The 144,179-nt window shown below is 33.0% G+C and overlaps 6 protein-coding genes across 8 annotated transcripts in view; 4 read left to right on the top strand and 2 right to left on the bottom strand.

The window, feature by feature from the left end:
- The window catches only part of LOC132744605 (universal stress protein Sll1388-like), a gene marked incomplete at its 5' end in the record, with an annotated part of 417 nt that extends 359 nt beyond the window's left edge, over nt 1-58 (top strand). Inside the window, 1 exon segment of the mRNA XM_060733364.1 lies at nt 1-58. This exon segment is cut by the window's left edge and continues 359 nt beyond it.
- Nucleotides 59-1,716: 1,658 nt separating this feature from the next.
- Nucleotides 1,717-6,565, top strand: LOC132744612 (universal stress protein Sll1388-like; the record flags this gene model as incomplete). The annotated part of the gene is given in 5 exon segments (XM_060733372.1): nt 1,717-1,912; nt 3,108-3,188; nt 3,493-3,513; nt 5,254-5,360; nt 6,162-6,565. Coding segments are annotated over 5 exon segments (507 nt in total). The 3' UTR covers nt 6,375-6,565.
- A 7,956-nt stretch (nt 6,566-14,521) lies between these two features.
- Nucleotides 14,522-18,024, top strand: LOC132744611 (universal stress protein Sll1388-like). The gene is made up of 4 exons (XM_060733370.1): nt 14,522-14,784; nt 15,853-15,933; nt 17,026-17,132; nt 17,563-18,024. The coding sequence occupies exons 1-4, from the start codon at nt 14,706-14,708 to the stop codon at nt 17,764-17,766; spliced, it is 471 nt and encodes a 156-aa protein (XP_060589353.1). The 5' UTR covers nt 14,522-14,705; the 3' UTR covers nt 17,767-18,024.
- Nucleotides 18,025-25,443: 7,419 nt separating this feature from the next.
- LOC132744610 (general transcriptional corepressor trfA-like) lies at nt 25,444-26,523 on the bottom strand. Its single transcript, XM_060733369.1, has 3 exons — nt 26,372-26,523; nt 26,078-26,190; nt 25,444-25,750 (listed from the first exon to the last, which is right to left on the bottom strand). Exons 2-3 carry the CDS (start codon nt 26,186-26,188, stop codon nt 25,568-25,570), a joined length of 294 nt encoding a protein of 97 aa, XP_060589352.1. The 5' UTR covers nt 26,189-26,190; nt 26,372-26,523; the 3' UTR covers nt 25,444-25,567.
- A 13,842-nt stretch (nt 26,524-40,365) lies between these two features.
- On the bottom strand, nt 40,366-48,117 carry LOC132744609 (protein FAM8A1-like). The gene is made up of 5 exons (XM_060733368.1): nt 47,573-48,117; nt 46,106-46,226; nt 45,140-45,281; nt 43,208-43,362; nt 40,366-42,390 (listed from the first exon to the last, which is right to left on the bottom strand). Exons 1-5 carry the CDS (start codon nt 47,955-47,957, stop codon nt 42,231-42,233), a joined length of 963 nt encoding a protein of 320 aa, XP_060589351.1. The 5' UTR covers nt 47,958-48,117; the 3' UTR covers nt 40,366-42,230.
- Nucleotides 48,118-48,241: 124 nt separating this feature from the next.
- On the top strand, nt 48,242-95,463 carry LOC132744607 (tyrosine-protein phosphatase non-receptor type 12-like). 3 transcript variants are annotated; one of them, XR_009627726.1, is made up of 17 exons: nt 48,242-48,491; nt 52,344-52,452; nt 61,324-61,400; nt 64,514-64,648; nt 69,469-69,540; nt 71,530-71,744; nt 72,500-72,566; nt 73,001-73,078; nt 74,916-75,017; nt 76,038-76,062; nt 77,312-78,522; nt 82,369-82,435; nt 84,876-84,945; nt 89,841-89,899; nt 92,146-92,164; nt 92,857-92,898; nt 94,288-94,362. XR_009627726.1 is itself a non-coding variant. In XM_060733367.1 (16 exons), the coding sequence occupies exons 1-14, from the start codon at nt 48,366-48,368 to the stop codon at nt 92,162-92,164; spliced, it is 2,373 nt and encodes a 790-aa protein (XP_060589350.1). In that variant the 5' UTR covers nt 48,243-48,365; the 3' UTR covers nt 92,857-92,898; nt 94,288-95,463. The 3 variants fall into 3 exon arrangements, 2 of the variants coding, with proteins under 2 accessions (XP_060589350.1, XP_060589349.1); XM_060733367.1 differs by lacking the exon at nt 89,841-89,899 and having other exon boundaries at nt 48,243-48,491; nt 94,288-95,463; XM_060733366.1 differs by lacking the exon at nt 84,876-84,945 and having other exon boundaries at nt 48,244-48,491; nt 94,288-95,463.
- Nucleotides 95,464-144,179: the final 48,716 nt, after the last annotated feature.

Below are 144,179 nucleotides of genomic sequence, written 5' to 3'. Positions count from 1 at the left end.
GTGTATATGTATACATTAATTTGTTTTATAAATTATGAAATATATAGTAACTGTTGTTGGTAACTGGGTTTTGTAAATGTTTTTGCACTTGGTCACCTTGGTCATATGACGACATTCCAGCCGACACAAATGAAGTTAATGTAATAAAAGAGTTGCATCCCCATATGAACATTTTTCATGGACATGTTTACATAATTGTTAGTTAAGTACTTCAAGCCAATTAGGAAGCTACCGTGTATCTAAGACCACTTTCATGACTGATAGTTCCAGCTAAGTTCTAGAGACTGTAGAACTAGTTAAGATAAAATGCAGGTGGATTGAAAGCATGTATCTAGGTCACTTGCTCCTAATGAGCAGAGAAGTACGTTGACCAATGAAAAAATGTTATAATCTCGAAGCTGGCGAGCTTAAACTTAAACTTCGACTTGCGATCTCAAATCTCAGAGCTACGACCTCCGAGCTAGATAGCCTAAACTTTGTGCACCATTTTGTGAATTATTGGTAGAACGGTTGGCATATTTATTTTTATTTCGCGTTCTCAAATTGCAGTGAAATATATGTAATATATTAACTACAATAAAGGTTTTACTTGAACTTGCTGACCAATAGTCAAATACGGTACAATACAGAACAATATACGCTTTAAACATATCGGTGTAAAAATATCTTATACAACATAATATTACGTATCAAGTCTTGAAGTATAAAATAAGAATAAAATCCAAGTTTTTTCTATAAGAATTTAAAGAATATATGAACTTTCATCTAATGGGTTGGAAATAATTTTCTGAAACGGAAATGTCAGCTGTGTTGATGCTCAATTTTACAGAAAAGAAGGATATTAGTTCTCGTACAAATATATAGATGTATACTTGTTATAAAGATGAACGCTTGAATATGAATAATATTACATAGATCTACTTAAATTAGATCAATACAGAAAAAAAGACATTACAAATAAACGATCCTAAACGAATTGCTGAAATGCGACGTTTTATTGTTCTGGAACAATATTAATATTCCTTTAGAAGTACGGAATTCTACAAGTTTTACATTGTTCAAATTACATTATCAACAATATAAATTAATAAACAATAGAATTTTCATATAAACAGTATACATGCTATTTAAATATAAATTGAAGTCCGTCTCCTTTGTCTGGCAAAAATGTGATTGTAGTAGACACATAGCAATGTTAAACTTGTCCAAGGGAGTTAATCGCCCGGTTTAAGATAAGGAACTTTTGTGTCTGAGTTATGTAATGTGTTAACGTTCCAGACGCGAATTATTTTCATAAAGATATTTAAAAAAACATACAAGCTTGGGCGTAAAAGACTAAAAATATACTTTAAAAAGCTTGCTAATATAAATTAATGTCTTAAATCCTGTTGAACAAAGTTATGGTGGCGTGTCATGGCCTTCATCTATACCACTTTGTAACAGGAAAACAAGAAAAGCAAGCCGTGTTTACACTACGAACACTTATCTTTATTTACAACCTTTGCATACTAGTATTATAGATTGATAGCTTATATAAATAGCTAAATTCCCGTCCTTACGATATAGTAAAGTGCTCGTAAGAAATGAGGAAACTTTTAAACTTGCAAGATAAGTGTTTATAGCTAGGTCTATAAAGAAATAGTGTTAACTTTTATAAAAGCTAATGATGTTGTGAGATCGATACTCGTATAAATGATTCAAACCTGGCTTTGAACTATAAAAAAAACTTGCTTGTCAATGAAAACCATCTGTTACTTTGACAGAAAATTGTGAAGAAAAGCGCACGTGAGAATTAGAAAATCAGATTAAAACGCTACAAGAAAAATAATGGACACTTCAGCAAATGAAGCTAGAAAAAGGAAAATTGTTATTGCAATAGATGGAAGTAAAACGGCGGAGCATGCATTCAAGTGTAAGAATATTGTTTTGTTTACTGTAAATAAGGATCTACGTTCAAATATCAATACATAAGTGAGTTTTCTTAATACTTTACGATGCATATAAATGCGAAGCATTATAAAAATGTGTTGGGATTCGAACCTCGGAAGTTTCATGAAGCACACAAAAAAGCACAATAAATTATATTTTAAGCCAAAAATCATGATAATCTAATGTGTATTTGCTCCTTTAGCGGATTTAACATCCATGTGCCATCTAGTTTTTATTGCTTTACGAGAGATTTTTAAATGTGTTTTTCGATCCATGTTTATGATTTGTTTTACAAGCCTAACGTGCACTTGAGCTTTAAGTGGTATACACAGTTTAACCTTTACCCTTGTGTGTAATGGACTCTACCATTGTTAAGTAGAAGCAATCCATTTTTTCATGGGGTTTTAATGATTTAGCAACCAACTGCAACCAGTTGCCAAACTGCACGGCTGACCTTGCTCTGCATTTGAGTTACAGATAAATAATTTTGCCTTATATGTAACGCCCAGAAAACTAAACAAACCTAGTTTTTATTTGTATGTTTATTTAGTTTGTTTGAAAGTCACCACGACATAAGTTGGTCATTTGGAGTCTATCCAATTTGATAGTGAAAATGTTCTTGTGTTTTGAAGTTACGATTTTTATCTGAAAGTCGCCCTCAACAGCCTTGCACCTCATTATAAAGCGTCTTCGTCTTTGCTGTCCTACTTTTTCGTCCAACGACCAACGAGAATGCTTAAATAAGTCTTCTTCGTCAGTCTTTCATTTAAAATTCGCATCAATCCGGATGAACTACGTAAAATATTGCGTTAACAAAAACATCAATGCGTCAAGAACAATCAGAGGTAAAACTCTCAATTGGCCTAAAACCCAATAAATGTTGTACCCTTAATTTGGATTGACTCTCGGAAGAACGTTTGTTTATACATGCAATGATTTGTAAAAAACAACCTAAAAGCCCTTTTTATCCCAACACCACACGAACAAAATAAAAACGAGAAATAATACAGTTATACAAATTACTTTGCTGTGCCAAATCAGTTGATTAACTGATTATTTAACCGAATTTCACCCTAACTTATGGTGAATGGTTAAAGCGTTTACCAGTCATAATACAATAAAAAAATGTCTAAAAATACATGCATCCATTTTATTATCAAAAACACTTTTGTTAACAGGGTATGTGGAAACAATACACGAGAAAGGAGATTTTGTCATTGCCTTGTATACCCCAGAGTTTAAAAACCTTACACATATATGTAAGTATTTAGTCTACTTTATTTCAGAAGTAACTAGAAATTCATTTGGAAAGAAGTCTTCTGTTAGAATTAATCTACAAATACACGGCAAATAAAAGAAAAAAATAGATTATTTTAAGCATAGCAAGTTAATCTTTTTCAAAAGTACAGCTCCTTAATTAAACAATTATGATTGATTTTATATTATTATCTTTGTAAAGATTTGAATGCGGAATTATATGGCTAGAAAGATGACAAAAATATACAAATTTCATTTACAATTACATATTATTACAAATATTTTACACATATGCGTGTTTACCAGCTTGCATGGCGTCACATATGTGTAAGTGTGTTTAACTTTATATAAATCACGGCGGGCATACTTCTATACGTGTTTTACAACCCGATACCTAAAAACATTATGTACTTATGTTTTAGAAAAATTTTATTGTCTTAAACTGGGATATACGTATGTCCCAGTCTTAAATGATCACATTAAATGAATTTTTTTTTTCAAAATCAGTGAAAATAAAATCTTAACGTTTAAATCCGTTGATATTTGCATTAGCTATTTCGGGTTGTAGAAGACGCACGTTGCTGTATATTGTAGCTACTAGACTTCTTTTTCAAATTATTTTTGCTTTTGTTTTGAAATTTCGGGGAACCATACTGTTACTGTAAAAAAATTATGAAAGCCTTGTTAGATTGTTAGTTTACCATGCATTATCTCGGCATTATTTCTTCAGTTCTTATGAAAGCTGGATCAAATTTGTTAAACTAACGAAGCTAATAAAATAAGCGGAACATATATTGTTTTTTTTAAAATTGTTTTGGTTTTGTTAATGATCGTCTGAAATTTGCCAATCAATAAGTCAGTTTATCAATATGTTTGTCAGTATGTTTGTACATGAATGTCTGCAGACTATATGGTCAGAAATGATTATCTTAATTAAGGTTTAATTAGGCATCTCTTGCTTACTTTTATTTTCATAGCTTATAATTATGTCGTTGGCTTTTTTTTATATCTTTTTCACCAGTTTTCTTTGCTTTTTGTTTGGTATGAAATTGCACTGGAAATAAAATAATTATATGGCAACTTAGAACTTTATTGGTAACAATCGGAACATCTTGGCTATTATCAATAATAATAATTCTGATCTGAAGTTTGACAGAAAGGGCCAAAAAGATGTTTGCACAATATTTCAAGAGGACAGGCACTGCCAACAATTGCATTTTATATTTTACAGATTAAAAACAAAAATTCTGATTTTTTAGCTAATTCGCAAGGAAATTTAATAAAATTTTATATGAACTCTCCTAGCATGAACAACAAACATTTTATTATAGTATAATTTATATCATAAATTGAAATGATTAAAGTGTATAGAGAAAGCATTCCATGTTGATTTTGACATTTTATTTTTTTTTTGTTTTAAACAAGTGTCATACTATCATTTAAAACAATGCATTTGACATCTAACAAAAATGTAAAAGAATGTGGTACATGGATATCTATAGATAGTGGCCATGGGACCACGTAACAATTGCAAACTTCTGATTTGTTTGTCGTGCATACTTTTTTTCGTATAGTAGATCTAACGTTCGAGTGTATATTATTGCTTGGAGATGGGAATAGGTGAAAGGTCATGCAGAAAACACGACAAAATCCTAGTTTATTCATGTTTTCGACATTTCGCGCCGCCAAAACACGACACACGACACATGAATTACGATGTCGTATACCGGTCACCACCTTTAAATCTGTTGTTCAGGTTTTCACGCTGGTAACAACAAAAATTGTTGTGTTGTCGTGTTTTCGATCTTCACACATGTACATGCACTATATATGTATTTATCTGAATAACATGTGTTATGCGTTTTTAACACATGTATTATATGTGTATCTTGATAACATGTGTGCTTCACGTTTATAACACATGCACTAAGTGTGCAGCAAGATAATGTATTACGTGTATATCTGGACAACATACTTTGTTTTTGCCCCATGATAAGAAAAAAAGACTAACTTTACATTGCCAAATTTTATTACAATTAAATCATTTTGATGTTTTGATATTTATAGCTATAATGACGGCAGATCCAGCACTGATGACAAATTTGATAGAGGAAGAGCAAAAACACACACGTAAACTCATTGCTGAAATACAGGAGCTGATGAAACAAGCTGATGTCAGTATTTTAGTTTCTTTATATTCTTAAAAGAAACACAACCATAATTTGCAATACATTTATTTCACAGAGAAAAAAACACACAGAATCATTCCACATTAAAATACTTCCCTTATGCCCTTATCATGTGGTATGTGACGTCACTTTCAGGCATAGAAGTTTCTAAAAGAAAATGTTCTATAAATCCACAAGGTGTATGTCCGGTTTCCAATTTGTCTTAAAAGAAATAAATTGCCAAATTTATCTTTATTCTTGATCATTTGGACACGTAATATGACACTCATAATGCCAATTTCCCTAAACGAACATAGTCATGGACAAACATATTTGCATGTTTCCCCGCTTTTTAATCATTTAAACATTAATTGCCAAACTCCCTGTAACTCTTTATTGCAGGGAGGGGGTGGGGGTGAGGGAGGTGTTGATGCTTCAAATTGTAAATCCTGTAACTTTTTTATCACATTTTTTGCCTTTTTTATTTAGAATATAGCTAATATATTATTGCGATTTTGTCTAAGCCGTTACTAATGAAATAAAGCATTTTATTTACACCATTTCAATAAAAGAGTTTCATTGGAAGTGCCTAGCTTTATCACTCTTTTACTTGTTTACTATTCTAAACCCTTTCGTCTTACCCATTTTCCGTATTTTAGTGATCTCTGACATGCAAGCAAACCTGAAGTCACGTTATCAATCTCAATCCAAATTTTGATTCATATTTTTATGGTAGCAATGATACACCTATGATTCCACTCACTTTCCGTCACGTTGTTATAACTTCCTTTTTGATTAACATTTCAGGTAGAAGGTACTGTAAAATCAATGATTGGAATGCCCGGGGATCAGATTGTCAAGGTAGCGGAAGAGGAAGGAGCTGCTTTTATCATTACCGGAAGTCGTGGACTAGGGACTTTACGGAGAACATTTTTAGGTAGTGTCAGTGACTTTATTGTGCATCATGCAACAGTTCCAGTGTTCGTGTGTAAACCGGAAACACAAGGTGACATGACCTAAACGGTGAAGCGTTATATTTGGTAAAGTGTGAAACAAATGATTCGATGGGGCAAAATGACTGGTAGCCCTATATATTTGAATTATTCATGTAGAATAACAGAATTTTAGCAAAGTGGTGTGTTATGAATTTTACTCATTATTTTAGTTGATATTGTAAAAATTATGATAGTGTTATTGATGATTAAATATTTTAAAAATACAAAACTTAGTTCTAACGTATCTACAGGCTTTGAATCTTTAAGATATAGTGTATATACGTGTATGCATAATTTTTTAAAACCTCAGTTTTCATCACATTTGTGCGCTTTTTTAAATTCGCGAAATGGGATAAACTCTCAATACACAGAATAATGAAGAACGTGATAATAATGGTGATAATGATGATGATAATGGTGGTGGTGGTGATGATGATGACGATGGTGTTGGTGGTGATGATATGATGATGATGATGAATGATGATAATGATGATGATTCAGAGTAATTCATAATTGAGGACATTGGAACTGTTAATATTGAAATGGGGACGATTTGCGACCATTAGCTGTATATATTTATACACACATATAGATATATAACTGGCCTGTATGGAAGCCTTGGAGGGTCACTTTTGAGTTTCGACTTACGGATATTTTACTTTTGACTTTCGACTTTTGACTTTTGATTTGTGACTTACGTCTTATGACTTTTGGCTAACCCATTTTACACGTGCTTTAGAAGCTGAAAGCAGCAACTTTGGTTTCAGGTATGTTTTTAAACGTTTTAAATAATTTCATTCAGATTTGTCATGGAGGAGAGGATGTGTTAAGGAGGGAATTAAATATTATTTGATATAATCCCATAGTGGTAACATATCACAGACTTTAATTCCACAAGTGTGACTGTGTGTGTACAATCTTCTATGTTCTAAATATGTTCATTATATTAGTGCTTATACATCTTTTGTCCTCATCACAAAATCTGTCCATGAGTAACAAACAAAATAACTGTTTTACAAGTAGACAGGGAATACGTCTTAAAATGACATGGTGCACAGTATTAAACATGTATCGCAATTCAGCATTTTATTAGAATAGAATAGAATAGAATTGAGCTAACACGGAATCAGTAAAGAACGGCAAGTGCTATGTTCATACACACAAGTACAAAGTTAACTTAAAATTGTAATTGAGCACCATTTGCGTCTAATTTTGTTGTATATTTTAACAATTGAGAAAAGAACACTGAAGAATAAACGTAGATATAGAACCAGTTAGAACAAAATATCCTACTAGCATTTAAAATATTTTTTCGCACCTATCAATCTTTAAAAAACGGAGCAAAGAGATTTACCCATTTTATATAATATAAATGTATAAAGATTTAGATAAAAGATAAACTCTTATTTCAGACACACCTACTGGACAAAAAGGTAACAAGGATGAAAACCTTGATGTTGATCTGTGTTTCATCATTTATACTGTTTCAGCATTACCAAAAGGCTACCCCGGTTTTGCCCCCCCCAAAAGATAACCTACCCTCAACATCTATAACAAACAAAACTCTGGTGCTGATAATTATAGGTACTTTCTTGGTACAGCATGGCATTACGACGTCATTTAGTTAATGAATTTTAGATTTTTTTTAAACGCTCAAAATTCTAAACTTTTCTTTTAATGGAATATTTACTACCATTAAAGATTTGTTTGTCTGATTTTTAAAAAACAGAGAAAATTAACAAACAAATGGACAACGCATGGGAATACTTTACAATTGGCGTGGGTTTAAATGTGGTTACCACTTTAAGGGTCAAGGGAGACGACGTCAGGGGAAATAATGAGACGTTTGTTTCCGGTGGTTTTTGAAAATGGGGAAATTTTCTTTCGTTTAAATGCCGAAGAATACAAACGCTAAAGAACCAGTTTTATATGACATATGGACGGTTAAGACAAACTTAAATTACAAGGATTTTATATCCATGGTGTTGTGAATGGGTAAAGTAGAAAAATAACATGGTTAGAGGTTTTGGACTCAAATAACGACCCACACCTTATTGCAAGATACTTTAAGACACCTTTAATGAACATTATCAAGTCCCCCCTCACCCATTTACTAGGTTGTGATGTTGGTACGGAAAGCTGCATTGCTTTACTATTGCAGCAATACTTCAGACACGATTCTAGCTGGAAAAAGCACATCTAACCAACGCATTGAGAAGTGGTGGTGTACATAACGAGAAAAAATGGAATCCATTGGTAGATTTTTTTTTCAAACACTTACGCGATACTTGTGTATTTAATGATCTGGATCCGATACAATGTGAGAACTTAAAATTTTGCTTCATGGACCTCATACAAACCGAGTTAGACCGGATTGCACATGAAATAAGGCAACAAAAAGTTCTTCTGTAATTTGTGGTAAACCTGACACACTGTTTTTTGTACCAGGTCTGTATGAAACTCACGACTTCGGCAATGCAGTTAACTTGAGAGACGTATATATTTGCAAAGAACATGTTTTCACGCCCAAGAAGACAATGTGAGGAATTCATAGAATTAGCACCCCTTCTGAAGCCAGATCTACAGATGCCATTGGACGCTGATTCAGCACTACAACTGTGTACCGAGTTGAAAAAAATTTAATTTTGAGAATAGATTTAATATAACTACGCTTTGAAACGACTTATACTGATTTTTTTCGTGTAATTGATAATATACTAGGTTACTATAGGTTAAGTTTCAAAAAATTATGTTTTAAAATCATAAAGACGATAGTCTACGATTTCACTTCATTATATGGTTGTTTTAAGATATTGGTTTGTAAATATTGAGCAAATTACAATATATTTGTAAATTATCATTTAAGTTATAACCACTCTAATTTGCACTATAAGGCTTATAAAATTGACAACATTGTTTAGTGGTATACCTAAAAGGACATCTGTATGCAAAATTTAAGCAAAATTTACCGTACGGGTTTGGAGTTGTAGGCATTATTATGAGTCAGAACATATACATTAAAAAGGTTTTTTTAAAAGAAATACATGTATTGAAAGTCTAAAAAATATCGTGTAATCTCATTTCAACATGTTTTGCAAATGTTGTTTGTTTATATGCAAATAATGGTTGCAAACTCTTCTATCAAGCCCTGGTAACAAAACGGCTGCCCGACTAGGAATAGAACCTCGGTCTCCCGCGTGACTGGCAGGGACACTTTCCACTATGCCAAATGTCACAGGGGGAGAAAGATATGCAGCCATACCGGGATTCGAACCCGGAACCCCCTTACAGGGCTAGCTATGTCCCGACCGAGATTGCACATCATCTACTGAATAGATTCGTACCGTGACATATAAGTTATACGTGTAATTTCAAGTATGTGTAATTAGATTCAAATGTCTTATTCATTCGCACAAAATAGCAACCATACTTTATAGGATGTATTTATGGTATTTAAAAGGATATATATGATTGTTATTTCAAAAATAGTAATTGATCTTTGTAATAAATGCTGACTTATTTTCTCGTGTTTATTTTTTAGGTTTTGCCTTATGACTTTTCACTTATAATTTATCACTTTTTACTTATGATGTTTACAAGTACATTTAGCCACCAGCCTCATTTTTGCATTAGAATTATTGCATTCATATGTTTTTATCACAGTTGATCGTTTTTACGTGAAGTCTCAACATCAATTGTTAATGTGAAATCATATGTATAGAAGTTTTAATTCGGGACATTCATTTATAAGTGCCGTCTGCAACATTAAGTATTAAATTAAATAAACTATTCTTGATAAATAACGAATTTTTTATTCAGATTAAACAGTTCTTAGCTATTTTCTAGATGTGTAGCTTTATTACAAATTTTACATCTTGAAATAGATTATTTAATTCCTTGTTGAAGTTAGTCACGGTTGACTGGTACGCTATTTTTCCGTGTTGACTATTAAAGAGGGCACAAGCGTTAGGCATTATAATACATTAAAATAAAGGAGATATATGTACGGAATATTATGTAGTAGTAGCTTTTTTAAGGCTTTGTATTTTGCTACAAGCAGCGGTGGAAAATTGATCAATTTTCCAATGTTGCAAGTAGTAAATGCATAGCCTCAGAAAGCTACTTACAACATAATTTTACTTTTATTATATACCTTTTTCTTTTTAGTAAAATGATTTTCATTAAACTACACTTCTATAAGAAATTTCACGAAAATAAAAAATAAATATATGACTGACGGATGAATACGTAATTTATGCAAAACCGGCGACGCCTCTTATAATTTTTGGTTCCCGTTTCCTAATGATACGTAAGACACAGCTAAGATCGGAACCAATGTCAAAAATAATCCGCATTTCCATATATGGTTCCGTATTTTTCACTTACATAATACTGAATTTTTCTATCCGTTGGAAGAAAAATTTATAGGTATAAAATAAAATTTAGAAAACGGTTTGACACAAATATGACTTGAAAACTCTTGATGATTTCTACTTCAAACTAACTTGTACTTATTTACATTATCATATTAAATCTGGTCCTGAATGATAAAAGACATTTTCCTCATTTGTTGACAATTTATTATTGTGTTATTGTAACTTTGTTATAACCAAAATAAACTTGCAATTTCCAACCGGTATAAACAGTATTTAAATGTTACAGAGAATTCATTTATCTATGTAGAGATAGTGTTCCATTAAAATTATAAGTAAGAGGTTGAAATGAGCAAAGTAGAAATAGAATAGCAATCACTATAGAAGTAAACTGTGTGGAAACAGCCAGCTCCCTGAAACAGACTACCTAAATATACCTCTACCGTGAGACCACACTACCACAGATTTTTACCTCACGGTCTTGTCCGTGACAGGTTGGCAGAGCTATCAATAATTGTTTGGAATAAATGCGTTTAAATAGATAACAACAAACATTTTTTATTCTACAACCGTGCTTTATTTTGTTTAACAAAATTGTTGTCTTATAAGAAAACAAATGTATTCGATAGGCAAAACAAACTGAATTTGAGCTTCATTATATTTAATTTAAAAACAGAGATAAGAAATACAGAGGTAAGCATTTTTTTTCTAAAATAGCACACATGCCTTACTTAAAAGCTTACACTAAGGAACAGCTAAAAATAAACACTGCCATCAACAAAAACATCAAGTATTTACGTCACAGAAGACATATATACATGCAATATTTCTACAAAACAACACATCGTTCATTCGTTACTGATGAAAAACTAAGAAAAATATCATGAGTGATCTAACGAAGCTTTTGAAAACATAAGATAAATTAGGTAAACTAGCAACGCTATTATTGAAGTCAAGAGTTTTAAAATCATTGTCAACGCGTTATTTCTTCATTTCTAAATGTTCAAAAGAGAGAAAAAAAAAAACAAACAAAGTCTCAAGCTAAAAATTTCCTAGTTACTTTTAAGAAACTGTATACATTGTTTAATGTATATATTAAATAACGTCCACAAGTTCGTTTTTTTCCCGAAGAATAACCGACTTTATATGTAATGGAAAAATCATAGTCGTTCGTAATGAGCATACCCCCAACCCACAGCATGTCGAAAAAGGGAATGTTTAACTTAGAAGAACGATTAAATGTTATAATCAAAAGTTTTGTTAACAACACAATGCACTCTGTCTCGCCGAGATATATCTGCCAGTAAATTCAAGTTGATGCCAGTTTTTGAGATAATTATGAGTTTAACAAAATCTAAGTATGAAAAAAAGAAGAAAAAAATCAACAACAAAGGGGATTTTCTAAAATGTAGCTATGATAGCAAGAAGTATGTTTCATTCTGCCTCGCAAAGCTATACGAACATGCAAAGTTTGATTTCGATACCTTTCTTTTAAGTTTGAAAATTTACAATGGGCAAATACTGAAAATTATGAAAGCCAGAATTATGAATTCATGATTTTTCACACTTTTCTCTGTCTCACCATGACGTGTATATTGATACAAGTTTTGTACCATATTGGAGGTATGGACAGTATAAAATGAACGTGGCGGGACATGACATTGCGTGTTTCCAATAAAGCGTCCTCAATAAGTGGTGGGGTTAAAACTTGAAAATTATCGAGCGTCTGAAACAAGTGTGAAAAAGAAACGCTCGTATTCCAAAAATGTCTGAATATTTCCATAGACAATAAAGAATAAAACCAAATCACTAGTGTTTGGACATTTTGCATTTGCTAAACTGTTCTACGTCTCACTCGGAACGAACGCTGTTTTGCCATGAAACCTCTTAGTCTTCTAAACTGGCTCCAAAAACTTGACAAATATGTATTGCTGATGCTCTTGCAACTGCTTTGTAGTTGAAACCATTCGACAGAACGTCCTTAATTCCTACAGGAAGCTTTACTAGAATTTAAACTGAAAACATTAAAAGTATGTGTTATCTCAATTGAAATGAAATACATATAATTATATACAAAATGAAATACAAAAAGTCCCTTAATACATAACTGTATACAAAAGTTTATATACAAATAACATGCACTTTGTACTTGGTATGTGACCTAAGTTATTGATACTGAACAAGTGAATAAAGTTTAAATATTATATCATAACTGGTTTATGGGACCACATCTGACAAAACATTTTAGCTTTAAAAATGGGCATAAGTATGTCAAATTGTGCGCCACTCATACGAAACTTGGTCATTGATCTAAGATGTCAACACTTAATATGTGTTCTAAGTTTCAAATGAATCGCTACAATAGTGTTTGAGAAACCATTTTTCATGAAAATTCTAAACCATGAATTCAAAATCAAAAAAGAGGCATAATTCGATAACAATGCAATTCAGAGATTTCTAACTTAGAGCGTGTTCTAAACAAGTGTGAAGTTTCAAAGCTGTATGATTTATTATTTTTGAAATACCATGTTTCATGAAATTTCTTAAACACAAATTGCTTTGTCAAAATAAGGTCTATAATTTGGACTATATTCAATATTAGATGGACGAAGAATGAACTACGGGTGAAAACCGATTGTAACTGCAGCAAACAACAATGCGAGACTGGTTCGGATTTAAAATTGGAACCCATATAAAAAAATAAAGCATTTGATTCATACGCTGTATGTCAATTTGAGATTATATATCCCTGTTCCGGAAATCAAAATAAAAAATAGATACCCAATGCAATGCAATGCAAGCAAAGAATTTTCTTTTCTTAATCAATTTAAAAGGCTTATATAAGAATAACATTCTGTTCTTGCATATGAGCCCACATATTTTGTTTCTTTTAAATAAGTCTCCAGGAAACTTAGGTAAATGAACTTACCTCGTCTGAATCGTTGTCATATTCTACCACATTGTCCTTGGAAATTATAATTATAATGGAAAGCACATGGGAAATAACAAAATCCATAAGTCATAAATCAAAAGTCATAAATCAAAAGTCATAAATCAAAAGTCATAAATCAAAAGTCATAAGAAAATAGTAAAATAAATCTATAAGTCAAAACTCAAAAGTGACCCTCCAAGGCTTCCATAGGCCTGTATTCAGGAGAACAACTTTCTATATTTATTTGGATGCATGGAAGGATGACAGTTTCAAGAAATAACAAATAAAAGTTTTAAAAAACCCCAATACGATTCAAGAGGGAAACTTGACAGGCATACTCTGTAAAGAAAATGAGTAGATCTAGCTACCTAGTTTGTTAAAAAAAAAATAAGGGTTAAATGTACAATTCTTCATATTTATTATTCGGAAATGATTTAAATATGTACTAGACTAACACTGTGAATTATGTAAACAGTTTGTGAATACATATATAATTAATACATATAATAAATTTAAATTTTCATAATTAATAATTAAATATATCCCTCGAAAAGCATAATCATGCTTAGTTAAACTTAATTTAAAGTTTGTAAATAATGACATTGACATTATTTTAAATCGATTTCTTTTTGTATTTATTGTTTATTCTATTCGGAACGCTTCTGTTATTCGTCTCAATTAAAGGACAGCAGCTGCAATTTAAAAATAGACACGCAAGAGTATCAGTTGCCAAAAATAATAATGCCCTCATAACGCGTAAAGTTATTATCACGAATGCCGAAAATAACTTAAGATAATTTTTTTGAAATTTAGTTTAAACCGATAAATATATTTAGCTTCAATTAGATCTATGTTCAATAGATCTACATAAATTTATGTTAAACACGTGTCGTGTAGTATAACTTAAAGATCTTTTACATGTAATATCAAAACGGAAACACGTTTCATGTAAACATCACGTCCAATACTTCACACTACTATACAGTATTGTATTACAACGCTCGGTGCTTCACAAAAAGTTTACAATTTTCGCTCACGTGGAATATTAAACATGGCAGACGCAGGGAACGCTAAGAGAAAAATTGTCATAGCAATGGATGGCAGTCAAATATCCGAGGACGCATTGAGGTGTAAGTACAAATTTAAATTTATAAACACAAAACTTAAATAACTTTTGAAAATATTCAACAGTTTACGTAAAATACAAGCTATAAGCTATATATACATACATGTATATTATTTAGTCATCCGTTTTCTTGATCAATACTGGTTTGTAATAAGATATTTACATGGTGACAGATTGCAATACGTTAATTATATACATGTTTGTTTAGAATGTATCATATAAACGGATCATATCGTGTTTACAATATAATGTTATAAAAATAGCTCCTAGTTGTCATGATAACGGTTTTAATCTTATCTCGGTCTCTATAATGTACTCAAAAAATTTAAATGACTTTTGTCCCAGTCCTTGAAGTCATCTTTCACTCTTCTTAAGACATTCGAAATCTGAAGACGCTTTTTCAAATAGATTAAGTGAAGAATCAGGTCAAAATTACACTAGTCATTCAATATCAAAATACTGAACAATCTTTTAGTGTGTTTCTTCAATATATATAAAATTTACGACTGGTACGAATTTGATGCATTTACTTACAACGAATGTACTAACTGATAGGTACGAATTACGGAATAAGAACTTTATAAGACCTGCTGGTAAACGAATTAGATAAATTTACTAAGACCGCTATGCATTGTAAAAAGTTATAAATTTGATGTAACATTCTAAAGGAACCGTTTCTGTTTGTTAATAGTTTCTTTTTTTTTTCTTAAAAAAAAGAAGAAAAAAAAGAATGCACGACTCGAGGAGAAAAGAGCTATAATATAGAGTATATATTTATTCAATATGTCGCATCTAACAATGTAACACAGATTGGACTTTAGCCCAACGTTTTAACTTGTGAACCTAACTTACAAAGTGTAACCATTTTTATTGATAAGGATTTTATTGCTTTTATGTATATCTAAGGGTTGCGATTTTCATATTCTCCAGTATTAACCTTAAATTTAAAAAGCACGCATTTTTAAACATGCACAGGCGTGACCTACTTAACATGCTAAAACTTACAAACTAATGTTTCGGAACAATTTTATTAGCATGTAACATATTATATTGCATACTTAATGCTTTTCAGGGTATGTGCGTTCAATGAGACAGGATGGAGATTATGTAACGGTGGTCTACACACCTGAATTCAAAAACCTCACACATGTTTGTAAGTTATTTAATAGTTTTAATATTCGCTTATCCAACATAAGTTTTTATTGCTAATTTTAATACCGTAAACCAAGCACATTGTATAACCTTTTGCACAGCTTTCCGGCAAGTGATTTTGGACTTGAGACAATCGGTTCATCAAGATTGCAGTGGTCTTCGGCAAAAGATGGTCCACGACTGTTAAATGTTTTATCCGTTCTTCTGACAAAATAAGTTGAACTGATATTTCATGTATTGTATGAAGGGGTGAAAGAATTGTAGTTTGTAAATAAAGAATTATTAAATGTTACAATAATACTGAATTAAGACACTGTATTAAGGTGTGATTGACCGGTCAATTTATGCACTATTGGAAGTATGTCCTTTTTTATGATATTTTTTTCTTTTACTGTATGTCGTTCACTAAGCATTTACTTCGTCTTGTAGGCCCGTCCATATATTATACCTCAATCAAATATTACAACCTGATTAACGTTATAATAGTGTGTATATGTATTTTTGTCACATTTGACACTGGTCAGTACAATCTGAAGTTTTAGAACTCGACTTGTTTATATAAGGCGGAATACATTGTCTAGTTTTTGTAATACATTATATTTAGAGTTGCTTCCCTTTGTATTTATAAGCGCTGTAAAATTGTGCATAGTATTTAAGGGTGATTCGTTCTTTTTTACCATGCTTCTTATAAGGCAAGCTGAACAATTGATATGTTTAAAGGTAACCCAAACTTGTATAAGCAGCTATAGCTAGTCAGTGGAATCGGAAAATTTGGCTGTTTAAGTGTACTTGACACTGTGCACTAGCAAAGATGATTATGTTTTTATGACTTCAACGTAAACTAGTGGTCATGTGGTTAAGGTCATTTGCTATGGGTTCAAATCTAACCATAGACTTTGGAGTCTTTCATCTGAGGAAGGTACTCACTCAGCTTCAGGAAGATCAATAGTTCTTCCCAGGTGCTCGCTGGGCCCTGAAAATATGCAAGAAATTGGAAATCTTACCATTATGTCGTCATCTTCAAGCGCTATATGAATTGTAATGTGTGGTTTCAAAACTCAACATTAATAATCTGTCTGTTTGATTGTTACAGCGGTGATTGCAGCTGATGCTTCATTAGTACAAAAGATTGTCGATGACGAAAAGAAAAACACTGAAGCCCTTATGGAAAAAGTCACGGGTCTTTTGAAGACTTTAGAGGTAACTAAGTCGTCTTTGTCAATTCGTTAAGGCTTGGGAAAGTGTTGGTTATTTAAACAAGACGATCATGATGGCCCTTAAATTGCTCGCCTGAATATAAAACTCTCCACGACAAAGAACAAGAACTGTTGTAAACTATAAACAAAAGCAGATATAAAATCTAAATCTAAAACTGATATCACAAAGTTCATATTAGTATCTGAAATAAGAATAAAAAGAATCAATGGCCCCTGGGGCGGGGCCAATTTTTGACCCCAAGGTTCTTTTTGAACAAACTAGAAGATGTTTCTTGCCAAATATCTAAGCTTAAGCTTTTTTGGATGAACGGCGATTCCTAGCTTTTTTTGGAACTGCTAGACAAAACCAAGATTTATCATAAACACATCACCTCAGACAGCTAGCTTATATAATAATTATTCTCTGTCCATAGGTTAACGGTGAAGCTAAACAATCCATTGGAGAACCTGGAGAACAAATAATAGAAGTAGCCAATGAGGTTGGAGCAAATTTGATCATAACCGGAAGTCGTGGTCTCGGAACGCTTAGACGCACGTTCCTTGGCAGCGTTAGTGATTACGTCGTTCATCATGCCCACATTCCAGTCCTTGTGTATAAACCGGAACATAAACATTGAGTCATTTTGGGGGAGCAGACGACAGTTTGTCAGTTTATTGTTATGGGACAAAAATCATCGTAAGGGATGTGAATTTTATTTTGATTCGATGATTTTAATTCTAAGTATATTTGTTCATGTATGTGTTCAATAGGAACGGTTTAATTTTTGGGATTTAAAACGGAATGTCCACATATAATCATATATAATATGAATCTACAACACCACGTGCGATATTTGCATATATATTAAATAAACATTTTCCTAGCCGTTACAGAATTATTACATTTACATTTTAGTTTTGTGTTCATTTATTTACAAGTCCAGCGTTTTAAAAGCATTTCCTTGTCAGTTTTAAATAGCTTACATTTTTTGGTTATGTAAATTAAACACCCCTGTGGCGGAACGGGGTTTTTTTAAACCCATGGGGAAAAAATCCAAACCCAGTGCAAAACAAACATCATGCCCACATATTTTACCTGCTGATTTTTGCACTATCATTGGGTCAGTTTAGTCTTTAAAATTTAAAAAATGAAAAAGGGTTTTGTCCAGATAAAAAGGGGGCGGCCCTTTTAAGATGCAGGGTGGGCCTACGGTTCATTGTAAAAAACCCATTGTGATGACATTAAAATGTTCATCACATTGAAAGTATGTATCATTCATTGTGTTGAATTCATTTATTCAAATCATTAAAGTGAACATGTAAAATGTTCTTGATCATTAATTTTCAATTTGTTTTTATTTTGCGTTATGTTCAATTATTTATTCATGCTATAGGGAAATGAATATATGAAATGTTCATTAATTTCCGTGTGTTTGTTTGTTATATTTGTTTGAATTATTTTCAAGTGATTTATAAAATCATGGTTAAAGCAGCACACCTCCAGATTCATGCTAATTTTCATGAAAATTTGAAAATATATTTAACAGTATAATATTGTAAAGTTACCTTTACCCATTATCAATGGCACTTACAACCTATGTAAAATACTATAAAGAGGTCAAAATATGCAAAAATGGCCCTTACTGTGTTACTAACCCAGTAGAAATATAGTTATAAAAACTGAAAAATTCAGTCACTAATCGCACATAACTTGTATTTTTTTATTAGAATTTTGAATCTTTATACCTTTCTTAAAATCTTAGTACAGTTTCCTCAGGTTTGATTTTATCGAAATATTTTTGTTCATCTGGAGGCGTGCAGCTTCAAGTGAGCAGTGACAGTTCATAAAATTAATTAGAAATTCACATGACATATGACATAACAGTTTATTCTCAAAAACGTTCAAGATAGTTTTGTACATACATTTTTTTAAATATAATAATAGTAAAAACATCCTCAAAAATGTCGAATCAGTATACAAATAGTGATTTTAAATTTAGTTTGTGATGAAATTAAAGAAATAAAGTGTGATGATCGTAAACAGTTTCATTCTTCCTTCTCAAGAGAAAATAGATATCATTCGAGTTCACTGACCGTGACGAAATATCGCAAGCAGACGACGGTCCACGTTCACCATCTCCGTTTTCAGTTCACAATTCACAATTATTATATAGAATTTTATCAAAGTTTAATTCTTTTAATGTGAAATTGGTTTTCTTATATTAAAGGTACAAATCAAAAACTTAAATATTTTCACTGGTTGTTTATTTGGATCAACGTAACAAAATGCAAAAGCATTTCACATATATTAATGTTACATAACGTAACAAGAGCATAAAATGAGCATAGAACGCTTTTAAGTTAATCACAAATATAGACTGATGAAGAAAGTGAATTTTGGTGCAATGGCATGCATACATAATTATAATAATGGATTCAATTAAATATGGCGGACAGAGTGAACGTATAATTTTTTCTGACGTAAATATTTTGAAAAAATATGGAAAATAAAGTGTTAGAAAGTGTTAAATGCACAAAATTGTGGATGTAGACATGTATTGAACGATAGTGATTATTCATATAAGTGTTAAATGCATCAAAGATGGATTTAAATACGAATTATTCAGTACCTGTACAGAACCGATTTGAGTATTTTACAGAGCGGGAAATCGACCAAGTTCAAACATTGCAACAAAAAGATAAGTCTAGAGCAGATTTTGTATCAGGTAGTTTAGATGAAAAAATGATTTCTTTATTTGATGAACTACGATTCCTACGAAATGAGCAAGAATCATGCAATCACAGAATACAGAATTTTCAAAACGCTATTGGACAGGTAAACACAAAAGTATGATCAGGTGGTAAATGTGATAGTAATGCGCAAGACGTCATTGAATGCGTAAGATGATTCCTGAATTTGATATTCAGAGGTTTGCCTGAGAATCATCAGAATATTGACTTTGAATTAACGACATCCTAAAAGACAAGGTATGCAACAAACGACCAAATTATAGCAGGGATGACGGGATGTTTGATCACAAATGAGTCGATGTGAACAGGTTAGAAAGATTGTTCCTGGGGTGTCTATTGACTATGATTTCCAAAAGAAATCACAGGACGCGAGATCCCGATTGGCCGAAGTTTTAGCAGTACAGGTCACTCAATCGGCACTCAAAAGTAAGAATAGTCTACCCTGCTAAACTTATCGTAGATGGTCGTGTTTTGCACGATGAGTTTCCAGAATGGAATGCATGTGTTAGCGGTAATAGGCTCCAAATGATTGACAACATCGAGCAACAACCTGGCAGACGACAATGTACGACTTATCCGAACCCGCCGAACGTGCAAGAACAGAATGCGGTACAAATGCCAGACTACACAGCTCAATGAACACTGTTATGCAAAATAATAACACTCATACAAATGTTCGTTTTAGCCCTCCCCCTGTGTTTGTCCCTTTTCCCCCGCACATGCAGGCTATGAACTCAAGTCAAAATGTTAATATGACACAATGTGAGCCTATGCAATATTCAAACTGTCTAAATGCTCAAATGCCACCTTCTACTTCATACGATATGAATTCATCTGGACGCATTTCTCAAAATTCTGTGTTACATCATGATACATCATTAGGCACCATGCAACCCCCAAATAATGCTACAATGAACATGCCCCTCCCTCAATAATGAACATGCCCCCTCCCTCAACAGTGAATATGCCTCCTCCCAGCATCAGGGAACATGTGTCCTACAGCAACAGTGAATGTGAACACTCTTCCAACAATGAACACGCCCCCTCCCTTAACAGTGAATATGCCACCTCAAAACTATGCAACAATGAATATTGCCCCCTCCCACAACAGTGAATATGCCCTCACAAAATATTTTCCAACTTGACAATGTCCCAGCATGAAAATCAAATATTTGATGAGTCTGTGGAAAATAGTGGAAATTTAACAAAACACAGTATTACTAGCAATGGAAATGTGCAGCAGTTACCTAATAAACATAGTGATTGTGAAAATTCAAGTATTTAATACCTGTATAACTTCATCCGCTGGCACAAATGCACAAATCACTGAGTCAACTATGTCAAAATCCTACTAATAACACAGGAGCGGACAAAGGAGTGGCACATGTTTTCACGTGCGCGTAACCGTAGTGTTAGGCGGACACAATCTTCAAAGCCTTATTGTCGAAGTATATCTGAGAGCAGAGAACGGAAATCCCCAGTTACTAAAAATAGACTTCAGCACGAGGTTGACACCATTGAACTCCAATGTTGATAACTTAGGACAACGTGGAGAAGGTTTATTTGCGATGTGCTTCATTGAATATACAAGGATTAGTGACAAAAAGAACTAACAAACTAAAAAGTGACTATTTGAAACGTGTCTTTTGTAATAATGATATTGTAATGTTTACTGAGACCTGGAGTGATGAATTTTCAGATTTAAATGTTGACGGGTTTGGTTATTTTATTCTACACAGAAAATTAATTAAAAGTTCTAGTAAACGTAATTCGGGAGGGATTGTTATTTATATGAAAAATGAATTGATTTCGGATGACACTTTATTTTTCACAAGTCAGGATGATGTAATATGGGTTAAGATATCAGGGGAAAAATTATCAATTGAAAAAGACTTTTACTTGTGCTTATGTTATGTTCTACCGGATGACAGTAGTAGGCAAGCTATGGTTGAAAATAATATATTTGACAGAATAACAGATTCACTTATTGATGTAGAAAATAACTCAAATAACAATTGTTATTATGCATTATTTGGCGATTACAATGCACGCACGTCATTATTACCGGGACTTTGTTACAAACGATAATGACGTACATTTAAATATGTTACATATGCTCCCTGAAGATTATATATGTGATAATGAAATTGAACGTTTTTTCAAGATGCTGGCATGTTAATAATAATGGCATTCAATTACTAGATTTTTGCAAACAGTCAGGTCTACGTATAGTAAACGGCAGAAGGGGTAATGATTTACATATAGGAAAATATACGTTTGTTAACAATCGTGGTTGTAGCCTTATAGACTATGTTTTGTGTAAACCCGAAATGTTCTGTAAATATAAATGAATTTGAGATAGATATACCAAATATATTATCAGATCACTGTCTTGTAAGCTGTACGTTTAGTTTAGATAGATCGAGAATAGTTGTTCATAACAGTGACACTTCTGAGAAAGATGAAGAATGTGTAAATTTTCGCTATGTTTGGAATAATGATTATAAGTCACAGTTTGTTGAAGAATTGTCTAGTGTTGATATGTAAAGTTGTTTTGATTCGTTGTCAAATGATATCACATTATGTTCTACAAAACAAGATATTGATGATTGTTTACAAAATTTTCAAAATATTATTGATAAAGTTGCATCGCCAATTATTTAAAAAAACTGTTATGAAAGGTTGTGAAAGCATTCCTAGTTATGTAAATAATAGCCCGTGGTATGATAATGAATGTGTTGAAAAGAAAAATGTATTTTTAAACTTATTGAATAGATATAGAAATGACCCGTGTGATTTAAATAGAATAAATATGGTACAAGCACGGTCAATATATAAGAGTACTGTTAGAAAATGTCGTTTCAATTATGATAAAGAAAAAACATTAAACTTGTTAATGCTAGGTTTGAAAATGCACGCCTATATTGGAACATGCTGAAAGAAACTGCATGTGTTAAAACTACAAAATTTATCTTTGTCATCCTTTGAAATGTATTTAAGGCAATAAATAATCCTGACAGTAGATTTTTTGCTCCAGATGAGGATGTCATACATTTTATAGAACGTTATGAGAATAATGAGTTTAATGTTATGTTTGAGGAATTAAACAACAATTTTTCATATGATGAAATAAATCATGCTATAAAACAGTTAAAGAATAATAAGTCTAGTGGTCCAGATTATTTGTTAAATGAATTTTTTACGAACGGTAAAAACTGTATTAGTGCCTGTATTACATAAGCTTTTTAATAGAATATTTGATATCGGATATTTTCCTGAGACTTGGTCAGAGGGCTATATTATCCCTTTATATAAAAAAGGTAATGCTAATATTGTAGATAATTACCGTGGCATTACACTATTGAGCTGTCTGGGTAAACTTTTTACGCATGTACTTAACAATAGATTAAAGAATTGGGCTGAAAATTATAATGTATATGTTGAAGCTCAGGCTGGGTTCCGGTCAAAAATGAGTACAGTAGATAATGTTTTTGTGTTAAATAGTCTAATTAATCATGTTTTAAATCAAGGAAAACAATTGTTTGCTTTATTTGTCGATTTTTCTAAAGCTTTTGATTATGTGGTTAGAGAGAATTTGTGGTACAAATTAATAAAATTAGGTCTTAGAGGAAATATTTTAAATATCATGAAGTCTATGTATCAATCAGTTAAGTCAAGAGTAAATATATGAATGAATAAATTAAGTAGTGATTTCCCATGCATGCTTGGCGTTAGACAAGGGGAATGCTTATCTCCCTTCCTCTTTTCACTTTGTATCAATGACTTAGAAGATATTTACATCCACAGTGGATCACAGGGAATAGATGTTTGCATGTTTAAAAATATATATATTACTATATGCAGATGACATTGTAATTTTTGGTAACTCTGCAGAAGAATTGCAACAGAATATAAATTTATTAGCAGATTATTGTAAAACTTGGAAAATGAAAGTAAACACAACAAAAACAAAAGTAATGATATTTAGACGAGGTGGAACCATTCCTAGAAATCTTAAATTTTATTGCGACGATGAAGAAATTGAAATAGTTAGTAAGTTTTCTTATTTAGGTATTGTTTTTACAAGTGGTGGATCTTTATCTACAGCACAAAGTACACTAGCTGGACAAGCTCAAAAAGCTATTTTTAAGTTAAACAAATATTTGTATAAATTCACATATATAACTCCTAAGCATAAATTTGATTTATTTGATAAATTAGTAGCTCCTATTCTAAATTATGGAAGTGAAGTGTGTGGTTTTGCTAAAAATTTTGACAATAGAAAGGGTACATTTACAGTTTTGCAAGAAAGTACTAGGAGTGAAAAAGACCACACAAAATGATTTTATTTACGGTGAACTAGGTAGATTTAGTTTTAAGACAATACACTATTATAACATAATAAAATATTGGGTCAAAGTTGTACATACAGAAGAAAATAAATATGTGTCTTTGGTATATAATATGCTCAAAAATGATTTAGAAAATGCACCGAGTAAAGTAAATTGGTGCTCTTTAGTAAAAAAAACTTACCTTCTGCACTTGGTTTTAATGATGTATGGCTGCAACGAAATATTGGTAATAGTAATTCATTTTTTCTTTACTTAAACAAAGGTTACACGATTAATCCAAGCAGAATTGGCATAATAAATAAGATAATTCTTGTAAAGCATTGTTTTATCGAACTTTTTCGAATTTAAGGTTTTAACCCTACGAAGAACACTTTGCAAATAATAAATTTTGTCAATCTTTTGTTAGATTAAGAGTTTCGTCACATAGACTGCAAATAGAAGCAGGTCGTTGGTCAAGACCGGCGACTATACCAGTAAATGAAAGATTATGTAACTTTTGTAACGTCTTAGAAGACGAGTATCATTTTATTATTGAATGCAAGTTGTACGATGAACTAAGACATAAATATATATTATCAAAATATTGGCGACGGCCAAATATGTACAAATTTATAGAATTGATGAATAACGAAAACCAGATGATAGTAAGAATGCTTGGAACTTTCATACATACTGCTTTTAAAAAACGTAACGAAATATTATATGGTAATTGAAATAAGGTATATGTTATACAAATATTTATCTAGATTGTTAATCATGTAAAGTTTTAATTTATCGAATGCATTATCACTTATGGTGCTGTATCTATATAATGGATATTAATGTGTATTGTGTTAAGTTGTCTTTCATATGTAGCACAATGGTCTTATAACACAGAAAAGTACATTGGTCATGTAGTTTATCTTAGTATTATGTTCACTCCAGTCAGTCGCCTTTATGTTTCGTTTCGTTAAAAGGTTGACTTTAAAACTGGAAAGAGGTAACATGAAATTTAGTTCGAAATATGTCACAATTGGTAAGGGTGATTAAGGTTGAAAAAACCTTCTCCAAAGTAAACTTTGTTTGCAAGATATATTGTTAAATGAAATTATTGTTAAATATATAAACTGTTCGTCATAAAGTTTTGTATATGTATGCCTCATGGGCTTTTAAGCCTAATGGTTTTGATTGAAATAAACTTTGAAACTTTGAAAACATAATTCAATATTGAAGCCAAGTTAGTAGTAATTTATTACTGCAACATATATCAAACCAGCCCAGTGTCCGTTTTCTGTGTTTCCGATTTCCTGATCCTAAATTATAAAAAAATATAGTTTTTTTTATATTTACAAAAACATCAATCAGAAAAATCTAATCCCATATAAACACTTTTAGAATCAATCCTTTTCATATTCTGAGGTTCTGTCGTCTGCCCAGTTTGTTGTTGTTGTTGTTGTTGCGGCTGCTGCTGCGGCGGCGGCGGAATGCCAGACGTACATTGAGCGGGTTTAACACTGGTGCTTGAACTCTCTGGTGCAGTCTACAAAGAAAAAAACAGACATCGGTGGATCAGCTAATCCTGTTTACCAGAAATTTAAAAATATCAAACATAAAATTGTGAGATCTATGCAAGAATGACATCCTTATGATCGCCCGACGAAAGAGATCCCGGACAACGAAGGGACTATACTCGTCGGACAGTTGCTGGTCCTATGCATCCTTGACGTTTCTTCCATAACAGACGAGCTTATAAATAAACATGAGTCATTAATAACGAACATGAAATTTGAAGGTCAGATCCAATCAAGGTTTATTTAAACTACCAAAAGTATTAATTAAATATTATTGAAGTTTACAAGACCTTTACCTGTTTCAAATGAAGGTTATTCCACCAGTGTTGATTGGTAGGGTGGGGGTTTGCCTCCGGGTGATAGTGCTGATTTTGTCCGAGGTACTCTCTTAATTCCTTTTTATCCATTTCTGAAATAAATTAACAACAATATTTAACATCGCCACTGAAAACGCATCAACTATAACTTGATGCGTTAATAAACAGAGTTTTTCAAATGTAAATCCTTGAGATTTCTACCTAATTCAACCCAATTTTTGTTTGGATATAAGTCATGTATGTAACACAAAATGTTCTTTTATAACTTCCTACCAATTTCTCAAATCGTAGTGCTATATTTGTAATATAAGTCCAAATGATTTAATGCTATCTTCAAGTATCTAGGACGCAGTTATAGCCTACTCTCCTATCCAACAGCCTGTGCAATATCTGTTATTGAATATACGATAGTTTCGCGAATATTGAATAATGAATAGCGAGTTTTAAACTCAAACTATGTTTTGTTACGGGATGTAGTTGATGTAAACAAAAACGACCTTCACCTTCTGTATATATACAATATGTACGTGAAAAAAAGGTGATTTGTTTACAAACAAATAATACATGTATATATACGTTTTTCTCGAGCAATACGTGCAAAACAGATCGCAAGAAACGAAAAAAAGTCAAAACTACTAATAGCGTCATTATTTAGTCTATACGTTTAGCATTTTATTACGGCCTTGTAAAATGACCTATGTAGCGTATTTCAAGGTTAACTACAGGACGTCTAATTTCCGATACCCTGCTATCAATCGTAACAACTCGGCAATCTCCGTCAAGTTCGCCCGAGGTGTGTCCGATTGACCCTGCTATATAAATCCTAAATACTTTTTAAAGGCACACTATGCCTCTGAAATGAATAAATTTTTCCATCTTTACAAAGGGCAAACATTATAGACAGGACTGATTTTAAGAAAATATGAATGCTAGAGGCATTTTATGTATGGGTAAGAGTTCGTATTAAGACGACCGTAGGGAGTCTTATCGAACTCTTACCCATATAACTGCAAATCGGCTCTTACAACTTGATATCAGATAAAAATATAGAAAGTGTCACCTCTTTTATTAAGCATAACATTATTTTTCTCCGACAGTCACGTACAAACAAGGATGGGGTCATATTACTTAATCTGGCATGTAAAACAATGAGTTTTCAACAATACCTAGGATTGTTAATGCAATTCATTCCTGTTAATGAAACAAAATAATGTTTTGCTTACTTTTTCTAGAAAACATAAAACAGTCAGCAATTAATAATTGACATTTTTCATAGAGTTTAAAGGATAGCAAAAAGTTACTGTGTTCACATTTGTCTTTGCGAGCTGAGCTCCACGTGCATTATCTATGTAATAAATTTGAATGTATCCTCACATTGCTACAGTGTTATCAGCCTTTTTAGAAACACCTGACCTGGCTAATTAAAATATGCCAATCACAATTTTCAATATCAGCACTGGTTTCTTCATGAAATAGCGGCTACACTAATTACTGCCGAGTAAGAGCCGATTTGCAGTTATAGTACATAACTGCAACTCGGCTCTTACTCGGCAGTAATTAGTGTAGCCGCTTTTTCATGAAAAAACCAGTGCCGATAGTGAAAATTGTGATTGGCATATTTTAATTAGCCAGATCAGGTGTTTCTAAAAAGGCTGATAACACTGTAGCAATGTGAGGATACATTCAAATTTATTACATAGATAATACACGTGGAGCTCAGCTCGCAGAGACAAATGAGTACACAGTAACTTTTTGATATCCTTTTAACTATTATTAATTGTTGACTGTTTATATTTTCTAGAAAAAGTAAGCAAAACATTATTTTGTTTCATATGACAGGAATGAATTGCATAAACAATCCTAGGTATTGTTGAAAACTCATTGTTTTACATGCCAGGTTAAGTGATTGGACCCCATCCTTGTTTGTAAGTGACTGCTGGGGAAAAATAATGTTATGCTTAATTAAAGAGGTGACACTTTCTATATTTTTATCTGATATTGAGTTGTAAGAGTCGATTTGCAGTTATATGGGTAAGAGTTCGATAAGACTCCCTACGGTCGTCTTAATCATACAAGTAATATCTTGAGTGTTTTAACCTAATATGGGTAAGCTGAAGACGATGAGGGTGGATACCAAGAAAATAAAATTGACATTGACCTTCAAAAGGTCAATTCAAAATGGCCGCTTAAAAATACTAAAAAAGGTCATTAAAACTATGATACAATATGATGCAATTAATTATTCTTGTCTAAATCAAATGATTATTCAATATGATCAGATTTAAATGAGATTGGACACCAAATATAGCGATTATAAGCCTAATGGCTCAATAAACAGTATATACAGTACTGTTTTACTAGCGCGTTAAGGTATAAGACTAAGATTGAAAAAAATCACTTTTAATGTTTTGTTTACTTGACTTATATCTAACAATAAACTTAGTTTATAAGTATTACCAAAGAATAAATATTTCGTAATAACAAATTAATATTTCGTAAATACGAAATAATATTTCGTAATAACGAATCAATATTTCGTAATTAAGATTTTATATTTCGTTAAAACGAAATAATATTTATTATTTATCTGTAAAAACGAATTCAATTCAGAGAGAAAATGTGGAAAATGTCACTTCAGGTGTTCCGTAATTTTCAACATTATTTGTAGCTATGATTTTTTTAAGTTGTTCATTTTGTTTTCATATATTTTGCACTTATTATGGTATTTATGGTTTAAAATGAATATTCAAAAAATTTTGAAAAGTCAAAAAATTTCATTTCAATAACATAAACACAACACAAACCGAGACAAAAAAGTGTTTATAGTATATACTGCGCCCCCCCCCCATAAAAAAAAAAAACAACCCCCCCCCCAAAAAAAAACAACAAAAAAAAAAACAAAACAACAACAAAAAACAAAAAAAAAAACAACAAAAAAAAAACAACAAAAAACACCGAAGTTCTTAAAAAGGCAACGGTAGGAATCGAACCATAGACCTCTCACACATCAGTCAATCATAACGATGACGTGTACATTTTTAGCAGATATGACTTTCACTAACATTAGTTTTATAGTTTTTTTTTTATTTTATGCTTTTCAGTGGAATACTGATTTATCCGTGAAAATTATATTTGATAATTTCACAGTGGAAATTATAAAAATATAATTTCACACTTTTCAATGACGAAACTACTTTCTTAAGATTTTCCCCATGTGGTACCTTAATTTTATTTTTGCTGACATTCTGACAATGTCAGTCTGTTTAGAGAAAATCAAAGCTGAAATTGATTAATAACTCAAATGTCAAAAGTAATAAAAAGAAGAAAACTTACTTCTATTCATCCAAATTACCAATCAGCAATTATCGTCCCTTAATTTTTTTTTTTGTTTCATTTTAATAGTCTGAAAAATACATTCCTTCCACGTGCAAAACTGCTCTTTATGAAATTTGGGCATATTTAAGTTTCCTACGAGCAATAACTGCCGTATGCTTTATGAAAACTTGAAAAGCAATGACAGCCATCAGTCCGAAGAATAAGTAAACAACCCAGCGTTCGTAAGGCAGCCTTTCAACAATTCCAAGTTTCCAATTTCCTAGCCACTTTTTAAATGTTTACACATCTGTCAACACTTATTAATTGTCTGTTACAATCCTAAAATAAGTTTTCTTTCTTTTAAATGGTGTATGACTAACAAATCCAAATGATATCCCTCTTAATCAAACACAATTATTTTCCTCCCGTGAAATACACAACTTTTAAAAATGGCGGCCGCTTACATTTAACAGAGCCAGCTCTAATATAAATTCGCAGTAAGTAGCAGAAATATAGATGGATGGTTGGACTTTTTCTCCCACTAAAATTGTTGTTTTTATTATTAAAATAAGCGATCATTCATATTTTTTTTAATAAAATGAATAATTTCATCGCCATTTAACGTTGATTGTCGAACTTATTTTTCAGCCCAAGAATTCTTGTATTTTATGAGAAATTCGACTAATACACGTACATAATAGAGGCTACTAGTGGGGAAAACAGATTTTAATATTAAAGTTAATATCAAGGAATTTTCGTTTTAACTTATTTTTGAACATAAAATAAAAAGAAAATTTGTTTGTTTGTTGTGTCAGATGTAATTTTATTTCATCTCGTGAACTTTAAAAACAGTATTCACACTCGTGGCCACGCCACTCGTGGGAATACTGTTTTTAAAGCCCACTCGATGAAATAAAATTTCATCTTACACACAAACAAACAAATGTCCTCTATATACTCCATATTTATCTCGTAAACATTACCAACGAAATCGAAGTGTAATCTTATATTTCAATAAGTGCTGTTGACAGGTCAATAAAATAAGACTATACAAAATAAGCAATGAGGCCGTGTATAACTACAATGTATTGTTGTTCCAACATGCAAAAGCTGGATTAAGTGTACGCAAAATCATCACAAAATCTCTTTTCAATGCGACATGTGACACATTATAAAAATTATCTATTAAATAAAAGATACCACCTTTGTTAAGCCTTTTCTCCAGAAACTAACTAAAGACACAATAATTACATAATTGCACGTATTTAAAAAAAAAACTGAATTAAGACGGTACAAAATTTTAAGAATATAAGCTTGTAATACATGTATGTATATCCTACTTAACATTATCAGGATCAAAAACTCCTTTTGTAACCCAAATATCTACGACATCTTGGCTCTATCTCAATCTATGAAAGTTGTTTTCTGTCAATTTTTTTTACCTCAGGTTTATATATAAAAATGTGTTAATTGAGTGTTGAGCAAACTAGGTTAAAAATATCCAACTTACAAATTTACAAATCCTACTTTTTAAATGGTTACAACAACATTTCTGTCCCATTAAAATGTGTCACTTGCTGAAATGTTGAATAGCATGTTTTTTGTGTGTTGTTTTGTTTGTATTTGTTGTTTTCTGCCGAAAATAATATGTGCATAATTCATTTTTTAGATTCAATTAAAACTGCAATCAGGTATACGATGGATAATCGATAATATTAAAAAGTCATCTTAAAGTTAGAAGTGTATACTTATCACATTCTTAACAAAAATACAGAAAACAACAAATGTTTACTATCTTGTTTAAAAATAAGTGACTATTTAATTTGAAATTTAAAGTTAAAAACAACAACAACAACAACAATAACAACACCATATATTCATCGAGTCATAACATGCCTGAGACCGGGAGATTGCTACGTGTGCTTGCTTTACCATGGCAGCTCTCGAAAATTTTGGAATTCAGTCACGGTTTTGAGATAATTCTACAAGAAGATTATCACATCATTCGATATACATTAGAATTCCGGGTACCCTCCAATAAATTTTCAGGATATCTTAAAGTAACAGCAAAGTCATCTATAAAAATATTATTTATTATAAATCGAGTAATATTTTATTTGACCATATATAAAAGTCACGTGGGTTGGCTACATAGTAGAGGTGTTAAAATATAATTGTAATACACCCTTTGTTAGCCATTGAAATAGTATTTAATGTATAAAGGATTTTCAAAAATGGTCATTATTCAGAGCGGGCGCTATGGTGCAGTGGTAACACTGTCTGCCTACAAATCAAGGGGTCGTGAGTTCGATCCCCCGCTACTCCACTGAACGAATAAATGACAAGACTGACGAAACGAGGTCAATGGACACATAATGACGGCAACGATAGAAACAAGAGAAGACCTTAACGGAGCAGGAAACAAGTACCGAAAGTACAAGACCGAAGAACGGAGACAAGAACTGACAACAAGCGAACAGAGACGAGGACCGCTAACAGAAGAACAGAGACAGGGACCGATAACAGAAGAACTGACAACAAGCGAATATATACGTCGATAACAGAAGAACAGAGACAGGGACCGATAACAAACGAACTGACAACAAGCCAACATAGACGTGGACCGATAACAGAAAAACAGATACAGAGAACGATAATCAGAGGACATCAGGACAACGGCGACCAGGACTGATTACAGAAGAAAAGAGACGAGAACCGATAACAGAAGAACGAAGGAGAACGGAGACAAGAACCGATAACAGAACAGGACAGGGACAACAAGATAACGGAGACGAAAATCGATAACAGAAAAATACAAACGATGACCGATAACAGAAGTACATAGACAAAAACTAATGACAGACGAATGGAACGGATATCGATAACAGAGACGTGAACCGAACAATTAACAACATGAAAACGGAAACCAGGACTAATTAAAGAAGAAAAGAGACGAGAGCCGATAACAGAACAGGACAGGGACCGATAACAGAAGAACTGACAACAAGACAACGGAGACGGTATCAGAATAACATAGACGAGGACTGCTGACCGAAGAATGAAGACGTCTCTGGATAACTAAGACGGGAACCGATGACAGAAGAATTAACAACAAGAAAACTGATTGCAGAAGAATAGAGACGAGAACGGATGACAGAAGAACGGAGACGAACGAAGACGAGAACCAATAACAGTAGAACGAAGACGATGATCGATAACATAAAAACAGAGACGAGAACCGACAACAGAACATCTAACAACAAAAAAACTGAGACCAGGACCGATTACAGAAGAACGAAGATCACGACCAATAACAGAAGAACTGACAAAAAGAGAACTGCGACGAGAACCGATAACAGAAAAACGAACACCAAAACCCAAGAGAAAGGTTAATTAATGTATATTTTGCATGCACACGTTTTAACCCCCTCACACATAGCACGCTGTGTAAGTAGGCATCTGAGTAGCCACTCTATATGCTTGCATACAGTACCAGATAAAATACATGAAAGCAGATAGGGCAGGGAAGAGTGTAGTGTAATACTATCTTTAATATTCCTTTTATATTACTATTATATTTGCATATAGAAAAATGTCTGCCATCTTGGATTTTTCGGCCCTATTGGATTGTTTTTTTTTTAATTCTGTTTTGGTGTCTAATTAGTTTTTACCTAAACATGCTTTGTGACAAATTTAATGGCTTTTCCTCTCCTTAAAAGTTTTATTTGATCTATCATCCATTTATGATAAAGAAATTTGGCGGCCATTTTAATGGTCATTTTAAATGGCAATTTCAATAGTCAAGATCAAGTTTTTCAATTTGGTATCCACCTTTATCGGATTCAGCATACCTTAAATAGGTTAAATACACCAAGATACCACTTGTACTACAAAATGCCTCTAGCATCTTATAGAGAGCCAAATTCTCAAAATCAGTCCTGTCTATAAGATTTATAACGTTTAAATAAAGGTTTAAGAACATGCAATATGGCCTTCAACTGGAATGTAAATTTATTTGTCATGCAAGTAGCAAAATGTAAACAAAGCAGTATTATGACTTCCATACAAAATACTAAATCACTGCAACTGTACTAATTGCCAAAATGCAAAATAAGCAAAAGATGGTTCAGGTAACCGGTCAATCAGTAACTTTTAGAAACTAAAGGTTACTAAAAATAAAAAAAAGTTTTTGAAAAATAAAAATTAATGCATTTCTAGGCCAAATTAGGGCCCTAAAATTCATAAATGATTTCATTGCATGCACGAAATATGCCATCTTCCACCGCTTTTAATTCGGAGAAGTGTGTGATTTACACTGATTTTGCGTGCGCGCAAGAGCGCGACCATGTACTTCTTTTATGACTACATGTATATATTTATATCTTTATATAATTTATACCCCGCTAAATATCTTAAATAGACTTGTCCACCTTTAAGTCAGGACAAGGCCATTCATCATTTGTAGGGGAAAGTGCCGGTATCACCGGTTCTTCTCCAAATCCCTCCAGAGGCGTGCACGTCGCGGAGAAGCCGCAGCGGTTACTTCCCCTGATCAGTACAGTTTAAGTAGCAAAGCGTGACGTAACCGCTGTGAGGAGTTTGCCAGAGATGATTGGTGGACCTGTCTTGCAAGGGTCGTTTTTGTTATCGTTGGTCAGGAAGCTGATGCCTTGGCAGTGTTGTAGACCCCTTCACCACCACGGGCTACCTACCAGAAGATTCGGCATGAAAAAGACGCCCCCGATGTGACTACCATAGTGGACCGGCATGGATGCTTCATTCTCGGACATATGAAAATCTTAGGAAATATACCCACGGTGATAGGCCTTTTAAGGGGTCCTCATCGCAATACAATCCGCGGTGATAGCCTCATGGAACAAAGTAAAGGTCACACAACCTACGGTGATATGCCTTTATGGGGGTTCTTATTGCAATTTCGGCCCCGATGAAAATCTGTGGAAATACATTCAAGTTCACGCAACCCACGGTGATAGGCCTTTTAAGGGGTCCTCATCGCAATACAATCCACGGTGATAGCCTCATGGAACAAAGTAAAGGTCACCCAACCTACGGTGAAAGGCATTTTATGGGGTTCTTATTGCAATTTCGGCCCCGGTGAAAACCTCAGGAAATACACTCAAGCTCACGAAATCCACGGTGATAGGCCTTTAAAGGGATCCTCATCGCAATACAATCCACGGTGATAGCATCATGGAACAAAGTAAAGGTCACACAACCTACGGTGATAAGCCTCTTTTATGGGGTTCTTATTTCAAGGGCTGATAGCAATACGTTTGCGAGTGTACCATATTTTCTATTATATCACAGATATATATTTAGCTCCATGATTATATACATTATGATATAAATTAAATGTTGCGTTAGTAAGAATGTTTGTTAAACTTGTTAAAATAATTTGTATTGTTTTTCGTAACTTTAAAGAATTTAATACGAAAGGCGCGTTTATAAAGGTCAAATATTGATTAATTTTACAGAAGAGCTAAGGGGGGTTCGAGTCGGCAGAACGGAGATTAATTTAGATTCAAAGGCTTCTGAAGCTGCAGAAATCAGCTGAAATGATTGTGCGCTCATCAATCGCAACTTTTCGGCCCTTTCCGTCAGTTTTCGGATAAGGTTATTATAGATAATAGCCGAGGACATTCCGTGCGCACAAATGAACTAGTGTCGCGGCCAAATGATTCACGTGCTTTTGGCCCTTTTTACGAATGAATTTGCCCGTTAAGGAATGACGTTATTTTAACGTTCTGATTGAAGTTGTATTTTCATACGATAGGTGCAAAATACTATATTAATTTTCGTTATTTATTTCCGAAATAAGATTTAAATGTAATATACTAAGAAAAGAATCAAACACAGATGGGAATGTCCGGTTTGCGTTTAACTGTTTTGCGGAAACATCTCTTTACTTCTATGGAGGGCGTTCGTTGCCAAAATTCCAGACATGTAAAGTGTTCCTTTTTAAAATGACTTTTGAAAATGCGAACTTGTATGCCTACCATTTTTATTGTATACCTCTTAATTCAATCTTTTATTTGAAGGTTACCGCCTTTATATAACAAGTTTACATATATATCGTAACAACTGACCTAACATCTAAAACGACAACAAATTTACAAGTTCGTATCTTCCATTGCATGCAATACATATGCATGTTTGCACACTTATAGATCTAAAATATACAAACTCGAATACGGAAAATAGATAAACGTGTTACCAGTTGTAGAACTACAAGAGTACGTTAACACAGTAACATGTTTAAAATGACAAAAGTAGATTCACAAAGTTAAACGATTTTAAGTCAAGCATAACGCCCTGCCCCTCTCGGAGTATTTACGAACTTCTATTGCGGACAGGTATAAAACGGCGCCTCTCCCATATTTTTAAATAAAACTGAAGGACAAAATACGGCATTTTTCATAACATATATATGTTACATTTGTTACAAAAGTTTTGTCACTAGCAACATCACTTGAAAATTGCTGATTTTACCATTTATGATGAAGATAACTTATGCATTACCTTATTTTTAACATCGTGTTCTTATCAGTTACAAATTATTTATCATTTTAGTGATTAGCCTGTCCGTGCTCTGCCTAGTGCCCTGTCCTGTGTTTTGTTTTGGGTCCGCCTTGGCTTCTTGCCACTTGTTCTTGTTGCTGGATCATGTGGGGTTGCGTTCATTGAGCGCCGCCTTTCCTTGTTGATCTTGTTTATCATATATTCCTGAGAAACATCGGCGATTTGGAAATTTTTAGGGGAAACAATGACCAACTTCAAGGGAGTAATTTTATGATAATGTAAAAAACCATCCAATATTCTTATTGGTATCATTGAAAAATGCATTGGCACAAATTTCATTTTCAACAAAAACTATGCAAGTATATTTTAAAGCGGCCACCGATATTTCCTTTCCGAAATCAAGAAAATACTTATCCGTAGCACATATGTACAATCTTTAATAAGGTATTTTCAGTATGAATAAAAACTATTTGCACTTGTTCATTATCCCTCATGTACAGACTCAATCAAACCGAGTCTGCAATTCTTATGTAATTTTGTAGTGATTAATGCTTCCGAGAGATCACTTTGTTTCCAGATTTTTATACTTCACAACAGCAGGTTTCAAGTGCCGTGAGGCAGCTGTAAAAAGTTGCCCCGTACTTCACTTCAGTGGTGTTATATTTTTCTGGTCTTTCGGGATCATTGATGCCAGCGCTATTAAGTGTTGAGAATTGAGTACCGTTCAAGCCGGTGCTAGGGGGCGTGAGGCATGTTGCACTTGTTCATTATCCCTCATGTGCAGACTCAATCAAACCGAATCTGCAAATCTTATGTAATTTTGTTGTGATTAATGCTTCCGAGGGATCACCTTGTTTCCAGATTTTTAATATACTTGTTCAAAACTTATGGTCTTAACTTCATTCAATATTTATTTTCCTTTTTGAATAAAGTATCTACAGGAACCGACGTTATTTTTTTCCGAATATATGAGTGTGGATTTAAGAGAAAAAAAAACAACGATAAGTTAGAAACAAAATTTTTAATATTTCTACGTAATTAATTTTCATTTTTAAGGCATCACTAGAAAGTTCATTAAGGATTCTTAAGCACTATTAAGTGTTGAGAATTGAGTACCGCTCAATCCGGTGCTAGGGTGCGTGAGGGATGTTGCACTTATTCATTATCTCTCATGTACAGACTCAATCAAACCGAGTCTGCAATTCTTATGTAATTTTGTTGTGATTAATGCTTCCGAGGGATCACTTTGTTTCCAGAATTTTTTACTTGAGTCTAAAATTATCAACGCCCCCTTTCCTTGATGATCTTGTGTATCATATTCTAAAATTATCAAAATTACCAAGAAATAAAAAAAGTAAGAAGGGGGGCCATGTTTCTCTTACTTAATTTCAGAGTGTGTTTTGTTTTTTTACTTGGGGACCATTTGCCGATTTTCATGGTATGGCACTTACGTGTCACATTGAAGGTTCTATGATAATCACCATATTAACACATCTGCGGATGTTTCAAAATTCAAAATTGTACCAGTTCATGTTGAATTTTGCTTAAGCCGGTGCTAGGGGGCGTGGACGATAACTTGCTCTTTCCATTACCGTCCATGAGCAGGCTCAATCAAACCGGCCTGCAACATTCTCAATTTTGTTGTTTTGAGCGTTCTTTAGGGATTCTTATTTTCTCTATTTTACAGAAAGTAACATGATAAACTTTTTAACGAAAAGTTAATTCATTTTGATTTAATTCCTTTTTATTTTGAGGCATCATATAATTATATATCATAAATCGTATTAAGAACACTTTTATTTCAATCCAAAATTATCAAAATATATTACGAAATAAAAAAAAAGTTTGGAGGGAACGTCGTGTTTTTCTTACCAATTTTCAGAGTAAAAAAAGCCCAAAAAAATCAATACATCTATTTAATTCATTTTTATTTCCGAGGCACTCATAGAAAGCTTATGGAGTAATCTTCCATTTGATACAAATAATATTGGACTTTTTATAGAAATAAAAAAAAGTTAGAATGGACGCCGTGTTTTCCTTCACTTTATTGAGAAATAGGAGAGAGGCGACGGGTATTATACCTGTCCGTACATTTCCGTGATAGAAGATCGTAAATACTCAGAGAGGGGCGGGGCGTCATGCATGACTTAAAATCGTTTAACTTTGTGAATCTACTTTTGTCATTTTAAACATGTAACTGTGTAAATGTACTGTTGTAGTTCTACGACTGGAAACACGTTTTATTAAATTATATTTTCTGCATTCGAGTTTTACATTTCATTTGTGTTTTTCAGGTACATATATATATCTACAAGTGTGTAAACATGCTTATGTATTATATGCAATGTTAGATACGAACTTGTAAATGTGTGTTAGGTCAGTTGTTAAGATTTACATGTAAACTTGTTATTTAAAAGCGGGTGCCTTCAATTAAAAGATTGGATTAAGAGGCATATCATTTGCTGTGCACGAATGCAATCAAAAATGCTAGACATACATGTTCGCATTTTCAAAAGTAGTTTTCAAAAGGAACACATTACATGTCTGGAATTTTGGCAAAGATCGCCCTCCATATACTTCTAATATCCACATCTACAGCTTTTGACAAGGGAAATAACTCAGTTAAAACATGTCAAATATAGGCGCGTGTTTTACCTCCCCTATAAGAAAAATATTCAGCATTTTTATTAGATTAATTTTCAGTTATAGAGATTAATTTTCAGTGCTTATTATTCAGTTTTGAGAAATAATGTGCACACTCATTTCCGGAATAAAGCAAATTGGTGTGGAAACGACAGGTAATCGGAGATTGACAAAAAATTCAACAACAGTTTTCAAAGTATCCAGCATATATGGAGCTGATAATACTTAGTTGCTAAAAGTTTTAATAGTGTCAATCATTACATTGATTAAATGTAGACATAAAGATTTAAAGGAAAAGAAATAGGTAAATTTCCTCAAGCAACATGCACCTAGATTCCTTATATTTTGATAGAAAATTTCATAAAACGTTCTTATAAGTTAAAATGTCACAGTGAGTATGACAAAAGTTACTGGCTGAATTTGTGTAATGGATCTGCCCAGCTTTGAATTTGGAACAGTCCATTCAAAGTTTAAGGGATTCCAGTTTCGAAATACCAAAATCATTTGTGGTTAAAATTTTCATACAAGGCTCACATACTCTGTCCTTTTTATCATAAATCAGATTTGGTTTCAGAAATATCTTAAATAACAATACATGATCTATTATTGTTGATTTGTTTTTGCAGTAAGGGAGAGAACTCTTGTAAAACTGTTAAATTTCTTAATTTTCACGAGGGAAACAACACTTCCAGTCTTACCTGATACTTTCCAAAAGGAGATAAATATTTAAATGTAGTCAATAACTAATATAAAATGGTTTAACTTCAGATAAGACTGTTTAATTGTTATTTAACAGATATATTGATCTCATCATTTGAACTGGAACACTCTAACTATTTCTGATACAAAAAGTGTTTCATTTGAAATCAGGTTGTTGAATTACTGTATCATATGATTTGTGTAATAGTGAAATCATGACATATTTGCCTTGCCTGAGGATTGAGCCTGTGTCTCCTGGATAACATATCCAGTACTAAATCTATTTATAGAATTTATTTTAAAATAAAGATGAAATCAAAAAGAAAAACAAAATGTATAGATGTATAAATAATGATATTTTTAATATCAACAGACAATAATTAATAATTCATATTTATTATACAAAATATTATATGAGCCGCGCCATGACAAAACCAACATAATGGGTTTGTGACCAGCATGGATCCAGACCAGCCTGCGCATCCGCGCAGTCTTTTCAGGATCCATGCTGTTCTCTTACAATCCCTATAACAAGTAGGGAAACTGATAGGGAACAGCATGGATCCTGATCAGACTGCGTGGATGTGCAGGCTGGTCTGGATCCATGCTGGTCGCAAGCGCACTATGTTGGTTTTGTCATGGCGCGGCTCATATAGAAAGAGAGACTCATATATAACAGTACTATATAATATAGATATTTTGTATTAGACACAAATTAAAATCTAGGATATTTATAAAATAAGAAACTTTATATTCAAAAATGTTATCGCCATATTTTACAAGCTGAAATATTTCTTAAACATGTTTCATAAAAATTTTGGACCTTTCAAATAACCATTAAAGGCCCATCAAGCCACGGAAATTTTTTAAGTCAAAATACATCTTTGTTCACATTTTGCTACTTTAAAGTAAAACATGTAATTGTATATTCTGTGCTACTTTCTTTAGTTGTTTAACATCTAATATGCTCTAAATCCATTATTAAATGATTATCAAACACATGCTTATTGAATCTAAAGAATGAAAAATTTATTTACTTTGGAAGCATGTGCCTTTAAACAGAAACAAACCAATCTACATCAATTTATTAAGATAACTAGGAGATTTCACAATATAAAACATACTACAAGAATACAAAGTCCTTGAAAAAAATAAATACAAAATAATTTCATAAAATTTATCCTTTTAAAAGTAAAAGAATATATATAATTTGAACAAAATAAAACAAAGAAACAACAATTTATAAAAGTTAAGCATTAATACTAAAGAAAATTGTTTTCTAACAAAAAAAACAAACAAGACTTGTCGATAGCCCAGCTTGCTAGACTCTTCTCAGTGCTTGACAGAAAAAGTCTGAATAATGTAAATTTTGCTAAGTTCAAAAGGGGCCATAATTCTGTCAAAATTTATGTTAGAGTTATGGGCCTTTGGTAGTTTAGGAAATAACAAAACTTCAACATCTTGACTAGAATAAACAATTGACTATTTGTCATCTTTGTGCAATAACAGGTTAACTCTTTGATATTATAGAATTAACACGTCTATCAGGGTAATAGTGGCTCCGCCTTGGGTGTTACTGGCTCCACCTTGAGTTTTCACTTCTAAGGTTGCTAATATGCACTATTACCCTGAGAGATATTGGCCATTTTTTTATTAAACTGAACGTGAGCCAGGGGAGTGAACTAGAACATTATGTTTTTTTTTTAATTAAGTACATGTATATATATAGATAACTTGCCCCTGGAAAATATTGCAAAACATCATTGACTGGGTGCCTTTAATGTTTCTGATATCACAATATCACATCAATAGAACAGGATTTATAACAAATGGTTCTATCCCTATATGGTAACTGATATTAACCCTGAACATGCTGAATATTCTAAATGGAATTGTCCCATTTCCATTTTTGGGACTGTCCATTATCAATTTTAGGGATATCAATTTGAATATTTAAAGTTTGTAAGCCAACAGTATAGAGCCTGGTCAGACTGCACAGTAGTGCAGGCTGGCCTGGCTCTTTACTGGTGGCAAGGTCTTAACACATTCAGTTCCAGCACTTTAAGGGTTAAGATGTTTTATAATTATTTAAAGAAATACCATGTATCTTAGGAGCAAAATCTTATAAACAAATATCCTTTTTATTAGCTAACATTAAAACAGTGTTACCCTGAAGTTTCAATTTCATCTTCTGTCAGCTGTTAAGTAACAAAACCAAACATAATTTATACGCTGTTTCCGTTGCTTAAAAAAATGCTTAAAAAAAACCTATGAAAAATCTATAACTCTCTAATTTTTTATATCCACAAATACTATGACTGAAAGACATTTGCAGAGTTACTGTAGCAAAAACAGCTTTTGAAATAAATTTTCCCAAACGAAATTAACAGATTTAAAACTTACTACACATAAAACAAATCGAATGCTTCATACAATAAATAAAAAATATTGAACATAAAAAATCACAACAAAAGTTTAAAATTTTAACCTCAACAAAGACCTGTGGTTTTATTTTGGCTTGATTGGCAAAAAGTAACTGTGTTTCTTTGTTTTGTATGGGTTTTACATCTCACCAACACAGTATAAGTCATAATTATGGTGACTTTTCATCTTCACTGGTGGAGGAAGATTGTAGGTGCTCTTCCGTGCATTATTTCAGACACTAACAAGCTCTTGAGTTGGAGCTAACTGGATAGCTTCCTCACATGAAAGAGTCCAAAGTCCCTGTTGGGATTCAAACACACAGAGGTCAACGAACCTGAACAAAATCTATTATCTACTGGCTTGTCTTTAGAAACACAAAAGAAAAAACCAGTCTGTACTTTTTATCACATAACTGGTACACTTTTATTTAACATTTGACAAAATTAAAATCGAAAAACTAGTCTTTAAATAAAATTTATATCCATATTGTAAATAAATAGATCACAATGAACTAGTTGGCCTGTTCCGGACGTCTGTTTTCCACTTCGACCACTACTGTCTGCGCTAAAATATCATATGCTGCACGGTTGTACCGGAAAAAGAACACCGTCAGACAGGCGGGAAAGAAAAACGCCATACTGAAGTTTTTTATTATTGATCTGATTAGTGCACTGAAATAAAAGAAATCACAAGTATTTAAATCTTAGATGTATAAGAATTTCCCCTTTATTAGAACATATATACATGTATATATAAAAGATTGTTTTTGATTAAGAATTATCATAAGTTTTAGCCATCCCTTATAGACCCATTAAGCCTAAAAAATTCTAGTCTTTATTTCTCAAACATTGTTTTTTAATTTTGGGATCCTATTACAACTTTCGAAAGTAATAATTTATAGCTGAGCCATCTTAAGCTTTTTTTTACGTTTTTGGCATTTCATACTAATATAGTAATCGTGAATACCATTTTGTTTACATTTTTTTACCCCTATGACATACATGTGAACTTTTTTGATGATCAAGTGGGAGATTTTTCTTCAAAAAGAGGGAGATTTTAGATATTGCAATAAACAAAGAAGGAAGTTCTGACATTAATAAAATAGGTAGATTTTTTTAATTTGTGAAAATACCCCATGTACATGTATGCTATGAATTTCAGAAACATAAATTTACATTCACTGCTATTCTCTTAAGTGATTAGCATTTAATATGTTTTAAATCTATCATTTCAACATGATAATACACATGTTTGTCCTTTCTACAGAAAGGAAAATATCATTATTTTAGAGGTTTAATGTGGCTTTACAGGAATATTTTAGTTTCTTAAACTAGATGGATTTCTTTCTGAAAGTCATCCAAGTCTTCTTCTAACAAATACTTTAAACAAAGTGTCAGGTATCTAAATATGTATTTCACATGTGACTCACATTTTTGTAGAGCAAACAGTCAGAATATTGAACTTATATATATATTAAATCAAACTTACTTGAAAAACCCAGGATCTGATGCACCAACCACTAAAATATGTCCATTTCTTATGTTTGTAATTTCAGAAAACGAAACAACTCTTAACTGCATGATTTTCTTTCCAGGGGTAGCTCCTCCTATTGCCCCTGCAAACCCTTGTCTTAAACACATTGTCTGAAAAGTAAGAGTAACTACAACGTAAATATTCATGAAACTAAAACAAAGAAATATGCAGAGCTGTCACTGATTCAGAGCAAAGTACACAATGTATATTGACGATCAGCAGATTTCAATACAAATATCAACGATACAACAATATAATATTAAAAATATATTGATAATTACTTCTAATTTCTTGTATATAATTTATTTTCATACCTGTTTAAATGATTTTAGTAAAATACATGTACATATGAATATGTTGCGCCTATTTATAAATGACCTTCGCATGATTTTTTTCGGACCATTTTTTGTCATCACTGACATAAAATGTGTCCATTAAGTAACAATAACTTAGTGTTAGACATACATGTAGCCACCGTCTATTTTTTATGTTTTGGGTGAATTTTCACAATTAATAGACATTTAAATGATTAATATTCATTATCGATTTCTTCAAATGTGTATCAATTACTGATCAGCAGAAGAATATCAATAATACATCGATATTGTCTCTATCGATGACAGCTCTAGAAATATGTGACCATAAAACTAACTTCTGGGTGACTACATTTCATTTCCTGGATCTAAAAGTAAAACCTATTTCATTAACAACAACTTTTGCTTTAACTACCTTGTACATATTGATAATATATAACATAAATATTTCTTCATTACAAATACAGTGCAGGTATAAAATACATGTGAGCCGTGTCATGACAAAACCAACATAATGGGTTTGCGACCAGCATGGATCCAGACCAGCCTGCAGTCTGATCAGGATCCATGCTGTTCACTTACAAACCCTATTACAAGTAGAGAAACTGATAGCGAACAGCATGGATCCTGATCAGACTGCGCGGATGCGCAGGCTGGTCATGATCCATGCTGGTCGCAAAAGCAGTTATGTTGGTTTTGTCGTGACGCGGCTCATGTATACACTTTTTATACAATATATAATTGAATTGGGAGACATAGACAGCAATAGATGAAAATCTGTTACTGTTTTTTATTTATTTTATGCATAAAATTAATTTAAATAGTTATGAATAAAATAATATCTTCTCTTTCTAAACATTCATTGAAAATGTTTTTTAATTTCCATGGTTTCAGATTTGCACTGTACATGAATTTTTTCAAGGGCTGAAACTCATGGTATACACTGACCTGTAGACTAAGAATAAATTGCATCAGCCTAAGAGAAATGAACATTACAAAAATAGTATATAATATTTATAACCAAGTTATGCAAGAACAGTACCAATCAATATTTATAATCTCTGCCAAAAAATTGTATCAATTTCTCAAAATACATTCAGCTAAGCACCATTAAAATTAAACAACTAAGTTATTCAAGACACAAAATAATGTATCGCCAATGTATCACCATTAATCCTTCAGTTTTCAAAGCTGCATGCCTCCAGATGAGCCAAAATGTTTCAAGAAAATCAATATTGAGAAAATGCACTAAAAAACCTTTAAGAAAGGTAAAAACATTCAAGATCTAAGTTATATTTTACATGTTATGTGCGGTTAAACACTGATAATGATTTTGCAGTGTTTTATCACTATATTATTACTGTGTAAGGGCCGTTTTTTATATGTTCACCACTTTTTGGTAATTTTTGTGCATAATTGTAAGTGCCGATTGCAATATGTAAATTACTTTGTTTGTTCACCTCATATTATTTTACTTTTAACTACATTTCCAAAATTTTTAAGAAAATTAACATGAATCTGGAGGCGTACTGCTTTAATAATAAAATCAATAAAACATATATCTCTCACTTACCTCCACAAGAGTTATACACAGTCTGTTCACAACTTCTAGAGCTATCAATTCCGACGTTAAGCTAAACACTCTATCATAATCAAGTTCACCTATGTCGGATAGGAACGGGAACTGGGCATCAATATCAAGAATGTCTTCATTCCTAAATATAACAACAAGAAAGTAGTCACTATTCTGATTCCTTTATAAAATAATTATGTAAAACTTCTATGCCATTCCTTAATAAGAATTCAAGTATTATTATTATTATAGATATTATTGTACTATTTTGACTTCATGTACATTAAGATTCTAACAAATAAGAGTATTATAGAATTTTTTATATTACATAGAGTATTGGTACTGATAATAATGAGGCATATACATGTATTCATTTAATATACATGTATTGCCAGGGTGCCCGTTTGATCTTGACCCTTCAAATTTCCAAAAGGCCTGATTTGACCCTCAGGATTTATGCTGGAGGGTCAAATTTTGTTAACATCATGGGGATTTGGCCTTATAGTCGGTAAAACTTAGTCAAAATGACCCTCAGGATTTCATGGCTAGTGAACACCCTGATTGCTATATAATGCTTCAAATATAAAACAAGATTTTCCTTCTCTGATATCTGTGTATTCTTGGCAGCCAAATTTCAGTACTTTGATACTGAAACACAACTAATTAATCATTAATTATAGTCAACTAAGGTAGTCTAACTGTAATGCTTTCCCTCAAAACAATTCTAACATCGGCCAATATCGTAGCAAATCGATTATTTCCGGGACGTTATTTTTTCAAAATAGTGGACATTAAATTATTTACAATCACTCACCCTGTATCGCTATGTACTAAATTCCGGTTAAACAGTTAAAAATTATTCAATACTGAAGATTTGTACAAAAAGTATAATATGCATAATAATAATAATAATAATAATAATAATATATGCTTGTAAAGTGTACTAAAATTAGTCCAGTATCTTACATATAGCCCATCTGTCTAAGAACAGCCACTGTTACAAGTATCTTGGTGTAAAAAAGAAGAATAAAATCTAGAAATTCAGCTACTACCCTTCTCCATAACATTGGGACCTTATAATGGACACCTACAATTATAAAAAAAATATTCATAATAAATGAATACAAAATGATAATAAAAGATCACTATTGTGGTTCTTTTTCCCCTATAATTGTTACTGTCTAAAATATATAAATTTAATTTAGAGCTGTTAAAATGATATAAAACATTAATTGAATAATTTTCAATTTTCAAAAAAAAACAACAATGTAGTAACTATTTGGTCAGTATAACTACTATTTAGTCTTGCAGCATTTACTGCAACAATAACACAGTATTAGCTGAAAATATTTTTCTATCGTTATTTACATGTACATCACAGACTTCCCGAAAGTTGAAAAAAACGGTCAGACATTCGGTCTGACAAACCATGAAAATCTGTCGGACCGAAACGAAATCTGTCGGACCAAATAAAATTGATCAAAATCAAAGAATGACTTGTGTTTGTATTTCTAAGACACTTTTTGTTTTTATTTTTTTCGCCGTAAAAATCGGCACATTCCTTACAGCGCATTTTCATCTCCTCCCTATCATACACCAACGATTCACTGTCTTGCTTCTATTTTTCATTAAATTTTGTCTCAGGTCTATTCTTTTTATCCTTTTACTGCTGTTTTGCCTGTTCCTCTGACGTAGATTTTTTATTTTTCCGAGGTTTGGCACCTTTAGCGACGCCATTTTGTATACATGCGGCTTGGATAAAAGCCGGACAGTCGGACCGATCCGGAATAAAAACTCGTCGGACCTGATCAAAATTTATCGGACATGTCCGTCGGACCGACGTATTTCGGGAAGTCTGACATCATCTAGCATTATTTTGAGCTTTGATTTAGTTGAATAATTGAAAATACACAGCTGAATTTGTACACCTGAACTACAAGATGGATATATTTATACCCCCACAGCAAAAACTTTGTCTCTTGCCGACCAGTTAGCTCAATATGTAGAGCGTTGGACTGTTTATCGGGCCATCCCGGTTCGATTCACGGACGACGCATGTCACTTTCATTGTATCCTTTCTACAGTCATCAGAACTGAGCCTCTGCTCTTGCATGTACAGGAGCAATCAGTTCCTTGCAAAAGTGAAGGGAACTAGTACTGGTAAACTGCTTGACAGCCTGCCTCGGAATGATGCGGTGGCTGAACTGTGCTATGGACTATGGTAAATCCAATGTGGCGTACTGCCGTGATCTACTATCATCTAGAGTGAAAACTACAAACACCACCACCAACAAACTTTGACTCTGCATGGTGGTGACAGAGATAAAAAAGTGACTTATTTCTACTGTGGTCAAGAGGCACAGGTTAAAACTGATTGGTGCATTACAATCATTTTTAAAGCAAATGTAACTAAAACAGTAAAAGGCTCACTACCTGGGCCATGGTGTTCTGGAACTGGAGTCTGTGGAATACCATTTGGTAAATGACCGTTTCCTAACTGAACCTGGGGACCTCTTGCATTATTTGCTGCTGTCGCATTTTGCGCTACTGAAGAAATCATCTGAGACTGAAATGTACTAAAGGCAGCCAGCATCCTGTACTGCCATAACCAGCAGTGCAAAACTTGTGCATATTCTCTAGCATTTTTGTATTGTAAATCACGATTTGGAATGTTTTGGCGGTAATTGTTTGGTGGAAATTGTGTATAAAATGGTGAGCTTTGACTGTCATAAGTTGGAGGGACACTTTCAGTTTTCTGTTCGATGTTTTCGTCTTTTTCTGTTGGATTTTTATCCACTTCCTTTTCTTGTTCAGCCATTATTGCGGTTTATCATACAAATAATAATTCGTGAGAATTACAAAAAAATAGACTGAAGACTACTATATATTGCTTTTAGTAAAACTAAAGTTGTTACTGAAAAAGTATGATCACTGTATTATTTCTTCAATTCCAAGCAAATGATAACTTTGTATCTTGACATTTGTAGTAGGCCTAAGTAGTAAAATTGATAAGAAATATGTCGGTGTCACTTCATTCTATATTCAAAATAAACATGCCGGTGTCACATTATTCTATATTTAGCAACAGAAGCAGTCGTCCAAAACGAAACTTGTCAAACGAATCACGTGACTTAAATACACAAAACTTCCTGATTTCTAAAACAGGTAGCAAATATTTTACTAAACATGCTCCTGAAATAAGTTACACTGGATTAATCCTTTCAAAATGGAGATAGATGACAGTGAAAGTACCCTACGCCTTCAAAAATGTTTACAAACATTTATTTTTCATGTAGATGATCTAATACATGAGGATGACCCGTCAGGGGACGGGTTTACCAGGGAGTTTAAGGTAAGGGATCTTCTCAATATAATTATTTTATTGTAATAGGCCTATATATACGTACCCTTTCCCGTTCTGTTTCTCAGAATATATTTTAAATAATAAGAATGACTTCTAAGTTGGTTGATTTGAACGGCTTGCACCCCTCCCCTCAAAAAAAATTGCTCTTGATTGTAAGAGGTGCCTTTTGAACTATATATTTTAGTACAGTACAACACATATTTCCAAGTGATCATGAGCATTTGCAGTGTGGACAAGTTTTATTTTCATTTTCTTTGATAAAATGTTCATGCTTCAGACTATAAGAGAAACTATAGGAAGCTACATGTACGCCACTGCAAATTAGTTGTAACATTTTGTGATAGATCTATATACATATAAAGAATCCAATCTGATAGAAATAATTAAATAACATGGTAATGAAATATATCAATTAACCTATTGCATGCCTGGGAAAAAAATGTCTGCACTTTTAATATAAAATCTTAAGAGTTTGTGAAATTTTTCTTATATTCTGAAAAAAAGTCTGACCATTAACACCTGGGAGGGAGGTTATAAAGAAATTCTCAAAGCTCAAACTCAGATTTCACTTATTTGATTGGTCAGAAACTGTCACAGAATGTACACTGACCAATGCAAATCTGGTCAGAAACTGTCACAGAATGTACACTGACCAATGAAAATCTGGTCAGAAACTGTCACAGAATGTACACTGACCAATGAAAATCTGGTCAGAAACTGTCACAGAATGTACACTGACCAATGAAAATCCTGAGATTTGAGACACTAACTCAAAAAGAGTTTTATAACCTTGAGGCCTGGTTTCAGTTTCTGGTCTCCCTCCCCCTCCATCCCAATTAAGACAGGCAAACATCAAAATCCCCGCTAAATGCTTGCAATATGAGTTTGACATTATTAGTCCTTTTTACTATGGCATATAGTGCCAAATCAAAACCACTGCATTGACCTAATCCTTCAGCCATGACATTGCTTTGAAATGTTTACCATTCTTGGTATTTAAGGAACTGATAATTGCTCTTGGAGTCTTGATTTCAACATCTCAACGAAAGTTCTACACTATTTAAAGCACATATAATGTCTATAAACTTTTGGACTTAATGATGGTGTGGAGTGTCAGTGATAATTCTAAGAAGCGATTGAAGTCATTTTCAGGTTATTAAAGCTGGAAATTAAACAGCATATTTGTACTTTATACATACTTGCCATGTTGATGTGCCAAGGTCCAATCAAAACTTGAAAATAAAATAAAACATATGCCCTATAAAACTTCTATGAACGATTAATGTGTTTGTTTATATTGCCTATAAGGACCTCATATTTGATGAAGGGGATAAATTAATGACTTACGTTGAATATTATTTTGATAACTGGCCAATATCATTGATTGAAATTTTAATGTTCTGTGTGCTGCCACATTGATACTTATAAAGACTTAAGTCATAAATAGTAGTATACTTACTTTAAGCTTTATCAAAAAGTAAACTATTGAGAATGGAAGGTAAGTTCACTTCTAAAAGGTTGATAATAGACTAATATATAGTTAATTGACTGTGAGGAAGTGAATTAATTAGATTATGCATGTATTTTATAACTAAAAGCTCAGAAGAAAATATCCTTATTATATAATTGTTTGAGCGTCCTGTCTTGATTTACATGTACATTGTTCAGAATGTGCAGATCCAGAGGAGAGTTTAGGGATCAAGACCCCCCCCCCCAAAAAAAAAAAACCATAACCTTGACCTTTTTGCAATAAAAGGCTTTAACTTTGTAATTACTGAATGTGTTATCTGCATCCTTTTGCACATCATTCATGAAGTTTTAATTGAAATTGATCCTAACCTTAATTTAACCTTGACACCTAAGGTGTACTCTTAATATGTCACATTCTCAAAATAAAGTTAATTATTAGTAAGGTCATTTTTGTGTCGCCTCTACGGAGTAGTGGCGACATATAGGGATCACTTCTCCGTCGTCTGTCTGTCTGTCCGTCTGTCCGTCACAAAACTTGTCCGGACTACTCCTCATAAACTACTGGTGCAATTTCATCCAAACTTTACAGGAATGATCAGTACCAAGTCTAGTTGTGCATATTGTCAGCATTTTCCGGTTCAATGATTTTTGTCAGAGTTATAGCCCTTTAATAATTTTTATTTTTAAAGTTTGTCCGGACTACTTCTCTTATACCACTAATGCAATTTCAATGAAACTTTACAGGATTGATCTGTAGCTCAAGTCCTTGCGCATATTGCACGGGTTTTCCGGTTGAATGATTTTTGGCCGAGTTATGGCCCTTTGATAAAAAAGGTGTTTTTTTTCTGTGTGTTGCCAGATACACAAAAGCTTGTCCCCACTACTCCTCATAAACTACTGGTGCAATTTCATCCAAACTTTACAGGAATGATCAGTACCAAGTCTATTTGTGCACTGTCCGTCTGTCTGTCCGTCTGTCACAAAACTTGTCCCAACATGAAATTGGCCATTATGAGGCGACACATGTGATGATCACTGATCGCTCTTGTATTTATTTATGGATTTGATTTATACTTGGACAAAAGAACCCTAAGGACAAAACCCAAATGTTGAATACATGTAATTCAAATATGACTTTGACCTTTATTTGAAATTGACCTTCAAAGTTCAAAAGTTGCTATATTATCAAAACTTTATTTGCACATTTGATTCAATTGCTTGGACAAAAGAACATGTATGACAAAACCAACATGTTAAATTAATCTGATATGAATTTAACCTTTAATTGACCTTGACCCTCAAGGTCAAATTATTAAAATTTGCCTTTAAAAATTGTCATAACTTTGTTATTCATTATTGGACAAAGAGCATATTATGACAAACTGACATGAAGATTATTTCAAATGTGTCCTTGAACTTTGAATGACCTTGACTATCAAGGTCAAATATGAAATTAGAATTTTAATGTTGCAAAAATATGTTTTGTATTAGTACTCTCTAAAATGTTCTTCTTTAGATGTGTTTGACTTCAGAAATAAGAAAAAGTTGAGCATGGCCCCAGTGAGTGAGTGCTTGGTGGTGGCTCTTGTTATTTAGACAACTAAGTCATATTAGGGGGTATTAATAGGAATTCTAAAAGAAATGTTTATAGGATTGGGAATTTTAATTAGTTTATTAAATATCAGTTGTTTTTTTTTTCGCTTTTTTTCCATTCTATACAGCTGATCATTAGATTGTGCATGTATATAACCTTATTATCGTATAATGTTTTTGGTGATCACATTAGACCTACATTTTGTAGATATAGAATTTACAGTGTATGATTACTTATTATTGTAATAATATTATCAAATATGATGCATAGTTGATCTCATCCCCACAATTAGCAGGACAAGTGTGTGTCCTAATGTTTGTAGATTCTAGCAAAAAATTGTGCGAAAATTCCACCTCTCCTTATCAAAAAAAAGAAAGATATAAAATCTTAAACAAACGTTTATTCTGATGTATTTAAGTTTACTTTAAAACTGGTTTCTTCTTTCCTCTTTTGATTAAGCATCTAAGCTTAAAGCCAAAAATCAAGGGTACATCAGGGGGATTATAACCTGGTTTAAGGAATAAATATTTGAGCCGTGTCATGACAAAACCAACATAATGGGTTTGCGACCAGTATGGATCCAGACCAGCCTGTGCATCTGCGCAGTCTGATCAGGATCCATGCTGTTCGCTATCAGTTTCTCTTCTTGTAATAGAGTTGGTAAGCGAACAGCATGGATCCTGATCTACAGATCCATGCTGGTTGCAAACCCATTATGTTGGTTTTGTCATGACGCGGTTCATTTCTTTTTACAGAAGTATTTTTATGTATTGTAGGTAATACGAGATGAAGGTATTAAGATGAGAGAAGAGAATACGTACCCGGCAGAAGAAGGGAGAAGACCTTGTAACATCAAGAAAAACCGATATAAAGATATTTTACCCTGTGAGTATAATGATCATTGAACTTTCAGTTTTTAGTCGCTGATGGCCTACGTACCATAATGCAGCCTCAGAAAAAATTGTGCAAGTCGAAACTTTTATAGCACCAGCAAAGCTGAGGTAAAATCACAGCCCTTTTTAGGGGGTGAAGGCCAGATGGTTGGATTCCTATCTATTACCTTGCAATGTGGGTTTAGCTTTTATCCCCAGCAAATTTTGGAGCAAGAATACACCTCTCCATTGGCCCCAGAGTGCGGGGATAGCTGGAAGGTTACCGGAGGTATATACACAAAGTCAATTGGCTCTAGATTGTTTCCCCTTTGCTATTCTACAAACATCAAAATAATTAATGATTAAAGATGATATAAGATATAAAACCTGGAAGTTAAAGAAAGGTATCATAGAACATACATCATGATTTGTTGGTTTTAATTGAAAGCCATATTCAATATAAGCTATATTTGATTTGTTACGTACAAATGTACTGTAATATCAATGCATTTATTATTGATGAAATTTCTGGCTCTTTCAAACTTAATCTTACGATTTATATTTAGAATATTTTACACACTGCTCTATAGATGTAAACATTCAAAATGTCAGTAAATACTTGCTGCCTGCCTGATTTTGCTTTGTCAGAACTAAAACATATGCCATACCATAAGCAAAAAGTACAGGAATATCTATTTTTATCTTCAGTGTCCTTGACATTGACTCAATTGACCTTGAACCATAGTCAAGGTTAAGGTTTCATGGGAGGTACGGTCACACTAAATACATTTACATGTATATCAGTTGTCAAATAAAGGTTTTTCTAAGAAACACACTGTTATAATATACAGGAAAAAAACCCAAAAACTCGCAACTTATTTAAAATTGCTCAACTGGGAAGAAAAAGAAAGAATTTCGTTAATATGAAACTGCTTATTGAAATATTTGAAAGTCATTATGAAATTGTAAAGACTACTGAATAGAAAGATATTTTATCTTGATATTTTATATTATGTCAAGCTAGCTATTATACATATAAAGTAATATTTGCAGTTTTCATACAGGGCTACTGTTTAGTGTTATTGGAATTTTGACACGTTATTTACATACTAGCAAAAACTAGGTTTATAAGTATACATAAAAATAATGGGGAAAACTGATATATGTATGTATGAGCATCTTCCTGGTTGTTTACTGTCTAGCTATTTATAAATGAATCCACCGGGATATTAAATTTTGAAAGTTTGAAGATTTGCTAAATTTTGACGAATAAGCTTGAAGGGGAAGGGTTGGCGGGGGGGGGGGGGAGGGGAGGAATGAATGTGGATGTTTTAGTTGAATGGTGCACAACAGTTTACAACTGAAAAATAGTGTAGTCAACCTCATTTGCACTTATTTTGGAAGTAATAAATGTAACTAAAAATTTGTACTCCTGGAATAGCTGTGAATAACTTCAAATTTTCTAAATTCTTCAGTTTGTCTAGCTTAGTTGCCTACAATTTATGAAACTATGAAAAGTATCTTAAATTACCACTTAGGTAACAAGTCAAAAATGATTATATATTGAAAATGTATCTAAATTGCCTACAAGACATGATGTTTGATAATTAAATTTTAGTGTTTATATGCTCCCTGAAGGGTGAGCATAAAGTCCTGCTTTGTCTGTCCATCCATCTGTCCATCTGCTTTTCTTGTCTGGGTGACATAACTCAACACAACAAGTATGAACATGAAACTTTGTAGGCAAATAGATCTCATTGAGTAGATGTGCAGTTCTTAAGAACCGTACATGTTACTGCCTTGCCTAATTTTGGAGTTATTGCCCGTTGTTTAGTTTTACACTTTGAACTTGTCTAGGACATTATTAAACTCTAATACCATATGAGATATCAACATGAAACTTTGTAGGTAGAAAAATGTCATTGGGTAGAAGTGCTGTGCAAAAGAAACGTAATTCTGCCTTGCCTAATTTTGGAGTTCTTGCCCTTTGTTCATTTTATACACTTTGAACTTTGTCCAGGAAATAACTCTAAAAATATAAGAGATACTACTTTGTAGGTAGATAGATCTCATTGTGCACAAGAACCATAACTCTACCTTGCCTAATTTTGGAGTTTTTGCCCTTTGTTCATTTTTAGCTCGACTATTCGATAAGAATAAGTAGAGCTATTGTAGTCACCCGAGCGTCTGCGTCAGCGTAACCACTTATGTTAAAGTTTTTGTAATACATACACAATGTAGTTCAAATATTTTCAAAGTCCATTGACATATGGCTTTGAAACTTTGCACACTTGTTCACCATCATTACCCCAACCTGTAAACAGGAGGAGGTAACTGTATCAAGCATTTTGACAGAATTATGCCCCTTTTTCGACTTAGAATTCAGACTTCCCGAAAGTTGAAAAAAACTGTCAGACATTCGGTCTGACAAACCACGAAAATCCGTCGGACCGAAACAAAATCTGTCGGACCAAATAAAATTGATCAAAATCAAAGAAAAACTTGTGTTTGTATTTCTAAGACACTTTTTGTTTTTTATTTTTTCGCCGTAAAAATCGGCATAATCCGTACAGCGCATTTTCATCTCCTCCCTGTCATACACCAATGATTCATAGTTCTGCTTCCATTTTTCATTAAATTTTGTCTCAGGTCTATTCTTTCCATCCTTTTATTGCTGTTCTGCGCACTCTTCTGACGTATATTTTCGGTTATTCCCAGGTTTGGCACCTTTAGCGACGCCATTTTGTATACATGCGGCTTGGATAAAAGCCGGACAGTCGGACCGATCCGGAATAAAAAATTGTCGGACCTGATCAAAATTTATCGGACATGTCCGTCGGACCGACGTATTTCGGGAAGTCTGAGAATTTACGTTAAAGTTTTTGTAATAGTTCAAATATTTTCAAAGTCCATTGACATATGGCTTTGAAACTTTGCACACTTGTTCACCATCAATACCCCAACCTGTAAACAGGAGGAGGTAACTGTATCAAGCATTTTGACAGAATTATGCCCCTTTTTCGACTTAGAATTTACGTTAAAGTTTTTGTAATAGTTCAAATATTTTCAAAGTCCATTGACATATGGCTTTGAAATTTTGCACACTTGTTCACCATCATTACCCCAACCTGTAAACAGGAGGAGGTAACTGTATCAAGCATTTTGACAGAATTATGCCCCTTTTTCGACTTAGAATTTACGTTAAAGTTTTTGTTATACCTCAAATATTTTCAAAGTCCATTGACATATGGCTTTGAAACTTTGCACACTTGTTCACCATCATTACCCCAACCTGTAAACAGGAGGAGGTAACTGTATCAAGCATTTTGACAGAATTATGCCCCTTTTTCGACTTAGAATTTACGTTAAAGTTTTTGTAATAGTTCAAATATTTTCAAAGTCCATTGACATATGGCTTTGAAACTTTGCACACTTGTTCACCATCATTACCCCAACCTGTAAACAGGAGGAGGTAACTGTATCAAGCATTTTGACAGAATTATGCCCCTTTTTCGACTTAGAATTTACGTTAAAAGTTTTTGTAATAGTTCAAATATTTTCAAAGTCCATTGACATATGGCTTTGAAACTTTGCACACTTGTTCACCATCATTACCCCAACCTGTAAACAGGAGGAGGTAACTGTATCAAGCATTTTGACGGAATTATGCCCCTTTTTCGACTTAGAATTTACGTTAAAGTTTTTGTAATAGTTCAAATATTTTCAAAGTCCATTGCTATATGGCTTTGAAATTTTGCACACTTGTTCACCATCATTACCCAACCTGTAAACAGGAGGAGGTAACTGTATCAAGCATTTTGACAGAATTATGCCCCTTTTTCGACTTAGAATTTACGTTAAAGTTTTTGTTTATACCTCAAATATTTTCAAAGTCCATTGACATATGGCTTTGAAACTTTGCACACTTGTTCACCATCATTACCCCAACCTGTAAACAGGAGGTGGTAACTTTATCAAGCATTTTGACAGAATTATGCCCCGTTTTTGACTTAGAATTTTCGTTAAAGTTTTTGTAATAGTTCAAATATTTTCAAAGTCCATTGACATATGGCTTTGAAACTTTGCACACTTGTTCACCATCATTACCCCAACCTGTAAACAGGAGGAGGTAACTGTATCAAGCATTTTGACAGAATTATGCCCCTTTTTCGACTTAGAATTTACGTTAAAGTTTTTGTAATAGTTCAAATATTTTCAAAGTCCATTGACATATGGCTTTGAAACTTTGCACACTTGTTCACCATCATTACCCCAACCTGTAAACAGGAGGAGGTAACTGTATCAAGCATTTTGACAGAATTATGCCCCTTTTTCGACTTAGAATTTACGTTAAAGTTTTTGTAATAGTTCAAATATTTTCAAAGTCCATTGACATATGGCTTTGAAACTTTGCACACTTGTTCACCATCATTACCCCAACCTGTAAACAGGAGGAGGTAACTGTATCAAGCATTTTGACAGAATTATGCCCCTTTTTCGACTTAGAATTTACGTTAAAATTTTTGTAATACCTCAAATATTTTCAAAGTCCATTGCTATATGGCTTTGAAACTTTGCACACTAAAAAATGTTCACCATCATTACCCAAACCTGTAAATAGGAGGAGGTATCTTTATCAAGCATTTTTTTTTTACTATCAAGCACTAAGAATAGTCGAGCATTGCTGTCCTACCAACAGCTCTTGTTACTCTTTGAAGTTTGTCCTGGACATAACTATAAATCTATAAGAGACATCAACATGAAAATTTGTAGGTAGATAAATTTCATTACATAGGAGTGCAATGCAAAAGAACTGTAACTCTGCCTTGCCTAATTTTGGAGTTTATGCCCTTTGTTCATTTTTACACTTTGAACTTTGTCTGGACATTGCTCTGAAACTATAAGAGATATCAACATGAAACTTTGTAGGTAGATAGATCTTATTGGGTACATGTGCAGTGCACAAGAATTTTAACTCTGCCTTTGTCTAATTTTGGAGTTATTGCCCTTTGTTCATTTTTTCACTTTTAACTTTGTCCGGGACATAACTCTTAAACCATAGAAACATCGTAGGTAGATTGATCTCATTGAATAGAAGTGCAGTGAAAAAGAACCATGACTTTGACTTGCCTAAATTTTGAGGTATTGCCGATTGTTCATTTTAACTTTGAACTTTGTCCGGGACATAGCTCTGAAACGATAAGAGGCATCAACAAGAAACTAATTCGGTAGATAGATCTCATTGAATAGAAGTGCAGTGCAAAGAACAGTAACTCTGTCTTGCATAAGTTTGGAATGATTGCACTCTGATGAACTTTGTTCGGGACATAACTCTGAAACTACAAAAGGTATACTTTTCTGTGTCCAAAACCTATTTGGGCAGCATCACCCGGTTCAACTGGCTCTTGTTGTTGTTTTTTTCCAAGAGATGGTTTTTATAAGTACATGTATATGAAAAATTATTTTTTCTTTACACACTTATAAGCTGTATTGCAAGTGATTTTTTAATTAATTACAAGTTATTAAATGATTATAATCATTGATTTAAGTTAATCATAACTGATACTTTATTGTTATAAGTAGGCATGGTCTTACAAGTGGAAATTAAATCTTTATTGCTTAAGTGCAAAACTTGTAACATATAACTCAATTGAAAATTCAAAATTAAGCAATTTGAAGTTTACATTGTATGACGTAACTTCCTTCTTCCTCAGTGTGTCTCTTTTTATTCCTTCAAACCTGCTTGAACTGAAAGTGACAAACCTTCGCCACTGGTAAAACATTAATTAAGAGCCGGGCTCAAGTTTGGTATTTTGATATGAAATCCCTTAATCTGTAAATGAACTGTTCTAAATTCAAAGCAGGGTAAATTCAGTAGGTTAGGTTTATTCAGTAAGTTAAGAATGTAAATTTGAAAATACTAAAATCAATGCATATTAAAATTTTCTTTTTTTTTCTGGTGATTTAATACTGTACAGAAAGTATATCATTGAAACATGCTCTTTAACCTTTATTATTTAAAATTGCAATAATGCTTAAGTAACTAAGTTGGATCATATGTTAAAAGGGAATAATTATGTTTGTTAATAGTCCTAAAGTAATTTTATGTATGCAAGGTGCCTGTGTTACCATAATACACTGTTTGTAAACAAAAAGTAAAATGAATATGTACTAAAAAAAATAATTGTAATATTATGCATGCATAATTATAAATAAGTGTGGAGGGGACCGCAGGGACTGTTGTGGCCTCGGATTTGTTTTCATATTGGTATTTATAGGTGGGACGGCCATGGTGTGTTTTGGGCAAAAAATCTCATACTGAGACTGCAGTAAAGTCATCATGATGAAAATATAAGTGGAGCATGTAACTTATAATAATGCACTTTACCAGAGGTTAAGCCAATGAAATCAATGACAGACATCTGGTGTTCTTTGCCTACTTAATGTAATGTTTTATAAGCATTGATTTTAACACATTAGAAACAGAACGTTATATCAAGATATTGTAATAGATGAGGAAAACTTAGAAAAAAAAATTTTGCCAAATATACAATAAAACTTGAGGGAACTTGAAGCTCTGGCTTCCAAAACTTTAAATGTTGATTTTATATACTTCTGGCTTCCATTACTTTTATTTTGACGTTGTGCAACTGTAACAGTAGTTATATAGCAATATTATAAAACCGACAAGCATCCTGACAAGTTTGATGACAATTGAGGCAAAAATGTGACCGCTAGAGTGTTAACGAACAAATGTGGACAGACGACAGACGCCCACTGAAATCTCTTTGAAGCTAAATGGGACTTGAGTTCATGTTATGTTGATTATGGTACGAAGATCATCAGAGTTGTGTCCCCTGATAATTGTAGGTGTGGCTTAAATTTGCCAATATCGTAAGATGTATTGTCAGATCATGGTCTGCATGCACTGTTCACTATTCTGCTAGTTTTTCCAAAAAAGTAAAATTTGTGAAAAGTTTGATTGTCCAGATTGAATGATGGAAATGTTCATTTAAGATATTTTGTATGATATAAGAATGTAACACTCTTTCTGCCTTTTGTGATTATGAAATTGTCCAACTACATGTACATGTTTATAAGCGGACATTGTTGCTATGTTACATTGTTACTATGTCATTGTTACTATGCTTCAGTGTTATAATTATAAGTCATGGGAAATTGTTATACTTACTGTGAATAATCGAAATTGCATAACAATAGTATATACTTAAGGAAGGACACTTAAAAGATCTTGAGAAATGCAGCAGAAATTAAATTTGCATGTGGTAAACCACAAACAATGATTTGTCCTTCAGTGGTTTCTCACTTAGTTTGGAAGAGGCTTTTAAGATTCTTGATTTTGGGAAGGATTATCGCTAAAATTTCAAATTTGGGATGCAACATCAGTAGAAAAGCTGGCATCCGTCCACTGATTTGCATGATTTTAAAGAAAATTTAAATTGGGTAGAGGCCTTTAATAGACCTTTGTAATATAAGGTGAAAAATCACTGCAATTGACTACAGATTTTGGTATTGTAGATTAAGTTTATGCACATGCTAGCTGGCTTATGAGGTGAAGTGTGTCATAATATATTTAAGTCAGCTATAATACACCCTGGGGTGAAGAGTACTAGTTGTAGTTTGCCAACATCAGTAAATCCAAACTTCATTAAGGCCTGCATGAATTAATAATACAAGCAGTAATTCACATGTAAAGTAAAATAGAAAATTACAAAATTAGTGTACTTAATTGTAAGTGCAAAATTGTTGTTGTAATAATGTATGAGCATAATAATTTGTTATTCTAAAGTTAAATTATTTAATATACTGCAAGCTGTGCAAAGTTATTGTATTGTTTTGTGCAAAATTATTGAACAGTTGTGGTGTGCAAAGTTCAGTTATTGTATTTGCAGTGGGCAAAATAAGTGCAGAGTTATTGTACTGGCAATAAATATATACAGAATTATAATGTACTTGCAGAGATATTGAAATTTAGTTTTGGTTTCAATGTCCTTTTCTCGTTTAAATGTAGTAACTCTTGTAATAAAGTAATATATGTATAATGCTTAAATGCTGCAAGATGTTATATACATATTGCACCATTAGTACATGTATTGTAGTTTGAATGAAATTTGTGAAACCAGGAAAATTTTAACTTGATCAGTACAGTATACAAATTCTAAATCAGATTTATTTTATTTTAAATTCAAAGTCCAAAAACATAATGCCTCACAAAAGACACAATTTTTTTTTTACTCCATAAAACCTTAACGTTTGACATGTCAGTTGAATTGATTTTATACAGAAGTCTGGCTAATATGTCACATGATGTGCTCATTGTTTTCAATGTCTTTATAATAACTCTACATATGTTTTGATATATAAATTGGCCAGTCAAAAGGTGACTAAGCCATTTTTTAGCATTTTCCATTTTTCTTTGATCTAAAGAATCTTACATATCATATATACATGTACAATATAGACTGACTAAAAATACATTAAAGTTATCCAAGAAAGTTATCATGGTCCTGGTAAAACTTGTACCAGAAAAAGTTAACACGCTTAGAGCTAATGTTTCTTTACCACTTTCCTGAACAGTTACATTTAATATATTACTTATTTGTAAGATCATATATATATATATATATATATATATGGTGTAGTGGTTAGCATACTGGACAAGAAATCCACTGATTTGTGGTGCAAATTGTGGCCGATTTTTTGTGTGATTTTTCTTGTGATTTTTCTATGATTAAGATTTTTCATTTTCCTGTTCTTTAATTTCTTCTTCTCAATATATTGTATAAATATGTTGATATATAACCATATATCTAATATCTTAGGTAGCAAATTAAAAGTATTAGTATTTTGTTATATTTCACAGTTGACCAGACGCGGGTAACTCTCACCGAGATACCAGGAGAGGATGGGTCAGATTATATCAACGCAAATTTTATTCAGGTATTTAAAGTTTTATAATATTGTGATTAGATAATACACAGGTACCTGTGTTTATCTATACTGTTACACCTCTCCCTCATTTTTTCCACACCTTTTGAAAAAATCGATGTTATTTTCCTGAAAATTTAAGTCAAGGACTCCTTTTGCTACCTGTGGAAAATATGCCCTGGTTTAAATGTAGTAATATTAAAATTTTTAAATAATCAAATATTCTGTTATATATTTCATGAATACAGTAACTGTTACTGTTACTGGCCAGAACTTTAAAATCTCAAACACCCTGATATCTCAAACATCCCTGACATCTCAAGCATCCCTGAAATCTTAAACGTCCCTGATATCTCAAACATTCCTGAAATCTCAAACACCCCTGAAATCTCAAACACCCCTGAAATCTCAAACACCCCTGAAATCTCAAACATTCCTGAAATCTCAAACATTCCTGAAATCTCAAACATTCCTGAAATCTCAAACACCCCTGAAATCTCAAACATTCCTGAAATTTTAAACACCCCTGAAATCTCAAACATTCCTGAAATCTCAAACATTCCTGAAATCTCAAACACCCCTGAAATCTCAAACATTCCTGAAATCTCAAACATTCCTGAAATCTCAAACATTTCTGAAATCTCAAACACCCCTGAAATCTCAAACATTCCTGAAATCTCGAAACATTCCTGAAATCTCAAACATTCCTGAAATCTCAAACATTCCTGAAATCTCAAATACCCCTGAAATCTCAAACACCCCTGAAATCTCAAACACCCCTGAAATCTCAAACATTCCTGAAATCTCAAAACATTCCTGAAATCTCAAACATTCCTGAAATCTCAAACATTCCTGAAATCTCAAACATTCCTGAAAACTCAAACGTCCCTGAAATCTCAAACATTCCTGAAATCTCAAACATTCCTGAAATCTCAAATGTCCCTGAAATCTCAAACATCCCTGAAATCTCAAACATCCGTGAAATCTCAAACTGACCCTAGAAATTAAATATCAAACACCCCAGATATTTTGAACACTTTAAGTCTCGGCAAAGTTCTAACTACTGTATGTTGTATATTATACTGTTTATTAATAAAACCTTTAACAGTTAAAATCTGTGTGTTTAATGTAATTGTCCTGTTTAGACCCTATAATCAAAGCCCTACAAATAAATGTTTGCCTGTCACAGTACTCAGGGTATACAATCATAGCTACAGGTATTTGGCTGAAAATTTATCACTGCTTGGGTTTATTGAGTTAAAAGTTCAATAACATCTTGACTGTATCTAAATATATAAATGTATATGAATTTTATGTAATTAATTGAAGGAGGCTCAACTTTTATAGAGCTTTACCTGTATGAAGGACATCGTTGTATTAAATTCATTGAAGTGTGACAAAATGTCCAAGTTATTGATAGAAAAAATCTAAATGTTTAATTACTGGAGAGATTTTTTTTGAAGATATAGCAATCTCTTTTTTGATGGCCTTAAATCTTTTATTAACAAGTGAAACAAAATTTGTCTCGTTCTGAAATAAATGAAATCTTTGAACTAAATGATGTTAAAATATTGAGTGAATTAAACTTTAAGGTTGGTATTTATCATTCAACCAGATCCAGTGATAATATTCACTTATTTAAGGTAAAATGAGGTTTCAACTTGATTTGTAATTTATACATGATGTATTCTTCAGGCACTCAGCTTTTTTAGCATTTGTGCTTGTTATACATCTGAAGAATCTACATGTTTTATTATGGTATAGCCTTGTCTGTCTGTCTGTCTGTCTGTAAACAGTCGGTTTCCGCATGATAACTTTTGAAGGATTTCAATGATTGTGTTTATATTTCATATGTAAATATGCTATATGAAAACAAAGGTCAAGTTTGATTTTTACAGCAGTGATTTTATTATTGACAGAGTTATGAATTATGCCCTTTTTGACAAAGTAATGAGTTATGCCCTTTTTGACAGAGTAATATATTATGCCCCTTTTCAACCAAATTTTTCTGTAAAATTAATGGTTTCCATTTCTTTTGAATTTGCCAGTGGGCTTGGCGGATGTTGCCTTGCCTTAACAAAGCTCTTGCTACAATAATTGTGCTGTTCAAGAGCGAAGCCTGAATCTGAAGGTCAATTCTACATGTGGTTAATTATAAAAACTTTTAAAAAGTGATGTTATAATTGTGTAAATAATAGTTGTGGCAGGTTTATAACTTTTTCATTATTTGATAGTAATTGTTTCACGCAAGACTCAGGTCTCATTGTGCCACATACAACACCAAGGTTTGTAGGTCAAAGGCCAAGGTCACTCAGCAGTGTATTTCTTAAAAGTGGATAAATCGTTGTATCTGGTCAACAATTCTCTCATTCCTAGATGGATTTTCAAATAACTTTGCATAAATATAGGGTTTATTAAGAAGACGAGTTTTGCTCAGGAGACATTTCAGAAGCCCAAAGGTCAAGGTCACACTTTAGTTGATAGTCATGTCCTGTCCATATGGTTACCTTTGTCATAATTGACAGATTACAAAAAACATGGCATATAAACATGTGTAAATTAATAAAAAAATGTGTATGAATGAGAACATGCTTGTATTATACATAAAGGTCAAGATCAAGGTAATATTTCATAAAAACACATTGATGGCTATGTCCAATCATCAATTCTGCCATTCATTAATGGATTTTAAAATGATAAGGCATACATTTGTAGCACATAAAGAGGACTTGTCAAACACGACATGACTAGGTCTACAACTTCTAATAAGGCTAAGTAGGGTCAAGAAAAATAGTACTTTGATGATTGTTTTATGTCTTTCATTATTTGTCACTCGTTCATGGATGTTTTCTGAAATAATTGGGCTAACTGAAAATAAAAGAAAGAATTTATGAACATTTCTTGTAACAGTCTCTATAGTTATCATGATTCTTTGTAAGTCAGTCATGGTCCCTTTACTAGGCCAAGCTAAGGGTGAATTTTTCTGTTTCCAGTGACTGTTTCTTTTTTCCAATAATAAACAGTTGGATTAGATTTAGTAAAAAAATTTCTGGAAAGCGGTAAATAAATTCTTGGCCTAAAATTTGATTGTTATAGATATATTTTAATTAATTTTTTACCTACAGGATCAGTATGGGGCCAAGTGTTATATTGCAAGTCAGGGGCCTGTTCAGACCACAGTTTATGATTTCTGGCGAATGATCATACAGTACAAGGTGAAGGTCATTGCCATGGCATGCAAGCTGATTGAAATGGGAAAGGTAAAGATATAATTTTTGTAATGATTTTTTGCCCAATTCTTTACAGTCGAAAAATTTAAGGGCGTTTCCCGGGGCCCAAAATAGGTATATTTTCCCCTGAAATACCATGTGCATGTTGTTCACAAGAACCATGACTTGACAGCAGCTGGCTTATATAAGCTAGTTGATAAATTTAACTGATTGAAAGATAGAAAGCAGCTTCTAAGATAACCATCATTATGTGCTATGCATGTTAAATTGAATTGAAATTGAAAATTTTCTAAAATGTATGGGTTACATAATACTCCATTCTCAGTTGTTGGAATGTGATTTCAGCGTTTCCTATAGCCTTTAAGCTGACACCAGAATCAAAGGTTCAGGGTGAGCTATTATATAGTATCAAAGCGGATGCTTTCAGCCGCCAGACAACCGTCGTCATGCGTTTACATTCATCTTCTATGAAACTGCTGGGCAGATTTATTTCAAATTTGGTCTGTAGCATCCTTGTGACAGTCACACTTAAATTTGCTCATATCATTCCAATTTGGCTTTTTAGGGGTCTCTAGAGCTAAAAATAGAAAAAAACTTTAAACATCTTCTATAGTGAACTAATTGATGAATGATCACCAAACTTTGTCTGTAGCATTTATCAAATTTGCTCATATAGTTGTTTTAGGGTAATTACGAAGTTACCTAATATAAGTTGATATGAATCAATTCATCTTAGGGTTTCACAATCCTTCAAGCATATATTCAAGTGATGATACAAACACTGTTTCAGACTCAAAGCATGGCTTTCTGTTATAGGAATGGTATAAGAATTCATCAATGTAAACTTCAATAGAAGCTCTTTAGTTTATAGGATATACTCAAAGTTTGTCTGTATGTTTTATAAGATAAAAAATTTCTTATGTATTTAGATCATTTTGTCCACTCATATTATGGTACATCAATTTTATGGTGTGTAAACAAACTTTTAAGATGGCATTGTTTATGATTTGAGGGTCAGTTTATTGACTGAATTTTTTATGGGAAGGTGGCTTGTACTTATTTACATACAATGTATGTATAACACATGTATAAATGCATTAAATTCCTTAGTAGTCTGTAAATAGAAGGTTGAAAAAGGAATATGTAGCTTGTGCCGAAGAACACATCTGAAGTCAGGACTAACACTGGCAAATTTTTTCTGTGAGCCAATTTTTCGCGGCAAAAATTGCCTACCTGTATTTTATAAAAAAAAAATTCAAATCAGGCAATGGTATGGCATGAGATATTTAGAAAAACATAAACTATATCCAACTTTATTTTGGTAGCTACATTTTTATTAAATTAACAAATCTTACATATATAATTTACAGTCAGTAATCATATAAAAGCTTAGAGGTCAGTAATTATAACATTTGCCAAAAGTTAGGCAGCAAGGTTCCCTTTAAATCTAAGTTTGTGGATAAGCCAGTGTACAGTATTATTATTCAGCTGTCTATGATCAGGTGATTAAGTCACAAGACCTGATTTCTGGGAAAACTATCACAAATTACTTTGACAATTGTCACAATTCAATGAAAAATCAGTGATTTTTCACCTTATATATCAGAGGCCTATAAAACACCTCTTCCCAATCGAAATTCCCAAAGGAAATTGGTTGTCTTGAACTCAGAAACCAGTTGGCTAAAACTAGGAAATCTCTGAGCCTTGGTCAAAAGGTCTTTTAAACGTCCAAAGTTTTACCTTCAGCGAAGACAAAAGTTGAAATAACTATACGCATATTAACTCAGTATGCATACCGGTGAAAGTGAAAAGCCTTGTATCGTCACTTTAGTGCAATAACGGGTTAAGTCCTTCTGAATTAAATAAGTGCTAGCCTGTTATTGCACTAAGGTGATGTTATGTTGAATTAGATACCAGTGTATAACATTCCCTTTGATAATTCATCGTAAAATATTAACATAAAAAGGTTTTTCTTGTTCATAGTTAATGATAACATCTCATTACAGGTACATTAAATACACGACCTTGTTTGTAATGTCTACATCTAAGTACCTGTACATTAAATTCACGACGTGTTTGTAAATGTTAGCAGATGTAAATTACTTTAACCATGATATTAAATATGTAACTCCTTACTTCCGTATTTTATTAATTAAATAATTATTTACATTCAGATTTTCTTCCGTGCTTGGCCGGGTATACAGTGTGTAAACTATCATACTGTTTTAGATTTATGATTTTTTTTTTTCCATATCAAGGAAGTATAAGTCTTTGGTATAGAATTCAGTATAAAGCCATTGGTTATTATAAGTTGTTTTTAGATTCAAGGATTAAATTTAGCATATCATTTATATATCTTATGCGTTTATACGTTTTTAAAACCTTTAAACTTTTACTTATTTGAAAAAAACATTAGCATGAATATAGCTTTAAAACATGATCTTGAGATTTCAGGACATGTTTATTAATTTTATCTTTTGTTTACAAGGCTTCTTTTCTTAAGGGACCGAAATATTTTTTTGGCAAGATTTATGTATAACTAGATTATGAGAGTCTAGACGAATAACTTGTGTACAAAATTTCAGATAATTTGTTCACTCCATTTGCCAGAGATAATCAATTTTATTAAATATTTAATTTTATTGTGCAAATTGAGCCCAAAAAGAAAAGCATTAAAACACTTCTTTACTGAATTCACTCGACCAAAAATCACATTAAAAATTGATTATCAATTTAATTCGTATGTTTATATATTTATTATCTACATTTTTTGTATTTCATAGATTTCCATCGTGCATTAGTTGATACAATGCTAAAATTTCAAATTTTATGATTTTATAATGTTCAGAAGATTTTCAGACCATGCTAAGTATCTTCATTGGACTTGTTTGTCTTTCAATCTGGACATAACTTTACATTTTTTAATTAATAAGTACATGCATTATAACTGAAAACCAAACAGTGCAGACCATGATCAGACAACCCAGATGTGCGGGTTGAACTTTTCTGTACTAGTCGCATTCATGGGTAGATTTCAGTTGCCCTCTGCAGGCTCAGGGAAAGGCAGGTCAGAAACATGGCCACTTAAATTTGTTTCTTTCAATTCTATTTACAATAAAAAATGTTACAATATTAGTCCATTTATATACTTTCAATAACTTTTTCAAGTCATATAACTGCACAATTCTGTGTTACTTTTGCACATTTCCTGCATTATTTGCACATTTAGGATTCCTGTGTAATACTGTGGAATATGCCGATTTAGAAAAATTGAAATAAACATCATAATTATTATGTAAACATGTTTAACATGCAAAAAAGAACAAAGCATTATCAAGTTACTAATTTGTGGCTATAAACAATAATATTACCTATTACCTATTGTTTGTATGAAGCTAATGAAATTAACGCCCAAGTTATTTATATTATAATGGAACAAAAATACTTTCTGTTTCATAAGATTTAAACTCTCTTTCACCAAAAAAAACAAAACGCAAAAACAAAAACAAAAAAACTACAAGTGATTACTGACCCTTCATATGGAGTGGTTTTTTTATTGTTTTATGTGATGACATAACAGAATAAACGTGATAGTGAAATTATTAATGTCCTCTGTTTAATTTATCAGTACTTTTACCATATAAAGGTAATTTCAAAGTTTAAAATAAAAAATCTCAAGTACTACCTCAATTGTTAATACCATGATAAACTTCCTGTAAGTTTATACACAGTTTAAACACTACCATGGAAAAGTTTTAAAGGTACATGAACTGAATGACTTAAAAATTTGAAACTATTCATTATTTAATTGTTTTCTGTATATCATTTTTTGTTTGAAATTTTTCATTCAGCCAAAGATTATTGTATCATTTTATGTTACTACATTTTGTACTTTCATTTTAATATAATAATTATACATGTTTAGTTTAATTTGATGTAATTTTAATTTCATCTGTTGTTATTAGTTTCATCTTTTGTCATAAATTAATTCTTGATTGAAAATAAATAAGGCACGCACCTTTAGTTCATTGTGGGGGGGGGGGCTTATCAAACATTTCATGTCGTATTTATTGATAAATGTACAATGATAAATAATCTTCCTGGTTGAGAGCATTTGGAAAATGACCAAGACTTCCGCTTGAATTAAAAACCTTTCCTATATAAGGCTTTATGATAAATTTTTGTTAGTTAAGTAGATAGCTGTTTTGTGAACATAGAAAGTGACTTTTAGAGTTGCTGACTGAGTGATAATAACAGTCTGACTGCTTGCAGTGACTTAAAGCTACTTGTGCGACTAGTTGCGAATAGTGCAGACCAAAATCACCAGCACATCCGTGCCATCTATTATAATGGTCCACACTGTTTGAAATTCAGTTAATACTTATTTTGAAATTTTCCCTCAAATTGATCAATGGTTTTGTGCAGATTGATAGATGAAGAAGTCAATTTTAGATATTTAGGGTGGTAAAAGATGTTTAATTGCTGCATGTGTTGGCGTAGAACAAAAAATTAGCCAAATTTTAAAGCTATGAGTGCTACTACACTAATACAAGCAACAGAAAGGCTTGGTCTGTGCAATATAATTATATAAGCTTGTACCAGACACACTCACAGGTTTTATATGTTTGGCTGTATTTTACACTGAAATTATTTCCTTTTTTTTTTCATTTATTATGTTCTTTCATATATGAATTACAAAAAACATTCCAGAAATTATTTCCTACCAAAATCCTTTACACTTTTAAAATTGATAATGGCCATTCCTGTATTCAAAACAGTTTCTTCATTAAAAATATTTTAGCAGACGGACGCTGAATATTTTATTTACATTTTAATTTTGTTCATTTTAGAGGAAATGTGAGCAGTATTGGCCGGACATGGAAGAAGACGTAGAGGAATATAGAGACATAACTGTTACACTGGTAAATTTTTCATGATTATTTGAGCCGCGTCACGACAAAACCAACATGGTGCATTTGCGACCAGCATGGATCCAGACCAGCCTGCGCATCCGCGCAGTCTGATCAGGTTCCATGCTGTTTGCTATCAGTTTCTCTGCTTGTTATAGAGTTGGTAAGCGAACAGCATGGATCCAGATCAGACTGCGAGGGAGGTCTGGATCCATGCTGGTCGCAAACCCACTATGTTGGTTTTGTCACGACGCGGCTCATTTATTTTGTTAACCATAGTGCAGTTTGATCATAAATTTGTTTACCCGTGATGCAATATGATTATTTACTTTGTTAACCGTGGTGCAATTTTCCCATATAAGGATCAGTTTACCTCCAAAAATGTAATAGTACCTTTTGATGCAAAGATTAGTTATATCTCTTATATATCCCTTCAGATTTAAATGAGTGACTAAATGGCTGATTGATGGTCATTGTCAATTACCCCTGACTGACTGGGTTTGAATCCAGTCAAAGGATTCTTTCATTGGAGAAGACAATGTTTCTTGTTATGTAGGTAAGGTCATTGGTTTTACTCATGCACCTGCTCATGCCTGAAATAATGCACAGAGTTGCACTCGAGGTCTTCCTTTTCAAGGGAAAATGATTAGTTGCCAAATGGCCTTTATTAAATTATGTAAAATGGATAGTAAGCAATATGAACCAAGTTATCATAATGGTTATAATGTAAGTGGGCTGTGTGAATTTAAAACTCACCATAAACGTTCTCATGTAAATTTTAATAATCATGTTAAGTCATCAATCATAAGTATGACATTTTACAATTTTTACAATGATTAAACTACCTAATGTAAACATTTAAAACAAAACAATCGTCTACTGAATTAAGATATCGATAATTGCTTTTCAAATAGTAATTATTACCTCCCCTTGCGCCCAAAGTTTCCCATAGTAATTATTACCTCCCCTGGCTGCAATTTTGGGGTCATTCCCAATATATCATATGTTTATGATAATATAATAATCTCAAATTATTCTATCATCTTCAAATAAACTGATAAAAATCTTTAACATATTAATGCTAAAATAATAATTTGCTGCATATGACTAAAAATGAATTGACAATTCACATAAATCAGTTGTAATGTCATATTGTTTTTTTTTTTTTCATTTTTTGTCAATTATACTTTATAGAATATTGACCCCCGAACTGGCTGCCACTTTTGGCAAGATAGGGAAAATATTGTAAAAATCAGGAACTATCTATATTTGTTTTAATCATGTGAGAAAAACAATACTTCTAGTTTTTTTGTTTTTAATTTCCTTGTCATGTACAGTTTAAAATTGATCACAATTAAAGTTCTATTCTTTGTAGTTTATAAAGCATAATGTTACGATCGCCAATGTCATTGTTTTTCAGGACATTGAGTTATCATTTTGTAAGGACATTTTAGTGACTCAGATTATTGCATTTGATATAAACATCATGCCTTGAGGTTTTTTTTAAAAAAGAAATTCTGAGTTGTTTTTCAAATCACAGGATTTTCATTGGTCAATTTTACATTGTGTAGCAGATTGTGATCAATCAAATTGAAGCCTTTTCTTTATAACCTTTGACCCTTGGTTTGATAAATTCAGATTAGGCTTACATTAAACTAGTATTACATGCATAGGCAGAAATAAAAATAAGGAAGACGAAGTTATATGAAGATTTGCCAAACTAGTCAAAATCGAACATTTTGAAGGCGTTTAATTTGATCGAGGCTGCTTATGGCCAGCAATTATGGTTTATCGGTGCTTAGATCTAATGTTGTCCTTTAGCCGAAAAGATTATCTAGATCTATTAATAAATAATATGGTCAACTGAGTCTCCCTCTGACTTTTAAGGAGCTTTTTTGTTTTGTTTCAATGTCTTATTTGTTGTTGTCTGTTTGAATGAATCAGAAATTTTCTTTGACAAAATTTAAAGTGTAATGGACTGTTGTTGTCATATGATTGTAGGTGTCGACAGAAGATATAGCTGATCACTTAACGAAGAGAGTGATGAGGGCAGTGCGAGCCGGTCATGGCAGTGTAACTGTTACACAGTTCCACTACATAGGCTGGCCTGATCACGACATTCCAAATGATTTTGACGTTATTCTGGAAATGATGGCAGAGATGCGGGAAATTAAATCTCAAGATACGGAAAAAGCCCCTATGGTTATACACTGCAGGTAAATTTTAATCTCTACACTCCTGAATTATAGACATAGATTTGCCCTGCTTAAAATTTGGTAAAGTCCATTGTTACCTGAAGGACTTTTAAAGTATAAAATGAAATACAGTACAACTTCTATAGAGCAAGACCTTTTGGGAATCAGAGAATTGCAGGGCAACACCTTTTCAGGAGACAAAGAATTTTACTGTTGCTAAGAGGTGTTGGTTTGGAGAGGTAAAATTTACTGTGAAATTGTTACATTGGGAAGACACATTAAATACTATTATTGTAAAGAGTTAACTGCCACATAGAGGGCTGTTGTGTCGGGGATATACTGTACAGCCAACATTATAGAATGTGGACAGATTGCAGTACTCAGACTGGACTTGCTTTATATTACGAGTGTTATTATCGTAATATTTTTGGCAAGAATTTGTAATAATTATTTGGACTGCAAGATCAACCGATTTTGCAAAACTTATATTACATAGAAGTCGGGTATCCCTTGTATATATAATAAAAAGCCCTGGCGCACAATTTGTAAAGCTAGTAGGTTAATTGGTAAAGCTAATAGGTAAATTGGTATTGTAATTAATTTTGCAAGAACAGAGCGATAATTGCGGCATTAAAGCATCCTGCATTGATTCTGATTAGTAACAGTGAGGAGAATTTTTTGTTTTGGAACAGTCAGTAAAGTAACTGTTGAATCTTGAAAATCGTAACAGTTCATTGTGTTAAATCTTATATATATTACAATGTTTCTAATTTCAGTGCTGGTTGCGGTAGAACGGGAACAATATGTGCCATTGACTTTGCTTGGGATCTTCTTAAGTCAGGGGTAGGTATTTTCAGATGACCACACAACATGAAAGCCTCATGCTGCAGATGATATTTTATTTTATTTACAGCCACTCTATTCCAAGAATAGTAGCCTGGGTGTTGCCACATGCATAACACTTTGGTTAAAGTTTTGCATGCAACATCATATCTCATTTAAACTACTAAGAATATTTGCTTGTAACTTCTCACACTTATTTGAGGGCATAGGAGGTTATCACTATCCAAGGCTCATCACTGTAACAAGGATTTTGACACAATTATAGCTCTTTTTAAACTTGGAAAATTCTTAGTTAAAGTTTCTCGTTCAACATCAATCTTCATAACTTATTGACGGTATTCATTTGAAACTAACTATATCATAGTTCAATGTTGACTTAAAGGTTTGAGTTTTATAAGCCTTTCTTGACATGGTATTTGTTGATTTCATTTCAGAACATGGATGAGGCATTCAGTCTATGTGAAATAGTTAGAATTATGCGTACACAGAGACAGTCTATGATACAGGCACCTGTAAGTAGTTTAAGTGATTTAATTTATAGAGCATGTGATTAGGGCATGTGATAAGGGATAGAATGGTCCCAGGTTCAAGTGCCTAAGGCTACGTTACCATGCTAAATATATTAAATGGACTTGTCCATGTTTTAGTCTGGACATAACCATTCATCATTTTAGGGACAGTTTTGAAATATGTACTGAATGATTATTAAACAGCAGTCTACCGCCTCTGTGGTAGAGGGGTTAAAGTCAATGACTTCTAATCCAGTTACCTCTCTGGCGTGGGTTCGATCCCCGGGAGATGCTTTGGTAGTTTAGCACGGAGGAAGGTAGTCTAGTACTGGTTTTACTCTCCAGGAACGATGGTTACGAAACTACCCGCCTATTTGACTGAAATACTGTTGGGAAAAGGCGTAAAATGAAACAAACAAACAAACAATTAGCAGTCTAATCATGGTCTGCACTCGATGCATGGATCGAATCTGTTGTCAAAAACATGCTTAAACTTAACTAATTCTTAGCTTGCAGGCAGCATGCTGCAACTTATTTTACCTATGCAAGATCAGCCAGTATGCCTGTACACTCTGATTATGGTCTGCACTGTTTGGTATTCAGTCACTACATATTTTGGAATTTCCCTTAAAAATGATCAGTGGTTTTAAAGAAAAAAGGACAAGTCCATTTAAGATATCATAGTGATCTCTGGGTGACATTGTCATTTTTAGCTCGACTATACGAAGTATATGGAGAGCTGTCCTACTCGCCCCGGCGTCGGCGTCGGCGTCCGCGTCCAGATTTTAGATTAAAGTTTTGGTGCAGTAAAATATTTTTCACAATAACTTTGTCATTTCTTAAGGTATCAACTTCAAACTTCAAATATATGTTCCTTATCATCAACCACATCTTATGTGACAAGGTTCATAACTCTAGCACCAATATTTTCAGATTTATCTCCCCTTGAACTTAGAATTTTCCTTAAAAAATACTATTTTTTACTGTAACTTCTTTATTTCTTAAGGGATCAACCTCATACTTCAAATATATGTACCTTATCATCATCCCCATCTTATGTGATAAGGTTCATAACTCTAGCACCAATATTTTCAGATTTATTTCCCCTTGAACTTAGAATTTTCCTCAAAAAGTACTATTTCTTACTGTTTCTTCTTTATTTCTTAAGGGATCAACCTCATACTTTAAATATATTTACGTTATCATCATCCCCATCTTATGTGATAAGGTTCATAACTCTAGCACCAATATTTTCAGATTTATCTCCCCTTGAACTTAGAATTTTCCTTAAAAAATACTATTTTTTACTGTAACTTCTTTATTTCTTAAGTGATAATTTCATACTTCAAATATATGTTCCTTATCATCAACCACATCTTATGTGATAAGGTTCATAACTCTAGCACCAATATTTTCAGATTTATTTCCTTGAACTTAGGAATTTTCTCAAAAAGTACTATTTCTTAAATTTTAACTCAAAAAAAAAATTTCTTCTTATTTCTATTTCTTATAACATGAAACTTGAATTCTAAATTATTGTGACAAAGAACATTTTGTAATGCAAGGAACATTTTTCTTAGAGAAATATTTTTAGGAGTAATGCCCCTTTTAACTGAAATATATTTATATTGGTTATTGATAATTGTTGCCCTTAGTTTATGGGAATTAGCATTAGTTTGATCGTGGAGGAAGCTTATAAAGAAACACTCTCAAATCTGTTCCTGGACCTAACCATTATAAGCAGTGAGACAAGCCTGGGCACTGCATGCGGTGCTTTTGTTTAGAAGCTTTAGAAGCTTGGCAAACATTGACTGTAGAAGGTTATGTTATTTGTTTACAGGAACAGTACATGATGGCCCATGTAACGATACAGACGTTATTCCAGAAACATCTTGACCTTATGGAGGATCACACATATGGGAACATCGGATTTGGAGATAATGTAAGCAAAATTATTTTAATATGAGCCACGTCACGACAAAACCAACATAGTGCGTTTGCGACCAACATGGATCCAGACCAGCCTGCACATCCACGCAGGCACAGTCTTATCAGGATCCATGCTGTTTGCTTACCAACTCTATTACAAGTAGAGAAACTGATAGCGTACAGCATGGATCCTGATCAGACTGCGCGGATGCGCAGGCTTGTCTGGATCTATGCTGGTCGCAAACGTACTATGTTGGTTTTGTCATGACGTGGCTCATATAATCATCCCCTGAGTGCAGTAACAGGTTAACTCTTTTTAAATTTTGATAGGAGTTAATTGGCTATTGCACTTAGGGCAATAAAACTGGTATGTTATGAGAAACATGGATGAGACCTGAATAGGGCTCGAGCCATCAATCCCTGGGTTGAGAGGCAGACACCTAAACCACTAGGCCACAAAGGACATGAATAATGTTTATAATATTAGTAGTTATTGTAGAAATAAAATTTTACCAATTATATATTATAAAATTTGTTATCACTTGTATTCTTCAAGATCCTGTAACACAATTTTTCCGTGGTTTTATTTCATAAATATGATGCTCAAATTAAGATTTGTCAAGATTGTAAGTTCCAATAAGCATTATTTATAAAAATATTACCCAAATTAACATTTCATGTTTATAAAAGGAGGTAATTATAAATTTATTTTCTATAAATTTTAAGTCAAATTTTCCAATGAGAAAAGACTGCATGTAATTTATTGATTAAATTTAATGTGCACAAATATTTGCAGTACACATTTTACATATTCTTCGATGTTTGAAAATTGTTTAATTTGCATAATTATATACATATATATTTTTTTGCAAGTGTGGTAGACACACAGTAACAATATCAATCACAATTTAAAAGAATGAAGCTAAAGAGGGTCAAAAGACCCAAAGCTATGCAATGAATGGAAATAAGCATTTGTTGATTATATATATTTATGTATGGTTATAACATTGTTACTATCTATTTTTTTATGTAGAGTGACGAGGATAGTGGAAAACTAGGTATGTATAGAAATAAGTAATATCTGAGGTTGTTGGATCAAGGTTTGTTATATTTTACATTAAGCATCCATGCATACGATGAAGGTTAAAAATTAATCTCGTAAAAGGAAAAATAAATCATTTTTCTGAGTTACTCGAACAATTAAAAGTGATTAAAGCAGGATTGCATGTATATCAGTCCCACACTTGTATGGTTATTGGTATATGACTTTTGATTGGTCTAAACATTATTATATGATAAATTTCATTATAGCTACATTTAGAAGAGAGCATAATTATAGCATATTGATTACCACTTCCAAGTCGGTTTCTTGGAACAAACCAGTAAAGGTGTCATACAAGGAAACGTGGTTGTGACACCAAGTAGAGCTCGAACCATTAATCCCAGGGTTAAGAGGTTGATACCTTTCTCACTAGGCCTTACCAAGCCGATGTAGTATAATGGGCTTGGCATGAATCGGATTTAAAGCTACCCATTGTTTGTTATTGAAATATAATTTATTTAAATTTTTAAATGTGTATCATTTTACATCACGGTGGGTTTGAGGGATTTCACTAACAAGATGATTAGATGGAGCAGCATCTAGTATATAGCCTGGCTGCATTGTGATGGTTAATATACCAAAGGCATACCAAGTCAGTATTGACACTAATGCTGGTCATACTTGTTTATGAACTTGACATAATGGATCAGCTGCTCATACTTGTTATTGAACTAAAAATATATTAACTGCCCATTATTGTTAATGAAATCAGCTGTTCAAAGTTGTTCATGAACTTAATGTGTTAACTGCTCATACTTCTTTAAGAAAGGAGCTGTTCTACTTGTTTATAAACTTAATGTATCCACTTTCCATACTTTTAATGACCATAATGTATCAACTGCTGATACATTTGTACTTGTTTATGAAATCAGCTGTTTATACTTGTTTATGAACTCAATGTAATAAATCAGTTGCACATAATTGCTCATGAACATGTTATAATGTAAAAGTCTCTCATATTTGTTAATAAACTTATTATATGTTAACTGTTCATGCTTGTTTTTGAACCTAATATAATGAATTACCTACCCCTACTTGTTTATGAACATAACTTTATGAATCAAATTTTCATACTTGTTTAAAAACTTAACCAAATGGTTTAGGGTCATATATTATTTTTGTGCCAATGAACTTTATGATATAAATTAGCTGCTCTTTCTGGTTTATGAACTTGTTATATTGTGTTTTGATTGTTATTATAACAGATGGCAGTGTATCTGAGGCTGGAAGTGATTTGAGTGGTTTGCACGACGGAACTCGTAAAAGATCTGTTATGGAGCAGGACATTGCCAATACCATTAAAAAGGTCACTCATGTTCAAACTGCTGATGAACTATTAAACCAAACAAATGCAACCGGATCAGTCCCTGTGGGACTACCGGAACCACTTAAGCCGACTTTGGCTGTCTATGTTGCAGAAGAAACTCCGGAACATGTTACGAGCCCAAAAATTAATGAACTTAAGAAAACATTCTCAAACGAGAATAAAACATATAAAGTCGAGAAAATAGAAATGCCAAATAAACCAGCAACTAAGATAGAAGAAAGATATTTAGAAAATTTACATAAAGTTGAAAAGTCAGAAAAGAAGATGTCTTTTGTTTCTAATGAAGCGCGACAAAAAGACATTGAATCAAAGAGAGCTCTGTATGACAAACCAAAAATATCAGAGAAACCCGCCTTAGAACCTCAGAAATCGATGGACAAAACAACGTCTGTGATAGCTTCTTCTGTTAAAGAACAGAACAACAATCAGCTTACCAATGATAGTAAAGTTAATAATGAAAGGCCATTGGTCCAAAGAGTTGAAAGCCAAATACAGACGGGCAATAAATATGTAACCGTTTTGTCGGTTGGCGGAGTTCAAGATAAAAAGCCTACGCTAAGTAAAACCACATCTGCTCCAGGCCCACCAATTAATACTCCCCCACAAAGTTTCACGCAACGATCAAAGACATTGTCTGTTAAAAAATCAAAGATAGTAGAGGAAAAGCCACAATCAAGTATTCCACCAGAATCTCCGGCAGCACAAACAGGAAGCATGTATTCTATGGCAGGAAATTCTCAGTTTTATTCTTCCCTCTCTAATTATAGTTCAGCTGTACCGGAAGGGACTAAAAACCATGTACCAAATAATAAATTGTCTGATTCGCCTGCCTACAGTTACGCAAAAGCCACCTACGACCCATACAGTGCTGTTGACGAAAACCCAGGTGACGTACATCTATCCAAACCTAAAGTGGAGGCTTCGACTATCCAAAATACGCAGGTATACTCCTACGCTACTGAACCAGTGAATCCAGCAAACAACATTTATGCAGGTATTGATAAACAAATGAAGCCAGTGGGTAATCGGAAATCACATGAAGTTGATGCAACATACGAGGCAGTTACCATTGGGTCCACATCCGACCAGGTACTGATTTACGTAGTACCCTTGCTAGTTTCAACCTTTTTATCATGCAACCAACCGCTTCCTTTTCTTCCATAGCACTGTGCCAGCTACTTTCCTCAAGCAGCCAGCATCATATAAACCTGTTAGCTATCTGTATTGCATAGCACTTTAAAATTTCCTTTGTAACATTATTATCCAATTAACTCTTAACTTGCTTGAAAAACTGTGTAGTTGATTTTCCTGCTTAGCTCAATAGGGAGAACATCAGAATAGTAATTCAGGAGTCTTTGGTTAGATCCACGAACAAGCTAAAATTTCTCTGTGACATTTGAGTATAATGGTCATTTTTCTTCCACCGCTGATTAAGAAATCATGTAGAGATTACAAATGAGCCGCGTCACGACAAAACCAACATAATGGATTTGCGACCAGCATGGATCCAGACCAGCCTTCGCAACAGCATGGATCCTGATCAAACTGGCGGATGCGAAGGCTGGTCTGGATCCATGCTGGTCGCAAACCCATTATGTTGATTTTGTCGTGACGTGGCTCAAATGTAGTAGCAGGTCATTTGCTGAGAAATAGGTAATTACTGGTTAGTTATCCAGGAAAGCTGGTTAGGTGGATTGGCTGCCTAGATATGAACAAAATATTGGTAAAACTTGCAGTAAAACTTAGAAAACCAAATAAATATAATGTATAATGAACTGCTTTGAATTTGGAACAGTCATTTAAATGGGATTTCGATATCAAAGAACAAAATTGAGGTTCAAACAGCATATAGCCTGGTCAGACATCACATAGAACAGGCTGGCCTGGCTTTATACTGGTGGCTTAGGCTAATTACCACTGATTCCAGCAGGTTAAGTGTTAAACATGCAACTTTCACATGACTGTGCAGTTTGCCATCTTAATTCAAGCCTTTGGTTTGTTAAGCCTTATGACTTTTAACCTCTTGAATGACGCCATCTGTATTTTAACTGTGCATCAAGTAGTTAATCATAGTTTAGTTACAAAATGATAATGATAGAATCTAAATCTACCATTCAGATGGTTTTCTGTATTGTTTTTGTAATATTAAATCCTTAACCTTTTCCCTTATATAAGCATGTTTTGACTTTTTGACTGCTTTTTGTCCCCCCCTTTTTTTGAGGCCTCAAACAGTGAAAAAATGCCCTATTTAGGCCCCAAACAGTGTTTTTCATTTGAGAAATGTTGTTAAAAAAGGTGACCTTTTTTTTAGGTGCGGTCCCCCATCTAAATGATACATCAGGGGGTTGCCAGAAGGGGGATGTGCCCCCTTCTGTTTGGGGGTTTGAAGGGGGGGGTAGTCCCCCTCTTCACCAAGAAAATTTTGGACATGTGACAGGCTAAACATTTCCTCAGGTCGATTTTATGGTGACGTGAAATCAATGCTGAAAAGCCTTTTACTCTATCTCATTGCATTGAGGAGTTGCAGCACTTTGAAATCAGTTTTGATGGAAAAAAACAATGCAAATAGTGATTTTTCACAATTTTGAGACGTCCCCCCGTTGCCAATTGGTAACATAAAATTTAAGATTGTGCATGTTGTTACAGAGGTTATGGTTCAGTTAAGATATGTGCTAAGTTTCATAAGTATTGAAGCATTTTTCATAGTTTTATAGCAGTTTGAACTTGTAACAGGTCAGGCTTTTCAATGAAAATGGCCATTTTTCACAATATGCTCATGGGGCAAAAGGTTAAATAGAATTAAAAAACTTCACAAATGTACTCTATAGTAGATTCTAGTTGTAGAAATGATAACATTCTTCCCATTCAAATGTGTTGTGTGTTATTTTGCTTAAATTAACTGTTAAATTGTAAAACTTTTGTTATAGTGAACCTTCCCTACTTTAATACTTTCACTTTTGACATAAATATTACTATAATGATAACTTATGTTGGTTTATACAGAATTTAGTTTGATTGTGTAGGAAGCTTTAAGCTTATAGACACACTTTCAAAATGGCAGTCATGATTGTTAAAGAATGGAAGTGGCATCTGTGGTCAACAATTCAAAATGGCAGCCATTAAAGAAGAATCAAAATGGCAGCCATTTTAATGTATATTTTATTTTAACATAAAATGTTGTTGCCTTATTTTAGGATAAAGTGAATGTGAAATTTTAATAAATATTCTCAGACATGCTTCTTTTCTGGCTATCAACTTGTGTGGAATTCTTTTAGTGCGCTTTTAATCTTCTAGATTTTCTTGTGACATTTATTATATTGTTTGCTGTGAATTCTTAAATGGTAAGTATGTAAATCAGTTGGTGTAACTCTCCAGGAACAATGGTTAGGAAACTACCTGCACATATGACTGAAATACTGTTGGGAAAAGGCGTAAAATGAAACAAAACAACAAACAAACAAAAGTAAAAATAGTGCATCTTTCAAACCTTAGACTGTGCTAGCGTCAAGTGATTCTACCCATGCAACTAATGCAGACTGGTGCATGTCTGTACCAACTGATCGTTCGCTATTCAGTCAGGACATACATGTATTTTTAAAAACTTCCATATAATTGATGAATGGTTTTGTCCAGATTGAAAAATGGACGATTTCATTTCATATATTTAGCATGGTAAGAGTAAAGGCACGTCAAGAGATAGCTTTATAATTATAGTGCCTGTAAAGACTGAAGGACCGTCATTTGAAGCATAGATCTCTTCAATCTCAATCATCAGCACTTCATTAATGTAATCACCAATTTTAGATTACTTTTTTCTTTCAATTAATGATTGAAAACCATAGATTATGTAGGGGTTTTCGGCAGGAGAATTTGAGTGTGAGGCCAGCTGTAGCGACAATAATGTCAGTGGCTCTTCTGTCAAGGTACCTGGCCTTGCCTCAAGTAAACTACAGGAAATGCACCTGGGGTCTTACTGTACAAGTTCTACTGGGAAATTGCCAGAATTATTACAATCACATTGTGTTGCTTGAAGCCCAAACTGAAGAAATAAAGTATGACAAATTAAGGTTATCTTAGTGCAATAAAGATGTTTCTTTTTCTTTCTTACATGAGAAATATTTATGCACAAAAAGCCAACTTAGTATTTATCACGTATGTTGCTTAACCCTACATTGCCTTGTTATTTTATTTAAAGTTCTGTGTTTAAATCACTCAATATTTGCAGAACTTTCCGTTCTGAATACTTTCTAAGGCTAGATACTGGATTTTCTCCATAATGTTTTGTAGAATGAAAAATTGATAACATAATTATTTGCATCTTATATTTAATGTATCTATGATGTTTATTTCCCGGAAATAAAAATTATAGATCAATTATTTTTAAAAAATAGTCAAGTATTACAAAGGTTTTTCTATTAACATGATACACATGTACAATATTTCAGCATCAAATTCTAAAGTTTAGGATATTCTATTGTTTACTCTGCAAATGATTATAGCTAGCCTAAGAGGTCAGGTATAGCACTTTTGACATTCAAATGTTCAACGTCAACTTCAACGTCAACGTTCTTGAAATAGACATTAAAATATTACTGTTTACATTAAAGTTGAAAAAAATCTAATTACTTAATTAAGAAGATTTATCAATTTATTGTTGACTTGAAAGTGACTGATAAATTGATAACCATTGAACAAAGAAAAAGTAAATCAGGCATTTTTGGGGCCTTCCGTCTGGTTTGGGGGTTGTCCGGTTTTGGTGGTCCCCAACCAGTAGTATTAGATTATAGATGCTTTACCAACTCTATATTAGAAATTTGAGTCTCAAAAATATGTCATATAAGCTGAAATGGACAGGACTGTAAAGTATTTTTGTGTGTATATTTATTTAAAGATGGATTCATATATAATTTGTATTTTTTTAATATCTATTTATAGATGGCGCCTGCTTTACCTAACAGAGGTTATCTAGAGGATGGAGAAAATCAGAATATTGACAAATCAGGTACGTACATCTATTAAATGAGCTGCGTCACGACAAAACCGACATAGTGGGTTTGCGACCAGCATGGATCCAGACCAGCCTGCGCATCCACGCAGTCTGATCAGGATCCATGCCATTTGCTATCAGTTTCTCTACTTGTAATAAAGTTGGTAAGTGAACAGCATGGATCCTGATCAGACTGCGCGGAAGCGCAGGCTGGTCTGGATTCATGCTGGTTGCAAGCCCACTATGGTTTTGTAGTGACACGGCTCAAATATTTTCCATTTACAAAGCATTTTCGTTTTCTTTGACTTAAATAAATTTGTTTTATTCCGGAAAATGTAATGTCTGACAGTCATATAACTTAAAAGATTTTAACAAGTTATTTTACCTAGCATAAACAGACATCAGTTTATATTACCCAAGCTGCTAGCCATTGAGGTTATATTAAACAAATAGCTGTTAATAAAATGACTATATAACCTGTTTAATACCATTATTAATTTCTAATACTGACCCATTGCTTTGTTTGATATAATTAGAAATAAGTTATAACTGAGATATAGCATAATGGGACAAGCAAGTAAAGACTAGTTAAGTGGACATTATTGTTGGCGTCCAATTAACAGCCCATTGATTGATAAGCATAGTGATTAAATCGTATCGAAATGCTGTTATTATAAATAATTACAATGTATAATTTTCATGACATTATGATAAGGACATATAAATACAAAAGGACTGTAAAAAAATCTTACACCATTTGGCCTATATTTTTCTTATGTAACACCCTTCAGTGATTTTTCTCACTTAATTGGGAAGAGGCCTTAGCCTCTTGATTTGGGGAAAAAATATTGCTTAAATTGCTGATTTGGGAAGTAAAAAAGCTGGTTTAAGTTCAGATTTTTGGGAAAACTGCATGATTTTAAAGAAAATTTCAATTGGGAAGAGGCCTTTTTTCGGAGTCTGTTATATAAATAGGAAAATCACTGCCCTTAACTATGAAAATAAAAGAACGTCCTTTGGCAACTATCAGTGTGACAAAATGGTGATGCAATTAATTTTGCCTGTCACTGACTTAAAAATAATGTGGCGCTTATCTCAAATGGCTTGTCCTGTTATATTTTGTCCCATAATTTAAATTGGCAGCAGCCTTTGTACATATGAGCCGCGTCACGACAAAACCAACATAATGGGTTTGAGACCAGCATGGATCCAGACCAGCCTGCACATCCGCACAGTCTGATCAGGATCCATGCTGTATGCTATCAGTTTCTCTACTTGTGCGAACAGCATGGGTCCTGATCAGACTGCACGGATGCGCAGGCTGGTCTGAATCCATGCTGGTCTGAATCCATGCTGGTCGCAAACCCATTGTGTTGGTTTTGTCATGACACAACTCATTTGAACATATATATATATGTATATAGATAATTTAAATATATACAGATAATATAAGTTAGATAATATAAATATATATAGATAATATAAATATCTTTATTATTTTTTCCAATAATTGACATAGCGTATGAATATATCTTACACTGTTTTATGTGAAAGGGAAAGGATTGAGTGTCTGTATTAAATCTAAAAAGCTGGTCTTACAGTATATAAGAGCATGCTTGCTTGGTTCTGTACTGGTGGTATGTGCAAGTCTGTTATTGCTGTAGGGTGTTAAAAGGTTAATCGTAGGATATGCCATATTACATATTGAGGGTTAATTGCAAAACTGTTGTAAGTCCTTCTTTATTTCATATAAGATAGTACTGCAGTTTAGCCGCAACCCTCGATATATTACATTTAAGCTATTCTAAGTGTTTATTACATCATTTCAAAAGTTTAAAGCCTCATTTTATGCCACAATTATGAACTGAAAGTTGCTGTGAATATTTGATTTTTAGCTCCACTTTTTTTGAAAAGCTATATTTTGCCCCCCGAAAATTAGCGTGACTAAACAGACCTATAAAGATTCAAAGAAGGAATACTTAACTTTTTTCTTTACAATTTGTTGAAACCATTTATTTGTTGAGCTTTATGCCCCCGCCTGATGGTGGCTCTTGTTTTTCATTACAGTAATTTGTATACATTTTAGAATGTATCAAGTTCTAGGTCGATATCTGTTTCTTACTTTAAAGAATTCATCTGACAAGTATATATTACATATTTTCAAACATTCTTTGAAATGACTGTGAACTTAGTTCAATGTTGCAAAAAGCACGCAATTTCAAACAGTTTTACTGAATATTAAGAAATAACTTTATTAGTTGATGTAATTCAGATGTAACAGATAAGGACCTATGCCCAGCCATATTAGTACATTAATATTCACGGCAAATTTTCTCTTCAAATTTAGGCATTTAATGTTTATAATTCCTAGAAATTGAAATAAAACCATGGCTTGTCCATACTGTAATCAGCTTCACTGAAAATGATTGATAATGTACATTGTAATGATTTGCAGTTCCGAAGGTTTTTCGGTCTGGCGGCCGAGCTATATTTTTAAAGTTTGAGAATTCCGTGGAAGTGAAAAGGTAAAAGGCTAAATATGAAAAAAAAATTCTTTAGTGTTTTGTGATTGACATATACATATATATATGTTTAACAGAAAGCCTTTTGTCACTTGCATTCAGAGTCTTTTAGCTTCTTTCAAAAGATTTTTTCTTTGTAGGCAGATATTTGCTTTCAATTTAATTACCCGTCATCATCCCTTTAGATGTTACATTTATTTTAATCAAGCTTTTTCTGTAGAATTCGCAATGTCGCCTACTCAAGTGTTAATGACCTCTTTGTAGTCAGTAAGCTTTTTTTCTTTATCACATACCCGTTCCACTTTAGCAACTCCGTAAAAATGGTATTGCACAGCTGTGCATATAAATTATGTTGATGCGAAGTCATTTGCGTTATAGAAACATAGTGTTAAGACGCCCTAAATGTTACCATGTTACTATAGTAGCGTCAATGTAAAATGATTTTTTTTTCACTATGACAGTCTTTATTTTGGGTATGTGATAAAAAGAGTATTTTATTCGTGAAGGCTCAATATTGAATTTATTGAACTTGTTGAATAAAGTGATATTATGCAAGCCTCTGGTGAGCATAATATAAATTCATTCAACTTGTTAATAGATTCAATTTTGAACCTTAACTCATTTAATATCCCCTATTTATTGCATCCCAAGTATATGACATACATTGTGTACCAATATATCATATATACATATATTGTGTACTGGTATGTGACATATATATTGTGTAAAAACTCTCTCTGAACAAAGTTGTTTACAACTTGGGTGTAAAAAAACTTTATATGGCAAATGTCAAATTTTGTGAATATACTGCATGATTAAGCAGTGATTAATTAAGTGGTAAAAATGTCTTACTATGATTAATTTGTCCCGTACTGCTGTGGGTTCGAACCCTGACTGCTGTCAGTTAATACTTTCAAGGTGAGAGAACTATCCAGGTAGTCATTGGAGGGCCAATTGTACTTCTTAAGTCAGGTACCGTGCTTGTGACTGATATAATATAGGGAAGTGAAAAATTATTTAAATATGAACTTTAGGAATTATGTGACTTAATATAATATCTTCATCCTCTCTTCACCGCAGAGATTCTATGAATGTAACATTGTACTAAAATTATCAAACTGTCCACATTCTAGAGGTCTCAAGTAAGTTACTCGTCTTTTCACAATATTGCACTTGAGGAGGTACTTAAGTAGTTTATTTAGGAAAGCTTCGCCAAAAGGGGCATCTCTCCAGATTTAAAGTATAATTCAAATGATAAAGTGGAATTGTTACATATTATCAATGTGTAATTGTGTAAAATTGTACAAATTTTTAGCACATGTAATGTAAGTTTGTTACAGTTTTTGCAATAAGTTATAATGTGTCTGTTGATCTGTTTGATTTTAAACGTTTAGGAGATAATTCTTTAAACTTTTCTCCACAACTCATTTTTGGTTCGCATTTGCCTTTTAATACTTGTGGCGATAAAAACTTGACTGTGACATCAGTTTAAAATGGTATTTTTTAATATGTTGAATTATCCGTCTGCTTCCGGTATGCAAAATAGCAAGAGCACCGGATTTGTAATCAAGGGGTCACTAGTCCTATCCTTGGATGAGGCCAAATTTCTCTTTGACAATTGATCTAGGACATTGAGTCTAATGGTCATTTGTCACTGCTAATTCAGAAATCTTGTAGGATTAGTACTTAAATTGTTCGCTTGTGAAGAAATTGAAAATTTAAGTGGTTAGTTATCTTGAGGAAAGTTAGCTGGACCGACTGCCGAGTTTTTTTTTGTTTTTTTTTTTCAATTTAGACAAGACCTTTCATCATGTTTAGGGAATATTTCAAAAAATATATTGACTGAATAGCCTACAGTGCAGACCATGATCTGGGACAGCACAAATGTGCCAGCTGATGTTAGTCTTGCATATCAGACAGGATTATCTATTATTTACACTGGTGCTCTTAATACACCCCAATGTAAGACCAGTGGCATGTTTTAAATGACGCCATTCCCAACCCCTTTTATGAATGAATTGCGTTCTTGGGATGACATCATTGTGCTGTTATGAATGAAGTTGTGAATTCATATACTGCTATAAGAAAATATGAAAATATTAGTTTTTGTAAAATATCATTAATTTGTAATATTTAGCAAGAAAAAGAATTAAACACCCGCTGTCGTCACAGACAGGAATATCTAACTCTCGGGTAACTGTTTAACAGAAACTCGGAAAAACCTTGTTACCGCTGTAAACTGAGCTACCCTCAAGCTAGATATTCCTGTCTGTACCGGCAGGCGGTGTAAGATTCTTAAAGTCTACACAGTGGTAGAATCTGTTGCTACCAGTATAATGCTAGGCATTAAAAAAAAAGTTTTTTTATACGATGGATAGAATTATTTTAAAAGACTAAGAATGCTGAAGTGATGATAAGGTTTTTATGTGTGATTTCATAGTTTGATGTGCTTGCACCAAATTAATGGGCCCCTAAATTTCTGAATATAAATGGTTTGGCTAGATAGTTTTTGTCAGAATAATTTGTGTATCTTTTTTTTTCAAAAATAACTTTTTTATATAAGTACTTGTACATTTATCATAACTATTTTAAAAAATATTTAAAAAAAAATAATTAAATGTATTGATAATGATACTTATATAGATCTATGACCTTATATTATGGATCTTCACTCCTTTGACTTCATAAAATGCATTTGACCGGCTTTAATAATTATTATATTTGATTTTTTTGGTTTAACTTTTAACCCATGCACCATAATGGACTTGTCCTTTACATTTAATATTTTTGAAATCTCTGGTTTATTAAGTTTCCGGAAATTCAAGTTTATAACCCTGAAACCAGGCAGACAAGTTGGACTCAGTCTGAGTCAGGTTTTAAAATTGCAATTTTTAGGATTTCAGTATTAAAATAATACTTTTCTACAAGCCATTAGTACAGAATCAAGCGCCTCTTGTGGCAGTGGGGTTGCCTTTTTAATGGTTGAGGCATCAGAATTGCAGCCACCATTTAACCCTGTGTGATGGTAATTAAGAGTCGACTAAATGTGTTCAAATTACTGATGTCTAGTCATCTCTTAGCTCCAGCAATCATTATGTGAGGTGGTTTTGACCTCTGGTGTTTTTTGTTTGTAACAATCAAGGTTTGCCAAAATAATATTTCCTGATTCAGCGCCATATGACCTAAACTGTGCTGTGTCAGTGCGCCATGAAACATAAAAAAACCACCAGAATCAAGCCAGTTTGCTCAGTAACATTTATTTTGGCATACCCTCTTCTCTCACTTTTGCCAGTTTTGGCGAAGGGCCACACTGTTTGCATAGGCATATTTTCCATCATCACTCATATTATGAAACAGGCTTTTCTTACATGCTATTAGTATAGTTTAGGTTTTTACTTAATTTTTTGTTTTTCTTTCACTGCCATGTGAACAAATTCCTGCATTTTGTTTTTTAAAGTGTAAAAAATATATACTCTGTTAGCTATTTTAATTGTATATACATATATTATTAACACAGCTTCTAATTATATTGTAATTAATACTTAATGTTCCAAATATAATGTTTTAATTTCTACATGTCTATAAAATACTATTTTGTAAAAATAAATCAACATTATAATTTAAAATGTTAATTTGATTGACCATAATTATATTGTAATCTTTAATAAATGCAGTTACTTAAATTGTGTAAAATTTACATTTTGTCAGCTTTCAATTGACTATATTCAACTTAAATTTTTATGAGATAAATCAATGCTATTAAGTTTGTTCTCCCAATCGAATAATTATTATACAAATAACATTTATGAAAGTAGGTCAAAGTTCAAGGTCATTTCTTGTAGCAAAAAAAAAATAAATGTATTGTTCTTGTTCATCACTTTACTTTATGGTATGGTATAGTAATTTGTTTTATGGTATGGTATAGTAATTTGTTTTATGGTTTGAATTAGTATTGACATTTCCAGAATGACATTTAGAGGCAATATCGTTTCTAGACTATAAGTTCAAGGTCATAAACTTGACCTACTTTTATTTGGTTATAGCCCATCAAAGGATTCTGTTTATTATTTTATGGCTTAATATACTTTATTTTTTTGTAATAGATAGGTCAAAATTGGTTAAGGTCACTTTGAAAGGTCACATTCTTAGTTTTATTGTAGCACTAAGGTTTATCAGAGGTTAACAGCGTAATTTTTTGTATGAAATAATGAAATAGCATAATTATCGTCACAAATAATTATTGGCACAAATATCAGATTTGGTATCAAACTTTTAAATATTGTACAGTGTATTTGACTTTCTTGATGAATAAAAACATTGCTATTAAAAGTATTGCATTACTAGTGTAAAAATTGCAGTGTTTATATTGAATATACATGTAATTTACATATATCTGGAGTTATGCCCCTTTATTGACTTTATTACAATGATAGTACTTTTTTTTCCCTTAAACTTTAATGAATGTTATAGAAATTTTCTCAAAATGGAATACAAAGTCTATAAATAATTTTATATGGTACAATGTACCATGGTATGTCAAATATAAATTCATGTTCATTTTGAAGATCTGTAATTCTTAATTGTTTGATTTTGATAGGAAAAAAACAATAACATATTTTGTGTCAAATTTCTGGTCAAATGCGTTTTTGTGTATCATTGCTAATATAATTTCTTAATGCTGTGTGAAAAGCTTAATGCTTTGTATTTGCTGTATCATTTAGTATATTCTCTATTATAAACAGCCTGCCACCAAAGAGAGATATTATGAAAGAGCATATTCAACTGTTTTGAGAAAAACTCTATTTCATGTTTGAAACAAAGACGTATGTGTGTGCATGTGTGATTCTTTTGAAAGGCTTTTATTATTTCGAAGTTTTTTATTTTTTGCTTTTCTGAAGGTTCTGGAGACACAAACATTTTGGGAAAAAAAGTTAATTTGATGACTCTTAAAAATCTGGTAAGAAATTTTGTAGCAAATATTAGTAGCTAATTTATTTATTTTAGTGATTTTTACTTTATATAATTATGCCTGCTACCAGTTTTCTGATCTATTTTACATTTTTGTTGACCTTTACAGCTAGTTGACCTCCTTAACCCTTAACCATCTATGTAACAGATTTACCATGCTTTGAACTTGGTACTATTGAAAATTTTAAGAGATTTCAATATCAAGATACTGGATTAAAATGACCAGCTTACAGTATAGAACCTCTGGTCAGACTGCACAAATTACATGCTGAGTCAGGCTCTATACTGATGACAAAAGCTAATACTATTAGGTTCTGAAGCAGGTTTAGGGTTATACAGCTAGGGTAACCTACTTTACAGCTAGTTAACTTACTTTACAGCTAGATGAGCTACATTTCTGCTAGTTGACCTACTTTACAGCTAGTTAACTTACTTTACAGCTAGTTGACCTACATTTCAGCTAGTTGACCTACTTTTACAGCTAGTTGACCGACATTTCAGCTAGTTGACCTACTTTACAGCTAGTTGACCTACATTTCAGCTAGTTGACCTACTTTACAGCTAGTTGACCTACTTTACAGCTTGTTGATCTACTTCATAGCTAGTTGACCTACTTTACAGCTATCTGACCTACTTTATTTGTTGTTCTTTAACTTCAGTTTTTGTAACACTCCCATTCTAAATTGTGACATTAGAATGTGAGCATTTCAAAAGGAAGTAGTTTGATAGAATAAATTGAGGAAACTAGACACAGGCATTTCTTTGTAGTTGCAGGGATTTTATAAGTAAAATGTTAGCATTGCTCAGGCTGGCCTGACCCTATTCTGATGACTCAGGTAGCTTGATTGTAGACAATTTTCTGTAATTGTCAGAATTCCAATCGCTAGTGATATCTTATTTAACTTTGTGAAATCTCATCCTATACAACTATGTAAAACCTTATTCAACTTTTTAAAACCTTATTCATCTATGTAAAACCTTATTCAAACATGTAAAAGGTTATTCAACAATAGAATCTTTTTCATACAATTATGTAAAAGCATCCTCATTCAATTATGAAAAAATCTCATTCAGCTATGTAAAACCAACCTCATTTATCTATGTAAAATTTCATTCAGCTATGCAAAAATCCCATTCAGCTATGTAAAACCAACCTCATTCATCTATGTAAAATTTCATTCAGCTATGTAAAAATCTCATTCAACTATGTGAAATCTCAAATAATTCGAATAAGTAAAATCCCATTCTCTTTCAACTAAGTAAAATCTCATCCAGTTATGTAATTTGTTAATGACATAAGCTCTATGAAAACTTGATCTTTTAATGTTAATTGGTAGCTTAAGTTTGTTATTTTCATTGCTAGCTTTCAAACACATGTAAGCATAAAATGTTTTATATAAATTGTGTACAAAGTTTCATTGCATTCCACTTTTTGATGTTTTGAATATTGATAGAAATGGGTTGTTTAGCAGTTCATTTAAACCCAAGTCATTTTAAACATTTAAACACTCAGGTGCCCCCTCAAGCCTGAAACTTGCCCGCTCATTAGTCTGAAACTTGCCATATGGTAGACTAGAGGTTCTACTCAAGTGCCCCCTCAAGCCTGAAACTTGCATGCTCATTAGTCTGAAAATTGCGATATGGTAGACTAGAGTTTCTATTCAGGTGCCCCCTCAAGCCTGAAACTTGCCCGCTCAAGTCTGAAACTTGCCATATGATAGAGTACAGGTTCTACTCAGGGGCCCCCTCAAGCCTGAAACTTGCCCACTCATTAGTCTGAAACTTGCCATATGGTAGACTAGAGGTTCTACTCAAACTGCCCCCTCAAGCCTGAAACTTGCCCACTCATTAGTCTGAAACTTGCCATATGGTAGACTAGAGGTTCTACTCAAATGCCCCCTCAAGCCTGAAACTTGCCCACTCATTAGTCTGAATTTTGCCATATGGTAGACTTAAGAGGTACTACTCAAGTGTCCCCCAAGCCCGAACTTGCCCACTCAAGTCTGAAACTTGCCATATGATAGACTAGAAGTTCTACTCGGGTGCCCCCAGGTGAAGCCTGATACTTGACCACTCAAGCCTGAAATTTTCCATATGGCATTTACAGTATTGATATAACTAAAATATAAAGAAAACATATATGATAACACATTACATAATGATATTATACATAGATGATACATGTATTAGACCAAATATTTATTATTAGTAATTCTAATTTCTTTCCATTTGCAGCTTACAGGAAAAGGTTTGAGTAAGTAAACACTGTAAAGTAGCTTGAATTGTTAATAATTTGTATGATGTTGTAAACAAGACTTAACAAAGTCTTTGTGTGTGTTATCTTGCTCATGTGTTAAAGTTTGGGATCATATAACAATTCATGCTATTCAAATAACATGCATTTCCTCCATTGGGCATTGTGATTTTGAGAGCCATTCCGGGCAGAATAAAATTATGCTTATTTAAGATAATGTAAAAATATCTCTCACATTGTCAACTTAGTGCAATAACAGGTTAACTCCTTGTAAATTATATGACTCCTATTAAATTATATATTAGGAGTTAGCCCATTACTGCACTAAGGTGATGACATACCTTTTATTTTCATTTAAGACTTTAGTAACCGTGCTAGAATAATATTTTTCTTCAGATATGTGAAATGATTTGACAAAAAGTCTAAATCATCTAATTATTTTGTTTATTTTCATATTTTGTCTATTATGTATATTTTTAATAATGACCATTAAAATGGCTGCCTCTTTTGTAAAGGGAGCTGTAAAAATCAGGAATCATCTAATAATTTAAAAGACCAATTTGTTAATAAGTTCACCAAAAAAAAAATCAAAAACCATTTTGATTTGAATGAAATTTAATTTCACATAAAACACGTATTTACAAAGCATGCAGTTCTTTGCATATTTCATATGTTTGGTTTTGCTATTTTAGATTCATCATCATCAGACAATATTGTTGCTAGTGACACTCCAGGTAATACTTTCAATTCTTTACCCCCTGAATTGCTTAAATGGACATGTCCTGCTTTCTTTTTTGGAACTGTTCATTATTAAATTAGGGATATCAAGATGAAATTTAAAAATCAGTTGGCCATCAGTTTAGTCAAACAGCATTGAAGTGTAGGTTCCAGTCTGGCTCTAAACTTATTTAACAGAGCACAGTTTAGCCACTGCAACGTTCCTTGGCAGGCTGTCGAGCAATTTACCAGTACTAGTTGCCTTCACTTTTACTGATTACTTCTGTATATGCAAGAGAAAAGGTACAGTGCAAATGACCGTAGAAAGGATTTCATGATTAATCAAAATAAAAGTGACCTGCACCATTCGGAGAATTGAACCTGGGTCGCCTGTCATAATTCAAAGTTCAACACTCTACCTATTGAGCTAACTGGACGGCTTGGCTCTAAACTGATGCATGGCATAATATTTTGAAATTATTCTTATCAATTATAATAAATTACAATAAAATAATAACAATATTCATGTCCGTTACATATCAGGGAAATTCTATATTACATGTCTTTCAAGAATCAACCATAATGTTACGGAAACAAAAATATGGAACCGCTTATTATCATTTAAATATTTCAGATGTTAAGATATAGTTTTGTATTCTTTAAATTGTTCCAATTTGCATTAGTAAAGTCTTATGCAAATAAATTATTGTAACATTAGATTATAAGAAAACTATTTGTGAAAATTAATACAGATGCTAGCTGGCTAATTATTAAACTGCAAAAGCACTGTTTGTTGTTGAGCGTAATAATTTTGAGCATAGTTTAATCAACAAAGTAACCACAAAAAATGGATATTTGAGCCGTGTCATGACAAAACCAACATAGTGGGTTTGCGACCAGCATGGATCCAGACCAACCTGCGCATCCACACAGTCTGATCAGGATCCATGCTGTTCGCTTTCAGTTTCTCTACTTGTAAAAGGGGTTGTAAGCGAACAGCATGGAACCTGATCAGACTGCGCGGATGCGCAGGCTGGTCTGGATCCATGCTGGTCGCAAACGCACTATGTTGGTTTTGTCATGACACAGCTCATTTGTTCAGAACATCAAACGCTCATGCCTTTGAAATAACTTATATTTGAAATTATGGAGTGTAAAAAGGGGTATATCTTATATATTGACAGTATATACAAGAAGAAAAGAAAAATGTTTGGTATTAGTGTATTTGTTTTATTTATTTAATTTTTCTTTTTAAAAAAATGAATTATGATAATTATGTAACTTAAAAAACATAGCATTTAAAAAGCAACATCAATTTTAAAATTTTGGTTTAATATTTGAAGCATAAGTATAAATTTTGTCAGTTAATCTTTTATAATGATATGAAAATTTGGTTGTACTTTCAGGTTTTAAGACCAAGCTTGGGAAGAAGCCAGGGGGACCAAAAGAGAAACCATCATCTTGGAAGAAGAAATGATATTTTGAATATATAGTTTAGAACATTGTCTTCAGTGAAAAAAAAAACAACTTTCGTGTGTTAACCAGTCTGTACATTCTAGCAGCTGATTGGTTGTTTCAAATCATATACATGTATTTGAAATGAGCCAATCATAGTGATGTAATTGTAGACTGGTCTACCATTGTAAACTGGTCTACTAATTATGCTTCTTTACTTTGGGACCAGAATGACTTGTATATTTATCAATTATAAAACTTTTACATATATATATATATTTATATAATAAAGAGTAGCCATTCTTTTCTTGGCAATTTTTGTATAAATTTATGACAGTTATTAAGTATTTACATATATTAAATATACATCTATTTTATGGCGATGGGTGCTTTTTCAAATTATTTGATATGCTATACATAACATTCCATTTTATAGCAAGTGTGTAAAATTAATAGTGAAAAAACTTGTGTTTTTTTGCCACATTTATTATTCTTGTTTCAATTCAACCATTTTTAGATAGTGTTGAATAATTAAATAGAAATAAAAAATAACTAGATGACTTAATTATATTTTAGGTTATTAAATTAAAAAAATGACAATGCCATATTTTAAAGGCACTTATTGTAACATTCTTAGTATATTTTAGTAATTAGTGATTTAGATTTATGTAGGTATTTGTATGTTGCCAGTACCTTTAAGTACTATGATGCTATAAGTTATTTATTATATAAGATGGCATTGTGACCATTGTCTTACTTTTGTCAGTGAGATATGAAAAATATCACTCACTGAACTGTGAAATATGGATTGTATCTCATTTGTAAGTGCTAATTGTCTGTATGTAACAGAATGTCTGATACTTCTCAGTGAGATATTTTTCATATCAGTTCTGATAAAATAAATATTCTCATATATATCTAACTGCATTTTGCAGTACTGTGCTCTTTGAATATAGCTGTGCCTTTTCAAATATTTTGAGACAGTTGGTAAAGTTTCAATATTATTTTTTTTATGTTTGAGTGTTTTTTTGTTTGTTTTTTTTTTCTTCAGAAAATTATGTACAAATTTCTTGTTACATGGTCATGTATTAAATTACATAATTATAATAAATACATGTAAATAAATATTTAGTTGTACTGTTATATTTTTGTTTGAAGATTTTTGGTGAAAATTTAGCTTTACTTTAAGTACATGTATAGAATGATTAGATGGGATAATAGAATCATCCCTGTTGAATGTAAATAAGCCGTGTCCTGACAAAACCAACATAGTGCGTTGATCAGACTGCCCGAACGCGCAGGCTGGTCTGGATCCATGCTGGTTGCAAACCCATTATGTTGGTTTTGTCGTGACGCGGCTCAAATGTATGTTGTTTTGTGAAGTAAACAAAGTTTATTTGTTTTGTTTTGTTAGATTTAAATTCACACAAACAATGTTAAAGGTCTTATGATGACCTTCCAAATACACTTAAAAGACAAATTATGCAAAGTTAAATTTATCTTAAGAAAGGACAAATGTGTTTTAATTAATATTTTGATTATAAATTTAAAGTATATTAGAGGCTCTTCAGCTAAAGTAAGTTGTGCTGCATGTGAAATAATTTGTAGTAAAGGAAGCTAAATGTAAACAAAGGGGCATTCTGATTGCTAATTCTAAATCACTATATCTGTAAGAAAAGAAGCAAAGGTTCATCTCTTGCAAATTAGTACTTTTTCTAAAATTTTGATAGGGCACCCAAAAGTAATGAGTGTTTGAAACATAATAATAATAGGATTTTGGGGGGGATCAATGGGCCTTTAAATCATTTTAAATACTTCTTATAAAAATGTGTACTTTGTAATACCCTTTTACCATTGGTAACACCAAAGATATTTAACGTTAACATTTAGGAAATGTCAGATATGCTAAAACTTTAAGAAAATTATAAATGAATTAACACAAAATTGTCGTCTGCTTTATGGAATGTGTTACATGTGTTTACAGAGATACGTGTATTTGAAGTGTTGTACTCATAAAAAATTGTATGATAATTTCTATGCATGATTTTGTAAAGTGTAAAGTTATGCTCTTGTTCATATTTACAGCATTAGATATTGATTTAGATTTAAGCATTTTAACACCAATCTACAGTTAAGTACTAATAAGTTAAGTACTAAAATATTTTTTTCTTTTATACTTTCTTTAAATCTTAATGTTAACAACAACAAAAAACTGTTCAAAAATATTTTAATGCTGCTGTTAATAAAGTTTTTGTGTAGTCACCCAATACGGACCAGCCTTTGTCATCAGTGTACAGCCATGCCAACCCACACATCCAAGCAGTCTGACCGGGTTTGATACAGTTGGCTTCTGGATGTCACGATCTTCCTGTTTTAATGTTGAATTCTGCTTGAGCCAGTGCTAGGGGGCGTGGACGGTGCTAGGGGGGCGTGGACAGTGTTGTAGACGGTAGTTTGCACTTGACAGTAGTGAGTACAGTCCATGAATAGGCTCAATCAAACCGAGTCTGCAACATTTTCTATTTTGCTTGTTTGGCTTTCTTTAGGGATTCTTATTTTCTCTATTTTAATGTGAAAACATGTGCCATTTACAGCAGTCCATTGATAATACATGTATTTATAAGTTTAAGAGGTGTTAATAAAATGATCCCAATTGCTATTCCAAGAAAGGTCTACATATTTGTTTGTATTTAAATGTTAATGTTTGGTTTTGTCTTTCTTGTTTTTTGTTACTAGTATTCTTTGAGCATGTATATTTTTGTATATATATGGTGAAAATAACTAAGTATGAAAATTAACAGCAAAAGATGAAAACCATGCATGTTTCTTGTTACAGTTTAGATATTTTACATGTGTATTCTTCGTTATTTTTATTTTTCAAGATGTTTATCTAGGGGGTCAATGTTTTTTTTTATTGAGTTTGTGCAAAGTACACACACATGAAAGACTGTACAGTAGAGATAATGTTCAATGAAGTTTTGTCACAAATAGAAAATATATATTTTTTTATACATTTATACTATGTTAATTGGTTCAATGATATAGCGTTCTTGACTCATAATCCATGTGATAATAAAATAAAATTGTATTTGAGACAGTTAAATAACTTTCGGTTTTTGTATTTTCTTTTGCCCCATTTTCATTAAAAATGTTACTGTCTAATCGGAGCACACATTTCGAACACCTTGCCGATCACCGTGAACACTGAACAAAACATGACTTACATTTCCAGGCAAATCCCCGGATGACTTTGGCCCAGGACAACGCCCTTTTCCATGCCGTCGGGCCGATATAAGTCATGTTGGCTCAGAACCATATCTGTGTCCTTCCTTGGCCAGCCAAACTTGTGCATTCAAATCCGATTGAAAACTTGTGGGACTTGCTCAAGCTCAAAGTCAAAGCCCGTCGGCAACCCTTTAATTTGCCTTTGTTCAACATGAGAATTCGGTGATTGATTGAGAGTTGCAGTGAGCTTCAAGCCTAAAATCAACCTAAAATTGTTTTCCCTCAATATGAATCAATTCGGTTCCCTAAAACAATGACACGGTTGTCATGAAAATACGTACTACAAATTCATTCCTGGACAAAACTTTTCACTAAAACCACTTAATTATCGCGGAATGATTTATTTCTATAAAATGATCATGAAATACCTGAAAAATCATTGGCAATTTTATGCTAGTGTTTACTACTTTACTGACTTGTGAAATTTGTTTTTCGATTTCAACTGATAAGAGACCGTTAACAAATTCCTTAAACATTGCAATGATTCGTGCAAGTAGAATATACAAAGACTAAAAGATGTAAATGTATTTTATAGGTATTTTAGGTATTAGTCTATCACAATTTAATTACTTTTATAAATTTCATTGGTGCAAACAAACCTGATTATTTTTTTTTCAATTTTTTCTTTCATTTCTTACATAGCCGGTAAAAAAGTATTAATCATGTGAAGTTTATGCTTTTGGACTTCTCTATCTAAATCATCTAGAAAATCGAAGGACAATGGCAGACATTTGAGCCGCGTAACGACAAATCCAACATAATGGGTTTGCGACCAGCATGGATCCAGACCAGCCTGCGCATTCGCGCAGTCTGATCAGGATCCATGCTGTTCGCTATCAGTTTCTCGACTTTTTATAGGGTTTGTAAGTGAACAGCATGGATCCTGATCAGACTGCGCGGATGCACAGGCTGGTCTGGATCCATGCTGGTCGCAAACCAATTATGTTGGTTTTGTCGTGACGCGGCTCATTTCAATGATTGGTCTAACCTGGCGGGCTGATGATTATATAAGATGATGCTTACATGTTAAAAATGATATTATCTATTTCTTATGGTGGCTGATTTGGAACGCTTTTGGGCGTCGTGTTGTCGTTAGCAGCGCCAAACGGCGATTTGTCGGACTTTCGTCTTGGCGTCCTGTCGCTAATGCCCCGGTCACATATTCACGGATAATGCCACGGAAGAGCCACGGTCCAATCGTTCACGGATTACTACGGAAATGTGAAATTCCGTAGTCCGCTACGGTTCCAGTACGGACACACAACGGTATGAGTACGGAGTCCGACGGATTTACCACCAAAAGCCCCCGGAGAGACACGGATTGTTACGGACCGACACGGTTTGATACGGAGCGACACGAATCAGGACGGACGTACTACGGATACATTACGGGCTGCTACGGTATAAGCACGGGTTAGTACGAATAGGTACGGTCTGATACGGAGAAGAACGTATTGATACGGAGAAGAACGAATTGCCACGGATCTATACGGACCTAATACATCCGTCCACAACCTCTTGCTTGCTCATTTTCAAAATTCCTCAAAAGAACAGAACACATAGAATACGAATTGCAGCGTTCAATGATTTTGGCGGAAAGGATTCAGCCCCCCGAGACACATCAGGTCCAATTAAAGTGAATTTCTTGAAGAACGCTGGATCCTCAACAAGTTCGGCCATGAGAGCCTTATACTCTTCGTAAAACACTTCGTTTTATGACATATTTACTCCATTTTCACGATCCAATATTTGTAACATATTTAACATTAAAAGTTATTCTATTTCTTATGAATTGTAGTACGATATTAATATCAATTTACTTCTATGCATGTCATCAAGCAGCTCGACCACTGTTTCCGCATTCTGAGCCATTTCAATATAAAGTTGCAGCCAGTTAATGGCAATTATCATTTATTAAATGTTCCTGCAAATATATATGTCTGTTTTTAACAAGAAGGTAGTATTTATACCCTTGAAAAAGTACATGATACTTAATTCATCCGTACTAAACAGTGGTGGGCCGTACCATTCCGTACCGTTTCGTGTTGCAACGCAATAAACCGTACAAGACCGTGCTAATCCTTGCCTCTCCGTAGTACAACGTATTACGATCGTGGCTTTCCGCGACAAAGTCGTAATTATCCGTATTAGAACCGTAGCCTATACGTAGAGTATCCGTACAAATACGTAGTTCTCCGTACCAAACCGTGGAAATCCTTGACAAGTTGTCGGACTACGAATCAGTACGGACTATTACGGTTTTCGTACGGACCAGTTCGTATCAGTACGGATTAATACGGACTAGTAGGGATACGCTACGGTTGATTTTTCCGTAGCAAATTTTTGTGCATGTTCAAAAATTGTCAAGGATCGCTACGGATATACAAGGACTACTACGATTGATCACGGTTACAATACGGAGAGCTACTGACCAGTACGGGTAGCCACGGACGATGCCGGAATTAATCCGTGGCTCTTCCGTGGGCGTATTCCGTGAATATGTGACCGGGGTATAACGATGCATGCCAAATGGCGCGTTCAAGTAAAAGGAGGGGCAAACTGATTCAAGGCGTTCGGCTTCTGCACAACAACGGTGGGCTGGTGTTTTGTACAAAAATTTAATAGATTTTATGCCCACATAAAATAATTTATGTCATTGTTCTGTCCCTATACTCATTACTGTACAGAATATTACGGGTCAGGTTTTTAGCCGTTACGGGGCAGGTTTTAGCCAAGTACGTCTTAGCCAATCGATATCAAGACTTAAATCATGTGATGTTAATTAACCAATGATTACATTAGATCTATCACAAAGAAATAATTTTGGCGAGGAATGATTCTCGCCTTTCTGTTTACTAAAATTTATCTATTTTTGAAGTCATAAGCTTTATTTAAAGTGAACTAATTACGTATTACTATGAACAGTTATCTTATTAATCTGCTGGGAGCGAATTTTAGGGACGGTGTCCCCCGTTTCATATTCAATTTCGTGACGAAAATGGCAATTCATTTCACGGCAACACGGGCAGGATATCGTAACAGGATACAATTTATTATCAAATGAACATTTCTACATTCGTTATTAAATTTCACCTCATTTGAGACTCGGGAATTTAGACAGAACGATTGTAATCTACGATATGGATTTAATTTTCACAGACATATTTTTGTAGAAATGCAACTTTTTTGGGAGCTTTGAAAGTTTGAGACATCATCAGTCGGGAAACAGTTGTGCCGGCCTTTGGACACTGTTGGAACCGGTCCTACTAAACACTGCTAAGGACTGCTAAGGACCGCTAAGGAACCACAAAGGACTACTAGGAAGGCACAAAGGACCTTAAAATACCTCCTAGGGCATTCTTATAATACATGATGGATGCCACCTGTTTACTCTGATCAGCTACGTCTCCTCAATGAGATAAGAACAGCAGCTTGGTCGCCGCCCCGAAGCATTTCATTTGTCAGACAATTTCAAAAGATAAGTATTTTGTTTACTATGTCTTTAAGTTATATTGTACTAAAGTCAGTATTTTACTGCATTGTCTGCCTGCCCTGTTATACAAACTATGAACAGATGAAGTCAAGGTTTGTTGCTTTGTCTTATCAAATTAATATAATAAGCTTTGATTATGACTCGAAGTAGATCTACTTAATGAATTTATCAGTGAGTAAATTTCTTTATATTTATAATATATAAGGTTATTCATTGCCGGGTTTGTTGTTGGTCATCATTTATTCTCCTAATGATAATGTACAAGAATGCAGTATTAATCAGACATAATTTTTCCTGGACACATAATTGAAATTCTATATTAGTCATGTTAGTTATCACTTATTTCCAATTCATTTACAGTTCACACAAACTTCTAATTAGAGTAGATAATAGTACATGTTGATTTTCTGCTAGTCTACTATACATTTGTACACACATCATCATAGCAGTATTATTTAGCAACATGTTAAGTAACAGTCCAGATTGGAGCGATTTAGCCTTATTTCTTTTTAATTTTACATTTTTTTTTTTTTTTTTGACTCCAACTAAATACAGTAAGTGTGATTTAGTTTATAATTTCCATACATTCATGTTTCACTGTTTTGTGTTTTTTTTTTCAGTCATTGATTTTAAGATTCAAAATTACTGTTCTGAATTCTAATTTTGAATTTATTCTACTATACACTTAATCAAATTTTCTTTAAATTTACACTGACCTGAACTAATTTTCACTGGCCTAGGACCAGTGTTAAATTCTATGACTGGTTTTACAACAGTTTAAACACGATTACAACACAAGGTTAGTTTACAGTCCGTGTTAGTTGCATTTATACATATTCTAGTATACATGGCTTAATATATAGTTTTATGTCTGCGGGACTTAGTTAACATTTAGTACACATTTTCAACACAATATAGTTGACGATCCATGTGAGTGTGATTTTGTTTATAATTATACGCATCGTATGATAAATGACTTGGGTTATAATCCATGTCTGCTTGATAAAGTTTACAGTTCACACATAGTTTTATAATACATGTACATGTAAGTGTGATTTTGTTTACAATTCGCACACATCCCATGATACATGGCTCCGGTTATAGACCATGTCTTAGTGATTTAGTTTACCGATGATACACATGGTTTAGTTTACACGCATATTTTCTACACATGGTTTAGTTTACACTCCTGGTGAGTGTGATTGAGTTTAGAGTTCTCGCATATCCAATTATACATTGCTTAAGTTTATAGACAATGTCTGCGTGATTTAGTTTACAGTTCACGCCTAATTTCTACACATGGTTAGTTTACAGTCCATGTGAGTGTGATTTAGTTTACAGTTCACACTTATCATATTATACATGGCTTAGTTTAAAGTCCATGTCTGCGTGATTTAGTTTACAGTTCACGCCTATTTACACATGGTTTAGTTTACAGTCCATGTGAGCGTGCTTTAGTTTACAGTTCACACATATCCTATTGTACATGGTTTAGTTTAAAGCCCATGTCTGCGTGATTTAATTTACAGTTCACACTTATTTATTCACACATGGTTTAGTTTACAGTCAGTGCGAGTGTGATTTAGTTTATAGTTCACTCATAATTATCCTATCAGAATTAATTTAATAATCAATTACATTTCATACATTTAGTCTACCTTAATGACAAAATAATTCATATTTTTCAGATGAAACGGCCACAAATTCTCCTTACACCTGTTATTCAGGTCCACAACAAGGAAAAGCCAAATACCAAGAATGTCCAGTAAATCCTGCAAAAACCAAGACTAGTCGAGGGAGCAATCATTATCGTTGAATTAATAGTGCAAGCGGACCTGGGACCTAAGACAATGCTTTCATCAGTACATTAGCAGCCTTTCATTACATGTTTCATAGTTTTCAAGGTTGAGTCAGATAATGAATAAACTGATGTTGGCATACATGTTTTACACAGCTTCAAGGAAATTCATATTTATTGCCCAAGACAGTTTGAAATAACATAAGAAGTAATGGTATTCAGATTGCTGAGCTAATAATTACACCTTTTATAAACCAGAAATAGATTCTGTACTTGTCTTGTCATCTTGGTTTAGTTACACGCCTTGCTATTCTTTCAACATACCATTATTGTACTATGCATTGCTTAGTTTACACGCTTTGCCATTTGTTTGTCTGTACTTGTCAGCTTGGCTTAGTTTACACGCCTTGCTATTATTTCAGCATATCATTGCTGTATTAGGCATTGCTTAGTTGACACGCTTTGCCATTTGTTTGTCTGTACTGGTCAGCTTGGCTTAGTTTACACGCCTTGCTATTATTTCAGCATACCATTGCTGTATTAGGCATTGCTTAGTTTACACGCTTTGCCATTTGTTTGTCTGTACTTGTCAGCTTGGCTTAGTTTACACGCCTTGCTATTATTTCAGCATATCATTGCTGTATTAGGCATTGCTTAGTTGACACGCTTTGCCATTTGTTTTGTCTGTACTGGTCAGCTTGGCTTAGTTTACACGCCTTGCTATTATTTCAGAATACCATTGCTGTATTAGGCATTGCTTAGTTGACACGCTTTGCCATTTGTTTGTCTGTACTGGTCGGCTTGGCTTAGTTTACACGCCTTGCTATTATTTCAGCATACCCTTGCTGTATTAGGCATTGCTTAGTTGACACGCTTTGCCATTTGTTTGTCTGTACTGGTCAACTTGGCTTAGTTTACACGCCTTGATATTATTTCAGCATACCATTGCTGTATTAGGCATTGCTTAGTTGACGCGATTTGCCTTCATTCATAAATTTTAATAGTGTGCATTGCTTAGTTTAAATGCTTTGCAATTTGTTTTCAAGTCTCAAATTATGTACTGTCTTGTCAGCTTGGCTTAGTTTATTTTATCCATTCTGCACGGCTGATGCTTTAATTTGATATGAAATTGGATTTTAATTGTACATAGATACATTGTTACATCATGCCAGAAGTTCTTTTTCAAATTAATCATGTATGGGAACCCTACTAGCCCGCTCAAGAAAAATGTCCAATATCTAGTCAGGAACGACAACCTTTATAAAAGGCCGCGGGAGATTTCCACATCATGTCTTAAATACATAAGTTTTTAATTAATCTAGGTTACAGTTTTACACTTTAATTTTTCGTAATTTAAGATCTGTCGGTATAAGGCAGCAGATCTTTATATATAGAAAAAGCAGTGAATTTCAGCAAACTGAGTGCCATTACAATCTTTTAAATTACTGACAGTTAAAGGCTGCAGTACGTTATACATACTGTAGGTTACAGTTTTTCCACTTTTATTTTGGTAATTTATGATCTGTCGGTATAAGGCAGCAGTTCTTTAGATATTATAAAAAAGACAGTGAATTACTGCAAACTGAGTGTCATTACAATCTTTCAAATAACTGACAGTTCAAGGCTGCAGTTTTCTCCTTGCTGACGGTGCAAGGCTGAAGTTTATTTCTTTCGTGCCAGAATAATGTGTATGACGGTATTCCTATTCATGTATATCTTATGGCAGATATGCGCAATTTGGCTTCATAAAGGTTTTATAAATCTGACAGTACAAGGCTGCAGGTTTCATAATTAATCATACATATAATTTCAGATTGAGTTCATGCTACTGCATGATATTAATATCACTAGTTGAATGGATTTATGTAAATGTTATAAGTACATTTGTACTGAAGGTTTTTATGTATTATTGTAGAAATGTTTACATTCACATCTTGTTCAAAGGTCTTGTTACTTTATAATTTTTTGGAAGAGTCTAGTCTTGTATAGAAACTTTTTCTATTTATCCTTACTTAATACATTAATTTATATTTTTCATGCAACAATCATATAATGAACAAATTAACATTAGACACGTCAGACTCACATGTATTTAGGTCAAATGCATAAATAAGGTTTAATTAGGTATTTTACAATTTTGATTTCAATTCTACATTAGGTCTTAACTGATAATTGGAAAAATGTATAGCGAACAAATTGACATTTACATCTATTTTGGTTTAATGCATTTTAAAGGTTTAACGAATAAATGATTCGAAAGAATTGGCATATCCGCTAGGACTTACGCAAATTGAAGATACTTACTGAAATTCAATGTCACATACCTTACATAGGAGATGTGTATGTTTAAATGTCTAAGGTGCCACGCACTGTTGACATACTCCAGTCTATGCATTTAAAATTTTTATTTACAATCTACTCGCCCAAATTCAGTTTTGAATTCATACTACTATATATTTAACTAAATTTTTGTATATTTTTCACTTCATGAACTAGTTTCACAGGCTAGGGGCCTGTGCTAAGTTTGATGACTGCAACTTGGAAGCCATGGCCATGCAATTTTGGCTGTTCACCATTGAAGGATATCTGGTTGCTGATGCAATAATAATCCATTCCTAATTTCTAATTTAAAAAAGAATTTTTTCTAGTTTCATTGTCATTGATGACTAGTATATCTTGTAACAATTTTCCATTACACATAGTTTGAAACTATAAATTTGATTCATACCTCTATTTGTTACAATCAGTTTAGACGTTGAAACAGTCCTGATAATGCATACTGTCAGATGTCTCAATAATACATATATAATGTAATTGTTATAAGTATTTTCACAGCTAATTATTTGGTCTATTAACTCAGTTGCTGGTTTACAATAGCATATCCTGTAATGTGCCTGACAGTTTAAGGCTGCAGTCCACATATATTTAAAGAACAAGTCAGGATCCATTTAAATGTTAGACATTAATTCTACACATATTATAATATTGTCGGATTTGTCGTGACATTTTTGTCCTAACATGACTTGATTAAATTAATGGTAACTTCGGCAAATTTAGCCCCTCTGTTTCAATCCTTATTACAGGTCAAGCTCATCCCTAGTCAAGTCTCCCTGGGTGGCGGAAGGTTCCCTTTGTGGCGGTTTTTACCTCCCAGTTTGGTTATTTCGATACAAATATGTACATGCCATGTTTGTTATTATGTAACATTTGTCATGTTTGTTATTATGTAACATTTGTCATTTATGGCATTTAATAAATGCCCTATTTCATTCAACCTAAGTGTTGTGTTTTATCTCATACCAAACAAGTTCGTCTTGCCAGTTATATTTGCTTGACCTGGACAATACATAAAATAGATTTTATGCCCACATAAAATAATTTATGTCATTGTTCTGTCCCTATACTCATTACTGTACAGAATATTACGGGTCAGGTTTTTTAGCCGTTACGGGTCAGGTTTTAGCCAAGTACGTCTTAGCCAATCGATATCAAGACTTAAATCATGTGATGTTAATTAACCAATGATTACATTAGATCTATCACAAAGAAATAATTTTGGCGAGGAATGATTCTCGCCTTTCTGTTTACTAAAATCCACCTCCTCCAACTCCATCCTCCTCTTTCAATTTTTGATGTTGATATAAATACCATTTCATTTATTCTTAATGAATCAGTTGTTTCACTTATTGTTTATCTCAATTATTTGTGCAACTATTCATGAGATACACTATATATATGTATATAATATTATGTATATTGTTCATGCAAAGATTTATAAAACTAGTCGATGTTATATTATCTTTTTCAAATATTTTTCTATTTGTTGTCATAAATACTTATGATCTAGTCATATGTTATACACTTTTTAATGTATAGAATGTTTAAACTATTTTCCAAGGATGGAGCCCTACATCAAGTGGTACTAGACACAAGATAAAAGGGCACAGGTTTCCAAACTGGTTTTTCCTGGGCGAGTCGACCACGATTTGGAAAATATTTATTTTTTCTGGTCAATTGTTTTTGATCAGCAATCCATTTTATTATATTTATGTAGATGGTTTTTGGTTCAACTTTGTCATCTTACATAACTTTTGTTAAGATTGTAATCTATTTGAATTACATTACAATGTTATCATAATCTGGCGGTTTTTACCTCCCAGTTTGGTTATTTCGATACAAATATGTACATGCCATGTTTGTTATTATGTAACATTTGTCATGTTTGTTATTATGTAACATTTGTCATTTATGGCATTTAATAAATGCCCTATTTCATTCAACCTAAGTGTTGTGTTTTATCTCATACCAAACAAGTTCGTCTTGCCAGTTATATTTGCTTGACCTGGACAATACATAAATACACTTTATATACGAGAAGGAACAAAAGGCTTTGATTATGGGGTTGGGCCTTATATTGCTATAAAGAAGACCCTCTAAAAGAATGGTTAAACAAATCCAAAACGGAATCAGACAAATGGTGTTTTAACGGTTGGCTCGACAAAATGATGGATTTTTTTACAAAAAATACACACTTTATTTACAGAAAGAACAAATCGCCGGCTAAACACGACCATACCACGCGGAAATTTTCGTGGCAGTTTTGCTTGGCTTGTGCCTTATATTGTTGTAAAGAAGACCCTCCAAACTAAAGGAAAAGTTAATTCACAAAGCAATCACACAAATGGTGTTTTAACGGTCACTATATGGACACCGTATATAGTTGTCGTGGAAGTAATACTAATTATATTTTATAGTGCATGTAATATGAAATTATATTTCACTAGTGTGCCAAAAATTTACACAATTTCACTCGGAGCTATGTCTCTCATAATAACAATAACAATGAAAGAAACTTTTTATTTAACGAAGGTAGCTTATTAAGACAATACATCAAAGCATTAGAATTAACAAATATAATGCAAACTCTTACTTTCAACAAGGCCTTCAATAAACATAACAATAGACATATAACAAGCAATTTTAAAGATTACAACATTCAGAACATCGTAACCAACAAAGAAGACAGACATAATTTTATATAATAGTATAGGTATATTGTCTATAAATCATCTGTAGATAATAATAAATGTTTGAAATTTGATTTAAACAATTTAAGACTTAAAAAAATTCTTATTTCTAAAGGAATAGTGTTCCATACCTCCATACTAGAATAATAAAAAGTATGTTTCAAATAATTTGTTTTAAGTCATTTATGCATAATGTCTTTTTTCTTTGTTGATCTTAGTAAGTATGTTTTATTCTGAGATATGATTCTAATAATAATATATGCTGGTGTTAATTTATTCATCGCTTTTTACACCATAATTCCAGAAAATATTTACATATAGATGGAAAAGATAACCATATCAGATTTTGAAACATTTCAAGAGAACTGGGTTTTACAGGTTAATTTAAAATAATTCTGACGGTTCTTTTTTGTAATTTTGTTATTCCATTTAGTCTGATTAATTATCAATATGTAATCGAAGCAGATTTTGACAATGAACATTATTTATACTCAAATTCTCAATATGCAGAGAAAGATGGCTTATGTTATTTATTTTACATTTTGATCCAATTAACATGCATGTTGTCTTTTCTGGATTATTGGCCATATTATTGAGAGTGCATAATTCCTGTATTTTAATTTATCTGAATTTATCTAAATTATTTGAAATCAGAGCCGTCATTAATACCTCTCTAAGAAAGGGCTGTCCCCCAAGGAAATCCATGATGACTTCATAGATACACTTAGGAAGGAGTCCCCTTCCTATAGGACTGTGAAAAATGGGCTGCTGAATTAAAGAAGGCAGGGAGAGCATTGGAGATGATGAGTGGCCTGGGCGGCCAAAAGAGGCTACCAACGATGAAACTGCCGAAGCTGTGTACCATCTGGTCATGTGCGACAGAGGGCGAGACCTGCGAAGCATTGTTAGGGAAGTGGGTATAAGCTTTGGTTCAGTTCAGGCAATTCTGACTGATGTCTATGGCATGTCAAAGATTTCCGCTAGATGGGTCCCCATGCAGTTGACTGAAGACCAGAAACGGATCAGGCTTGACATTTCAAGATATCTGTTGTCTCGCTACGAGGATGAGTCTGATATTATCTACCGGATCGTAACATAAGATGAATCATGGGTCCATCACTTCGGTACAGAATCCAAAAAAACAGACCATGCAGTGGAAGCACCCTGGCTCACCCTTCCGAAGAAATTCAAGAGGATGCCATCAGCAGGGAAGATGATGGCTACAATTTTTTGGGATAGTCAGCGGATAATCATGATTGACCATCTTTAGCAAGGTCGTACCATAAACGATACGTCTATGCAGACGAATTAGGACGACTGCGTCAAGAAATCGTGCGTAAAAGGAGGGGCTAACTGATTCAAGGCGTTCGGCTTCTGCACGACAATGCGCTAGCTCACACATATCAAGTTGCGATGGCTGCTGCAACAGACTGCGGCTTTGAAATTCTTCCCCATACCCCATATTTTCTGGACTTGGCCCCTTCTGACTTCGACCGGTTTTCGAAACTGAAAACCAAGCTTCGTGGTAGACGTTTTGGAAGCAATGAAGTTGTCATGGAGGCGGTCAATGAGTTATTGAGAATCAAAATAGAGAGTTCTATTTTGAAATATTAAACAAATTGGAGCGCAGGTGGGTAAAGTGCATTGATGTAAAGGGCGATTATATTGAAAGGTAAGACCATTAGCTGGGTTCTCTGACTACCGGAAGTACCTAGGGCCGAGAGCTTTTTGATCAATCCTCGTATGTTTCAAAAACAACACAATGACTGTGTACAATGACGAAGGTATTTTTTTAAAAAGTGTTTGCTGTAGATCTTCCGTGCTCATCACGTGACCATCACGTGACCATTTATTTTTAAATCATGAAACTTTTATTAACATTAATGTTATTTGAAACAAATGTAGTTAATACGCTAACGCTATGCCAATGATTTTTTTCTTTTTGAGAAGGGGCAAAAAATTGTTTAATAATGTTTAATAACTAATTCAGAAAATATTTATGGTGGCTCATTTGTGTCATGTCGTATTTACGTTCCATGGGGCGCCAGAGAAAAACACGAAAATATGACAAAGTTACCACTTTTTCAAACTTTTGCTCCGCGGGGCGCAAAAAAATGATTACTTTGTCTTTATTTCGAATCTTTACCTTTTGCTCCTCGGGGGCGCCAGACGAAAACACAAAATTACCATAAAATGACGCAAAAAAGGAACAAACGAGGCATAGTGATCACTTTGTCGTATCTCGTGTTTTCGCCTTTCGATCCGCGGGGCGCCAGAGGAAAACATGAAATTTCCATAAAGTCATACGGTAATTACTTTGTCGTACTTCCACTCCTGTGGGCGGGGTATGGGGCGGACAAGAAGAGTGAAAATACGACATGGCACAAATCAGCAACCATGCATATTAGATGCTTATCACCAGAAAATGTCGCGATGCATGTTAAATAATTCATCATAAAGGTAGCAAAGCGTAAGCAAATTGGTAGTTAGACTTCATTACAAAAAACCAAATCACTATAAGTACTAATGATGCTGCAATGCAGTCATTGAAATAAAATGCGCTCATTACAGATATTTTACCAAATCATTCCAACGCATAGGTCATGTTCAGATTATATACTATAGTACATTATTCCAGATGTTTTGTAAACTATTTATTGCATAATTATACGTATACCCTGTCCATGAGAGAGGAACAAGATATTAAATTAAAAAAATATGAGCCGCGTCACGACAAAACCAACATAGTGGGTTTGCGATCAGCATATATATCCTGCCCATCCGCGCAGTCTGATCAGGATCCATGCTGTTCGCTATCAGTTTCTGTACTTGTAATATGGTTTGTAAGCGAACAGCATGGATCCTGATCAGACTGCGCGGATGCGCAGGCTGGTCTGGATCCATGCTTGTCGCAAACCCACTATGTTGATTTTGTCATGACACCACTAATGACTACCTGGTAAGGAAAGTAATTCCAATACAAACAAGACTTAAAAGACTTGTAGATGTAATGTGACATGGCAGTAGTGCAACATTGTTCTGTGTGTGTCACTACTGTAGTCAGTAATATTAGATGATAAAAAATATCGAAGCATGTACATTTCCTTTTTCACATATAATGCTACTCATTTTCTACAAATATCAACAGCTAATCATGGTAAGAAATATAAAAATCCATATGTAAATAAGCCAAAACACAAAAAATTTCATCAACTTTATTTTTCAAAATGTCATTTACGTGTTTAGCGGCCCCTTGTATATCATGATATAACAAGAAAAGCATTGATGCAAAGCACCAAAGAGCGTCCAAGGAAGAAATGCGACAAATGACGATGAACATTTTTTTTTTTATAAATTTTCAACGGTTATTTATTTATCAGAATTGTATATTATAGATAAATAGGCGGACGAAAGACATTGTACTTCATGACCTTTGGTAGGCTTGATTTAATTATTTTCTTTGGAACATACCAAATAGTAGTCAAAATGAACAAAGTCTGTTTTTTTATTATTATAATTGTAAATAATAAATAAAGATATAAACAAAAGGACTAAGATAGCAACAAAAGGGACTAAGATAGTAATATTGCATGCATTTTTTTCATGTCTAATTAAAAGAAAATAGTTTTTATCAATACCTGGGACTTAAGATACAGTAGTTATATTTCATGTCCCAGATAAATACTGAAAGTAGAACACACACTGTAATGAAACAGAAAACGGCAAATGGTGTTTTAATGGTGGGCTGGTGTTTTGTACAAAAATTTATACACTTTATATACGAGAAGGAACAAAACGCTTTGATTAGGGGTTAGGGCCTATATTGCTATAAAAAGACCCCCAAAAGAATTGTTAAACGAATTCGCAACGGAATCAGTCAAATGGTGATTTAACGGTTGGCTCGACAATGATGGATTTTTTTTACAAAAAAAATACACACTTTATTTACAGAAAGAACAAATCGCCGGCTAAACACGACCATACCACGCGGAAATTTTTGTGGCAGTTTTGCTTGGCTTGTGCCTACTATTGTAGCAATCACACAAATGGTGTTTTAACGGTCACTATATGGACACCGTATATAGTTGTCGTGGAAGTAATACTAATTACATCTTATAGTGCATGTAATATCAAATTATATTTCACTAGTGTGCCAAAAATTTACACAATTTCACTCGGAGCTATGCCTCTCAAAATAACAATAACAATGAAAGAAACTTTTTATTTAACGAAGGATAGCTTATTAAGACAATACATCAAAGCATTAGAATTAACAAATATAATGCAAACTCTTATTTTCAACAAGGCCTTCAATAAACATAACAATAGACATATTAAAAGCAATTTTAAAGATAACAACATTCAGAACATCGTAACCAACAAAGAAGACAGACATAATTTTATATAATAGTATAGGTATATTGTCTAAAATCTTGAGATAATAATAAAATGTTTGAAATTTGATTTCAATTATGCAGTTATTAATTGCTGCTCATAAAACTCAATCCAAGACTTGTTACTGATAGTTGGCCTGTATAAAAAAATTAACAATACAGATTTATTGTGTGAAAAATTAACCTGTAACCAAACAGATTCCACATTTTGGGATTCTATGCTGTTTCGCCATGTATTAGATGTATATTAAAATTCTACCACCACCTTTCAAAATCCTGTCTCTCCTTTCAAACGTATTTATGATTTTCAATATTGAGATCCTTAATTATCTTCTATTGAATCACATAAACATGTTTCGCATTTGATTCATTAAGTATCACACGTATTTCATTAATTTTGGGCATAAGATGTTGTACATTTAGAAAGCTTATATGCAACCATTTAGTGCCGAAATTAAATGTAACATAATTACTTACAGGTTCATTAAAAGTAGTTACAACCGACAAACAGTTTGTGTTACTATGTGAAGAAGTAAGATTAAAATGATTTTCAAGATCTCACCAGGCGCCATTTTCCTGAAATATGCGTAATTATCTTAATGCTTTGTCGATTTTTAATAACTATAAAAACGAAACTAACAGGCATATTCTATGTGACGACTTGAAAAAAGAGTTTAAAAACATTGTTCGTAAAAAACGTCAATATAGACTTAAAAGGGCACAAGAATTGTCTGAATTGAAAACTAGTAAACCAAGAGAGTTTTGGAAACATTTCAAAAAACGAAATGTATCACAAAGTTCGGATATACCTATTTTAGATTTCCAAAATTATTTTGCAAATATGTCTGAAGAAATAAGGGCTACAACTAATTTTGATGCAAATATTTCAAATGATAATATTGATCCTAATATTACATTTGTATAAGTAACCCTACTTTCGAAGAGCTTAATATATTCCCATATCTTGTGAAGAAGTTAGAGATGCGGTAAAGCGATTAAACCGCAACAAAGCGTCTTGTCCAAGTGATGACTTGTTGAACGAATACTTTATATTTTCTATTAATATATTAGTAGGCTATATCACAGGGTTTTTGATGCAGGCTATTTTCCAGAAATATGGTCTGAAGGCTTTATTATACCTCTTCATAAAAAAGGGCGATTATACTTATGTTAACAATTATCGTGGCATCACATTACTAAGTAACTTTGGGAAATTATTTATAAGTATCTTGACAAATAGAGTGGAAAATGGTTTGATGATAATAACATTTTGTCAGACGCTCAATTTGGTTTCAGAAAGGGGTGTAGTACAGTAGATCCAATTTTCGTGTTACATAATTTAATAAACCAGATGTTAACTAAAAAATGCGATTACCTCCTGCTTTTATCGACTTAAGGTATTAGCACCCTAATGCATTACCTCCGCTTTGAAGAGTATTCAAATGGGCTAGAATTACTGTTAACTACATTGAAAATGAGGGCCATGGGTTCACTCCCCAGAAGGGTCAACTTTTTTTTTTTCTTTCTTTTTTTCTTTTAACAATATTTATGTATCTCTCATGTCCCATATGGAAAGAAAAAAGTGTTTAATTTTGAATTTTTAATTTATATAGGTATTTATTGGCTAAATTATGCTAAATCTAGTAATAATAAATCTTGGTACCTGATATATTTTCAAAGTGTAATATAATCAAAACTAGACGGTAAAAGTATTTCATATTTTACAAGATCAACCAATATACTTTTTTAAAAATTTAGGGAAACTTTGAAAACAGGCACTCATTTGGGTAAATTTTAAGAATTTTTTGAATTAGGCTCCCTTAGTAGGAAAATGGTCAGACATGTGGTAAAAATGGGTGGGGTAGGGTAACATTTTTATACAGATTTCATAAATTTTAAGTAAAAACCATAATTTTGCTTATGTGGATTGTTAGCTGAATGGTACTATTTGTTTCTTACCAAAAATTCATGGGAAAACATTTTTCATTAGAATGTTATTGCAGATTATTTAAAGGTTCCTCATTTCTAAAAAAGGGCCCTCATAACATCCTAGCTTGAGTTCAGAAAAGTGGCCATAACTTGATTTCCGTACGGTAAACTTTGTTTAAATTTTGCATACAGGTGTACTTTAAGGTATACATCTGACCTATGATGTCAATTCTTTAGTTCCAGATAGTGCCCATTAGGGTCCTAATACCTTAAAAAGGGCGTTTGACTCTGTGAACCGCAATGCATTATGGTATAAATTATTTAATATGGGATTAGATGGGAAGTTACTTAGAACTTTTAAATCAATGTATTCAATTATTAAGTCGTGTGTTAAACATTGCAATACATTTTCAGAGTTTTTCAATTTATCGGTTGGGCTACGACAAGGCCAAAATAATTCGCCCGCCATATGTTTGCACTATTTTTAGAAGACCTAGAATTATTTTTACAAAACTCCGTCGATTGTGGATTGAATATATTTGAAATATGTATAGTAATATTGTTATTCGCTGACGATATGGTAAAAATTGGTAACTCGCAAGAAGATTTACAGCAAAGATTAAACTCTTTATTTGAATACTGTAATCTAAGGGGCCTAGAGGTAAATACCGCCAAAACTATAATAGTTGTTTTTCGGAATAGAGGACCAGTACTTCCTAATGAACGTTGGTTTTATAATGACGAAGCTTTGGAAAATGTTGACGATTTAAATTATTTAGGTGTAGTATTTTATTACACTGCATGGGTCCTTTGTACTTCACAATCAATATCTTATAGGTAAAGCTTTGAAAGCAATGAATGTACGTGTTTAATATGTAATATCCCCTTCTGTTTCTTTACAATTATTTGATGCTTTTGTCGGCTCTATCATAAATTATGCTTGTCCTGTCTGGGCATTAACAAAATCTAAAGATATAGAGAGATTACACTTGAAATTTTGCAAGTTAATTCTTGGTGTGAAAATAAGCTCTTGTAATGCAGCAATTTATTGTGAGCTAGGAAGATACCCACTTTATGTTAATAGATATGTTCACATAATAAAATATTGGTTTAAAGTTATACATTCAAACAATATCATTGTTAAATGTGTGTATATAAATACATTAAATCAATGTAAAAAAGGAGTAAAAAACTGGGCATATAAAGTAAAAGGAATTTTAGATGAATTTGGTTTTCTGAGGTGTGGAATTGTCCTGAACTTTATAATCCAAAAGAATTTGTTAATATTTTTAAACAAAGAGTCATTGATGTTTTTAAACAAAAATTGTTTCCAGATATTGTTAATAATAACGTTTTAAATACATTGTATAGACATATCAAGGATAATTTTTCTATGGAATGCTATTTAGATAAAATTAAGTGTATGAAATCAAGACAACAATTAACCCGTCTAAGAATATCTGCGCATAATTTAAGAATAGAATCTGGTAGATATGGTAGAAACAGACTTGAAAGACATGAGCACATATGTCAACTTTGTAATACACAAGATATTGAAGACGAATTTCATTTTAATATGCTTGTTTGTAATTTGTACCAGGAAATACGCACTAAATTCATTAAAAGATATTATTATAAAAAAATACCTAGCATGTTTAAATTCATAGAATTACTTCCGTCATGTGAAAAGTCTATATTATTAAATTTATGTAAAAATTAAATTTATTTTGCAAATAGTAAAAGAAAAGAAATGTTGATAAGCTTAGGTTATACACAAATGTAATGTTAAAATGTTGTTATTATTTTCATAGATATTGTAAACGTTTAGATTTCGACAGTAATGTTTATATTAAAATGAGATTATTCTGATATCAAAAATGAGATTATTCTGATATACATTTATTTTATACAAAATCAATTTTTTCTGCATCAATATATGTTCATTCTCCAATATACTGTAAATCTTTGAATTATATCATGTGTTTATCTATTTATAATATTTGATATGTGTAATGTAACAAGATACTGTATTGTATTCGTTACGAAATAAAAATTTCTGTTCTGTTCTGTTCCTGAAATATGTTTAATTCATTTTCAATCTAAAAAAAACAACAAATGTCCCCCTTGAGATGTGGCATTTACTCAAAATATAGAAATAATTTCTTGTTGATGTTATGATAAATAATAAATATTCTAACACGACTCGCATTTTTCCCTATTGAACATAGAAGAACCGAAAGTGTGTATTATTATGCTATAAAATCACTGTTTGTCATTCTATATTTAGACATGTGACGTAATTAAAATACACGTGACGTAACCAATAAAAATGTGACGCGCTGACAATAAGTAGATCTACGGAAACAAATCAGGCGCAATTAAGCTAAATATCAGGTACGGCAGCATTTATTTGTTGATGTGTTAGAATCGAAATAATATATCCAAATCGGTGATTTTATTGCTTGATAACATCACTGTTTGTCGTTCGGATGCGCATCATTATATCAGTCGGGCTACGCCCTTGTGATATAATTCCTCGCATCCGAACTCCAAACAGTGATGTTATTGAGCAATAAAATCACAGTTTGGGATATATTATTTCTTAAATAAATACTCCTTTAATTGGCATTCATAATTTAGGTTGAGTGTCATGGATTCAAACTCCTGTAGGGTCACCTTTTCTTTTAACACTTGTATTTATGTGCCAGTCAGATCCTTTTTTGAAAGAAAAACGGTGTGAAAGTTTAATTATATAATTATTATAGTTATTTATTGGATTCATTAGTGAATTTTGTACCTTATAACAAAATTGATAAAACTACACGGCAAAATTTAAAATTTGACAAGACCACTAGTTTACTTTTGAGAAAATAAGACATTTATAAAACTTTCAAACGGCCCCTCCATTGCATAATTTTTAGGAATTTTAAGCAGGAAAATGGTGAAAAAGGTGTTTAAAATGAGTGGAGTAGGGCAACAGTTTCATACATATTTCAATCATTTGAAAAAAGAAACAATCATTTTGCTTCAGTTAGCTGAATGTTATTATTTGTTTCTAAATCATAATCAATAAGAAAACGTTTTTATAAATGATGATACTATGGATTATTTAGGGATTTCTTATTTCCTAAAAACAGCCTTTCTTATATTCAAGCATTTATTCAGAAAACTATCCATAACCAATAGAACATACGGTAAATTTTGTTTAAAGTCTGTATGGAGGTGTCCAACAAAACATTTAAATGACCCACGTTATCAATTAGTCAGCTCCTTATAGTGCTTATTAGGGTGGTCATACCTCTTAAATAATAAGATGATGATTTTCATCTCTCATAATTCTTATATCATTGAGTACATTCTACTTGCCACTAACGGATTTTAAATGAAAGAATTTAATAAAGAATGACCAGTGCAGACGCAAACAATAATCAGACCGAATTCAGTAGTTCCCCCTCTAAACTGAGTAAACCTCTACTTCACAAAGGCAAAGGGGGTCATCCTGGTTGTTGGTGATCTTCAGGAACTTTCCTGTCACGTTCTGAGCACATGGGATCTTTACAGGTAAAGACGGTGATGCTGGGGGGTCCGACGTAGTATGCGCAGTCAGTTCCGTTATTGTTGTCTGAATCTTGTCGGGTAGGGGAAATCAGTAAACGCAAAGTCGAATTCCTGTAGTCTACAAAAAAAGTAATAAAACACAAATTTCTTACACATATTTTGTGATGAAAACTTTACTAGGCATATACAGATCAAAATTAGTAATTTTGTTTATGAAAGATCATAATCATAAAACTACTTACTGTTTTGTGTGTAATTCCTAAAAAAGATGATGACATGGGCCACTTCAGCGACACGCTCAAATTCCATTCCCCAATACGAATAGCTACTTGCAGTATGAGCACAGTATATTTCATACGTCACCATATCGTTGTTGTCGCGATTACCATCTATTGCAAAGCTTGCTGCAAGTGGTCCATTCACGTGCACGTGTGTAGATTGCTGCCACGCATCAACAGCAGGAACAAAACGATCTGGTACAAAAAAGTAAACACACTTTTTTAATTCGGTTAGAATGAACTTTTTTCAATAACAACGTTTAGATTTAAAATATAGGGCGTTGTTGTAGACAAAAATATTTGGGTCAAACAATGTTTCATAAACTTAACCAATGATAATAATAATACTTATAATAATAATATTAAAAGATAAATGGAAGACTATACTTGGTTCTAGGATATTTTCCAGAGAGGATCGCAAAATTTTGATTTAGGGTTACACATATTCAAGAGAATGTTAATAATTTAACATTTTAGTTGGATTTTTTTTTCTTATACTCATAACTATTAGATTTTAATAAAACGTTTGCCTTAAAGTACACACAACGGCGACATAGAGATATAAAAAACCATGTCTGTCTATAAATAATTATCAGTACACCATAACACAGACAATTATAGTGATATCTAACTTTCTCAATGTTTCGTTATCTCGATGAAATTTTTAAAGTCCCAATTTTCTATTTTCTTTATCTATATTCGATATAGTTGTTTATCTCGAAATTTTTATTTCGATATTTTTAGTATCTCGAAGTAATAATTCAGTAAACAATATTATTCTTCGTTTATCTATACGTTTATCTCGACATTTCGTTACCTCGATATTTTTGACGATCCCGATGAGAGTCGATTGTATATAATAATTCAAAGGATACGTACCATCATAATAAACGTTCCAGTTGGTTTCGGTTTCTGTTGAAGGTGTCACCACCCCAGGAACGTATGTTGTTAGTTCGCAAACGCCCGTGTCCGCATTGTGGTTAACAGACGTACAATCATCCGCACCATTACATAATATCGCACATTGTATTATGCTTGTGTTTAAATGTTGCACTAAATTATCACTATAACGTGCATTACTCGACGAGAGAGTAAACTGAGTGAACTTGTGGGTATGAACTGTTTTAAATACAAAAAATGTGACAAATTCAATGATCCAAATCCAATTCTTCTCCTTACAAAACTGCATTGTATCGTTTTAAAATTCAATGTTCTTTATAACTAATTCTTATGCATTGAAATCCTCCCTTCAACTGCAAGAATTTCTTCTTTCAAACACAATAACTAACGCACTGTATATAAAATCATGTACGTGTAACGAAATTTCCCAAATAAGCTCAAAAGGACAATATGTTAGTGATATTTGGAGCAAAGTTAATTACATCATACAATTTCGATTATTCAAATGTAACTAGATACTACTGTTATCCGATTCTATTTATTTGATACCTACCTGGCTTTAGTTCACAATTTATATCCAACGGCAAAAGGTTTATTCTTCAAGTTTTTGCATTCCAGTTTTATTTTAAATTTCAATTTCTTTTGATCAGTTAGCAATTTAAATAAGACTTCGGGACATCCTTCCAATTGCAGAAAAATGTAAACATTTTAATTCCAATGTCTCGATATGTAGTGTCCAAGGACGCAAGCAGATGGATGTGTGTTCCCGTTAGTTTACAAAGTTATTTCTTAGTATTCCTTGCTACACGTGACTTAAAATGCGTACGCATAAAGATTCTTAACCGTTTATTTCAAATGCTAATTTCAGCATATGAATAATACATCTACAATAAGAAGTTGAAGTAGCGGATTCAGGTTCGGTCTTTTATGCAGCAGTCCCGAGTTCAGGTCCGAAGATTATATTTTTAAGCTGTGCTGCAATTTTTAAAGTGACATAATTCCCATTTTTTCATTGTCAAGTTGAGCTGAAATTATTAAATATTTTAAAAGATTCACCTTTGCAATGTTGATTAACCAACAGTTGATATTGAAAAATTATTAGGATATATACAAATCTGCCTAAAATATAAAAAGACTGCACTCCGATAATAGAGCCGGATCAGACTAGGACCTTTCATAATCAGATTGACGTGGATATACCAGTGGCAAGGAATAATCGTTTCAAGTTCCAGCAAGTTCAAGATTAATCTGAAATAGGAAAATAATTTAACTCACTACAGTGTTGGAGGAGCAATACCTCCAAACAATTGCAGAAATCATGTTCACAAAGTAGTAGCATATCGTTTGTGTGAATATTTCGGCGGGTGAAAGGCGAAATTTTCGTAATGAATCGCATTGTCCGGTAAATACCTTAAAACTGTGTTTAGTCTGGTGTCACAATACCTTCCTTTTTAGTCCCACTCATAGGACAAAAGGAACCTTGAATCCCCATTTTAAATCTCATAAAATAAATGTCCTTACTTACGCTCCACTACCTTTCGCTATATAGAGTATTGGATCAAAAACGGAGAGATGATTTAAAAGAGATTTAATGATACTAAATAATTTATTCATATATTTCTGCTAAGTTCTGATGAAAAAGAGTAGTTACAATTATGAAGATGTCACAAAGCTCCACGATTTATAAGAATTCTATTTGCGTTAAAGATAATAGTTTTTTGCGAGCTCATTCATCCGCTCTCTTCTCTTTCTGCTATAAGTCACCTTGATTTTTTTCTTTTTCTTTCTGTGTTTACCTGTTTAGTTTTTTTTATACCAAATTCAACAAACTAACATATTCAGTTATGTACATTTGTACTTTTAATCTATCTTCATTTAATTAATACATGATTCTATTTATAAATTAATTGTATTACATTCTTTTTATCTTTTTTAAATGTTTAAAAATATGTTTTTTTTTATCTTTTTGTTATAGTTTTGATTCAACCTCTCTCATTTCTCGGTATGTACACGTCGTTGAAAGCAGAGGCAAATGGCAAACAATTTGGAGACTGGTCTTAATTTGTTTTACAGAAGACCCTGACCAATTGCCGATTGTTTGCTTGTTTAATTGGGCTTTACATCACACCGACACATTATAGGTCATATGGTGACATTCGAGCTTTAATCCATTTAGATTAAGAAAATGTTTAGGTATATACAAGGAACTTACCCACTTTACCAATTGCCGAAGAACAAAATAAGCGAAATATACTTAACTATTTGGGAAATGAGTATCTTTTTGGAATCTGTAATAAGATACAAGATAAAAGGTTTTAAAAAAAAATAAATGATACGCATTTCCGGGGCTTTTAAAACGGGCCTTTCATGCAACTCGATTCATACAAATACGGTGCACTCGCCATTTTTGAAATACAAATAAGGTCCGAGTCATTCATAATAATTTCGCGTGATTGAGAGTCTCATTTATTTTGCAAGCAAAAAGGAAAGAATAATTATGGGGTATTTGTATTGCAGAAGTTTTTTCAAAATTTTATTATACAGCATATTTATTGGATATTTGTCTAATTAATATGAAATGTGAATTTTTTTTCCGTATATTTCTTTCCATATCTGCTAACGGAAAAGTCTGATAAAGTCATTTTCACTTAAGTGCTCTATACGATGGTATTGGATTTCATATTTTTAAACGTAAAATAAAAAAACTGTAGGAAGAATTTCATTTATTGAATTCAACAGTTTCACTCAAGTTATAGAAACTTTTTATTTAAAGTAATAGTGGATAGCCAGAAGTGTTTCTCTAAATCGAGAAACCCTCTACTTCACAAAGTCAAAGGGGGGGGGGGGAAATCTTGGTTGTGGAAGATTTTCAGAAACTTTCCTGTCACTTGCTGAGCACATGGAATCTTTACAGGTGAAGACGGCGCAGTCAGTTCCGATATTGTTGTCTGAATCTTGTCGGGTAGGGGAAATCAGTAACCGCAAATTCGAGTTCCTATTGTCTACAAAATATACACAAAAAATGTAAAAAACAAAACAGATATAAGGAACAACATATTTATATCTCAGAATGACAGATCTGCAGGGAAAGAAGCAGAGGTAAACGCAGGCAAAAAAACAGGAAATTTCATTACTACTGACAAAAATTTGAATGGCAAAAACAGTGTTGTGCAATACGTCTTAAACAACAACAAAAACTTTGAGTACATATTGTATTTGATGATCAATTGCTCGATGTTAAGTAGCAGTTTGTAAGGTATAAAAAGTACCAGAATGTAACTGTTAAAACCATTTCAAGCTTCTGTTAACACTTAAAGGTACATTTTTAAGCCTCATAAATGAAGATAACTTTATTAGTTATTGTTGTCTGAAACTTGTCAGGTAGCAGAAACCAGTAACAGCAAATTCGAATTCCTGTAGTCTACAAAATATAAACAAACAAAAAAATGTATATTTTATTTACATCTTTCTCACGGCTATAATATACTCGTATTGTTGAGGACATTATTACAAGCACTTTCATATGAACAACCTTTACAATATATTATATTTATAAGGACCATACTGTGTATCTTATAAAGCTGAAATTTACTTAAATACATTATACTTTATTTATTTTGAGAATAACAAAGCGTTAGAAAAACTTCATCAAACAACTGAATGCATTCTTAAATCGAATGTTTTATAAGAAAAAAAAAGAAACACAGAATTTGTGATGGAGACCAAGTAAATAAATAAATAAATAAATAAATGTGTAATAAAACATGTGACTTTACGATGTTGATTTGATTCTACGCTTAAGATGTTGGATTAATACGTGTTCATTCGTCCTCCATATTTATGACAAAACGCCTTTGAACAGTGTACATCATCTACAACCCCATCATCAGCATGAAAATTACCACAAAGATATCAATCTAGTTACGGTTATAAAAGGAATTTCTTTCTGAAGAAGATGATAACATGGGACACTTCAGCAACGCGCTCAAATTCCATTCCTCAATACGAATTACTATTATCTGTGTGTGCACACATCAATGGACTATTTGCTCGATCATTATTGCCGCGGTCTCCTTCCGTGGCTAAGCTAGCTTCAAAAGGTTCATCATACTGAACGTGTGTGGATTGTTGCCAGTCTTCAACAGTACGCACAATACGATCTGTAAATAAAGGCATTCATAACAAACTAAAACCTTGTTATTCTTTATAGAATATACATTTTAAATGACAAAATGTTTACATTTTTTTAGATTATACGCCGTTGCTTGAAACAGAAACCAGTAAGAACGGGTCAAAACAATGTTCCAATAACGTGCGTGCAAATTTTCGGATCAATACCTCACTTCTTTTCTTTCAGAATTATCATTTTTATTGTACAAAATTAGCCAAAATTCCATCCAAAACTGGCTAAGAATCGACACGCACAATTATTTGACATTCAATTTAAGTCTGAGTATATCTTTTTATGATCTCCAGCAGATGTTTTCCATTTAAAGTGTTTCATTTTATCTGTGTTCGATTTTCCCATTTTATGATTTTACACTTTTTGACCTCAGTAAAGCTCCTTTAAACTTTTGTATCAACAACAACAACAAGAACAACTACCCCCGCCACCACTTCCACCAAAACAACAACAACGACAATTTTGTTTTAATCAGGCAATGAGAAGTTTTGAAATAATAGCAAACAAAACCAAAGAAAATCATATATGAAAAAAAATGAATTTGGTTAATTTAAGCAGGTACATGTATCTGTTGAAATGAAAAGAAGAAGGGTCCAGAAAATCCGTCAAAATATGCCATCTATAAACTGAGCATTGTAAATGATATTTTCAACAATAGTTCACAGTTCAACCTAGGCTAAGTTGACCTTTTACAACAAATTCAACCTTTCCAGCTTCGCCTCTCAGCAACCAGCAATAATTTCCAACACCAACTAACCCGCATCGACCAACAAACTAACAATCAACGACCGACCAACTGACCGACATAACAACCAGCAAATCAGAACCAAGCAACCAACCAGCATCAATCGACCAGCATCGACCAACCAACCAATCAATCAATCAATCAGCATCGACCAACCAACCAACCAACGAACCATCCATCCAGAACCAATCAGCCAGCATTGACCGACCAAAAAATCAACCACGACCGACCAACCAACTGACCGACCTACAAACCGGCGAACCAGAACAAACCAAACAGCATCAATCGACAAGCATCGACCAACTAACCAACCAGCATCGGCAAACCAGCGAAGCAGAACCAATCAATCAGCATCGACCAACCAACCTACGAACTAACCAACACATCAACAAGAACCAAATCAACCAGCATTGACCGACCAACAAACATAGACCAACCATGCAGGACCGATCAACCAACCAACCAACCAACCAGCACCAATCAACCAATGGTTTGATTTCACACACACGCACACGCGCGCGCACACCAACACACACACGCACGCACACACACACGCGCGCATGCACGCACACACTCACATACACACACAAGAGACAGACAAATACAGATCATTTGTATTGATTTACATTGGTAACATTCCATATCTCACCGTAATGAATACAGTACAATATAATAATGAGCAATTCAATAACTTACTCTGGATTCAAACAAGCAAATCATACATCAAATACAATTTCAAATAAATATTTCAACATACGATTGAAAGATAATGCATCAGGCTAGTAACGCTTTGCTGAATTTTGTTAACGCCAGTTTTTGTATAAAACAAGATTAAATCCAATAAGCATTAGGTGGATTTTCCACCTAGTTACACAAACAAGAGATCCAATAAGGACTTTAAAGGAAAGTTAATTAATTTTATAGGCCCAATGTGCCCGAAATAGGAATCAAAAAAGCATTGGCAAAAAAGAATTATTTAAACAACATGAAGGCACCTAGGAAGCAGTATTTTGAAATTACATGTAAATAAAAACCAGGTCGATACTTTTAAAGAAGATTTGAGTATACATTATTGTACATTGCATCCTAAGAGGCCAAATATAATTACGTGTACAATCTTAGGAAAGGATCCATGGACCGTTTTTGTAAGATCATATCAAACTCAGACCAACAGTTCTTGACCTTAAGATCAATTTTTTTTTCGTCCAGGTTTTTTGTAACAATGGCAACCAGAGATATGTATTGGTTTTTTCGAAAACTTTGTTTAGAGACTAAACTTAGTGAACAGGCGCGCTGATGAGTTGACACTGCATGATACATTTGTATTATGATCATTTTTTATTTGGGGTTACGGCAATGAACGGTTGAACGCATTGACCACTTACTGTACTTGTATTGATTTCGGCCCGTTTTACTAACATTTCGTAAGTTTTTCGTAGTAGTTTCGTAACTTTACTTTTACGTGTAAACGTACGTACATCGTGTGTTTCACAAAACGTTTGTAAGTTTTTTTCTTAAACTAATTTGGTTAAAATAGTTCGTAACTCTTCAATGAAGGTTTTGAGAATTATTCAATAAGGAGGCGTTTAGGAAATATATGATGAAGTAATCTGATTTCTATCAGACACTGCAAAACATAAACTAATATGGCTCACCTGAATATTAATACTTTCCATGGCAAGGAACAAGTAACACGGTGCATATCCATATCGGTACCCTCTTTGCGAAATCTTCTGTCTTGCCTCGTCCATCACCTCGACATACTTTTCGGGCTGCAATGAACCTGTGGCTTGATTATATATGCATCATACATATTTAATATGTTCATTTACATATCATCTTCGGACAAATGACAGTATATTGTCAAAAATAAATGTAAAATTCATAAAAATACCCTACTTTCGGTTTTGCAGCGGCACGGGCTACCTCTCTTCATTTGAATTTTTATATCACAGGTACCCTCTCATTTTTTAACACATAGGTACCCTCAAAGCACGACATATGCTTTTATTTGCGTTAATGGTTAAGTATGTGATATTTACATAAAAGTAAGAAATATATTTGTATCTATATTTTTCCTTTGCGTTACTAATGCAGAAGGTGCTCAAATTGCATATTTCGACCTCTTTTTCACAGACTCTTGGGGGTCAGATCCTGCCCCCAACGTGATATGCCCCTGTAAACACTCTATCAAAACTATTTTGATATTTAAACACGAATGGGACATCTATTACAACGATAAAAATGGTTTTCAAACAATTTTTACATATATGAGAAAAATACCGTATACCATCAAGTCTCAATAAAGTAAAGATTGCAGACTCCAAAATGTAAACACGATAACACTTGTAAAAAAACACTTTTATAAATCATTGTTAAATAAACCTACCGTGACTTTTCCGGTGTAAATCAATAGAAAATAGAATTATCTCCTAGATGCAATCAGAATAGTATCATAGTTTGGGGATATTTCTGTTGAAAAGGTGAAATCGTATACATATACATGCACAGTGCGTTCACTAGAGTGCAGGTATTAGTAACCCGCACTCCAGAGCATGCCCATTGATTGGTTCGGGGTTTACATATTGTGACGACAGAGAAACGGATAGCGATGGAAATATCATTTTCAGATGCTCGTTCATTGGTTACTTTTTGTGGGGTTTCATATTGTGGTATCAGGGAATGTGTTTTTATGTTTGACTATGATACAAAAGAGAAAGAACATCAAAACACTCGGCAATCTGATTAATACTCGGGGGCTACGCCCCCTCGTACAAATCAGATAGCCTCGTGTTTCGATGCTCTTTCTATTTCTCAACATTTATACATCTCTTTGTAATATTAAAATCAACATTTAATTAAAACCAAAAGTAAATTTTGCGTTCTGTCCAACCAATACGCAAAGAGTTCCCGGCTCTGCCTGGAGTGCTTGTTAAGCCGGTACCCAAACGGTGTACATGCTTTCGACTAGATATTCTAGCTATCCTCATGTCCAAATTCAAATATTTAAATTGTACACTATATAGAATAAAAAAACTTTGGAAACATTACACTGTGCATCTTGGTAATAGTTTTATTACAAATAAATGTCTTTTAAACGAGCGCTTGCAGACAGCTAACACGCGGGACATGAGGATAGAATGCTCGAGTAGATATCTAGTCGAAAGCATGTACACCGTTTGGATACAGGCTTGACAAGCGCTCCACGCAGAGCCGGGAACTCTTCGCGTATTGGTTGGACAGAACGCAAAATTTACTTTCGGTTTTAATTAAATGTTGATTTTCATATTACAAAGAGATGTATAAATGTTTGTTCTGATTGCATCTAGGATATAATTCTATTTTCTATTGATTTACACCGGAAAAAGTAAGGTAAGGTTTATTTAATAATGATTTATAAAGGTTTTATTATACAAGGGTTATCGTGTTTACATTTTGGAGTCTGCAATCTTTACTTTATTGAGACTTGATGGTATACGGTATTTTTTTCATATATGTAAAAATTGTTTGAAAACCATTTTTATCGTTGTAATAGATGTCCCATTCGTGTTTAAATATTAAAATAGTTTTGATAGAGTGTTTACAGGGGCGTATCACGTTGGGGGGCAGGGTCTGACCCACAAGCGTCTGTGCTCTTTTAATTTTAGCAATTAACGTGGGTTGTATATGCCGCTGATAATGTGCAAATTGCTTCCTTTTGGTTACTTTACAATTTTATACTTTAAAAGTTACTTTTCAAATTTTTCATGACTAATATTTACAATATTAATATATGATTTACGTAAGTTTAAATGCATCTCGAGGCATTTAAATGTCAAATGTAAAAAGTCTGCATTTCGTGTCTGCTTTAAAAAAAGATGTACATTTAAATTTATAAATAAGAAGTTTTTAAAATACCTTGACACAAATGATTCTCATTAATACACGATCTAATTCAAATCAATAATTTTATTGCATTTAACATTTTACAATGCTTATATCACATACAAATATATACACTGACAATTGAAACTTTGTACACTCAAAATGTGAATATGTCCTTTGTCTTGTATATTTCTATGTAATATTTTTACAATAAGTATTCATTTCCTTTGTTATGCTTAATTCAAACAGAAGACTACAGCCAAGCTCAAGCCTAAGCTTTGTCATATAAACAACTTTTGAAAAGATATATCACATATATAAGGGATTATTTTTATTTTACAACTAGCAGTTGGTCCTGGCATGAGTTACCTGAAATAGTTCACAATGAACACACCGTACAATCAAATTCGAATACAACCGTTCATCGCGTCGACAGAAGTACTAGTATACATGTCGGTATAAGACGGTAAGTATTTATCTACTTTTAACATATCTCAACTGTGTTCGAATAAATCAATGTTATTTAAGAAATGATATATCCAAAACAGTTATTTTATCGCTCAATGACATCACTGTTTGGAGTTTGGATACGCCCTCGTGATATAATGATGCGCATCCGAACGACAAAGAGTGATGTTATCAAGCGATAAAATCACTTTTTTGGATATATTATTTCGATTCTAACACAAAATCAACAAATAAATGCTGCCGTACCTGATATTAACCTATATTGCGCCTGATTTGTTTCCAGCACGTCACATTTTCAGTGGTTACGTCTCGTGTATAATGATTACGTGACATGTCTAAATATAGAACGTCAAACTGTGATTTTGTTGCATAAAAAATTAACACACACTTTTGGCTGTTCTATGTTCAATTAGGAAAAATGCGGGTCGTGTCAGAAAGATTCATAGTCAACATCCAAAGGAGCCTGCTAAAAAGTTCTGGCACTGTACAAGCTTTACTTTAAATGAATTTTGATTGAGAATAACCACACTTTCCGATGAGATGCAGCATTTCTTTTAAAAAGTCACAAAAGCTTATGTTTTCTCATGATAATAGATAATTTTAAGATACGATTCGTAAAAACAACATTTTGTCATTAAATATACCAAACACCTTAGCTTCAAAAATGCTTTCCGTTTAAAGATAAAGGGTATTGAAGTTTAAATGTGTTCAAAATTTGAGAAACGTCATCAACCGTTCGCCTCTATTTAAATAACATCGATATCCACTCATCAGCAAGGATGAATAACGCTGAAAACCGTTCAACGAAACAGTTTAAACGGCTTTTGTGCTACAGTAACTAGAAAAGAGAGAAAAAAATGTGTTTATTTAAGAAATATATAAATAATGGTACTTTCTGATCGACCTCATGCTTACGAAATTCATCTACACATAATAATATTTTAATTGTTCGCCATGTAAACTGATTTATTCTAAAGCATACATGTATCAATTAATTAAAAGTAAGATTATTAATAAGTAAGTACCGTAAGTGTGCGTGCGTGTGTGTGTGGTGGGGAGGGGGTGGAAAATATACATTCATTTAAGGCACCTTTTCTGTCCTCTTCACGAACTATTATTATTGAATGAGAGACATTTTTTCATTTACCGGACTGTCTTTCAATATAAAAAGGTAGCAATATCTATAATTAATTTCTCTGAAATGTACAATTAATTCTTTTGAAATCAGAGTAGGTGAATGCAAAATTTAGCGTTTAATACTAATATGCATCGATTCAGTGTAATTATAATAATTGTGTATCATGCACTGAATGACTGTCACCCGAGAATAAATAATTCGGACCCATGGTTGCCGCAGACTGGTAACATAATATTTTGTAACCATATTTTGACTACAGACAATGAAACAAGAGAGAGCTAATATAAAACCACTCAGCTATTTGATTTGTATACGCGATGGATATGTAAATCAGATAACAGTATGCTTCGGTGTTTATTCTATCACTTGGAAAATCACATAGACACTTATTAACAATTTAGTAAGTGTTACAAACAGATCGCAATGCATAATTGAATAGTTTACATGTGTTCTTTTTTCTTTTATTGATATATCTAGATATAATATTAACCATTTTAAACTTATGTAAATTCAATAAACATGGCTTTTCCGGTGTAAACATTGAAAGATATCTGATACAGAGAATCTTTCAAACATGAGGTCCATTAGAATGAACCATTACGTAATTATTGAACAAAAGTTTTACTCTTTCCTAGTTTCTAAAGCACTTAAGCCCTTAAAATATGGTATTAATATTCAACATATAAATTATTGCAACACAAACAAAATCTTTCTTCGCGAGGAATCCTATTTCTTTTGAATTCTAAGCGGAAGACCATTCATTCTTAATCTACAAACATAAAATCTAAAACACTTAGGTAGTATACTTAGATAACATACACTTTCAAAGCAAGATTTAGCATTTCTATATATACATAAAACAGGACTTTTTTCAGGGTACTGAACCATTCTTGTTCGAAGGAATCAATATGACGCAATTTAAATTCTGATAAAAACATAACCTTGTCTAAATAGTTACAATTATCAAAAATCTATGAAAATCCATCACTATTTAAACTATTTTTAACATTAGAAACCCAATTTGTCTGCCTGTTATTGCTATCTTCAAGTGCTTGAGTATAAACTGTTTATAATAATTTTATGATATTGTCTGTATTAACATATTTTAACCAGAACTTAATAATTCTTACATATCTATGAATATATAATGGATATCTTCCAAATTCACCATATACACTAGTATAACATATAACTACTCTAACTTTTAACAACCTTTTAAATGTATTATTTCAATTTCGTTAGATTTAGAATAACCCCAAATTTCACATGAATATTTTGAAATTGGTGAAACGAAGGCATCAAACAAATGATATAATGTTTTTTGGACTACGATCATACTCTTTACATTTACCTAACACTTTGTTCATTGATTTAAAGCTTTTCCAATTAAATGTACTTGATTTAGAATAGAATAAATTTATCTGTGAAGTTAAAAATAGTACTTAGATAATTGAAATCATTAACAGCTTCGATTTCTTGGCCATCATAGGTCAAATGATGCTAAAAGTGCACCCCTTTTACGAAATACTATATTTTTTGTTTTTGCAGTATTTACTTTAAGGCCCTGATTATAACAATAAGGGATTCAAAAGAGTTTTGTATTTCTTCTGGGCTTTTACCTTTGATAGCCATATCGTCAGCAAATAATAAAAGAATTAAAATTATGTCATCCAAAGTAAGACTTGCTTCAGTTTCAGACTGAAGATATAATTCAAGGTCTTCAACAAAAAGCGAAAATAAAAGAAGGGACATAACTTCCCCTTGACGAAAACCTACAACATACAGAAAATAATCAGAATAGCTAGAACATAACTTAACACAAGATTTTACTTTTATATCACCTATATATCACGTATTATACTGAGTAACTACTCTTGAATTTTGCAGTTGTACAATTCAAACCAAAGGCCATTTCTATAAACAGAGTCAAAGCATTTCGTCATATCAACAAATATATAATACAATCTTTTATTATCATATTTCTGAACCAATGAATTAAGAATAAAACTAGCGTCTACAGTGGATCTTCCCTTACGAAATCCGGACTGTGCATCCGGAATCAGTCTGCCCTATATTAAAAGGCAGACAACTCTTTGTCCCTTTCTCATAAGAGAAGGGGAAACCTGTGATGCGTGTATATGTGGTCGCACTGTCACTTTTTAAGATATATGTCCTCGATGCATGTATATGGTCGCATGGTCGAAAATGTGTAATACAATAACAACGTCTTTAAATGTTTTTGGCATAGAACAGTCTTGTGCAAAATCTTTATGTTAATCTTAAAAAACTGATAAAATCGTATTAAGGAGTGTTTAAAGTCTAATTACGACTTCGTTACTTCTGTTTAGGAGTATCAAATAAGGACTTTTTCTTTTTTTAATTCAGATATATAAAGGTCTAATTTGAAATTGGATTCTCCTAAATAGGAGGTATAAAAACATACAATTTGAAACTACGAGTCACAACAGGGGAGGTAAGTGTAACCAACATGATTTTGAGTGAAATAGTAACTCACATTTGAATCCTAACTCCATTTGCAATGTCATCAGGGGAAGTCACTCTAACTCATTCGATTTTGAGCGCAACATTAACATCCCTTTGAATTCTTTCAACATTTGCAATATCACCATGAGTCACTCTAACACACTCAATGTGTAACAGTAACTTCCCTTTTGAACCCTTACGTAATTTGTAATGTTAACAGGGGAGGTCACTCTAACCTACTCGATTTTTAGCGCAACAGTTTTCTCCCTTTTGCAATGTCATTAAGGGAAGTCACTCTAACTCACTTAATTCTGAGCGCAACAGTAACCTCCCTTTTGAACCCATTCACCATTTGCAATGTTAAAGAGGAGGGTCACTCTTACCAGCTCAATTTTTAGCGCAACAGTAACTTCCCTTTCAACCTTTACCCCATTTGCAATGTTATCAGGGGAAGTCACTCTTACCGACTTTATTTTGAGCGCGCAACAGTAACCATTTCACCATGTGCAATGTTATCAGAGGAAATCATACTAACTCATGCGATTTTGAGCGCAAAAGTAACCTCCCTTTTAAAACCTTACGTCATATGCAATGTTAACAGGGAATATTACTCTTACCGACTCTATTTTGGGCGCAAAAGTTACCTCCTTGTGAACCCTCACAATATTTGCAATGTTATCAGGAAAGGCCAATCTAACCGTCTAGGTTTTAAGCACAACGGTAACCTCTATTTGGAACCCTTAACCAATTTGCAGTGTTATCAGGAGAGGCAACTCTAATCAAATTTAAGCAATAATAACCTCCCTTTGAACCATTTCCCAATTGAAATATGTTTCTAATTTGCTTATTAGATCTATTATATCATAAATTAAAAACGCTATTTTGAATTTTCCATAGCTTTCAGCCTTTCGACCTTCTTCAGCAGCATTTATTATTATGTACAAATATATTCAAAGAAAACTAGGGAAAAAGCGTAACGTCATTGACTTTATCTGTATTACAATTAATAAAAAACTATTTACACTGATGTTATGGCACAATATCGATAAAGACATGCGTTCAATGGTGCTTTGCAACATTATGGCATATATTAACTGGTATAAAATTGTGAAGTTACCAAAAGAAAGCAATTTGCACATTATAAATGGCACATACAACCCACGTTAAGTACAAAAAAGGTCGATATATTCAAATTTTATTTCAGGGCATCGACTTAGTTTTGCGCTATGTACATATCGTCTCATAATGGTATCATTTATGCCAAGTTATTATTACTTTAAATGTTATTGAGCTGACACGAAAACATTACGGACGGACGGTCAGACAGTCAGACAGACGTAGGTCATTCCTATAATCACCACCCCGCTACGCAACAACGTTATAATTATATGAACAATATCCTAATAAATAATAATTCAAAACTATTATAATCAATATAAAGGCAGGTATCGCAAATATTAAAATTTTCATCAAAGGGACGTGTTTCAATTGCGCATTAGATCTGAAACATACTTAAATTATATTATGCACCAGATTAGTTATATACGTTTAACTGACTCACTCTTTTGTTACGCCACCATTGTCGGGCTTTTAAAGGAGGTCCTTTCTAAATTATTTAGACCTAAGGTAAAATAATTTTACGTCGAAACAGTAATCCTGCAGTCTCTGCACGGGCGGCAATCCTTGTGAAATTAGTGAAAACAAAGAGAGCTTCGTATTCTTCAGAGCCCCGGATTTTCTTATTATATATACTGCTCAAATCTTTTTATTTGTTGTATTTTTGTTGGGTTTTACATTGCACCAATATTGTTAATGCTATATGGCGACTTTCCAGCTTTACTGGTGGAGAAAACCTCTGGTGGCCTTCCGTGAATTATTTTATTGACGTCATCGACGTTCTAAGCTAGCTGGATTTCCTCTCATTAAAGACTATAAATCCAAAGTCCCTGGCGGGAGTCCAACCTACAGAGCTAAAAGGCCTTAACCACTCAGCCGCTAGCCCAATCAATTAAGCGTGAACGTCACACACTTTTTTTTACTGTCAAACCGTTGGAAAAGACATCGTTTAAGAAATATGTCGGTGTTTCTTTGTCAAATGGTATTAGTTAGACTACTCGGCCACACTCTAACGTCAAAGATGAACTTGCTTAAAGCTTGTTTCTGTTTTTGTCCAAGCTCTACTGACCATTTTCTTCAGCGTTGAAAATTTCATTTAAACACTTTCAAATGACCATACCATAGAAGTTTCCAAAATACCTGATGTCATTTTTAGGGGGGGGGGGGGGCACGTATATTGTGTGGCACGTAACTCAAAAAATATTTGATCTGGAGTAATGAAACCTTACAGGAATAATGCTCAGCATATGTAGTAGTGCACCTGGGTATTTTCATGTGGATATTGCTAGTGCTTTTAGAGTATTTGCCCTTGACTTAATAAAAATTTACAATTTTCAACTCATGTCTTACGAAGCTCAAAAAGTATTTGACCTTCATCAATGAAACTTTACAGGAATGTTTATCAGTATGTGTTGTTGTGCAGCTGGGTATTTTCGTATGGATTTATTTAGTATTTGTAGAGTTATTGCCCTTGAAAGTTTACAATTTTCAATTTGTGTCGCATGTAACTTAAAAGTATTTGACCTAAAGTCATGAAACTTTACAGGAATTTTCTTCTGCGTGTGAAGTTGTGAACCTAGTGTTTTGCTTGTGGATTTATTCTGTTTTGTCAGAGTTATTGCCCTGGACTTTGTAAAATTTTTCAATTTTTAACTTGTGTCGCACGTAGCTCAAAACGTATTTGACCTAGGGTCATGAAACTTAACAGGAATGTTATCAGTATGTGTAGTTGTCACATGGGAAGTTTCTTGTGGATTTATTTCGTATTTTTAGAGTTATTGCCCTTGACTTAGTAAAATTTTGCAATTTTCAACTTGTGTCTGTTGTAACTCAAAAAGGATTTGACATAGAGTCATTAAATCATACAGGAAGGTTGCTCAGCATATGTTGTTGTCAACCTGGGGTTTCACTTGTAGATTTATCCAGTATTTGTAGAGTTATTTCCCTTGACTTACTAAAAACCGTTTCATTATGTTGTTATTTGTTGATTGAGTGCTTGTGTTATAATCAACCAACTTTTCAGGAATAATGATCAACATCACTAAATTACAGAAATAATGATCAACATCACTGTGAAGCTATGCACCTGGGACTTTGCATGTGGATTTTTTTCAGTTTTGTTAGAGTTATTGCCCGTGACTTACAGTAGTATAAATTTGCAATTTTCAACTTGTTCATGCATAGCTCAAAAAATATTTGATTTGTAGGCCTGAAAGTTTACAAGAATGTTGGTCAGCATGTGAACTTATGCACCTTGGGGTTTGCTTGTGGATTTATTCAATATTTATAAAGTTCTTGCCCTTGACTTAGTAAAAGATTTTTAGTTTTTAACTTGTGGCACATGTAGTCCAAAAAAATATTTGACCTAGAGTCATAAGATTGACATATCAGGGGCGTGTGGGGGTACCCGTGTCATATGGACACATTTCTAGTTTTTTGTTGTTGCTTTTTTTTCCAGAAAATTATGTACAAAGTTCTTTTCTTGTTACATGGTCAGGTATTATATTACATAATTATAATAAAAACATGTAAATAATTATTTGGTTGTACTGTTATATTTTTGTTTGAAGATTTTTGGTGAAAAATTAGCTTTACTTAAAGTACATGTATAGAATGATTTGATGTGTGAATAGATTCATCCCTGTTGATGTAAATGTATGTTGTTGTGTGAAGTAAACAATGTTAATTTGTTTTGTTTTGTTAGATTTAAAGTCACACCAACAATGTAAAGGTCTCATGATGACTTTCCAAATACACTTAAAAGACACTAAATGCAAAATTAAATTCGTCTTTAGAAAGGACAACTCTGTTTTAATTAATATTTTGATTATGGATTTAAAGTATATTAGAGACTTTTCAGCTAAAGTAAGTAGTGCTGCGTGTGAAATAATTTGTAGTAAAGGAAGCTAAATATAAACAACGGGGTATCTGACTGCCAATACTAAATCACTATATCTGTAAGGAAAGAAGCAAAGGTTGGATCACCTCTTGCAAATAAGAACTTTTTCTGAAATTTTGATAGGGCACCAAAAGTAATGAGTGTTTGAAACACAATAATAATAATGATTTTTGGGGGATCAATGGGCCTTTTAATCATTTTGAATACTTCTTATAAAGATATGTACTTTGTGATAATCTTTTTCGCTTGGTTACACCCCAGATATTTAACAGTAACATTTAGAAAATGTCAGATATGCTGTAACTTTTAAGAAATTAAAATTAATATAAATGTATTACAGGATGCTGTGGTCTGTTTTATGGAATGTGTCCCATGTGTTTATTTGAAGTGTTGTACTCATAAAAAATTGTATGATAATTTCTATGCATGATTTTGTAAAGTTATGCTCTTGTTCATATTTACAGAATTAGATATTGATTTAGATTTAAGCATTTTAACACCAATCTACAGTTTAGTACTAATAAGTTAAGTAGTACAATATTTTTTTATTTTTTTACTTTCTTTAAATCTAAATGTTAACAACAAAAAACAAACTGTTTGAAAACTTGTTTCTGCTCTTGTTAATAAAGTTTTTGTTTAGTCACCCAATTAGGATCAGCCTTTGTCATCAGTGTACAGCCATTCCAACAAACACATCCAAGCAGTCTGACCGGGTTCGATACAGCTGGCTTCTGGATGTCACATCTTCATGTTTAAATGATGAGTTCTGCTTGAGCCAGTACTAGGGGGCGTGGACATTGCTAGGGGGGCGTGGACAGTTCTAGGGGGCGTGGACGGTAGTGTGCACTTGGCTCAATCAAACCGAGTCTGCAACATTTTCTATTTTGCTTGTTTGGCTTTCTATAGGGATTCTTATATTCTCTATTTTAATGTGAAAACATGTGCCATTTACAGCAGTCCATAAATAATACATGTATTTATAAGTTTAAGAGGTGTTAATAAAATGATCCAAGTGCTATTCCAAGAAAGGCCTACACATTTGTTTGTATTTAAATGTTTATATTTGGTTTTGTCTTTCTTGGTTTTTTTTTGTTATTCTTTGAGCATGTATATTTTTGTATGTATATGGTGAAAAATAACTAAATATGAAAATTCACTGCAAAAGATGAAAACCATGCATGTTTCTTGTTACAGTTAAGATATGTTACATGTGTATTCTTCGTTATTTTTATTTTTTCAAGATGTTTATCTAGGGGGTCAAAGTTTTTTATTGGATGAAGTTTGTAAAAAAGTACACACACATGAAAGACTGTACAGTAGAGTTAATGTTCAATGAAGTTTTGTCACAAATAGAAAATATATATTTTATACATTTATACTATGTAAATTGGTTCAATGATATAGCGTTCTTGACTCATAATCCATGTGATAATAAAATAAAACTGTATTTGAGACAGTTAAATAACTTTTGGTTTTTGTATTTTCTTTTGCCCCATTCTCATTAAAAATGTAACTGTCTAATCGGAGCACACATTCCGAACACCTTGCCGATCACCGATAGCACCGTGTACATTGAACAAAACATGACTAACATTTCCAGGCAAATCCCCGAATGATTGCCCAGTACAACGCTCTTTCCATGCCGCTAGGCCGATATAAGACATGTTGGCTCAGAACCATATCTGTGTCCTTCCTTGGCCAGCCAAACTTGTGCGTTCAAATCCAATTGAAAACTTGTGGGACTTGCTCAAGCGCAAAGTCAAAGCCCGTCGGCAACCCTTTAATTTGAATGATTTAGCAATGTTAGCCAATGAAGTTTGGAACCAAACCCCAAAGAGGGGTATCCAGATATACATCATATCTATAAGAGACCATTGCGGGGCTATAGTTGTAGCAAGAGGTAGGTACATACGGTATTAAAAGAGATGTGAATTAGATGATGTCATTTTGTGACTTAATTTTTGGGAAGTTGTTGCATTTTACCCAGAACTTTTCTATTTTGTAGATAATTGTGACCATACATTTTGCTTTATGTTATCCATAAATTGCTTTTAAATCGCCACATATTGTTTTGCATTTCTATCAAACAGTATGCCTCAAACTTACATAGAACTAAGTGACCGTTTAGGACTTTTGTTCAGTGTATATCCAGTAACGCTGGAATGTGTAAATAACGCAGTAATTGTGCAAAAGAAACATAATTGTGCAGTTCTGTGGCCGAAACGAACACCACGTAAAGTAAATAAACAAAATCAGCCCTCAATATAAATCGATTCGGTGCCCTAAAATAATTACACTATTGTCATAAAATACGTACTACAAATTCATTCCTGGACTAAAACCAATAAATTATCGCGGAATGATTTTTTTCTATAAAATGACCATGAAAATACCCGAAGAATCAAAGACAATAATGACTTCTATTGGCAATTTTATGCTAGTGTTTACTACTACTTTACTGACTTGTGAAATTTGTTTTTAGATTCCTACTGGCAAAAGACGTAAACAAACCTTATAAATTTGTATATTAATTCCTTTAAAATTGCAATGTTCCGTGCAAGTAGAATATTCAAAGACTAAAAGATGTAAATGTGTTTATTTTTTACATTTTCTGACTTTGTCAAGCTAAAAATCCATTTTATCTTAATCAATCCGGTGCCAAAAATCCAAATCAGTTCAGGAACGGGAAAATATTCCAGTCCGCCCGAAACGATTACGCACCGTGTGAATGAAGCTTCGAAGCAACTATGGTTACCTGTGACGCCGCTAAATGTCGCACTTGTCGCTAAATGTCGCACCTTTGCCGCTAAATGTCGCAACCACCGCTAAATGTCGCAAAATTTTCTACCGTTAAATGTCGCAACTGTAACTTTAAATGTCGCACATTTTTTCCCTAACCGTTAATTAAATGTCGCAACACCGCCATTAAATTAAATGTCGCAATATCTAGATTCATGTAGAAAAACTGTTATTATGTCAATATTAAAGTTATGTAAGTAATCTGGGGACCATCTTTCTCTCAGATAGGAAAACATTGCTGTGATGTCTAAAATATTGGTATAAATTAAAGTTATCTTTGTTGGTATTATAACCTGACGACCATTATTTATGCCAAAGGCTCCCTTGTTGATAAAACGCCTTTGTATACTTCTTTCATTTAACAACCCAGATATGTCGTGAGTGCACGCGAGAGCAATGTCCCAGATTCAAGTAAAATTTAATTTTAGATCAGCCTTTTTCATCTAAAAGCATTTTTTATAGGTATTTTAGGTATTATTCTATCTAGGTTCATTATTTTTCACAATTGAATTAGTTTTATAAATTTCATTGGTGCAAACAAACCTGATTATTTTTTCACTTTTTCTTTCATTTCTTACATTGCCGATTTGTCGGACTTTCGTCCTGTCACTCACGATGCATGCCAATCGGAGCATTGTTTTCGGTCGGCTTCTCTTCAATTGGTATCAACCCGGCAGGATTATTGGTAATTTACATTACCAGTGACAAATATTTATTTTAACCGTTTGCATTCTAGCTATTGAAACGTCACTTTACTTAATCGGGGCAACAATTTAAAACTCATCTTTACAAATTTAAGAATGGTATAGGAAGTAGGATCAAATAGTTCTCGGCAGCCACTACGCTGGCATTTACACACGATACGTCGGTACCGATATCTTATTGAAGATTACTGAGCGAGTTACAGCGGTTGTACACAGATTAAGTAACATAAAACACACTTTGATCAGTAGAAGGTGTGTTATTTAGACCAAATGGAGAAAGTTGAAATCAGAGCCGTCATTAAGTACCTCTGTAAGAAAGGGATGTCCCCCAAGGAAATCCATGAAGACTTCATGGATACACTTAGGAAGGAGTCCCCTTCCTATAGGACTGTGAAAAAATGGGCTGCTGAATTTAAGAGGGGTAAGGAGAGCAATGGAGATGATGAGCTGCATGGGCGGCCAAAAAAGGCCACCAACGATGAAACTGCCGAAGCTATGCACGATCTGGTGATGTGTGACACAGGGCGAGACCTGCGAAGCATTGCAAGGGATGTGGGTATAAGCTTTGGTTCAGTTCAGGCAATTCTGACTGATGTCTACGGCATGTCAAAGGTTTCCGTTTGATGGGCCCCCGGGCAGTTGACTGAAGACCAGAAACGGATCAGGCTTGACATTTCAAGATATCATTTATCTCGCTACGAGGATGAGCCTGATATTATCTACCGGATCGTAACAAAGGATGAAACATTGGTCCATCGATCCAGAATAAAAAAAACAGAGCATGCAGTGGAAGCACCCTGGCTCACCCTTTCGAAGAAATTCGAGAGGGTGCCATCAGCAGGGTAGATGATGCCTGCAATTTTTTGGGATAGTCAGGGGATAATCATGATTGACCATCTTGAGCAAAGTCGTACCATAAACGGTACGTATATGCAGACGAATTGCGACATCTGCGTCAAGAAATCGTGCGTTAAAGCAAGGGCGCTAACTGATTCAAGGCGTTCGGCTTCTGCACGACAATACGCTAGCTCAAACATATCAAGTTGCGATGGCTGCTGCAACAGACTGCGGCTTTGAAATTCTTCCCCATACCCCAAATTCTAAGGACTTGGCTCCTTTTGACTTCGACCTGTTTTCGAAACTGAAAACCAAGCTTCGTGGTAGACGTTTGGGAAGCAATGAAGGTGTCATGGGTCGGTCAATGAGTTTTTGACGACCAAAATAGAGAGTTCTATTCTGAGGGGTTAAACAAGTTGGAGCACAGGTTGGTAAAGTGCATTGATGTAGAGGGCGATTTTATTGAAAAGTAAGACCATTAGCTGGGTTCTCTGACTACCGGAAGTACATCGGGCCGGGAGCTTTTTGATCAATCCTCGTATGTTTCCAAAAACAACACAATGACATTTTACAATGACGAAGGAATTTTTTACAAGTGTTTACTGTAGATCTTCCGTGCTCATCACGTGACCAACACGTGACCATTTATTTTCAAGTCATGAAACTTTTATTAACATTAATGTTATTTGAAACAAATGTAGTTAATACTCTAATTATAATGCTATGTCAATAATTTATTTCTTTTTTAGAAGGGTCAAAAAATTATTTAATAATGTTTAATAATTGATTCAGAGTATATTTATGGTGGCTCATTTGTGTCATGTCGTATTTACGTTCCGTGGGGCGCCAAAGAAAAACACGAAAATATGACAAAAGTTACCCCTTTTTTCGAACTTTTGCTCCGCGGGGCGCAATAAAATGATCACTTTGTCTTTATTTCGTATCTTTACCTTTTGCTCCGTGGGGCGCCAGACGAAAACACAAAATTACCATAAAATGACGCAAAAAAGGAACAAACGAGGCATAGTGATCACCTTGTCGTATTTTCGTGTTTTCGCCTTTCGATCCGTGGGGCGCCAGAGGAAAACATGAAATTACCATAAAATCATACGGTAATTACTTTGTCGTACTTCGCTCCTGTGGGCGGGGTATGGGACGGACAAGTGGAGTGAAAATACGACATGGCACAAATCAGCAATCATGCATATTAGATGTTTATCATCAGAAAATGTGGCGATGCATGTTAAATAATTTATCAAAAGGTAGCAAAGCGTAAGAAAAGTGGTATTTAGACTTCATTTCAAAATACGTAATCACTATAAGTACAAATGATGCTGTATTGCAGTAATTGAGAAACTCCGCGCAAAAAAAAATGTGATCATTAATGATATTTTACCAAATCATTCCTACGCAAAGGTCATGTTCAGATTTAATACTATTATAGTACATTATTCCAGATGTTTTGTAAATCATTTATTGCATAATTATGCGTCCATGAGAAAGGAACAAGATATTAAATTAAAAAATATGCTTTCACTGATGACTACTTGGTAAGGAAAGTAATTCCAATACAAACAAGACTTAAAAGACTTGTAGATGTAATGAGACATGGCAGTAGTGCAACATTGTTCTGTTTGTGTCACTAATGTAGTCAGTAATATTAGATGATAAAAAATATCAAAGCATGTACATTTTCTTTTTCACATATAATGCTACTCATTTTCTACAAATAGCAACAACTAATCATGGTAAGTAATATAAAAATCCATATGTAAATAAGCCAAAACAAAAACTTTCATCGACTTTATTTTTCAAAATGTTCTTTACGTGTTTCGCGGCCCCTGGTATATCATTATATAACAAGAAAGGCATTAATGCAAAGCATCAAAGAGCGTCCAGGCAAGAAATGCGACAAATGATGATGAACAAGCGACCAGATATTCTTATAAATTTTCATCTTTATTGTATTTATCAGAATTGCATTTTATAGATAAATGGGCGGACGAAAGATATTGTACTTCAAGAACTTTGGTAGGCTAAATAGAGGTTAGAATATTTAATGATTTTCTTTTGATCAAACAAATCACAATGAACAAAGTCTGTTTTTTTTTATTATTATAATTGTAACAATTATACAAACAATAAATAAAAATAGTACAATACAAAACAATACAATACTATACTAATATAATAATATTACATGCATTTTTTCATGTCAAATTTAAAGGAAAATAGTTTCCATTGATACCTGGGACTTAAGATACATTAGTTATATTTAATGTCTCAGATAAAAAGTGAAAGGAAACCACACACTGTAATGAAATAGAAACAGACGCATGGTGTTTGAATGGTGGGCTGGTGTTTTGTACAAAAAATTATACACTTTATATACGAGAAGGAACAAAACGCTTTGATTAGGGGATTTGGCCTTATATTGCTCCAAAAGAACGGGAAAAAAAATCCGCAACAGAATCAAGCAAATGGTGTTTTAACGGTTGGCTCGACAACATAAAATGGTGGACTTTTTTTTACAAAATAATATACACTTAATTTACAGAAAGAACAAATTGCCGGTCTAAACACGACCATGCCACTTGGAAATTTTCTCGGCAATTTTGCTTGGCCTCTGCCTTATATTGTTGTAAAGGAGACCCTCGAAACTAATGGAAAAGTGAATCCACAACGCAATCACACAAATGGTGATTTAACGGTCACTATATGGACACCGTATAAAGTTGTCGTGGAAGTAATATTTATTATATTTATAGTACATCTAAGATCAAATTATATTTCACTAGTGTGCCAAAAATTTACACAATTTCACTCGGAGCTATGTCTCTCATAATAACAATAACAATGATTTTTTTTATTTAACAAAGGTAGCTTATTAAGACAATATATTAAAGCATCAGAGTTAACACATACATGTATAATGCAAACTCTTATTTTCAACAAGGCCTTCAATAAACATAACAATAGACATATTAAAAGCAATTTTAAAGATTACAACATTCAGAACATCGTAACCAACAAAGAAGACAGACATAATTTTATATAATAGTATAGGCATATTGTCTATAATCTTGAGATAATAATAAAATGTTTGAAATTTGATTTCAATTATGCAGTTATTAATTGCTGCTCATAAAACTCAATCTAAGACTTGTTACTGATAGCTGGCCTGTATAAAAAAATTAACAATACAGATTTATTGTGTGAAAAATTAACCTGTAACCAAACAGATTCCACATTTTGGGATTCTATGCTGTTTCGCCATGTATTAGAAACAGTATCTCTAATGTATATTAAAATTCCACCACCACCTTCAAAATCCTGTCTCTCCTTTCAAACGTATTTATGATTATCAATATTGAGATCCTTAATTATCTTCTATTGAATCACATAAAAATGTTTCGCATTTGATTCATTAAGTATCACAGGTATTTCATTAATTTTGGGCATAAGAAGTTGTACATTTTGAAAGCTTATATGCAACCATTTAGTGCCGAAAGTAAATGTAACATAATTACTTACATGTTCATTAAAAGTAGTTTCAATCGACAAACAATTTGTGTTACTATGTGAGGAAGTAAGATTAAAATGATTTTCAAGATCTCACCAGGCGCCATCTTCGTGAAATATGTATATTTCAATTTCGCGCTACAACAAACAAATTTAATGTCCCCCTTGAGACGTGGAATTCACTCAAAATATAGAAATAATTTCATGTTGATGTTATGATGAATAATAAACAAATATGGCATTCATAATTTAGGTTGAGTGTCATGGATTCAAACTCCTGTAGGGTCACCTTTTATTTTCTTTTAACACTTGTATTTATTTGCCAGTCAGATCCCATTTTGAAAAAAAACCGGTGTGAAAGGTTAATTACTTAATTATTTAAGGTATTTATTGGATTCATCAGTGCACTTTGTACCTTATAA

The sequence above is a fragment of the Ruditapes philippinarum genome, unplaced genomic scaffold (genome assembly GCF_026571515.1).
Source record: "Ruditapes philippinarum isolate M1 unplaced genomic scaffold, ASM2657151v2 ctg2485_1_1_1_1, whole genome shotgun sequence".
In the NCBI taxonomy this organism is placed as follows: Eukaryota; Metazoa; Mollusca; class Bivalvia; order Venerida; family Veneridae; genus Ruditapes; species Ruditapes philippinarum.
This window is presented reverse-complemented; position numbering and strand designations above follow the sequence as displayed.

Excerpts from the sequence above, each read along its gene's own strand:
- LOC132744611 (XM_060733370.1), top strand. The coding sequence starts at position 14,706 with ATGGCAGACGCAGGGAACGCTAAGAGAAAAATTGTCATAGCAATGGAT. Across the intron at positions 14,785-15,852 it reads ATCCGAGGACGCATTGAGGT|GGTATGTGCGTTCAATGAGA; the intron begins GTAAGTACAAAT and ends AATGCTTTTCAG. Across the intron at positions 15,934-17,025 it reads CAAAAACCTCACACATGTTT|CGGTGATTGCAGCTGATGCT; the intron begins GTAAGTTATTTA and ends TGATTGTTACAG.
- LOC132744610 (XM_060733369.1), bottom strand. The coding sequence starts at position 26,188 with ATGGATAAAAAGGAATTAAGAGAGTACCTCGGACAAAATCAGCACTAT. Across the intron at positions 25,751-26,077 it reads ATAACCTTCATTTGAAACAG|ACTGCACCAGAGAGTTCAAG; the intron begins GTAAAGGTCTTG and ends TTTTCTTTGTAG.
- LOC132744609 (XM_060733368.1), bottom strand. The coding sequence starts at position 47,957 with ATGGCTGAACAAGAAAAGGAAGTGGATAAAAATCCAACAGAAAAAGAC. Across the intron at positions 45,282-46,105 it reads CTTAGACAGATGGGCTATAT|GAATGAAGACATTCTTGATA; the intron begins GTAAGATACTGG and ends TGTTATATTTAG. Across the intron at positions 43,363-45,139 it reads TGTGTATAACTCTTGTGGAG|ACAATGTGTTTAAGACAAGG; the intron begins GTAAGTGAGAGA and ends CTTACTTTTCAG.
- LOC132744607 (XM_060733366.1), top strand. The coding sequence starts at position 48,366 with ATGGAGATAGATGACAGTGAAAGTACCCTACGCCTTCAAAAATGTTTA. Across the intron at positions 48,492-52,343 it reads GGTTTACCAGGGAGTTTAAG|GTAATACGAGATGAAGGTAT; the intron begins GTAAGGGATCTT and ends TATGTATTGTAG. Across the intron at positions 73,079-74,915 it reads AGTCTATGATACAGGCACCT|GAACAGTACATGATGGCCCA; the intron begins GTAAGTAGTTTA and ends ATTTGTTTACAG.